Source organism: Chlorocebus sabaeus, chromosome 2 (assembly GCF_047675955.1).
Source record: "Chlorocebus sabaeus isolate Y175 chromosome 2, mChlSab1.0.hap1, whole genome shotgun sequence".
NCBI lineage: Eukaryota > Metazoa > Chordata > Mammalia > Primates > Cercopithecidae > Chlorocebus > Chlorocebus sabaeus.
The window spans coordinates 41,959,001-42,103,179 of NC_132905.1; the positions used below are offsets into that span (position 1 = coordinate 41,959,001).

Here is a 144,179-nt window from a genome sequence, read left to right on the forward strand (position 1 = left end):
TGCTGGGAGAATTAACCATCAGACTCCCAACTCTCTTCCCCCAACATGAGGCTTAACCAGCGCTGGGAGGAATTAACCATCAGACTCCCAGCTCTCTTCCCCCAACATGAGGCCTGACCAGCACTGGGAGGAATTAACCATCAGACTCCCAACTCTCTTCCCCCAACATGAGGCCTGGCCAGTGCTGGGTGAATTAACCATCAGACTCCCAACTCTCTTCCCCCAACATGAGGCCTGACCAGCGCTGGGAGAATTAACCATCAGAATCCCAACTCTCTTCCCCCAACATGAGGCCTGGCCAGTGCTGGAATTAACCATCAGACTCCCAACTCTCTTCCCCCAACATGAGGCCTGACCAGCGCTGGGAGAATTAACCATCAGAATCCCAACTGTCTTCCCCCAACATGAGGTCTGACCAGCGCTGGGAGAATTAACCATCAGACTCCCAACTCTTTTCCCCCAACATGAGGCCTGGCCAGTGCTGGAATTAACCATCAGAATCCCAACTCTCTTCCCCCAACGAGGCCTGGCCAGTGCTGGGAGGATTAACCATCAGACTCCCAACTCTTCCCCAACATGAGGCCTGGCCAGTGCTGGGAGGATTAACCATCAGACTCCCAACTCTCTTCCCCCAACATGAGGCCTGGCCAGTGCTGGGAGGATTAACCATCAGACTCCCAACTCTCTTCCCCCAACATGAGGCCTGGCCAGTGCTGGGAGGATTAACCATCAGACTCCCAACTCTCTTCCCCCAACATGAGGCCTGGCCAGTCCAGGGAGAATTAACCATCAGACTCCCAACTCTCTTCCCCCAACATGAGGCCTGGCCAGTCCAGGGAGAATTAACCATCAGACTCCCGACTCTCTTCCCCCAACATGAGGCCTGGCCACTGCTGGGGGAATTAACCACCAGACTCCCGGCTCTCTTCCCCAACAGGGCCTGGCCACCACTCAGGGGAGAGGAGGGCACAGGAGTCTAAGGCCAGCCAGTGCACACAGATGGTCCCGATGTTACCACAGCTATCAGTTCTCTGAATTTCTGTATCATTACATATTTATCTGATTTCTTTCTAACTTTTATTAGTATCCATTTAAAATACTGTCTCTGTGAAGTTATTCCAAACATTTTTGGAGGCACAATCTCTATTGCTCTCACAAATACCCAGGAAAGAAAGGAGATGTCAGCCCCATTTCATAGGCTGGAAAACAGGAGAGAAGTGTAGTATCAACTTACACCACAAGGAGTCAACGTCAAGAGCAGATGGCCTAAGGCTGCCTGCTCCCTGCCTGCAGATGGCTGCCTGAGAGAGGTCCCGCCGCTTCCTTCCTGAGCTAGTCGGATGGACTACTTGGCCTTAAAACATCATCCTCACCAAGACAATCCTTACATCAACACCTGATGGAATTAAACTTCAGTACTGTTAATTAAAGTAGAGAAGAAACTCCCAGGCCACACCATCAAAAAAGGTTAATCAGCAGAAGTCAATTTATCATTATTTATTATCAAAATCATGACCAGTGTGTAGACATACTTGTGAAAATATACAGCAACTTGGGGCTTATAACACATGAGCAAAGATGACATTAACACGTGCACTGTTCACATCTTGGGGTCTAGAGGTCAACAACAAAGGTCATAGACAGGACGTCACTAAACAGACCCCTGCAGTAGGTCCCAAATTGCAGAAGCATCCAATTCCAGCATGGTCAGTGCGGAGATATTCACAGAAAGAAACCCAGCAAAGTCCTCTCTGAGCCGCTAGTCAACATGCTTTTCCTACACACTATGGAGAGCCCACGTCCCACACAACCCTTGAGAACACAGTTCCAAGTCTTGGCTTACATAGCTCTCACTGCTGGCCTCAACACCCTTGGGCCATGCTCCCTCTGCTCTTCCATTCCCACCCCAATAAAGGTATGACCGCATGTTAAAGAATAGTAAAGAAGGACTCTGAGGCCGCAGGACAGGGCCACAGCAGCAAACTTCCTGGGCAGTGTGTTACTGCTCCACCCACCTGAGCCCTGTTCCAAGTGCAAGGAGCTTCCCAAGTCCTAGAGAATGATTGTACTTAGAAAGCTTTGTTTGTTTTTTTTTTTAAGAGAAAATTGCTTCACATGAATTTATCTTCCCGGTGGCAGTTATGTTATGCTTCCCTCTAAACAGAAAGATGAGCCCAGATGGTGCCCGGGCATCCTCAAGGGATGAAGCAGCCATGCCCACCATCCCTCAGGGACTGACAAGTACATGTGGACACTTGAACCATGACTGTGTCCACAGCTCCTCCTGGACCAGGCCTGGTGCCTTAGTGTGAAGACTCCTGGCTTACATGGCAGGGGCAGCTATCTGGGAGGGCTAAACAGCCTGGAGGCTGAGTCTGCAGAGGAAGGGGGACCTGAAAGAGCCCAGGTACAGGTGCCCGTCGTGCTCATGCACCTTACTGACGTAGGCAGCCACCAGCCCGTCGGAATCATGCAGGCTTCTCCGGAAGGCACCGCTGTCGCTGAGTTCTAGGACGAGGCTGTACCGCGGCACAAACTTCATCACCGTCTCCTGACTAAAGAGCTAGAGGGAAGCACAGTGCAGGGAGAGTTCACTATCTGGCCAAGAATGCTGTGCACAGATCAACCGTGCCGCCCCCACCATCCAGGAAGGGTCTGACTCCTTTCCAAGACAGGGCAGCCCCACAGGGCAGTGCCCCACAGGACAGCTAACCCAGCTCCCACTCCCAGCCCCAGGGGCCCCAAAGCAGACCCCACCCCACCCCTGTCCCTGTGAAGATCAGGCCAAAGAGGCTCCCCAGCACAAGGACAGCAACATGAGCACATCTCTGGACGGCCTGGCTGAACTCAGAGAGACACATCACATCCAAGGCGGTCACAGCACTGGAGCCAAGGCTCAGAATGACCTCCACCCACCAGACAACAACCAGCACAGCTTCCCTGGAATACACAAGTCTTCTGTTTAGGTTTAAAACATTTCAAATAGGCAAGGTGCAAACGATGGAGATTTGAGAGCAGCTCATGTTCATAAAAAGGCGAGCAGATCCACAGACCACACAACATGGCTTCCAAAAGAGACAGCAAAATCCCATTGCTTTCATCAAAGCGGGGTGTGTAGATCCTGAAGGATGCCTCCAGGGACGGAGGCAAAAGAGCTTAGACCTAGACTGTGGTCACATGGGACTGTTGAAGAGTTTTAAGCAGAGAACAGATGGCGAGAGGCATGATTTCTGGCAGAGCAGAAGGACACCTGGTCGGAAATTATGACAAAGCACTCCTCTGCCTAAGACCAAGGAATGGAAATTAACAGACAGATTTCTAGCATTTAATACAAGCGGAAATACCCAAACAAGTGTCCAACGAATAATGTCTCCCAGTCACTGGAAATGTTCAAGCAGACAGACAAGTTGACTAGACGCTAGGTTTAACAGCGATAGATCAACTGCATTACAGCTCAAAAAACTCCCAAGGCTTCCCACTACCCACGAAATGCCACCTCCTGCTGTTCGGCCATGGATCCTTCCCGCTCTCCTCTCTTCTTCTTCTTCCTAAGAGATCTCATCTTCTCTTACTATTACAACTGGTCACTTTCCCAGAAATCTCTCAAATTGCCATCTCCATTTCCAACACCAGTGCTGTCTCTCACCGTCTGGGACCCATGTCTGCCTGGACTTTCTAATAGCACTTCAAGTTCGACAGCCTCCCCAGCTCCGGAGACAGGGCCAGGACCCCAGCCCTCCCTTGATCCCGGTCTCTCTGTGCCCTACAAGCCCAGCCACCAGTCTTGCCATCTGTTGTGTGTGTCCCTGGCCTGGGCCTTGCCCTGCCACCTCTCCCCAGTCACTGGGACAGCTTCCACACAGGCTCCCACAGCCAGAACTGCAAGCTGTTCTCCTTTCAGTAGCTGCAGTTCTCTTTAAAAACATTCTTTGTACTACATCACTCCCCTCCTAAACAACTCCATCAGGAGCATGGGGCTGAGCAGGGTACATGTGTGCAGGGGATGGCAGACCATGGTGACCCAGACCAGCCCACTCTGCTTGGGTAAGGAGGTGTCCCTTCAGGGCGGTGGCCTGGCACAGGCTGTCAGGGCCCACACGGGGTGAGGAGGTATCCCCACAGTGAGGCACAGATCAGGCTGTGACAGCCCATGCAAGTGAAGAGGTGTACTCCCAGGGACAGCGTGGTACAGGGATCACAGCCCTTGAGGGGAAAGGCAGCCTCCAGTACACGGTCAGGGAGGAAGGGGACAGCCAAGCATGGGGTGCTACAGCCCTGGATGGGGCCATGTGACAGGACACAGCAGCTACAGATTGGTCACACACAGAGAAAATGGTTGAACAGGTAAACCTAGGGAGGACAATGGGATCCAGGTTTCTCACTGTTAGAGAGGTACAAATAGGGGGAGAAATAAGGGGAGAAAACTTGGATCAGTCGGTGGTGTTGTCATGGTTTTCAATTTACAGATGACAGATGCAGGCATAAGCATGAGCGGTGTGTGTGTGATGTCTACGCATGCAGGCATGTGTGAGTACGTATCATGTGCTTGTACTCCCAGCGCTGTCCCTTGGGGACCTGGGAGCAGTGACACCCAAGGCGCGAGTACACTTAGCACCCAGATCTCCTCCACAGGCAACCAAGGCTCCTGGGAGAAATGGCCAATTGCAGAGCTGGAGCAGGGACAATACGAGAGGAACCTGGAACGACTCATGTGCTGGAAAGTGAGGAGCTAGCCCAGGACAACAGGACATGCCCAAAGGCCCAGAAGCCACACTGAAGGGGCTCCTCCTGGCCACAGATGGGTAATTTGAACATCAATATCAATGATGACTGTAACATAATCACCATTAAGAACATGGGAAACCATAAGATGGCACTGATGATCACTTACAGAAACTATCTCTCTGCGAGCGACTCAGTAATTAAACACGAAAGAACCACGTCAAGGTGGAGACACCTGGCATTCCTCGCCTGAATCAGGTGGCCGAAGTTGCCCCACCCCAACAGAGCAAACTGATACTGTGCCCTCATGACAGCCTCGTCAAGATGAGCACAGCTTCACGGCTGTACCACTACTGCCAGCGATACGAGACCAGAATCTCAACATGAAAAACCCTACTGGAGGGACATTCTGGGACACAGCTGACCTGTATGCTTCCAAAGGATCAAGGCCAAAACTTCAAACAAAAACGGGCTGAATATGCCCAGACTGAAGGAGATGAAACAGAGCTGACAGCTAAACACCACTTCTGATCCTGGGTTGGATCCTTTGTTATAAAGGACAACAGCGGGACAACTGGCGAAATCTGGATGGGGCCTGCAGACCAGACAGTCACAGGGGAGCTGTGGGCATCTCCTGGTTTCGACCGGTGGTAATGAGGAGAATGTGCCAAACACATGCTCAGGCATCTGCAATGAATGAGAGGACATCAGGCCAGCAGCTAACTCGAAAACAGTGCTGGGGAAAAAAATCCCTTGTACCCTCCATTTCCACAGCTTTGACACTGTCTCAAAATTAAAAAAAAAAAAAAAAAAAAAATCAGGCTGGGCATGGTGGCTCCCGGTTGTAATCCCAGCACTTTGGGAGGCCGAGGTGGGTGGATTACTCAAGGTCAGGCATTCGAGACCAGCCTGGCCAACACGGTGAAAACTCGTCTATACTAAAAATATAAAAATTAGCCGAGCGTAGTGGTGCATGCCTGTAGTCTCAGCTACTCAGGAGGCTGAGGCAGGAGAATCACTTGAGCCCAGGAGGCAGAGACTGCAGTGAGCCGAGATTGTGCCACTACACACCAGCCTGAGTGACAGAGCGAGACTCTGTCTCAAAAACAAAAAACAAAAAAATCTTCAATGACTTGGATTACATTTTGAATAAAACTGAACCTTCTTTCCAAGTCCATGGGGCTGTGGTTCTCCCTCTCACCCCTCCTCACCCAGCTGCAGGAAGATTCCGTGTTCCCTCATGCTTGCAGCCCCCTCCCTAACCATGCCCTCAATCAACGGTACGTCCTCACGCCTACATGTGCCAGGCACTGTTGCAGGTGTGGAGGATGACAAATGAACTACGCAGAAAAACACCTGCTCTGATGGTATGGATATTCTATTCAGGGGAAGAGACACAAACAACCACCACTAACACTACCCTAAGCTAAGAGCGCTATGTGCGGATTCTCACTAAACGTTCCCAGCACCTGATGTGGTGCTATTATTCTTTCCACTTTACAGACAGAGTACCTGAGGCAGAGAGTCCAAGTCTCTGGCCCAGGGTCCCACAGCTGGTCTGGCAGCCTCCAAAACCCCTGTGCTAGCCCACCTGCTATTCTGCCTCCCCCTATGTGCCAGCAGGAACAGATGATATCTCTGGAGCCAATAAGGCAAAGAGAAGGACAGATTTCTCAACAGATTAGGACTTCTCACACAGCAACCCACAGAACTCACATCACTGAAGACCGTGAGCCAGTCTGAGAATGTGCACGCAGCCCCCAGGAGGGGTTCAGGCACACAGCCCTGCAGTAGGACTCAGCAACTGCTGCCTGTCAGCCCCAGGACCGTAAGCTAGTATTTCCATATCAGTTCAAATATTCAGTATCAACTTCAAATACCTATTCAGCCTGTGAAATGGAGCTTGCTGGAAAAGCAGATCTCTATATTACACAAGCGCCCATGTCAGCAAGTGATCCCTCCACAGTGTAAACGTGCTGAGTTATGATGTGGGGTGCTGTGGGGTGCTTCATGGAAGCCACTGGGAAAACGGCAAGCTTTAAAGGCTGGGGTGAAGGGGCTGTTGGGTTGAAGGGGCTGTTGTGTTGAAGGGGCTGTTGTGTTGAAGGGGCTATGGCTGGCCATTGGTGGGGGTGGGTGACTTTTTTTTTTTAAAGGGAAAGATTTGGGTGTGGTGGGAGGTCAAAGGGCAGAACTCCATAGAGAAGGGTGCCTGGCAGTGAGGCTGCAAGAAGGCAGCAGACAGCAGGCGCGACGGCAGCTGTGGTGACTGGGTTACAGGGGTGGCCACACCTGCAGGTAGGGGAGGAAGGGGCACCTTCCGACTCTTTCCCTGAGGAGGCAGAGAGGAGGGCGGAGAGCAGAGAAGGCCTGGCACAGCCATGGCAGATGGAGGAGCGAGACTGACAGGCAGGCGGATGCCCACAGCCATGATGGTGAGGGTGGCAATCACAATACCCAGAAACAGGGAAACCAGAAGAACCAAAGGGTCCAAATGTTTAAATCTGCATTTCAGGATGAAGAATAAAATGTGTTTCTAAGTGTCATTCAGAGCTAAATACTACAAGCAGAATTAGATTTTTAAGCTATAAGGGTCAAAAAAATATGATTCCATTCACTTCCATTTTCTTTCTTGGAGTAACAGTTTTTATAGTTACCTTAAAAATCATCTTTTTGATCCAGGGTCTCTCAGATAAGAAATCCAGCATGGAAAACCCAGGGTTAGGGCGGATGGTTGACATGCCGACCCAGTACCCCCCAAAGCTGCTGGGCCGGATGTTGTCTGGAAATCCAGGCATGTCCTCCACAAACAGATCAGCCCCGCCCTTCATCAGGCCAGAAACATAGACTCTGAAAAATTCACCCAAGCAGACAGTGAGCCATAGCCCCTCAATTTAAGATAAAAATTTTAGCCAAGCACCAAACTGGTCTTGGTCCAACTATATATATGGAAAGTGCTCTATGTCCATCATGAACAAAGGCACAGCTGCTGAGAAGAAACCTTTGTGCACAGGGCCCAGCATGAATAGAGGGGAAGCAAGTCGGGGGATGACCAAGGCCCTGCCAGCAGGGGAATGGGGCCCGGGCTGCACCAGCTGGCCTTAAGACACTCCCAGACTACGACTCGCAATGGGAGAAAGAAAAGTGCACCCTTGAATTTTCTTTAACATGCCATGCAGAAGGTGCACTGCTGCCTCTGATTTCTGTCGATCCCATTTCCATGCCCACTCTACCCCGCCATGATGCGCTCTGGCCAGCAACTGACGGCTCAGCTAATCCCACACACACCTTCGTATCCTGGCCATGGTCGTTTCTGCCACCAGGACAAAGTCCTCTGCAGGAGACAGCTGGACTCCATTCGGGAACTGCAGCTGGTCCAGTAACACTTTTACTTCCCTGGTCACAGTATCGTACTCCAGCAGGCTGTGGAACACCAAAAGCAGAGGGTTATGCGGGAGAATCCCTGGCTCCCACTCTGGGCCTTCAGGGCATGGGCCTGCAGAAGGTGACTCCACCTCAACCTGAAACATCAGGCCCTGGGTCCCCTGCTCAAACTTGATTCAAGGCTGGCCCCTGGGGGCCCTTCCCCATCCAGAGCAGATCCAGTGTCCCCTCCAGAGAATCCCAAGTTCTCTTGCTGACCTGGGAGCCGGACAGGAGTCTCCCCCAGAGAGGCAACTCAAAGCCCTGGCCTGCCTCCAGGGTTTCTCCTGACTGCCTAGACTTGCACCCTCAGATGGACTGGCCTGTTTTATTTCCTCAGAGAAAACGAAAGCACCTTGTTTCATTCTGTGACATCCATCACCTGCCTCCAGAAGCCACAAAGGTCCTGTACTAGAAGCTGAAATATGATGCTGGAAATACTCCCTTGGTCCCTAGAAGTAACAGGCTCTGCTGAAGCAGCTGGCCTGGCTGGTGAACTCAACAAATGGGAGACCTGGAGCAAGGCCGTGATCACCGCCCGTCATCTGTGCCCTCCATCACCAGAAGCAGGTAGTCTCGTCTTTGCCATTTGCTGCTAGAATCAGTGAAATAAATCTTCCTCCCATCCTGAGTGACCGTAAGATCATTCACAAAGGACATTTTCTTCCCCTCAATGGGTGTCTCGGAGGACAGCAGCAGTTTTACTTCACCTGAAGTTTCAAAAGAAAGAAAAAGATTGACTTGAACTAGGAACTTTCTTTTCAACAATTTCAAAATATTAACCAGCCTGATTTAAAAAGAAAAACTGAAACTTCTCCATGTCATATGTCAGAAGATTCATTCCTTCTTATAGTAAAAACAGTATTAGGTATTAAATGATTTTTTTTTAGACTAACTTCATTAAAGGCAGAATCTTTTCTATAAAGATGAGGAATTCTTTCTTCTAGGTCAATTGACCTGGAAGGTCAACTGACTTGATAACATATATTGCAAGTGTTAGGCAGGCTGTAGTTCTATTTGAGAAAAATATGACATAGTCTACTCATCTGCTTTTAGAAAAAAAAAGCAGTAGTATAAGTTCTGAAAAATAATAGAAAGAACATGGACTGAGTGCTAAGCACTCTTGAGGTGTGACCGCCTTTAAACCTTCACAACAATCCCACGGGCAGGGCTACTATGACCCCAATTTGATGAGGAAGCTGCACACAGAGCAGTCAAGGGACCTGCAGTCACAGCTGGTGGCCAGCAGAGTGGAACAGCCCCAAGCAGCTGGGCTGCAGGGCCTATATTCGGGCCCCCATGCACTGCACAAGACAATAGACTCCTTCCCAGCAGGAACCTCCACTGAGACACACAGCACATATTACAGTCTGGTCAAGGGGACTCATGAGCAGTCAGGGGAAAGAAGAGGAGGAACTACAGGAGAAAACAGAAAGGCAGAGACAAAGGGGAGGGCCACAGAGAAGAAAAAGAGAGAAAACAAATAGACAAGATGCAGAGAGACACACAGAAAAATAAAGACAGAAAGAGGTCTAACTTCCTCAAAGTAAGACCTTTTGAGACCCTGTGGCTAAAATATAAATGCTTGGAGGAAATTAGGGTATGGACCAAATGCAATCATGGGTAGGGAGTTTTCTGGTGTTTAAAACTAGCTGACTTTTGCAGGCAATGCTTTCAGTACTGTTCAGTGAATAAGAAATATCAGAGTCTTTAGCAGACTGTTGTTAACAAATCCTATTAAGTCTATACATACATATACTATTTAAAAGATCTAAAATCATCATAGAAGGAAACAATACATTATCACATACGTTTCCAGGGATTTACTTCAAATAGTCCCTTGTATGCGTCAGCCACAAAGAGAGTCCCATTGGGCCCTGAACGGATACCCAGGGGTCTCCCACACACAGGCTCATCATCTCGGGTTTCTAGAAAAACAAACAGACGGGGATTGGTAGCTGGTCCCAGATTCTACCAATGCTGTCCTCAGTATCCAAGTATCTCATCCATCCTTTCCCATACAACACGCTGTACAAGACTATGGCATTAGAGCTAGAACTGCCCTGCAGGTGCTCACTGCACTGCAAGTGCTTACTGTAAGGTGTTCATTGTGGGGTGCTCACTGAGATGCTTATTGCAGGGTGCTTACTGCAGGTGCTTATTGCAGGGTGTTCACTGTGGGGTGTTCAGTGCAAGTGCTTATTGCAGGGTGCTTACTGCAGGTGCTTATTGCAAGATGTTCATGTGGAGTGCTCACTGAAGGTGCTTATTGCAGGGTACTTACTGCAGGTGCTTATTGCAGGGTGTTCACGTAGAGTACTCACTGCAGGTGCTTATTGCAGGGTGTTCACTGTGAGGTGCTCACTGCAGGTGCCTATTGCAGGGTGTTCACTGTGGGGTACTTACTGCAGGTGCTTATTGCAGGGTGTTCACTGTGGGGTGCTCACTGCAGGTGGTTACTGCAGGGTGTTCACTGTGGGGTGCTCACTGCAGGTACTTATCACAAGATGTTCACTGTGGGGTGCTCACTGAAAGTGGTTATTGCAGGGTGTTCACTGTGGGGTGCTCTCTGCAGGTGCTTATCGCAAGGTATTCACTGTGGGGTGCTCCCTGATGGTGCTTACTGCATGGTATTCATGTGGGGTGCTCACTGCAGGTACTTATTGCAGGGTGTTCACTGTGGGGTGTTCAGTGCAAGTGCTTATTGCAGGGTGCTTACTGCAGGTGCTTATTGCAAGATGTTCATGTGGAGTGCTCACTGAAGGTGCTTATCGCAGCGTACTTACTGCAGGTGCTTATTGCAGGGTGTTCACTGTGGGGTGCTCACTGCAGTTGGTTACTGCAGGGTGTTCACTGTGGGGTGCTCACTGCAGGTACTTATCGCAAGCTGTTCACTGTGGGGTGCTCACTGAAGGTGGTTATTGCAGGGTATTCACTGTGGGGTGCTCTCTGCAGGTGCTTATTGCAAAGTGTTCACTGTGGGGTGCTCCCTGACGGTGCGTACTGCAGGGTATTCATGTGGGGTGCTCACTGCAGGTACTTATTGCAGGGTGTTCACTGTGGGGTGCTCACTGCAGGGGCTTATTGCAGGGTATTCACTGTGGGGTGCTCACTGTAGGTGGTTATTGCAGGGTGTTCACTGTGGGGTACTCCCTGCAGGTGCTTATTGCAAGGTGTTCACTGTGGGGTGCTCCCTGAAGGTGCTTACTACAGGGTATTCATGTGGGGTGCTCACTGCAGGTGCTTATTGCAGGGTGTTCACTGTAGGGTGTTCACTGCAGGTGGTTACTGCAGGGTGCTCAATACAGGTGCTTTTGCGGGGCATTAACTGTGGGGTGCTCACTGCAAGTACCGCTGCAGGTGTTCACCATAGGTGTTCACTGTAGGTGCTTACTGCAGGGTGTTCACTGTGGGCTGCTCACTGCAGGTGCTTATTGTAGGGTGCTCACCATGGGTGCTCACTCCAGGTGCTACTGTAGGTGCTCACCATGGATGCTCACAGCAAATGCTTATTGCAGGGTGTTCACTGGGGGATGCTCACTGCAGGGTGCTTACTGCCAAAATGGCATGGAAAAAGGTAGGTTAAAGAACTGATGTAGAGTATAATTCCATCATATGTGTGGGTGTGGATGTCTACGAACAAAAAGATGTCTGAAAAGTAAACCACTAAAATGTTCATAATAATTACATCTGAAAAGACCAAGGTGATTTTTATTTTCTCCTTTGTACCTTTGTGTTGTTTGTGTTTATTAAAATGCATCATTTTAATAAAACATTCCAGCTATTAAAAAATGGTAACCATTAGGTCTACAGACTATCAGTTTTAAACAGTGAGTCTACTACTCTAGTTTTCCAAAATTTGAATGACTTAAGGGTATTCTCACAGGGCTGAAATTCCTGAGACCAAGGCAGAATAACACTTACACATCCGAGTAATGACAAGGCCACCTGCTTTTCCACAGCAGCACTGTGATAACACCTATTAGCCTCTGAAGTACTGCAAAGGTAAACAGGGACCCCAGTAAAACGGTGAGGGGCGAGGCCCACGCAGTACCAAGCAGGGGCCACGGCCACTGCCCAGCTGCAAAATGGGGACTGCAGGTGACCATCAGGCACCATGAGGCCCAAGGACCACCAGGGAAATGAAGAGCTCATGGTGACGTCATGTTCCATCTACTAGATGGTCAGAGGTTCTTTTTCTCCTACAGGCATTCTAGGGAAAAGCAGTTCCACACAGTGATCCGACATCTTTCTGAAAGACTGGAAGAGATACGTCAGGGGATTATCACCAACTTACCGCACGGACCCGAACCAAACCGGGCAATGGTCTCTATTTCACCATTTTCAAGTTTTACAACCCGGCCATCTGCTGTCCCAGTAAACATCACATCTGTTTAAACACACAAAAAGGAGGAAGAGCAATGTTAGCCTAAGAACTGTGACTAAGCCACCTTCTCCTATAAGAGGGCTTGTTTATGTGTTCCCCCTGCCCCTCTAGAGGAAATGCCAATTCTGAAGACGAAAGAGAAGCAATTTGTGGGAATACAAAAATTCCTTAAAACTTACAGCGATAAAACTGCGGGGGCCTAGGGAAGCAGCCTGTGGGTGTGAACCGGACTCAAGAGCAAGGGTGCAGCAGACACCCGTCAGTGATGAGAACTGTGAGGATTTTCTCCAGTCCTGAAGCACTCAAGCTGACACTCAGTACTTAGGGGCATGAGTTTATATTCACCTCACATCAGTGTCTGCTACTGATATTGATTATATCCAACTAAAGGGGAAGAGCTGCCAGAAATCCTTTAGGAGAAAATTATAGCACATGAAGCGCTTACTTCAGCAGCACATATACTAAAATTAGAATGATACAGAGAAGATCAGCACGCCCCTTGAGCAACGATGATACACAAATTCTTAAAACATTCCATAGTTTTCAAATGTATATAGTAAACTCAAGGGTAACCACTATAAAAAGTAAAAAAAAAGAAGTATAACTGATACGCTAACAAAGAAGAGAAAATGGAATCATATAAAATACTCAGTTTAAAACTACAAAAGACAAAAAGAGAGTAGAATGCAAAAACAGAAACAAGAATAAGGGCAAAGAATAGAAAACAGTAACAAATATGGTAGCTATTAATCCAATATATCAATAATCGCTTTAAACATAAATGGTCTAAATACACCAAATAAAAGAGAGACATTATTCAAAAAACAAGACCCAACTCTATGTTGTATACAAGAAACCCACTTTAAATATAAAGACATATATAGATTAAAAGTGAAGGGATGAAGAAAGTATATCATGTTAACACTAACCAAAAGCAAGCCAGAGTAGCTGTATTAAATTCAGACACAGAAGACTTCACACCAAGGAAAGTTATCAGGGATAAAGAGGAGCACCACACAATGACAAAGGGGTCAATTCCTCAAAAAGACATAAGAACTTTAATGTGTATATGCTTCACAACAGAGCACCAATATGTGAGGCAAAAACCAATGAAACTGCAAGGAGAAACAGAATCCACTATCACAGAGACTTCAACAATCGAAACAAGAATAATCACATGATCATATTAACAGATACAGAAAAAAGCATCTAGTAACATCCAACACCCATTCACGATTAAAAGCTCTCAGCAAGCTGGGAGTAGAGGAAAACTTTCTTAACTTGATCAAGAACATCTATAAAAAAATCTACATAAAACATCATACTTATGGATGACAAACTAGAAGCTTTCCTGCTAAGATCAAGAACAAGGCAAAGATGCCCCTGTCACTACTCCTTTTCACTATCACACTGGAAGACCTAGCTAATGCAATAAGACATGAAAAGGAAACAAAAGGTACACAGATTGAGAAGAAAGAAATAAAACTCTCTTTGTTTGCAAGTGACATAATTGTCTAAGTAGAAAATCTGAAAGAACCAACAACAAACCCTTCTGGAACTAAGCAACTATAGCAAGGTTGCAGGATATTGCAAGATATTGACTTACCTTCCTTTATACTAACAATGAACAAATGGAATTTGGAATTGAAAACACAACACTATGTACATTAGCATCCAAAAGAATGGCATGCTTAAGTATAAATATAACATAATATGCACAAGGTCTGTATGAGGAAAACTACAAAATTCTGATGAAAGAAATCAAAGAACTAAATAAATGGAGAGATATTCCATGTTCATGGATAGGAAGACTTAATACTGTCAAGATGTCAGTTTTTCCCAACCTTAATCTATAGATTCAATGTAATCCAATCAAAATGCCAGCAAGTTATTTTGCAGATACAGATGAATTAATCCTAAAGTTAATATGGAGAGGGCAGAGACCCAAAATATCCAACACAATATTGAAGGAAAAGAATAAAGTCAGAGGACTGAAACTACTCAACTTCAAGATTCACTATAAAGCTACAGTAATCAAGACAATGTCGTATTAGCAAAAGAATAGAAAAATAAATCAATGGAACATATAAAACTTTTATCCCAGAGACAGACCCACATAAATATAATCAACTGATCTTTTGACAAAGGAGTAAACGCAATACATAATGGAGAAAAGACAGCATTTTCCACAAATGGTGCTGGAACAAATTTGTTTGCATCCACAGGCAAACAAATCTAGACACAGATCTTATACCCTTCACAAAAATGGAATTCAAATTGGATCACAGACCTAAATGTAAAATACAAAACAAATTCCTAGAAGATAACATAGGAGAAAATCTAGGTCACCTGGGGTATGATGATGAATTTTTAGATATAACACCAAGGTGAGATACATGAAGAAATAAAAAGCGAAACTTCATTAAAATTAAAAATTCTTGCTCTGCAGAAGATACTGTCAAAAGAATGAGAAGCCACAGACTGGGAGAAAATATTTGCAAATGACATGTCTGATAAAGAACTATTATCCAAAATACACAAACAACTCTTAAAACTCAACAATAAGAAAATGAACAACCCAATTACAAAAATGGGCAAAAGGCCTGAACAGACACATCACCAAAGAAGATACACAGATGGCAGTTAAGCATATGAAGATATTCCACATCAAATATCATCAGAGAAATGCAAACTAAAACAACGAGATACCACTACACGCCTATTAAAAGGGCCACAATCCAAAACACTGACACCACCAAATGCTGGCAAGGACATGGAGCATCAGGAACTCTAATTGTTAATGGGAAGGCAAATGGTACAGCCACTTTGGAAACGCTTGGTGGTTTCTTACAAAACTTAACTCTTACCACACAATCCAGCAATTATGCTTTTCAGTATTTACCCAAATGAGCTGAAAACTCAGGTCCACACAAAAACCTGCCCACAGATGTTTGTTCCAGCCTTATTCATAACTGGCAAAACTTAGCAGCAACCAAGATGTATTTTAGTAGGTAACTAAACTGTGGCACAGTCATACAATGGAATATTATTCAGTGCTAAAAAGAAATGAGCTATCAAGCCATGGAAAGACATGGAGGAACTTTAAATAAATGCATACTACTAAGTGAAAGATGCCAATCTGGAAAGGCTACATACTGTATGAGTCCAACTACATAACATTCTGGAAAAGGCAAAACTATGGAGATGGCAAAAAGATCAGTGGTTGTCATGGGTTAAAATTGGAGGATGGGATGAACAGGCAGAGCAGAGAGGATTTTCAGGGCAGTGAAAACACCCTGTATGATACCATAATGGTGGATACATGGCATTTGTCCAAACCCATAGAATGTATAAAATCAAGAGTGAACCCTACTGTAAACTACAGACTCGGAGTAATAATGACATATTGATGTGGGTACATCAGTTGTAACAAACGTGCCACTGTGGTGGGGGATGTTGATCATGTGGGAGGCTGTGCATGGCATGTGTGCAGAAAAAGCATTTGATGAAATGCAACACCCAATCATAATAAAAACTCTTTTTCAGAAAATCTCTGTACCTTCTGCTCAATTTTGCTGTGAATCTAAAACTGCTCTTAAAAATAAATCCTGCTATAACTGGTGATTGCTCTCTCCCAGCACTCCCCAGAGTTAGCACCTCCCTCCACTGTCAGCAACCTGCCAGCCAGCCCCCAGGGCAGCTTCCAAATGAGGTGGCAGAGATAGCAGTGGCAGGTCCCTGGGCGCCTCCCAGGGGCTCACACCCACCAGAAAGGACCCCACTGTGCCTGGCCAAGAAATATCACCAGCTCACCAAAGAAACAGAAAAAGCTGGGACCTGGTGACAAAGTACAACGAGAAGTAAGCCCAATGAAAAGGAAAAAGGCAGGAAAGTGCTCTCTTGGGGAGGTAAGATCATTGGTTTGCACTTCAACTGCTGTTAAGTTTCAGTTTTAAATAGCAATATTTGATTTTTCACCAAAAAAAGCTAAAGCTTATAAAATTTACACAAATAAATGCCAATGTCTTTTTAAGAGAAACGCAAAGTTCTATCATGATATTTACTTTTCTTGAAACAATTATGACTTTGACAGCCAAGAAAACAAACCAACTGCAGAAATGGACCAGTCCTTGGGGCCTGTGTGAAATAGCAGGGCCTGGGCAAAAGAAGCTGGTCAAACGTCACTGGAAGAGAGGCCACTGACCGGCCTTGAGAGCACAACAGAAGCACCCTGTGTGCACATCCACAGCCACCTACTGCCTGGAGAACAGAGTGTGTTTCGGAATAACAAGCGGCACTTCCAAAGAAGCTGCTCAGCAAGGCCGTACCAGATTAAGTTTTAAACTATCTGTGACTATCTGTGCCTTTCCAATACGAAACTTAATTCTCATTTTCACAAACAGAAAATGCCTTGCTCAAGGTTGCTAGAGATGCAAGTATTCGAACCAGATCCAATTCTAGCTCTGAGGTGTGGGCAAGTGTGATGCAGATGGTTATCCTTAAGTGTACCCATCAAAGTGAGCTTTCAAACAGACAGACAAAAAAACTGGAAATATTGAGAACCATTTGTCTTCACTTCACAGTGAAATCTATACAAAGCAAAGGGAACTAAGAAATGCTGTGCTGTCAAATACCTATTTAACTTTGATAAATAAACTAAACATCAGTATCTGTATTTGGCCTTTTTCCTTTTGCAACACTCTGAGCACAACAAAGTGCTCCACAGAGATGAACTGAAAACCACCAAGTGCTAAAACAGCATGCAACCTGCGCAGATGAGACCAGCAGAAAGAGCCACTAGGCACTAGGGCCTCCCACGTGGTGTCTGGGGTCCAAGCCCCATGTCCACAGCTAAGAAGGATGTGCAGGGCCCCAGTCCAGGGGCAGAGTGCCACTGCAGCTGCTCCCACAGAACCCACCCCCTCAGACAACAGACAGCCTGGAAGGGCCCCCAGCTCAGACTTAGCCCCGATATCTGCTATGGACTCCGGTCCAATAAGCTGATTTTCAAACAGCCTTTCTGCCTGTCGCAACTTTGTATTTGGATGCAGAACGCCAAGCAAGAGCGGGGGTTCTTTGAAGCTGCAAAATAATGCAGTTCCAGAGATTTGTCCATAAATACACATGTGAAGAAAACCTGTACCAAGCACCTACTCTTGGTTCTTTGATAAAGATGGCACTTTCTAACAACATCCTCAGTTGCCAGAAATAGAAGGGTTAAGAAAAAACTGTTCCAGCATATCAGAAAATGTCACGGTCAAAAGAAATATAAAAATATAAATGTGCTAGTGCAAGGCCTTCAGCAGTCCTGTTACCTGAGAACATCCTGGGGCCTGCGCCCACCCACCCTCCAGCCTCCCCAGCTCCCCACCCCCATCCAATGCCTCAGGGCAGCTGGACCTCCTCACCCCTGTGACTCACACAGCCCTATAGCCACCGCAGTCCACCTAGGGTGGTGGGGGGCAGTGCCCACGTTTCACACCTGATGGCCCGGCCTCATGCTTCACAGAGAAGACCAAATCCATTCTCCAAAATGCTGCTCTATTATTTTATTTATTTTTTTTTTTACCATAAATTTGACTTTAACTGATATTTTTTCAGTGACTGGAAACATCCATATCCTTCTATGAAAAATAAACTTTTTGTTCCCTTCTGGAGAGAAACCATGTCCTTCCACAGAGTGACTGTGGGCTGAGAGGGCTGCAGCTGAGTCGATATCCAGTGGGATGGCAAGCATGGGGCACAGGCTGTGTCATGGCCCGTGTACCTGTGTGAGACACACCAAGCTCTGTCACGTAACAGGCTTCTGCTTCTGCTCTGTATTTTGGGGCCTATCTTCCTGTTTTTGAGTGTGCCATTCTGAAAGCTGAGCCCAGGAGAGAGGTCCCTGTTGGCTGTGACAGTTCCACTGCCATTCTGAAAGCTGAGCCCAGGAGAGAGGTCCCTGTTGGATGCGACGGTTCCACTGCCAAAAGTTGAGCCCAGGAGAGAGGTCCCTGTTGGCTGTGACAGTTCCACTGCCATTCCGAAAGCTGAGCCCAGGAGAGAGGTCTCTGTTGGCTGCGACGGTTCCACTGCCATTCTGAAAGCTGAGCCCAGGAGAGAGGTCTCTGTTGGCTGTAATGGTTCCACTGCCATTCCGAAAGCTGAGCCCAGGAGAGAGGTCCCTGTTGGCTGCGATGGTTCCACTGCCATAAGCTGAGCCCAGGAGAGAGGTCCCTGTTGGCTGTGATGGTTCCACTGCCATTCCGAAAGCTGAGCCCAGGAGAGAGGCCCCTCTTGGCTACGATGGTTCCACTGCTTCTCTTCCTTTCCTTCCTCATCAGGCTCTTCTACTCAACAATCATAACTCACTTTGTACAAACAACTTGCAATCCCCAGTGGGCCCTGCTTCCTTTCAGTGTCTGGCCAGGGCTACATAACCCATCCCAGTGCATTTCTTCACCACTCTTTCCACATATACATTCATCTTTCCTGAGATCAAAGGTCTGCAATCACTGAGGCTCCAACCTCTCTCTCCAACTCAAAACTCAACCTCAGCCTCCTTTTCCAAGGCCGGCCCCCCAACACAAGCTTCTAATCCCCAACTGCAGATACAGTTCACTCCCCCACCTTAGCCAACTGGACTATCTAAGAAGGCCCATGTCACTTTCTCTTTGGGTAGAATGAGCCATCCTGCTCTGTTGAGAAGGGTTAGAGAGAAGCCCCTCCCTCAACACATCAGGGGACCACCCGCCACCCGCCCGACGCCCCTCCTTTGGAGACAGGATGTCCTCAGGCCTGGCTCAGGCAGAAAAATGCATCTGAGGATCCACTAGCACACTAGGAATTACAGAGCTGACATTCCTGGGGCTGACTAGAGTCCCCAGTCCTTCACCCATTCTCAATCCTAATGAGCAAATTGTGTGTTTACAGCACCTTGTGCCTTCACTATTCTAAATCCAACAACAAAAAGTTCACTCAGCTACACATGTCAATCTAAGGTCAGAACCGTGTCCTCTACATTCTTAGTGAATTGGATCCAATATAAAGCCTTAATTTTTACGGATAAAACACTATTCAGTTAGTATGTTATATTCACTCTTTAACTAGATATGATTCTTATCTGAAGTTTTTCAAGCCTTACATGGACTAACTCATTTACAATAAGTTTCAGATGGCTTCACCCCATTAGCAGTTGCAAGGGGAACCAGGAAATTACTGAATCAGACAGCACAACCCTCCTGCAACTAGGTCAACATGGAAGTCACAGATCGTCACATTGATGAGAGCCTGGCTCTGTACACTATAGTTATAAACACGAATCTATTTCAGGGGGCCCTACATATACAATACTTTTTTCAAATTATAATGGACTGCGTTACTCATAGATCTCTATTGGTGAAAGGTAACTCAGGAAAAAATGAACACTAATTATAGGTTTTATAGAAAATCAGTTACTTATAAAATTTAAATGAGGTAACTGAAGCTCCATTTATGTGTATTTTTGCTACTTGAAATGAATTATGGTTGACTGTCTCTAATGATTATTAAGCTTCTCTAATTTTGAATTTTTGTTTTTGGTTTACGCAGTTTTTTAAAAACAATGACAGGAAAAATACCATGCATATTTCCTGAGTAACATCTAACTCAGCATAAAAACCCAAGTACAAAAGAAATCACAAAACTGTGTTTCTCCTAACTTACCTTTCAGATCAGACTGATTTAATCACCCTCCTTTCCTTGGGAATTATTTCAGCCTATTACGTTTTGTCAAGCAACCCCTCCTGAGGACCGCGGGGCAGCCTACCTGAGAGGCTGTGGATCTATAGGAGATTCCAGCAGCATCATGGCTCCAAGCAGGGGAACAGTGAGAGAAACAGCCAGCATCAAGTCACTCGGAAAACTCTGCCGCTAAAGGAGCTGCCAGAAATAAAAGATACAAAAGCAATCAGCTGAGTCTCAGACAGTGACAAGGTTGGCCGGTCCGAAAGCCCTCCCGGCAGGAGCAGGGACACTCATCCAGTTTCTCCACTGCAAGGTGGCCGACCTCTGGCCTGTGATTAAACTTCAGCACTGTTTGCTAGGATTGGCAAACACACTTTTGTTGTTGTTGTTCTTTTTAATCTTCCAGCTTCCCCTGTGTGGGATACGTTGGATCAGTTACTTTCCAGATCTTGAATCCTCTAGCAGGGTTTTAAAGAAGGCAAACTCAAAGAACTGATGAACACAAAATGTCATGGGGAAAAAGAGTTCTAATGATGTAAATGATACACACTCATCCACAGAAAAGGCGGGTAATTCTCAAAATCTACGTATTTCCCGTGCATGGATTCAAAGCAGCAACACTCAGTACTGTGCAGCCCTAAGATTCTCACAGATAAAAGAGATAGCTAAATTCTTGAAGGAAATGGAAGCAGAATAACTTCCTGAGGATCCAATTCCCCCATCACTTTTCCTAACCTACTTTTAAGAAATCAAAAGGAAATCCCAGCTCTTCAACCTAAGAGAAGTCTGACAGATACTGACAGTTATCTACACAGGATCTATAAAATTATAATTCAAAGTCACCACTCCTAAACCCTTGGGAAGCTGTGAAAGCTTCCCTGGGAATCCTGGGTGAAGTTTTTGGACAAATGACCAGTAGTGCCTTAAATATCTCTGAACCAATCTTCAAATACAGTATTTCTCACCTGGCAAACAAGTGAAAACATTTGGCCTCTTCCTACTAATAAACCTCATAGGATCATTACTAGCTTACATGAATTGAACTCAAATATACTAAATGCTTGACATTAATATTAACTTAAAACAAAAAAAATCATGAGTTCCTAAGGTAGAATGTTTTTCTTCCATCAAAAAAATTAAAGTGTTGACAAAGAAAAAAGACTCACACTTAACAAAACAGACTTGATTTAAGGGGGCAGGGTATGATTTTTGACAGAAGTGTAGTCTTCTGCCACTTAGACGTGTTAAACTCTGTTCCGGATATGGTGTAGAAACATATAGGCCAAGTCCTCTTTCCCAACAACCGGCCAGGGAACTGCAGGCCAGTTTCTCCACTCCAAAACCCACAGTCTCCCCCAGTATGAAACGGGGTGTTGGGCAGGGTAACTTCCTGAACATGCATGATTTTAACAAACGAATAAAGCAGAAAAGAAAATAAATCCCTCTATTTCTACTGGGGTAGGTGGAAATAAGACAAACGAAAGACCAAGGAGAAGAAAAGGGAGCAGCTTTCACAAAGTGTTCCTCGTGTGGACAGCACCTCTGCAGAGCGCTGGGTTCTGCCACCAACCTGAGTGGGCAGGAAACAGAGTCTCCCCAGAGCCTCCAGAAACAAAGCCCTACTGACACCCTGATCTTAACACAGCGAGACCTGCCCAGGACTTCTGACCTACGCAACTATTATATAATAAATTTGTGTTGTTCAGGACACTCATTGTGTGGTAAATTGTTAATGGCAGCCATAAAAATTAACAGTTTTCTAATAAACTGGTTTCCAGCACCCTAGAAGTGGGGTGTTGCTGCAACAAATATCTAAAAAAATGTGGAAGTAGCTTTGGAATAGAGTTGTGGGTGAAGGAAGGAAGAATTTTGAGGAGCAGCACAGAAAAAGCCTAGACTTCCTTGAACACAGTAGCAAAACTATGGATGTTAAAAGACTCGGCTCGTGAGGTCTCAGAAGAGAGGAGCATAGCAGGAAAAAACCATCGCCTTGGAGAACACCTAACTGAGCACAAAGACTGTTGGCACTGTTGGGGAGGGTGCGGAAGGATGTCAGGAGCATGGGATTGGAAACTGGAGCAAAGTGGATCCTGTAACACAGTGGTAGAAAGCTTGGTTGAATCATGTCCTGCAGTTACGTGGAAAGCAGAGCTTCTAAACACTGAAACTGGACCCAGGTGAGGACATTTCCAAGCACAGTGATCAAGGCAAGGCCCGGTTTCTCCTGCGGTTTCCTCCTCCAGAGCAGAACAGGCCCGAGGGCAGTGTTAACCACTGCCTTCTTCCTTTGGCATTTCCCTTTGCTGATGAGAATTCTGTGTCTATTTTTCTTCTAATAATCTTCCAAAAATGAATTTTGTCCCTAACTTCCTCCTCTTCACTCGTAAGGGGTTCAGAGCTCACCCCGTACACCTGAGGCCAGGTAAAAATGCCACATAGACAGTCTTTACCCCTTTTATTGGGAAAGGAGGTGGTCCAGGCCGTACAAACCCAAACAAAATGCCACAGACCCAAGCAGGGAGAGGCCAAGAGAGCCCAAGTTCCTAGAAGAGGGCAGGTGAGAATGAAGTGAAAAGTCAGGTCAACCTCTCCCTCCCAGTCCTGTCTCCAAACCCCAGGACCAAATAATCTTCTTCTAATGTGACTGACTTACATCAGTCAAGGGTATAAGCACCACAGGCATAAAAATGTCTACAAAGCACAGAACTATGACTTGACACAATGGCAGGCTCAGGCAACCTGAGAGGTCTGCAGCAGGGAAAGGAGTAAGGGCCAGGAAAAGAGGAATGGCAAACAGTCAAAATGAGAGTGTGCCAAGAAATGTGCTTTACGTGGGCAACCAGATGGAACCAGGTCTCTCTCTCTTTCACAAATGAGGGAAGTGGGCAGGGAAAGGCTCAAACGGCTTTCCCACAGACAACGCAAGAGCTGAAAAAGCGAGAGCTGAAAAAGCGCGACTAAGAGCCAGATGTGACTCTATGACTGCAGTCACCATTAGAAGCGCTGCCTGCCAAGAGCAAGAGGAGGGAGGGGAGGATGCCCAGACCTAGAGCCCTCAGAGCTGGAGTTTGAAAGCTCTGTGAAAATTCATGGTGATTTGCCTATTCTAGGCATTTCACATAAGCAGAATTATACAATACGTGTCCTTTCATGACTAGCTTCTTTCATTCAGTGTGGTTTTCTAGGCCCATCTAAGTTGCAGTATGTATATGTACATGGTTCCTTTTACCAGTTGATTACATATGTATATACCACAATTTGCTGCCCACTTATCTGATTTTTTGTTTTTTAAATATAAAGACACAGTCTCAGTATGTCGACCAGGCTGGAGACTCCTGGGCTCAAGTGATCCCCCGTCTCAGTCTCCCAAAGTAGCTAGGACTACAGGTGTGCATCACACCTGGCTAATTATTTTACTTTTTGTAGAAAAAACATCTTGCTATGTTCTCCAGGCTGGTCTTGAACTCCTGGCCTCAGTCTTCGCACCTTAGCCTCCCAAAGCGCACCCTGAAATGAGTAGGCATGAGCAACCACGTCCAGCCCCACTCATCTGTTGAACATTTGTGTGGGAGGGGAAAATGAGAATGATTACTTAATCGGTACAAGGCAAACACCTTGCTTTTACGGGGTGATGAAGTAGTTTTGAAAGCAGAGAGACCTGGTGGTTGCCCAACACTGTGAATACACTAAATATCACTGAACTGTGCACTTTAAAATGGTTAATTGTATGTTATGCAAATTTCACTTCAACTAAAAAGAAAGGTGACAGTGACAAGAATGTTCTAAACTTAGATTGTGGTAATTACTGCAAAACTGGCCATTATACTAAAAATCACTGATTTGAACATTTTAAGTAGGTTAATTTTATGGTATGTGAATTACATCTCAATAAAGATGTTAAAAAAAAAAAAAATGTCAGTGACTCCACTATGCAAACTGCCACGCCAGTGGCTAGAACACTCGTAAACCCAAGTGATTTTCTTGAAGCGACCTAAAGTCTTCCAACACAACAGAAATGAAGTACTTGTAAAATAAAGCAGGGCTGGTTACAAGCAAATGACAGAAACGCTTCTGACAGTGTGAATCCCAAAGAGAGACAAGCACACGGAAAGGTGGATGGTGAAGATGTGTGGCTGCCAGCCCTGAGAGGTGCCCTCACTGCAGTCTGGTACTGAGTCCAACAGGGATGTTCCTGTCCTTAAAGGAAGCTGATGTCCTCACCCACCCCACTCCCAGTAGAGGAGAGTACCTCTAGGGAAGGTGCATTGTATTTTCACCTTATGACCCTCACCACAAACAGTAACAATCTGGCCAAAGCGCTACTTTGTTTGTCCTTGCCTAACCTGATTCTACCTAAGGCAGATCTTCCTCATCTGTCTTGACTCCAACATTGTGACCTCTACTTTACCACATTGCACTTACATTTTTAAAATCTTGATGTGGTAATCTGATTCAGAGCTGGTGGCACCCCATTTAAATATCTGCTTGCCCCTTCACACAATGAAGTCTCAATTATGTCCCAAACAAAAAGTCCAGCCAGGACTGAAAGCCACAGAGCTTACAGCCAGAAAGGAGGCCAAAAGTCCAGAGACAAAGATTTGTGTCCCAGTGCTGGGGGATCTAGCAGTAACACTCTCTTAAAGCTGGAGAAGAATTTAGAGGCCACTCAGGCAACTGTTCCCAAAGGCAGCCAACTTCTGGATGGGTTCCATCAAGATGACCTGGGCCAGAGATTCTGGTTTGGTAGGTGCAGGGCGGGCCTGCGAACTCTTTCATCCGTTGTTCCTCATGTGTAGCTGGACACCACTCACTCTATCCAGCTCCCTTCCCAGTCAAAACTTCACCAACATCTCCCCAACCTCACCCGATCAGCATCCAGCCTCCACTGGAACGTTCTGTGCTCACATAGTAGAAATACTAGCTTAAATTTAAACAAAACTCCTTGAGCAGCACTGTCCAATAGAACTTTCTGCAATGATGGAAATATAATAGCTACTAGCCATGTGTGCTTCCTGAGCACTTGAAATGGAGTTAGCTTGTTACATAAACGAGGTAAGCCCAGCTCCTGGACCCCTGCTCTGGGTGCCACACTTATTTTAGCCCAAGGTTCGTTAACTTTTTGGCAGGCCCTCGTCAGTGTTGCTTCCTGTAAATTCACAGTTAACTACAATTCTTCTGTCTTTTCTTGGTGTCTGCCTCCCTCTTACTCTTTTTTTAACTTAAATAAAGGACACTGTATCGATCCCTATCCATTTTCACTGACAAAGCACTGCAGGTTCCCAACCTGTGCTGACACATCCAGGAACGCTGGCAACTTATTTCCCAGGTGCAGTCTGAGAAATCAGTTTGTTTGCCCCAATCTCTCGGAAGAGCCTGGAGGGATGCCCATCTCCATGAGGACATCTGCACCCTGAAATTGCCTACACTCTCTAAAGGCAAGAGCACAACCACAGTGATGCAACAGGATTTGACAACTGCTGTTGGCTGGGCCGCGATTTACACAATCTTCTGTAGATTCACCAGCCAATTTGGCAGATTTTGAAGGGTATGCTCTAACTCTGCACACAGGACATCAGGGCCTTGGGTCCTGAACTGAAGTCCCAACAAGCAGACTCCAAGAGATCAAAATTTACCTGTGATTGTTGTGGAAAACCTGATAGCCCCAATTCCATGATATACCAGAATCTGAAGTGTCAAGGTGATCCCTGAAGCCTGAGAAAGTCAAATAGCATCAACTCATCTTTTTTAGTGACAGCATCTTGAATTTGCTCATTTTTCACAATCCTTTAAACTAGGGCTCCTAGATTCATCACTTTATCCTTGAAAAAAAATTAAGAAATCAAGAAACAAGTTTAAAAAGCTATCTGAAAATACACACCTGGGGCAAAGCTGAGACAAACACTCCAGCTGCCTGACTCCTCATGAACTCCTGAATGCCCATCTGTTTCTCCATACTTCCTCCCTTACTCTTCAGTCTTCAAGAGGAAAAAGGAAAATGGACCTAGCAAAGACTTTTAATTAAACTAAAATCCTTCAGTTTATTGTAAAAGCAGAATTATATGGAATTTAATGTACTGAAATATATTAAATCCTCAAGGTATTTATTCTGCATCCCTAAACAGTCATATACGGACATTACACAGTTCTCTTCCTAGATAGAACTGTGTTCCAAAGAGAAAGGAACAGTTCCACAGAATACAATTAAGTTTCTAAAGCATTTCGGGAAATCAATGTCAAATAATAATTATAAGCTTGCACTGGTATGTTAAAGTGCTTAGCTCATCTATGTACCACACTGAATAAAAGAATTTACCAATCAAATTCTCCATTATATCTTAAATACAGTAATTCAAGAGCTTTGGCATAAAATCTTATTTCCAAAGCATAATTTAAAAAATACACTTCTCAATCATTGTCCAGCTGCCGGTTCTATCCTTCTTCATTCATTTCTCTTTTGACTCTATTCTCTGTAACTTCATATAAACTAATTCGCACACACAGACCTCAATGATCTCATCGGCAAAACAAAGCAAACACCCACTTTTCACGCCAAGAGTTGGGAGACCAGCCAACGTATTGCTAGGGGTCCCTACCACTGCTAAAATCTATGTCTTAGTTCTGTCAGTTTAGTAACATGTCTTTCAAGGCTTCCTTTATTCTATTTAGTACATCTAAAGTGCTAAAGTTTATTCTAACAGTTTCGTATTTTTACTTCTGAATTTAGATTCCTTTACTTCACCCACTATACACAGGCTTTCCTGGCTTATGTTGAACCCTTGAGTTTTAAGGTAATCAAAATTACTATTACATGAACTACTAGAAATGACCACAAAAGAAATGAAAAATATAGGAGAGCTGCAGAAGAAAAATGAGAAAAACAGCTACATATTACAATAATAACCGCAGAAAGGAAGGGTGGTGACAAGACCTCACTTTGAAAGAGATCATTACAGATATACAGAAAAGGGATAAACAAACAAGGACAAACACAGGGAAACAGGAACAATGTTCATGGATAGGGAAGTCAAGGAAATAACTAAACATAAATGTAAAAGGCACACTGGAAAAGATCAAGCAGTAAAAGATGACTTTAGAATCAGATTTACTTAGTCATTAAGGAAAAAATCCCCACAGAGAACCTGAAAAAAACAATTAAGTCTACTGCTCTGCCCTAGGGCCAGAGGTGTGAGCCAGCAGACTTGAGAGATGGGACCACCTAACCAGTGCTCTCAGGGGCTGTATGCCCTGGTTTTCAACGCACTGCATCTAATGACAAACTCAGGCCACTGCTCTTTCATTTCTCAGGTAAAAATCACTTGTCTTCAAGATTTCCGTAGGAAAGTGTTGCCAATTCTTGCATGTCCATTCTAAATGGCTCCTCAACCATCAACAGATGATTAATTCACAGTAAGTAGGGTGACCAAATTGTCCCAGTTTGCCCAGGTTTAGCACTTAAAGTTCTACATCCTTGGAAACCCCAGTCCAGGGCAACCCAGGATGGTTGGTCAGGATATATGGGAGCATCTTCCCGATCTTTTCACTGGCCCAAGGTCAACTATCACCGCAAAGTCTTCTCTCTAAATTGCTTCTCTAGAGCCTAAATGCTCCTCCCTGCCATCGTTCTCCTTTAAATGTGTTCCTCTCATCATCAGTCAATAAACTCAGTCTACAGGGGCAAAAACTGCCTCTCATTCATATGTACCCCACCACCTCTCGGCACATTACTGAACAAATATTTCCAGTACTTCTATTAAATATAAGTCAATCTGTTCCACAGCTTCAAGCTTGGTCTATGGGGCCTCTTGATTCTCCCTGAAACTTAAAAGTTATGAAATTCAGGACACATAATTGAAAAGCGAATTTTAAGTATCTTACATTGAAATCTGTATTTGCGGATCATGATTCAGTTTTTAGCTAACAAAACATAGCATTCTTATATTCTAGAAGATGGTAGAGGAGGCTAAAGGACAAAACCTGGTATTTCTGAGGTGTCAACAACTACAGTTTCCTATGTTTCTCCATCCCTATCGGGAAAAACTGCAAGGCTGAATTCTCACAAAAATTGCCTACAATGTCACTTCTGTTCTCCACTCTTTCCAAGAACCGCGGTGAGGACTGGTCACGCAGCGTGAGGGGGGCAGGTGCAGAAGAGCAAGTGTAGAAGCCATCTCTTCGCCGGATAACGAGGCAGGACCCCAGCATCTCGTGGGACCTCCTCCCTTCGAGAAAGTGCGAGCGGGGGACCAGGAAGACGCAAGACACTGGCCAGGTAGCTGTGCCCAGGGGGATCAGATGAGCCAAAGGAATGACAGCGCGAGGGGAGCGAGGGAAAGGCGAGGAAGCAACCGCGCTGCAGGGTGGGGCAGGAGTGAGGGGAGGGAAGGCGCAAGAGCGGCGCGAGACGGTCTAGGGTCCCGGAGAGCCGAGGATAACGCCGCGACTGGGCGCTGGGTGCACCCGAACCTCAAAGACCTGGCAGGTACATCCGCCTTGTCGGAGTCTCCTTCCTCCTCGGAAAAATGAGTTTTTCTTGGGGATGACACGAGAGGGCTCGGACAAGGCGCTCTGCACCACATCCCCAGGTTACTATTACTGCCGTCGCCGCTGTCCAGGAGGATCGCCCTCCACTCCTCGCGGCCCGGCTCCAGCGCCCGGTCTGGGAGTCCGGCCTACCTGCCGTCCTTAGCCTCCGGGGCCTGGCCATCATCGTCCGTGACGACCTGCAGCCGCAGAGGCCGGCGCTGTCGCAGCCCGTCCGCCTCGCTCATGGTATGAGCGCCAGCCTGCCCAGCAGCCACCACCCCGCAGTGAGCAGCAACGGCTCACGCTCCAGGCCCGCCCTTCCCGGCGCGCGGAAATGACGTGGCGCCCAGGGACCAATCCGCACCGTTGTCCCGCCCCTTCCGGCCTCATGGGCGGGTGGTCTCCAGCGCGTCGCTCTTCGGCGCTCCGAGGCGAATTTTGAGCGCCCGGGAGCGGCGCTCGGAAACCGCTCAGAGCGAGCACCGGGAGCCGCTGAGGTCCCCGCCCGTCTCGGACTCCGGGGCTCAGAACACGAGTGGTTCCACCTCGGGCTTGCCTAGCCCAGTCCCTGCGCATGCCGCCTTCGTCTTACGTTTCTGAGGACCGGAATGCTCATGACGCACTTGGGAATTGCTGGCCCGAGATGTTGGCCACTTGTATCGTTAGAGAGGATGGCGCTGTTTATGAAATGTCAGCGACCCTGCTCTTACGGGCAGCGTCAAAAATAATGCATTCACACCCTTGGAACGCAGTCACCTCTGCCTAAAAATTATGTCCTTCCCCGACTCATCCGGTCAAGGGGAAAACGGGCTAGAAAATGTTTTCCTCTGGTTAAGGCCAGATGTTGAGTATTAAATCTTTTTGTGACCATTACAACAGACATTTGATAAAGTTTAAGTTTTGATAAAGTGTATTAAAGATTACCCTTAAGCAAAGGCCAGGTAGAAGTAGAAATTATCACTAACAAAGTTTAAGAAAGCATAGAGTGGCATCGTTCTTTCAACAGTATTGCAGTGAACCAGAAATGTTCCCAGGTGCTGAGAGATGATGGTGGGCAAATCACAGACAAGGCAATTAAGCTTATGGAAATTAAGCTAGTGGGAAAGATGACTTCAGTCAGACCATCGTCATAAAATAGACTGTAAAATTATCAAACGTAATAATTGCTTGAAAGGGGAAGAATTGGATCTTGTGAGAGCATTCGACAGGCAAAGGGATTGAAAGAGAAATCGAATCTGGAGGAAGTGACAGGGAGGATTTCCGGGCAGAAGAAATCAAAACCTGTTACCAGTGGCACGAGGAATCATGTCTGGAAAAGCCACGTTCAAAATGCAGTGTTACTAACAGAAATAATTTCCTCTTGGAGGCATTCCTGATAGAAACATGCCATTACCTTTTTAAGTGCTAGATGGCACTAGAGTTCCATGTGAATGTTTTTTATTTATTCATTCAAAGAGCTGAAGAACCAGCTTGAGGGAAGTGGAGAGCTGTGCAAATCCAGTTATCCAGAGATCCCAGGTAATAATTCAAGTCTCGGCAACATTTTACTTCATTCTGTGTCATTGAGAATAGCCAGTACAGCCATTAAATCAGGGATAGTGTTAACAAAGTGCTGTATGATCTGACACCTTCTTGCCTGTCTGGACTGTCCCTCTTGCTCTGCAACCCCCATTTCAGACACTCAGGATGACTTACCATGTCTAATCTCATGTCTGGCTGTCTTTGTCCTTGAGGTTCCTTCTTGCTGTGATACACTCTTCTTCACTTCCACTTGGCCAATTATTTTTATCATTCGGGACCCACTTCAAGTATCCTTGCTGAAAATTCTTCTCCCGGTTTCCCAAGCAGAACATCTTCCTCTTTGTCTTCAAGGCACTTTAAACACGCCCCAGCCGTAACATTTGAACCCATTGCATTGGAGCTATTTGTGTTTCATGCCCAGTGTTAAAGCCCATGCACTGCAAACACCCAGGGACACATTCATAAGAAAAATAATGGCAGTAGGTTGGGTTTACTGAACTTGCTGCAGCAAAGAAATGCACCAGAGGACCTGTGAGGCTCCTCAAAATGAGGGAGTCATGGGAGAGTCCTTGTGGGGTTTGGGGGCTGGAGTTAGTCCATAGATAGTCTTGCTGGGGATTGGTCAGAATCCGTTAACAAGGGGAGTCACTAGAGGAACCAGCGACCTTATCTCTGGGATATGTAAGTCCATTCGGAGTTACCAGGAGGTCAGCTCATGGGGGTATCATGAAGCACGTAGGTAGTTGGTGTTACAGTGGTCTGAGCTAGATCATTTGTGCTGCATAGCACAGGTTCAGTACAGTTTTTCTGTTTTCAAGTGATGGTGAAGCCTGCTTTGATTGTTGTATTTGTTTCAGTTCTCAGTTCTCCCAACCCAGCTGCCAACCAGACCGACTTTCTCATCGTACTGAAGCCAGTTATTGGAGTGGGACCACCATGATTAATTTAATCAGGTTTCTCAGCGCCACTGATACTTTGGGCTAGATAATTCTTTGTTAGGAGGTGGAGGGCGGCCTCTCCTGTGCGCTGGTGTTTCAGCAGCATCCCTGGGCTCCCCCCACTAGATGGCAGTAGTATCCCACCTAGTCGTGATGATAAAAGATGTTGCCAGACATTGACTGATACCCCCTGGAGGACAAAACAGCCCTTGGTTGAGAAGCACTGGGTTAGACCAACCAGAACCCACACCCAACCCTGGCATTGGGGATGAGGCTCACTTCCATTGGACCACTGGCCCACGTGGAGGGCATTTATCTCAACAAAAGCAGGCTCTGCCAGCATGGACGAAGAAGTGCATGATGCTGGCAGGGAGCCCACAGTGTGCCTGGCAGTTCAAACCAGAAGCAAACCCTACTTCTAGTCCAGTGCTTTTTCCCAGTCCCATACTGTTTCAACTCCTTCCACAGAGATCTCCTGAAAGGCTGCCACGTGCCAAGTGCAGTGACAAAACAAGGGTGAAATACAGTGAGCAAGCCTGCACAGGCGTTATCATCTAGGAGGGGAGAGAGGAAGTGTAACGAATGACCACTATAAAGCACTGCTGTAGAAGAGCCACCACATGCCTTGGGCTGCGAGGAGGAACAAGTGCCGTTAGATGGGACTCACCAGAGATGGCTTCTTGGAGGAAGGGGATTTGCACCAGGATTTAGATTAATAAGATTATAATTGGGGGATGAGGGTGATAGAGAAGGACAAGAAACAGGCTAAGAGGGAAGAATGTGGTGCCCACGGATTGTTAAACAAGGGGGCGATGATCCGGGATGGACATCAGGGTTACTGAGTGATCAAGAAAGAATAGCCACAAATATATACACCTGTTATGTACCCACGAAAACAGAAAATAAAAATAAATTTTTTAACGAAGAAAGAATAGTCTGAAAAGGGCAAAGCAGGGTGGGAAGTAGCTGATCCCCTTCTTGCCCATAAGTCAAGGAGAGCACAGAAGACACTGCCAACTCAAAAAAGGGTTGCAAGGGAAGTTGTTCTGTCGTGGTGGGAAGCTCTGGTTTTAATTCAGGTGGGACAGTGGAGACAGTAAAGTTAGGCAATGTGGACTAGTTTGTTCACCGCAGGAAAAGCACCTTAGAGATCATGCAGCTACAGGAAACAGACATCCGCTAAAACTGGCAGAGGATGAGGGAGGGATACATTGGAAAGATTTGGGGATGCCTTATGGAACTCAGACTCAGAAAGTACAGCCAGGCCTCACAAGGACTGGAACAAAGACCTGGCAACACAGGGGCAGAGTCACCCTCCGCCTCCTGGTGCCTCACACTGTCCTGTCTCTGCACCCCTCCGTGCTCACATGGCACACCCTGCTGGGCTGGCCCCTTCTTCTCTTTTGCTGCCCTCCCCTGGAAAGCTGGAAAAGATCAGTGTTACTCATCCAGCTGTCAAAGCTAACACAGCCATAAGCAGTATTTTGGCACAAGATAAAAACAGAAATATAGAGATTATTTTGACCTTTAGGAAAGTTTTTGCATTTCTGATAAAAGGGACAAATGGGACTAGCGCTGCCCCTTCTTCTGCCTGGAACCCAAGAGTTAAGCATGGAGCAGCAGCATCTTAAAACCACAGGAATACACCTTAATGTCTAAAAAACACACCCAGAAGTGCCTAGGTCCTTAATGGTGCCCCTGAGCTGTTCACCAGAGCCAGCAACCACCTACCTCACATGAGAGAAACAGTCCTTTATGTATTGAGGTAGCTGTCAGGGGAGCAATTTGCACTGCCCCTCAGGGCCAACAGGCTAGCATTGTCTGCCTGGACATGTCCATGGTTAAAAAAAAAAAAAAAAAAAAAAAAAGCCAAGATGGCCAAATAGGAACAACTCCAGTCTCCAACTCCCAGCGCGAGCGACATAGAAGACTGGTGATTTCTGCATTTTCAACTGAGGTACTGGGTTCATCTCACTAGGGAGTGCTGGACAATCAGTGCTGGTCAGCTGCTGCAGCCCGACCAGCGAGAGCTGAAGCAGGGCGAGGCATCGCCTCACCTGGGAAGCGCAAGGGGAAAGGGAATCCCTTTTCATAGCCAGGGGAACTGAGACACACAACACCTGGAAAATCGGGTAACTCCCACCCCAATACTGCACTTTAAGCAAACAGGCACACCAGGAGATTATATCCCACACCTGGCCGGGAGGGTCCCATGCCCACGGAGCCTCCCTCATTGCTAGCACAGCAGTCTGCGATCTAACCGCAAGGCAGCAGCAAGGCTGGGGGAGGGGCGCCCGCCATTGCTGAGACTTAAGTAGGTAAACAAAGCCACTGGGAAGCTCGAACTGGGTGGAGCTCACAGCAGCTCAAGGAAACCTGCCTGTCTCTGTAGACTCCACCTCTGGGGACAAGGCACAGATAAACAAAAGCAGCAGAAACCTCTGCAGATGCAAATGACTCTGTCTGACAGCTTTGAAGAGAGCAGTGGATCTCCCAACACAGAGGTTGAGATCTGAGAAGGGACAGACTGCCTGCTCAAGTGGGTCCCTGACCCCTGAGTAGCCTAACTGGGAGACATCCCCCACTAGGGGCAGTCTGACACCCCACACCTCACAGGGTGGAGTACACCCCTGAGAGGAAGCCTCCAAAGCAAGAATCAGACAGGTACACTCGCTGTTCAACAATATTCTATCTTCTGCAGCCTCTGCTGCTGACACCCAGGCAAACAGGGTCTGGAGTGGACCTCAAGCAATCTCCAACAGACCTACAGCTGAGGGTCCTGACTGTTAGAAGGAAAACTATCAAACAAGAAGGACACCTACACCAAAACCCCATCAGTACGTCACCATCATCATCAAAGACCAGAGGCAGATAAAACCACAAAGATGGGGAAAAAGCAGGGCAGAAAAGCTGGAAATTCAAAAAATAAGAGCGCATCTCCCCCGGCAAAGGAGCACAGCTCATCGCCAGCAATGGATCAAAGCTGGACAGAGAATGACTTTGATGAGATGAGAGAAGAAGGCTTCAGTCCATCAAACTTCTCAGAGCTAAAGGAGGAATTACGTACCCAGCACAAAGAAACTAAAAATCTTGAAAAAAAAAAAGTGGAAGAATTGATGGCTAGAGTAATTAATGCAGAGAAGGTCATAAACGAAATGAAAGAGATGAAAACCATGACACGAGAAATATGTGACAAATGCACAAGCTTCAGTAACCGACTCGATCAACTGGAAGAAAGAGTATCAGCGATTGAGGATCAAATGAACAAAATGAAGCGAGAAGAGAAACCAAAAGAAAAAAGAAGAAAAAGAAATGAACAAAGCCTGCAAGAAGTATGGGATTATGTAAAAAGACCAAATCTACGTCTGATTGGGGTGCCTGAAAGTGAGGGGGAAAATGGAACCAAGTTGGAAAACACTCTTCAGGATATCATCCAGGAGAACTTCCCCAACCTAGTAGGGCAGGCCAACATTCAAATCCAGGAAATACAGAGAACGCCACAAAGATACTCCTCGAGAAGAGCAACTCCAAGACACATAATTGCCAGATTCACCAAAGTTGAAATGAAGGAAAAAATCTTAAGGGCAGCCAGAGAGAAAGGTCGGGTTACCCAAAAAGGGAAGCCCATCAGACTAACAGCTGATCTCTCGGCAGAAACTCTACAAGCCAGAAGAGAGTGGGGGCCAATATTCAACGTTCTTAAAGAAAAGAATTTTAAACCCAGAATTTCATATCCAGCCAAACTAAGTTTCATAAGGGAAGGAGAAATAAAATCCTTTACAGATAAGCAAATGCTTAGAGATTTTGTCACCACTAAGCCTGCCTTACAAGAGACCCTGAAGGAAGCACTAAACATGGAAAGGAACAACTGGTACCAGCCATTGCAAAAACATGCCAAAATGTAAAGACCATCGAGGCTAGGAAGAAACTGCATCAACTAATGAGCAAAATAACCAGTCAATATCATAATGGCAGGATCAAGTTCACACATAACAATATTAACCTTAAATGTAAATGGACTAAATGCTCCAATTAAAAGACACAGACTGGCAAACTGGATAAAGAGTCAAGACCCTTCAGTCTGCTGTATTCAGGAGACCCATCTCACACGCAGAGACATACATAGGCTCAAAATAAAGGGATGGAGGAAGATTTACCAAGCAGATGGAGAACAAAAAAAAGCAGGGGTTGCAATACTAGTCTCTGATAAAACAGACTTTAAACCATCAAAGATCAAAAGAGACAAAGAAGGCCATTACGTAATGGTAAAGGGATCAATTCAACAGGAAGAGCTAACTATCCTAAATATATATGCACCCAATACAGGAGCACCCAGATTCATAAAGCAAGTCCTTAGAGACTTACAAAGAGACTTAGACTCCCATACAATAATAATGGGAGACTTCAACACTCCACTGTCAACATTAGACAGATCAACAAGACAGAAAGTTAACAAGGATATCCAGGAATTGAACTCAACTCTGCACCAAGCAGACCTAATAGACATCTATAGAACTCTCCACCCCAAATCAACAGAATATATATTCTTCTCAGCACCACATCGCACTTATTCCAAAATTGACCACATAATTGGAAGTAAAGCACTCCTCAGCAAATGTACAAGAACAGAAATTATAACAAACTGTCTCTCAGACCACAGTGCAATCAAACTAAAACTCAGGACTAAGAAACTCAATCAAAACCGCTCAACTACATGGAAACTGAACAACCTGCTCCTGAATGACTACTGGGTACATAACGAAAGGAAGGCAGAAATAAAGATGTTCTTTGAAACCAATGAGAACAAAGACGCAACATACCAGAATCTCTGGGACACATTTAAAGCAGTGTGTAGAGGGAAATTTATAGCACTAAATGCCCACAAGAGAAAGCAGGAAAGATCAAAAATTGACACTCTAACATCACAATTAAAAGAACTAGAGAAGCAAGCACAAACACATTCAAAAGCTAGCAGAAGGCAAGAAATAACTAAGATCAGAGCAGAACTGAAGGAGATAGAGACACAAAAAACCCTCCAAAAAATTAATGAATCCAGGAGTTGGTTTTTTGAAAAGATCAACAAAATTGACAGACCGCTAGCAAGACTAATAAAGAAGAAAAGGGAGAAGAATCAAATAGATGCAATAAAAAATGATAAAGGGGATATCACCACCGACCCCACAGAAATACAAACTACCATCAGAGAATACTATAAACACCTCTATGCAAATAAACTAGAAAATCTAGAAGAAATGGATAATTTCCTGGACACTTAAACTCTTCCAAGACTAAACCAGGAAGAAGTTGAATCCCTGAATAGACCAATAGCAGGCTCTGAAATTGAGGCAATAATTAATAGCCTACCAACCAAAAAAAGTCCAGGACCAGATGGATTCACAGCTGAATTCTACCAGAGGTACAAGGAGGAGCTGGTACCATTCCTTCTGAAACTATTCCAATCAATAGAAAAAGAGGGAATCCTCCCTAACTCATTTTATGAGGCCAACATCATCCTGATACCAAAGCCTGGCAGAGACACAACAAAAAAAGAGAATTTTAGACCAATATCCCTGATGAACATCGATGCAAAAATCCTCAATAAAATACTGGCAAACCGGATTCAGCAGCACATCAAAAAGCTTATCCACCATGATCAAGTGGGCTTCATCCCTGGGATGCAAGGCTGGTTCAACATTCGCAAATCAATAAACATAATCCAGCATATAAACAGAAACAAAGACAAGAACCACATGATTATCTCAATAGATGAAGAAAAGGCTTTTGACAAAATTCAACAGCCCTTTATGCTAAAAACGCTCAATAAATTCGGTATTGATGGAATGTACCTCAAAATAATAAGAGCTATTTATGACAAACCCACAGCCAATATCATACTGAACAGGCAAAAACTGGAAAAATTCCCTTTGAAAACTGGCACAAGACAGGGATGCCCTCTCTCGCCACTCCTATTCAACATAGTGTTGGAAGTTCTGGCTAGGGCAATCAGGCAAGAGAAAGAAATAAAGGGTATTCAGTTAGGAAAAGAAGAAGTCAAATTGTCCCTCTTTGCAGATGACATGAGAGTATATTTAGAAAACCCCATTGTCTCAGCCCAAAATCTCCTTAAGCTGATAAGCAACTTCAGCAAAGTCTCAGGATACAAAATTAATGTGCAAAAATCACAAGCATTCTTATACACCAGTAACAGACAAACAGAGAGCCAAATCATGAATGAACTTCCATTCACAATTGCTTCAAAGAGAATAAAATACCTAGGAATCCAACTTACAAGGGATGTAAAGGACCTCTTCAAGGAGAACTACATACCACTACTCAGTGAAATAAAAGAGGACACAAACAAATGGAAGAACATACCATGCTCATGGATAGGAAGAATCAATATCGTGAAAATGGCCATACTGCCCAAGGTTATTTATAGATTCAATGCCATCCCCATCAAGCTACCAATGAGTTTCTTCACAGAATTGGAAAAAACTGCTTTAAAGTTCATATGGAACCAAAAAAGAGCCCGCATCTCCAAGACAATCCTAAGTCAAAAGAGCAAAGCTGGAGGCATCACGCTACCTGACTTCAAACTATACTACAAGGCTACAGTAACCAAAACAGTATGGTACTGGTACCAAAACAGAGATATAGACCAATGGAACAGAATAGAGTCCTCAGAAATAATACCACACATCTACAGCCATCTGATCTTTGACAAACCTGAGAGAAACAAGAAATGGGGAAAGGATTCCCTATTTAATAAATGGTGCTGGGAAAATTGGTTAGCCATAAGTAGAAAGTTGAAACTGGATCCTTTCCTTACTCCTTATACGAAAATTAATTCAAGATGGATTAGAGACTTAAATGTTAGACCTAATACCATAAAAACCCTAGAGGAAAACCTAGGTAGTACCATTCAGGACATAGGCATGGGCAAAGACTTCATGTCTAAAACACCAAAAGCAACGGCAGCAAAAGCCAAAATAGACAAATGGGATCTAATTAAACTAAAAAGCTTCTGCACAGCAAAAGAAACTACCATCAGAGTGAACAGGCAACCTACAGAATGGGAGAAAATTTTTGCAATCTACTCATCTGACAAAGGGCTAATATCCAGAACCTACAAAGAACTCAAACAAATTTACGAAAAAAAAACAAACAACCCCATTAAAAAGTGGGCAAAGGATATGAAAAGACATTTCTCAAAAGAAGACATTCATACAGCCAACAGACACATGAAAAAATGCTCATCACCACTGGCCATCAGAGAAATGCAAATCAAAACCACAATGAGATACCATCTCACACCAGTTAGAATGGCGATCATTCAAAAGTCAGGAAACAACAGGTGCTGGAGAGGATGTGGAGAAATAGGAACACTTTTACACTGTTGGTGGGATTGTAAACTAGTTCAACCATTATGGAAAACAGTATGGCGATTCCTCAAGGATGTAGAACCAGATGTACCATATGACCCAGCCATCCCATTACTGGGTATATACCCAAAGGATTATAAACCATGCTGCTATAAAGACACATGCACACGTATGTTTATTGCGGCACTATTCACAATAGCAAAGACTTGGAATCAACCCAGATGTCCATCAGTGACAGACTGGATTAAGAAAATGTGGCACATATACACCATGGAATACTATGCAGCCATAAAAAAGGATGAGTTTGTGCCCTTTGTAGGGACATGGATGCAGCTGGAAACCATCATTCTTAGCAAACTATCACAAGAACAGAAAACCAAACACCGCATGTTCTCACTCATAGGTGGGAACTGAACAATGAGATCACTTGGACTCGGGAAGGGGGACATCACACACCAGGGCCTATCATGGGGAGGGGGGAGGGGGGAGGGATTGCACTGGGAGTTATACCCGATGTAAATGACGAGTTGATGGGTGCTGATGAGTTGATGGGTGCAGCACACCAACATGGCACAAGTATACATATGTAACAAACCTGCACGTTATGCACATGTACCCTAGAACTTAAAGTATAATAATAATAAAAAATTAAAAAAAAAAAAATAGCATTGCCTAAGCCCAGCTCTCCCTGGCTCTCCCATTTCAAGTATCCCACACCAACTAACTATGGTCTCCTTCTCCAAGTCTAGATTCCTGGACTGAGAATCTGATGTTCCCAACTTTGGTGAGGCTGATGATCCTTGTTAGAAGACAAGACCCCGTGGTCCATTGATCATTCCATGGGAACAACACAGCAGCCTCGCTGTTGCAGGCAGAAGGGCAGAACAGGCTCACTGAATGTATGGTCACCCCATGAGAAGCAAGGAGGAGCAGAGGTGAGCATTGCAGAGAGGCTGGCCAGGAAAATTGCCCTAATTGCCTATGAGGAGGATTCTTAAGGTTGACCTAGACTTGGCAGGGAAAGTGCTCAGGAGGAAAGACGTTCAGTAGTCACCTCCACCATGGGCGTGGACATTCCTGTCTGTTGTTGAAAAGTGAATGGCCAGTCCCTTTGTTCCCTTTGGAATCTTAACACTGACATTTCATGATTAGCACAGATCACTCATTAATCATGTTTTATTACATCCAGAGACCATCTCCTGAGAGTTATTATACTTGATCCTTGAACAACATGGGTTTGAACTACGCAGGTGCACTCATACAAGAATGTTTTTTCAATAAAAGTTGCACCTGCCTCCCCTTCCACCTCCTCCACCTCTTCTGCCTCTGCCACCCCTGAGACAGCAACAACCCCTCCCCTTCCTCCTCCTCCCAGGCTACTCAGTGTAAAGACAATGAAGATGAAGACCGTCATGATGATCCACTTCCCCTTCATGAATAGTAAAAATATTTTATCTTCCTAATGATTTTAATGGCATTTTCTTTTCTCTAGCCTAGTTTACTGTAAGAATACAGCATATAATACTTAGGACATACAAAATATGTGTTAATCCAATGTTTACAGCTATCAGTAAGGCTTCCGGCCAACAGTAGGCTATTCATAGTTAAGTTTTGGGGGAGTCAAATGTTATATGTGGATTTTCAGCTGGACTGGGTGTTGGCACCGCCAACCTCCACTTTGTTCTAGGGTCAACTGTAATCGTTTTCATTTTGATGATTCCTGTGTAAGAGTTCAATGTTTCTTTGGCTCTCAGTAATGAAGAGATGAGTTGTTTGGGTGAGGTAATGTCTGTCTTTAGGAAGGGAATTGGCCCAATGTGTTTGTTCATTCAGAACGCTGTGTGGCAAAAGTTTGGATCTATAGGAACAGAGAGACTAAAAAACCCAAGATTACCCAAACTGGTGGCTCTTACCAGAAAAGTTCCACCCTGTTGCAGAAGAAGTTGGCAATGTTAATTATCTCAAAATTTTCCAAACTCAGGTGCTTACTGGCAACCTCCTAGGGTATGGGACACCCAGATCTCTTCTGTCTTCTACTTCTGGGCTTGTTTAAGGTAGGCTTCTTGCCCTGTGGCTTGTCACCTCCATGGCCAGGGGTGACTCCCTGTGGTCCACTTCCATGGGCACTAACCAACAGCTTTTTTTGTATCTGGAATAAAGACTGGCACAGGTGGGAACCTCAGTTTCACGATTGGCAACAGCTGCCAGAACAGAACCAAGTGCAAACTCAGGCACCCACATGTGGCAAGTTTGGGGGGTAATGGCATTCCTCTAGCATGGCTGATAGGGAGAAAGTTGACAGGCAGGCCTCCACTCTCCCATGGCCTTAGAGGGAGAAGAGGCAGATGGAAAACTGAACAAAAGCATGACTCTTCTCCCCCAGACAGATAAACTGAGCCTGTCTTCTCTGTTTCTTCCCTTTCTGCCCTCCAGAGAGCAGGGTGGGTGAGGACCCCTCATTTCCTCACTCTGATGTTTGTGAACCAAGGCAGCAGGAAGGGGTGCTTTCGTGTCCCACATATGGCATGCCTTCTTCATAGGTCTGCCCTGTGCCTTCTTAGCAGTTCATTCCCCTCCCACCACTGCGGAACTCCAGAGCCTGGGCCAGCACCTTTGTCCCCTGCCTTTCTCCACCAGGCCAAAGCTCTGTCTGTCCCACACATCAGCTAGGTCAGTGTGACATCTGTTCACTCTTCATTCTACAGATATCACTGCGCACTTGCACATGCTGGGCACTGCTGTAGGCACTGGGGATTAGGATTGGTGTTATTTGCCATGTTTATCAGTATGTGACTACAGATGCAAGCTCTGAACACCCTCACTTTCACTTTAGTAAGTGCCACAAAGCTCCTAAGTCTTTATAGGGAAGCAAATCTGGAACCCAAGTTGTTTATGAACTCACAGGAGGAAGGTCTCCTGAACTCAGTAACTGACTTTAAGCATTTGCGCTTTCTCAGGGGCCAAGTTTCTCGCTCCACTCTTTGTTTACATGCACACATCAGAGAGGCAACCCTAAGGAGACAAACACCTTCTCCTTCCCTTCCCACGGCTCAGGTCCTACTTCTCCAGTTTCCTTCCTCTGAGTGCCCTGTGCCAGGAGGCCATGACAGTGTTGGGCTCCATAATGACAGTGTGGGCACCTTCACAATGGCAGCAGCTGGACTCAGAGGCATTCCACAGAAGGGAAGAGGAGCTGTGTATGCCAGGCAGCAGAGGCAAAGGCTTCAACTGGTCATCATGAATTGTGGCTGTGCTTGATTGTGTCACCCCAGAGGGGCTGAACTTTAAGACAGTGGCTCTCAACTTTGGCTGCATGTTGGAATCATCTGGAAAGATGCTTGCGTGCCACCCCAGATATTCTGGTATCACTAGTCTGGGGTACAGCTTGTGCATTGGGAGTTTTACAATACTTTTAAAAACTAAATTTGAAATAGACTAGCACTTTAAAAGCAAATAGGAAATAGAGAAATACATACAGCATTCCAATTTGGGGAACCTGAGTCCAGTGTCTCTATGACTGGAGACCTTGGAGAATCACTGCCACCACCACTTTGCACTGGGGACCTGAGGGACTGCCCGCCTGCAGGAGACACCTGAGAGGCAGCTCTGGGCTGGGAGGGGCTGCAGAGATGCAGGTGAGATGCTGATGAAACACCCCTCTCCTCTGCTGGGCTGGGACTCTGCAAGCCTGTGATTTAGCCATGGGGACACAGATTATGATCAGGAATGGGTGGGGGTGCCATCTGAAATGCTGATGTTTTGTATCATGACCTTGAAGGGGGTTACCTGAGTTTTGTTTTACATCAGCTTGTTAAGCTATATATTTATGTACACTTTTCTGAATAAGCTTGTACACTTGTACACTTTTCTATATAAGTTTGTTATATTCCATCCCCTCCCCAAAAGTCTAAAAAATAAAACAAAAACAAAAATCCTATTACCTAGCTTGAAAGTTTTCTCTATCCAGTCCCTATCTTAAGTTGAAATAGAACTTAGGCTTGGTCAGTGATCTCCAAACACTGGTTGACTGGACCACGGGCTGGCTGACTGTGCAAAACACATGGGGAGTTGTTAGAATTTACAGATTTGAGACCCCAGCCTCCTGAGAGTGGAAGGAGTTGAAACAGTATGGGACTGGGAAAAAGCACTGGACTAGAAGTAGGATTTGCTTCTGGTTTGAGCTGTGAGGCACACTGTGGGCTGCCTGCCAGCATCATGTGCCTCTTCTAACATGCTGGCAGAACCTGTTTTTGTTGAGATAAATGCCCTCCACGTGGGCCAGTGTTCCAATGGAAGTGAGCCTCATCCCCAGTGCCAGGGTTGGGAATGGGTTCTGGTTGGTCTAACCCAGTGCTTCCCAACCAAGGGCCATTTTGTCCACCAAGGGACATTTGTCAATGTCTGGCAACAATTTTTACGATCACAACAAGGTAGGATGCTACTGGCATCTCTGGGGGGAAGGCCAGAGATGCCGTTAAACATCAGTGGACCATTACGCAATATTTTCCATTTAGATGATGACTAATTAGATAGTTCAGACTCACACTCCCAAAGGGTACAACAATGAACAAAATATTTAAAGCATTTGCTTGAAGAAATCAGAGAGCCTGAAACTGGTGAGGAATTGCTGGAGCAGGATCCTGGAACAACAGAGACCCAGGATGATGAGCCTGGTGTGTAACCGCTTTTGTTTTTTTATACAAGGTCTTACTCTGTTGCCCAGGCTGGAGTGCAGTGGCACAATCAGGGCTCACTGCAGCCTCAGCCTCCCAGGTTCAAATGATTCTTCTGCCTCAGCCCTCTGAGTAGCTGGGACTGCAGGCATGCGCCACCATGGCCAGCTAATTTTTTTTTTTAATTTTAGTAGAGATGTTTAGTAGAGGTCTATGTTGCTCAGGCTGGTCTCGAACTCCTGAGCTCAACCAGTCCTCCTGCCTCAGCCTCCCAAAGTGCTGGAATTACAGGTATGAGCCACCACACCTGGCCTTGTAGCCATTTTTCCCCTGGGTGTGTATGCTGCTTCCACAGGAGAAAGTTGAGATGCCAAGTAGTATTTCTTTCTTTCTTTCTTTCTTTGCATTTTTTAAAATTTAAGTTCTGGGGTACGTGTGCACAACATGCAGGTTTGTTACATATGTATACATGTGCCATGTTGGTGTGCTGTACCCATTAACTTGTCATTTACATTAGGTATATCTCCTAATGCTATCCCTCCCCTGACCCCATGACACACCCTGGTGTGTGATGTTCCCCTTCCTGTGTCCAAGTGTTCTCATTGTTCAATTCCCACCTATGAGTGAGAACATGCAGTGTTTGGTTTTCTGTCTTTGCGATAGTTTGCTGAGAATGATGGTTTCCAGCTTCATCCAGGTCCCCACAAAAGACATGAACTCATCCTTTTTTATGGCTGCATAGTATTCCATGGTGTATATGCGCCAAATTTTCTTAATCCAGTCTATCATTGATGGGCATTTGGATTGGTTTGAAGTCTTTGTGAATAGTCCCGCAATAAACATACGTGTGCATGTGTCTTTATAGCAGCATGATTTATAATCTGTTGGGTATATGCCCAGTAATAGGATGGCTGGGTCAAATGGTATTTCTAGTTCTAGATACTTGAGGAATCACCACACTGTCTTCCACAATGGTTGAACTAGTTTACAGTCCCACCAACAGTGTAAAAGTGTTCCTATTTCTCCACATCCTCTCCAGCATCTGTTGTTTCCTGACTTTTTAATGGTTGCCATTCTAACTGATGTGAGATGGTATCTTATTGTGGTTTTGATTTGCATTTCTCTGATGGCGAGTGATGATGAGCATTTTTTCATGTGTCTGTTAGCTGTATGAATGTCTTCTTTTGAGAAGTGTCTGTTCATATCCTTCACCCACTTTTTGATGGGGTTGTTTGATTTTTTCTTGTAAATTTGTTTAAGTTATTTGTAGATTCTGGATATTAGCCCTTTGTCAGATGGGTAGTTCGTAAAAATTTTCTCCCTTTCTGTAGGTTGCCTGTTCACTCTGATGGTAGTTTCTTTTGCTGTGCAGAAGCTCTTTAGTTTAATTAGATCCCATTTGTCACTTTTGGCTCTTGTTGCCATTGCTTTTGGTGTTTTAGTCATGAAGTACTTGCCCATGCCTATGGCCTGAATGGTATTGCCTAGGTTTTCTTCTAGGGTTTTTATGGTTTTAGGTCTAACATTTAAGTCTTTAATCCCTCTTGAATTAATTTTTGTATAAGGTGTAAGGAAGGGATCCAGTTTCAGCTTTCTACGTATGGCTAGCCAGTTTTCCCAGCACCATTTATTAAATAGGGACTCCTTTCCCCATTGCTTGTTTTTGTCAGGTTTGTCAAAGATCAGATGGTTGTAGATGTGTGGTATTATTTCTGAGGGCTCTGTTCTGCTCCATTGGTCTGTATCTCTGTTTTGGTACCAGTACCATGCTGTTTTGGTTATTGTAGCCCTGTAGTGTACCTTGAAGTCAGGTAGTGTGATGCCTCCAGTTTTGTGCCAAGCTATATTTCTAACAGCTCATTGTGAGTGAGTGAGTTCAGGGACACATTTTGTAAGATTCCTCCTGAGTCCTGAGATGTAGTCCAAGTTGTCTGTCACACCAGCTGACTCAGTCAAATACTTGTATTGGTTCTTGCTCCTTCCCTGTTCTACACCGCTCATTCCTCACTTTTGCTCCTAGAATCACATCCCTAAGTAACATACATGCATGTAAGCCTTTATATCAGGCTCTGCTTTCCAGGCAACCCAGGCTAAGGCAAGAGATACAGAAAATAGAATGCAAGAAATTTCATTGTATGGGAAGTTGGGGTCCTCAACAAAAGAAGAGAGAATAACAAAAATGATATTTAAAGAGATAATGGTTGAGATATTTCCAAAATGATGCAGACATCAATACAGATCTAAGAAGTCCAAAACTGATACAAACATCAATACAGATCTAAGAAGTCCTGCAGAACCCAAGCAAGATTTTAAAAAAAGTCAAAAAATAAAACTGCAAAAACCAAAGACAAGGAGAAATATTAAGAGCAGCCAGAGGAAAAGTGGTAGATTACCTTTAAATGACCATTCATTAGTTTGACAGCCAACTTCTCAACAGAAGCATGGGAAAACAGATACCAATGGAAATGAGATCATTGAGGTGCTGAAAAAAATAATTACCAGGCTAGAGTTATATACCCAGTCAAAATATCCTTTAAGAGTGGTCATGAAATAAAATACTTCCAAGCAGACAAAAATTGAATGAATTTCTTATCAGCAGACCTTTATTAAAAGAAATGACAAAAGTCCTTTCAGGCAGAAGGTTAATTATTCCAAATGGAAGTTTGGAGGTATAGAAGAGATATCAAAAAATGATAAATATATGGGTAAATCTAAGTTAATATTGTCTATATAGAACAATAATAAGATGCATACAACTATAATAATACTGCCTTGTAGAATTAAAAGAGAGAGAAAACTAAAATGCATGATTTATAAGTTGGAAGAGAGGTTTATATGTTGTTAAAGTGAGTTCTTAAACTCTTTGTATTCACTGGAAATAGGGTAAGGTACCAATTAATATTGAAGGCTGCAACTTATAATCTAGGGTAACAACTAAAATAGTAAGAGTTTATAACTTCAAACTAATGGGGAGAAGGCAAAAATTAGAATAATAAAAAATAGTCACTCTAAAGGAAAGCAAAAAAACAGAACATAGAACAAACAGGGCAAATAAAAAGTACTGAGTTAGATGGTGGATTTAAACCCAAATATATAAATAGTTACATTAAATGTAAGTAGACTAAATGTATGATTTAAATGGCAAAGATTGCCAGAGTGGTTTAAAAAACCAAGGTGAAGCTATACGCTGTTTAAAAGAGACACATCAAAAACATAAGGCTACAATAAGATTAACATTAAAGGAATAATCCACTGGACACAGTGGTTTCCCCCTGTGTGCCAGCTACTTGGGAGGCTGGGGTGGGAGGATTGCTTGAGCCCAGGAGTTCGAGACCAGCTGGGCAACACAACAAGACCCTGTCTCAAAAAAAAAAAAAAAAAAAAGAAAGAAAAGAAAAATAAAGGGATGGAAAAAATATTCCATGCAAATATCAACAAAAAGAAAGCTGATGTGACTATACTAATATCAGATGAAATATAATTTACAGCCAAAAGAAAACATATTTAGAGATAAAGGGGGACGCCTCTTTTAGAGTCAATTCATCAGGAAGTTACAACAATTTTCAACAGCACCTAATACACAACAAATAGATAAATACATAAATAATTGTGCTAGATAAATACATAAATAGATAAAGTTTCAAAATGTCCAAAGCAAAAACTGACAGAACTAGAGAAAAAGAGAAATTCACAGTGGAAGTGGAGACTTTTAACAAGTCTGTCTCAGTAAGGGATGAAACACATGAGTAAAAGTGAGATGGGACATGGATTTGAACAACATGATCAGCAAACTTGACCCAGTGGATACGTAAATAGTCTTCTACCCAGTAATTACGGAATACTTCTTTTCCATCTCGAATGGGACCTTTCTGAAAATAGGCTGAGGCATGCAGCAGGCCTCAACAAACTTCAGAGCACTGAAGTCATAGGACAGCATACTCTCTGAGCACAGTGCAAATAAGCTAAACACCAATAACAAAAACCATAAAATAACAAAAACCATAAAATAACAAAAACTAAATGTTTAGAAATTTTAGAAATAGGCTGGGCATGGCGGCTCACAACCTGTAATCCCAGCACTTTGGGAGGCCGAGGCGGGTGGATCACCTGAGATCAGGAGTTTGAGACCAGCCTGGCCAACATGGTAAAACCTCATCTCTACTAAAAATACTAAAATTAGCCAGGCATGATGGTGTGCACCTGTAGTCCCAGCTACTTGGGAGGCTGAGGCAGGACAATAGCTTGACCCAGGGAGGTGGAGTTTGCAGTGTGCCGAGATCGTGCCACTACACTCCAAACTGGGTAACAGAGCAAGACTCCATCTTAAAAAAAAAAAAAAAAAAATTAGAAATATTTTTCCAAACAATCCATGATGCAAAGAAGTCATAATGTCAAGTAGAAAAGCCAGAACTATACCCCCAAAGGGCAGGTACCTCTGCAGACCTGGCCCTGGCACAGAATATCTGGGAGCAGGTTGGACAGCCAGTCTGTTTACTCTGCAGAAATTTCTTTGTGGAATAGCAAAGGGGTATTGCAATGATGCCAAATAAACACAGAACACGATCCTAGAAGCTGAAGGAGGAATCCTTGCCTAGAAGCCCTGGAGGAGCTCTGTTTGTTAATTATTTCTGTAGTAACCAAGGGAACATTGGTGAGCTCCCCACAGAGTAACCACAGGTCAGCATCAAAGTAGGCAAGTAGCTGGCCAGCAGTATTTCACAGCATCTTTGCTTTTCTTCCCGAATCTGCAGTTTGAGAGAGGCAGCTTGCCCTGGGAACTCTGCTGATAGGGCATCATACAGCACAGTCCAGCATCCATTTCGTTTTTGTCACACTCTCTGTACAATATGAAGTAGGAAAGTTGTATTCATTTGTATTCATTTGCTGCTGTAACTAAGTATCATAGGCTGAGTGGCTTAAACCACAGAGATCTGTTTCTATGGAGGCCGGGAAGTATAAGATCAAGGGGCTGCCAGATGGGTGTCAGGAGCAGACCCAGACCACTGAGATTCCACTTCTGTGGCACTGATTCAGTGTGTCCTGATGAAGGACCAGCCCACCCTAGCAGAGGGACGACCCAGGGACCAGACCATGCTCCTCATGCACGCTACTCAGAGCCAGGTTTGCTCCCTCGCTCTTGCCTGTGCTCTAGTCTAGTGCCGCCCGCAGCCTCCAAGTGATGGTGGCAGTGGGCCTATCTGACTTGCTCTGCATGGCCTCTGGGCACTTGTAATGCAGCTACTGCAGACTGGGAACCAAATTTCTATTCTGTTTAAGTTACAGCTAAATGGCCACGTGTGGCTGATGCATCGGTGCAGTCAGCCATCCTTGGTAAGGCACGTGAGCTCACCAAGGAGCAGTCAGCGCTGTGAGTGTGAACCCTCCAGGAGAAAAGGCCCCTTCCAATTTTGTCTGTAGGATTATATTCAGGGGAAAAAAAAAAAGAGTTGCATTATTGGACCAAAAAAATCACCACAAACAGAAAATGAACAAAATAAAGCTTTATTTGAACTCCCTCCCCTACAGATCATTCAGATGCCCGGGACCATGTCCAGATTCCTCTCAGCAACATGGAAAGCTAAGCCATTTCACAAATGCACAGCCATAGCTACCCTACAGCCCCCCATGCCCAGGGCACAGACCTTTGTTGCTAAGTCTATAACAAAAGAGCACCACTCAGTATTTGTGTGCGCTGCAGCCAACACCACCTCCTGGGCATCACAGGCTCACTCACCCAAGAGGCCAGCACCGCCATGGCCGAGTGGGTACTCAGTAGCCCAGACACCCCCCCAACACCGGCACTGCCACAAGGCCCTGAGGGGTAGACTGTGCGGCAAAGAGGACACACTCTCGCTGACCTAAGGGACCCGGCTCACTGGGCCTCCTTCCCCTGCCAACCACCAGCTCCTGCATGCCTAGCTGGGAGGTAAGCACCCACTGGTGGCATGATTTCCATTATCTTGCTAATGTTGACAGCACCTAAGTCACATTAAAACAGAAAGAGACCGGATTCAGATCTCCAAGTCTCATCAGTGGACCTCAGTGGTTCTCACCGCCCCAACCACAGAGCGAAAGTCAGGCAGCATTTACCAGGACTTGGCTCTGACCAAGTTAGTGCTCTAACAAGTCACCTGAGTTTCTAATAGCTTCCCTGAAGAGCCCACCTATTTGGAGAGTGTTGCCTCTCCTATCAAGAGGCATCTGGGGGCACAAAAATCTTTCTGGATCACAGCTTGAAGAAACAGAACATGATTGGAGTAGTTTCAGAACTAAGGTGGCCACATTCACCCCATCACTTAGGAGTTAGCTCCACTATACACAACCAAGCACAGGAGAAACAGTCACCAGGAAAGGATGTTGGAGGCTTGGAAGTTCTCAAGGGAGCTGTTTAGACAGAGGTACAAACATCTCCAATTCATACTTCCAAATACACTAAAAATAATTAAAAATGTGGCCTCTGATCCTCATGTTTCCCACCAGTAGAGGCAAAAAAGGAGATTTTCATAACTATATATTAAAAAGAACATGTTCAAGTAAATCCACACACTACATGTGAGTGTTGTATGCTGTTCTTCCACAATATAAAAGTATAAAAATACGATTTCTGCCCTTTGTATCTAGACACAGCTGGAGAAAACACGGTTGCTACTAGCTAACTAGCTCTGTGTTATCTGAGCAGGCGCACTATCCCAGGGCCTCACCTTCCTGTGCTGGCTCAAGAGGGCAGAGAAATGCAGATGGCAATGCCTCTTCATTCCAGGAGACCAAACTCAGGAGGACAGAGCCAGCCCTAGCATGTTGCATAGCCTCTCCACGGGTGATACTCCTGGGACCTCCAATGGATGGGAGAAAGGGCTCTCAGCCCAGCTTCACGTGAGGGCGGTGTGGGTCATGTGTGGGGTGGGGGCTGCTTCTGGGACTTGGGAAGATGCGAACCTCAGGGGTACCCTCTGGGAAGGACAAGCCAGGGCCTGGGTGCCCGCCCATCCTAAGAGCCCCTCAAAGCGCCAGCTCACTTAGCGGCAGGCTGCTTGTCCTTGCACTTCTGGTAGGCACTCAGGATCTCCGTGATGATGCTGGGGTCCTCCAGGGTGGTAGTGTCCCCCAGCTCCTGGGCCTCACTAGTGATGATCTTCCTCAGGAGCCGCCGCATGACCTTCCCAGACCTGGTTTTTGGAAGACGTTTCACCACCTGGCAAGGAAGAGGCACGGTATTAGAGCGTGGATGATGCCCAGTCTCCGTGCTAGTATGGACTGCATTGAGATGAGAAGGGCTCTGCTCAGGGGGGATGCCCTCCCGGGGATCCACAGTGGATGTCTAAGCCTTCACCCCCAGAGAATGGTGAGGCCTGAGGTCTTGGCTTTATCCTTCCACTATCTGGACCTAAGCTGAAACCCACCCCGATGCCCTCTGCCAGGCAGGGTCCACCCAGGCTGGGTTCACCCCATACTGCCGCCTGTCTGTCCTGCCACTGTGCCACGTGCAGACACCCAGGTGGCAGCAGGTCCAAGCACCCACTGGGTGCCTCATCTCCATTCCCCGGCCTGGGACTTAGCGGGTTTTGTCTTATGTAAGAGGTGAGAACTACTTAAGAGAAAAATTTTGTCTTAGTGTTTGAAAAGCTAACATGGAGCATGCTCAAACAACTACAACCCATTCACTGCAAATGGCAATACATTAAGAGCTGTTGTTTGGGATCTTTGACAGTCACTCTGTCTTTTGAAATAGTTCAGTTCACCTAGGGCGAGTCCGGGTCTCCTGAAACTCTGGTCACTTGGCCAAATGTGTCAACTCTCGTAATACCAAGTGGAGCCTGGCCCTGCTGCCTCCGAGGGCCACCAAACCCAGAGTCACTGCGCACAATGTTCATAAAGGAGGGAATGAAAAACCGAGGGCTGAAGAGGCAGCCCAATCCTCCCCCAATTCTGACCCCCTGGGGTGGGGATCTGCGATCTCCCTCACTGCCACCAGGAAAAGTGCTCAGGAGCCACACAGGGGCTGGAGAACCCTGGTATTGTCCCCATGTTTCTAATGAAAATCCCTAAGATTCTTCACCAGCAGCCCCATTTCTGTGACTAGCCTGCACATGCCAACATACTAGAGCAGAAGCCTGCCTAGGTGACCTCCTGAACAGGTGAGCTGGCTGGGCGTGGAAGCCTAGGTGACCTCCTGGACAGATGAGCCCACTGAGCGTGGAAACCTGCCTAGGCGACCTCCTGGACAAGTAAGCTGGCTGAGCTTTTGGAGCTGCTAAGCTCTTGGAGCTACATCTCCTGCCCTCTCCTCTCCCTCTATGATAACACAGCGACCCACCAGCCTCACCACCAGCCAGGAAAACCAAACAGCTAGTGTCAGTTTTGATGGTAATTCAAAAAGAGTAATATGCTCCTAAAAGATCATTGTCACTTAACAATTGTGGGAAGCACAGCAGCACAGCCCCACCTTTGTGGGAGGCCCACTCACCAGGATCTCATCAGGCACAGCATATTTGGCAATCTTGGTGGCCACCATGGACTTGAGCTCCTACACCACCACATCTGAGTCACCTACACTATCTTTCACCACAATGAAGGCAAAGGCAGCTGAAAATAAAGTCAAGTTTGGGGATGTATTAAATACTAGACAATGAGCCAACTCCCGAAGCAGGGTGCTATGTACAGACTGCCAGAAATCCAAAGGGCTTTTGAATTCTATGTTAGGGACATTGTAGCAGCTGGTTTCTTTAGTTGCAAACCCAAAGATGCACTTCAGTTTCACGAAAAGTGGCAGCGATTCTAACAGCTCCACAGATGTTCCAGGTGAGTGCACATGTGTGGCTAAGAGCTTGGCATCTCAACTCTAATGCTGACTAACTGTGTGTGACCTGGGACGTGGGACCTCCCCACTCTGTGTCCTTATCTGTGAAATAACCCATAATGTGGTTTGATAGAATGAGACTTCCATGAGAAGGTGCACAGATGCACAGCAAGTGGGCACCAACAGCCTTTGGGGGCGTGTGTGCAACATGGTACCATGGGCCAGGGTGGCTATTTCAGTTCAATTAAATCAGCAGCTCCCCGGCTGCATGAGTCACACTTCAAATGCCATTTAGCACCATGCACAGCCAGAGGCTGCCACCCTGGACAACACAGACATGGGGCAGCTGAGAGTTCTGCTGGGCAGCACTGGCCAGCCCACATTTTAGCACAAATACTAGGTTTCGTTTTTCAGTACCTGGCATGTTCCAGGAAGGATGTTCCAGGATGTGAAGAGGGATCTAATTTGATTGCTTTCCATATAAAGAGTCGCTTGTCCCAGTGCCATCCCTGACAGCCTGCCCGTCCCCACTGGCCTGTAAGGTGCTCTGTCTCTCCCACGAAGTTTCTATATATGTGTGGCTCTCCTACTGCTCATCTGCCCCAGCACCATGCCACTTTCACCCATTCTTCCCCTGGCATGTAGCACCTAATTAACTGTGTCGTTTCCTCAGTGATCATCTTTCTTGCTCTTTGTCTGTCTCTCTCTTCTACTCTCGACCCCTCCAGCATGCTAGCTCTATGGGGGCAGAGACCTTCTCACTCACTGCTGTGTCCGCAGCATCTAGAACCATGCCTGGAACACAGGAGGTGCTCAACACATGGTTGTTTAGTGCATGAATGGATGATTGGTTTTCCGAACAAGCTATGATCTGTAAAGATCTACAGCCTTTGCCTGAAAGGCCTTCCCATATCCATGTGGCAAACTCCCATTCATCCCTCAAGACGCAATTCAGCCACCTCCTGCTCTGTGAAGCCTTTACCCATGAATCTAGTTTATGGCACATGCTGTGCGGGAACAGCTGTCAGTCCCCCTGCTGCCACCCCACTAGGTTGTTAGGTCTTTCAGGGAAAGAACACTGTTTTTCTCATCTTGGTCATTGATATGGGATCAGAAGTGGGCCTGGGCTATGGAGTTCTGAGGATGGTGCTGGAGGGAGGAAACCCTCCACATGGGTGGAGGAGCCAGTTAAGAGCCAGGAGGAGGCAGGCAAGGCTCAGGACACTGGAGACAAGAGAGACAAGAGCTTGGCCAGCAGCACCAGAGGCTTGCTGGGTCTACCAGGGGCTGCCCTTTTTCAGAGCTGGTGCAAAACAGAGAGAGTGGGGACAAATACACGATACTCACAGGTGGCTTTACAGCCAATCAAGAGCTGTTTGTCAGCTCTTCATAATTATAGAATCGATACTCAAATTCATTAGAAATCAGGAAAATCATCATACCCATGATACACAAATTCTCCCCACACATCTGGCAGACATTAAGAAGCCTGGCAACACCAGACTTGCAATAGCTCCACACATGCAGAACGTGCCCTGGGCAGCGGCATCCACAGCAGACTATGCCCGAACACCACCCCAACAGACCTAAGGCTAAGCTGCCCTATGAAAGACAGTGATTGTGATGCCCAAATGTTTGTCTAAAGGCCACTTCCACTGTCCTTTCCTTGATCTTGCACTTCCTGTGGATCCCCAGCCCAGAGACGTGAAATGCAGGAGTACCCAGAGGAGGGGCCCAGGCTCCTGTCAGAGCGAGGTTTGAGCACTAAGTTATCCTAGAAACACCTGAGAAACTGTCCTCATCTCCGTCCTCTCTGACCCCCCTGATCACATGTGGACGTCACCGGGCAGGGGTCCCTACCAGCTCTCTCCCACATCCCAGCCTTACCAGCACAGTCTTTTCATGGCAACTGAAAATGCTGTTTGTAAAGCACTGAAACAAATTCTCAATCTTGCAATGGGTCAATTTAAAGAAAGCATTTAAGTAAATAATGGAACAACGGCACATAGAAGTACAGGGAGGCAGGTGACATCTGGGACACACTCTTACACAGGGTGGCCTCCCAGCGGGAGGACAAGCCGGACCCCAGGCCACTGGGCAGGGTGGGAGAAGCCAGTCTGCCCAGCAGTGCCCTGGCATTGGATCTGTGTGTGTCCAGGTCACGCCAGGCCAGACAGTGTGCCTGGATGGACCTGGCATTGCAACACCTGGGTGCTCCCGCCCCTTCCCAGACCCAGACACCGAGAAGCTGGCAGACTCGAAACAAAGCATGGCCTTGGTAAAGAAGACCATTCTAGTCCCTCATTCTGCATTCCCCCGGCATGGCGCTGTGCAGTGGGAACCACAGGTCAGATTTGTCCAAAGAGTCCCAGGGCAGCACACAGCCTGCACGCTCCAGAGCAGCACACTCCAGCACACACGCGTGGTGGCTGCAGAGCTGGCTTGAGTGCGATGACCAAGCCCGTGAGGACACATGAGGCTGGACATTTTCTCATAAACTCCCTGTAACAGGGCTGGGTGATGTCTCCACCAGATAAACCATAGACAGACGGGGAAACCCGCCAAGCTTAGCCAAGCCCAAGTGGGTCATGGCCACTGTGGATGCGTGTCCTGGAAGGACAGCAGAACCAGGGCATTTCAGAAACCTGACCGAACACAAGTGCTGTTCAGCCTCGTCCCTGCAGTTTCCACTTGAGAGAGAAGAACACCGAGAGCTTGGCCCATAGTATCCCCTATCACCCCACTCTCCAGAGTCTGCTCCTCGTACAGAGATGCCCATAATGGGTGTGGGGTCAGCAATCAGGGAGGAGCTCTTCTCTAGGACATTCACCTTCTCCTTTGATGTCGTGGGGATAGCCAATGACAGCACTTTCTGGCACTGCAGGGTGGTCGGCCTGTGTACAACAGAGAACAAAATGACAAAATGTGGCAGCCCCTGGTGCTAGAAGTGACTCGGACCAGGGACTCCCACCCCAACTTGCAGGCCCATAGGGGCATCATGGAGGTGCAGGAGTGAAGGGGGAGGCCCAGCCTGTGCTCACGATGGCGTCTTCAATCTCTGCGGTCCCCAGCCGGTGGCCACTGATGTTGATGACATCATCCATCCGCCCTGTGATCTGGTAATAGCCGCCCTCGGTTCCGTGAGCCCCGTCTCCAGTGAAGTAATAGCCTGCACCAGCAGAGAAATTCAGCACCAGGAACCCTGAGCCAGGACCCATGTCCCCACCTCACTAAGCATGAAGCTCTGCAGCCCAGCACACGGCTGCAGTCTCGCCCATCGGCCTTCCTTGCAACTCTGATGCTTCCCTATGTTCTAGAGCATGGGCAGGTGGCTCCAAGACATCGAGACTTCGGGGAGCAGAAGGTATACAAGCAGCACTTCCAAGACGCTTCTCCAAAACACTGAGTCTTGTTTACATGCTTGAGACTGAAAATGACTGGTTCCAACAAGACAGAGGAGATAGCATTCATATAAATTTCCAACCCAAGGACAAAAAGGAAAACTAGGAAAAAATAAAAGTAAACTAGAAGAAAACTCCCAGCCTTGGTGACAGTCTTCTAAGGTACTTCTCCACCCTCCCTCCCCAGTAGCTAACAGGATCCTACCACGGGCCTGGCTGTAGGGCAGGACTTCACACCCACACCTAAGTAGCCCCAAGAAAGTCCCCGAGCAGGGAATCATGCCCACTGTCAAGATAAGGAAAGCCAGGGAGGTACAGCAAAGGGAGAGGGGGTCGGAGTCAAATTCTGGCCTCGGGAGCGCCTATTCCTGGCCACTGTGCTACGCTGCACTCAAATCCTATTAAAAATGGTTTCTGAGAATAAGATTCCAGCAGTCAGCTGAAAAGGAATGAGAGGGTCCCTGACAGCCTGCTCACCTGGGTAGGCCTTGAAGTAGGCGTCCACAAATCGCTGGTGGTCGCCATAGATGGTCCTGGCCATGCCCGGCCAGGCCTGAGAGATGCACAGGGCCCCGGAGACGTTGCTGCCCTCCACGACGCTGCCCTGTAGACCCCAGACATGCACATGAGAGAGGGCAGGCTCTGGGTGACAAGTGTGCCAAAAAATGACAAGCCCTGCCCTCAAGGGAGCTGTCCATAGCTCTCCCCTTTGCCCCGAGGAGGGCCCCAAGCCACCTGTGTGGCCACTAGCCAGTGCATGATACCAGTGCAGTGAACGCTGTGAGGTCAGCAGCCTCCTGCCAGGTACAGACCTGGGCACACAGGAGGGAGCTGGGCTGGGCAGGCAGGGATGAGGGAGGGCAAGCACATGGCCCCCATGCGGGGAAGGCCCATACACACCTTCTCATCCATGAGGACGGGGACGATGCCAAAGAAGGGCCTCATCGCCATGCCAGGGAGGATTTCCACCCCTTCTTCCGAGGGCTGTGGTGCGATGCAGATGCCACCCGTTTCTGCAGGTATGACAAGGAAGAAATGCAAGATCGGCCCGGACCCAGGGATATGCGTATCCAGAGTGGGGGGTGGGTGGGACTGTCCCTATTGTGGGCAAGGAAATGCCTCAGGGGCACAACGATCTTTGAGGCAAACCAGATGTGAGTCTGGTGCCCTCCACTGCGGATATGAGAAGGAGCCCCAAGCTGGCCTCAGCCCCAGGAGCTCTGGCGTCCCACAGCCAGGTACAGGCCCCCTCGCCATGTCAGGGCCTTGCTTGAAGTAGGAAAGGGCAGAGCCCACCCACTTGCACATGAAGACGGGGGAAAAAGAATTGCTTCTGGGCCAGCGCCTGTTCGACAGGAACCCAGCAACGAAAAAAGATGCCCTCAAATCCTGCCATCACATTATTTCTCTGGCACTCGCCTCTACCAGGGAAATGCCCCAGGGACTCAGCTAGAGAATCTCTGCCCCAGGTTTTCCCAAATGGATGGGACTGTCCCATGGGAACATCTCATTTTCTGGCTTGAGGATGAGCCCTCAGATAGTTACATTCATTACATCTGTGGTGGTCTTTCTCCCCAAGCATCCTAATAAGTCAGATACCCAAGAGAAGGGGGGACAAATCCAAACAAAATGTCACAGGAAAAATTCCTTTTCTCACTAAAATTTAAATTTAGACTCATGCTTCCTTAGAAGATAGGGCCTGTCTCATCAGATGTTCCCCTGTTCAGAAAGGGGCACTTGGAAGGGACACGGCCCTTGAGCTCCTGCTGCACACCAGGCCTTGGGCAGCAAGCTGGGCTGTGTTGCCTCAGTTCACCCTCACCCAGGCCTGTGGGGGGCACCCCCACCTCACAAAGGAGGAAACCGAGGCTCAGAGAAGTCGTGACATGAGGGCCCATAGCTGGGAAACAGCAGCCACGCGACCTCTGAGTTCCCTCACTCTAGCCCCCAGGGTTTCCGCAGTCTCGGGCGTTGACGTGTCTTCTGTTGCACCTGCTGTTGAGAGCTCGGACCCCAGTCCCAGCCTCACACCCGACCCTACAGACCCAGCACTTAGACTGGAACCTGTTCCCCAGGCCTCCTCACCTGTCTGCCACCAGGTGTCCACCAGCGTGCACCTGCTGTCCCCCACCACCCTGTGAAGCCACTCCCAGGCCTCACAGTTGATGGGTTCTCCCACTGAAACCACACAGGAAAGAAAAAGATGTTAACAGGCTGCAAATAAACCTGAAACCAAAAGTAAGTTTTGGTTTATTCTGTTTTTCTTTTTTTGTTTCGTTTTGTTTGGTTTGGTTTGGTTTGGTTTTTGTTTTGTTTTGTTTTTTGAGACTGAGTCTCACTCTGTCACCCAGGATGGAGTAGAGTGGCGTGATCTTGGCTCACTGCAACCTCCACCTCCCAGGTTCAAGCAATTCTCCTGCCTCAGCTTCCTGAGTAGCTGGGATTACAGGTGCCTGCCACCACAGCCGGCTAATTTTTTGTATTTTTAGCAGAGATAGGGTTTCACCATGTTGGCCAGGCTGTTCTCGAACTCTTGACCTCAGGTGATCTGCCGGCCTTGGCCTCCCCAAAGTGCTGGGGTTACAGATGTGAGCCGCCGTGCCCAGCCAAATGAAAAGATTTTTAAGGAGAAAACAGCTCTGTAATTTTTTTTTTTTTTTTTTTTTGAAGAACATACAAGGAGACCTGAAACTCCAGTGAGACATATCATATTTATGGTCATCAAAGAAATGCACATGACTGTGACGTATTTTTATCATTAGATGGTTGAAAATCAAAAAGCCAGCAAGAATGTGGGGAAAACAGGATTTCACAGACACCAATAGGAGGGTAGTGTGGTTCAGCAATTTTGGGGAGCAATCTGGATGTTTCTCTTAACATTTAAAACTCCATACATCCAATACAACTACTTTGAGCAACTGCTTGGGGCAGAATCTACTACGGCGGAACACCTCAAAACATGACCCCTGACGTACACCCCACAGAAATGACTGCAGATGCCACCAGAAGTGGCCATGTAAAGGGTGTCCTCAGCAGCTCTGCTCATGCCAGAAACCACACACATCCCTCAGGAGTAGGTGGCAAAATACAACATGGCACGCTCCTGCAGAGGAACGCCACACTGCAAAGAAGATGGCGAACCTCCACGACCCACGGCGGCATGGGTGAGTCTGAGGCACGATGCTGAGAAAGGGAGGGGTGTGCTGTGTGATCCCACCCAACTGAGGTTCAAGTGCAGCCACATCTGTCCGTGGTGATGCAGGCCACACTGTGGTCACGGCTCAGGTAACTCCCGTGACTGGCAGGAGCCATAAGGGGGCCTCTGGGGACTGGGAATTTCTGTAGCACTTATACATGTAAACATCTCTCAAGTTGAACACTTAACATCTGTATCCTTTAGTATACATTATATCTCAATAGAAAGGAAAAAGATACACATACACCCTAGCACTCTCAGTGTCTACCTTATGACATTTCCACACCAGGCCAGCACTCAGCCAGAACTCTCCAGGCTAGACGCGCTGTCACTAAAACACTGAAATATTCTCGTGCTGGTGTTTGCCCCTTGCTCAGGACCACTCACAGCCCACAGCCTGTCCCGGCAGCGGCCCCCGCATCAGTGCTGCATGATCAGTGCTGGCCACATGGGCGGCTCGGTGTCTTATGTGTCACACCTGCACTCAGAACATCCACAAGGGGCAGGGAGATGCCCTGCAGCACTGGTGGACATGCTGGGAGACTGCGACAGCCTGCACCCAGCCACGGGGATGTGACCACACGAGCCAGGGCAATCCCCACAGCAGGGCAGATCCATGTGGAGAAATGCAGATTCTAGGATCTTAAAATAAACATTACAGCATAATAGCACAGTGTGGTGACTTTGGTGTTAAAGAAAACATCATTTAACAGAGCCGCAATCCACTACAGGAACCGAATTGCGGAGACGGGACCGAACGCACAGGAGCAACAACACCTGGAGCAGACGTCAGGGAAAATCTTAGCTTTTTTTTTTTTTTTTTTTTTAGAGAGACAAGGATCTCGCTCTGTTGCCTGGACTGGAGTGCAGTGGCACAATCATGGCTCACTGCAATCTTGACCTCCAGGGCTCAAGGCTCCTCCCATCTCAGTCTCCCAAGTAGCCAGGACTACAGGCATGTACCCCCATGCCCAACTCCTAAGGGCATCAGCTTTAAGTTCAATGCTCCAATTTCTTCTTTTCACAAGAGCTTATCCATGTATTACTTATGAAATTGAAAGTTTAAAAAAGCTTTGAGAAATACACTTCTATGGGGAGGGTCTTGAGTAAGTGGGATTCTGATGACTCAGTGTCGTGAGGGCTGATCCTAGCTGCCTGGAATGGGTCTGGGCTCTGGAATTGCACTGACAAGTGTGCCAACACAGTGCTGGCCCTGGCCAAGGTGTGGAACACACTGATCCCCAGCACTGCTCCAAGGTGCTGGGAGCCTCAGGTGCAAGACATCACAGGACGCCGTGCTGCCTGCCAGCATTGTATACCAAGAGCAGCACAACGAGGTGTGTGATTAGCACCTGGCCTCCCGCAGGGTTCTGCGGCTAGAACCGGTTATGCAACAGGAACAGGAATGTGCCTATTGACCAGCTAAATACAAAAAACCCAGCTGAGCCTATGCTGGGGGCTGGCCCCCTGGCTCAGAGGTGTTCCAGGTCTGTGGGGACAGAGGCTGCTGGGATACACATCACACTCTAATGCAGCTGCCAGAGCACACCCCTTCCTGAAATGCACTTAGTGTGGTACCCCTTGTCACTGGACCCCGTGAATCTTCCTTCAGCAGACAAATCCCATGAGTGTATCTGGAAAACCAAATCTTGGCCGTCAGCCCTGTCCCCACCTAATGCCTAGGGCCCACTCATGTGGCCCTGCTGACAACACCTAGAGAATCTGGGAGAGTGTTTATGGCCCTGACCACCCCACTGTTTGTTCCCAGTTCCCAAGCACTGTATGGCCCGGGCAGTCAGAATCACACAGGCCTCTCAAGCCCAGCTCCAGCATGCCAAGAGAGACCACCCAAACTCACCACTTGCTGTGGTTTCAATGTTTGTCCCTTCCAAATCTCATGTTGAAATGTAATTGCCATTGTAACAGTATTAAGAGGTGGAACCTTTATGAGGTGATTATGCCAAGAGGCTTCTACCCTCATGAGTGGGATTGGTGCCATTATAAAAGGGTGAGTTCAACTTCCTCTTGCTCTCTCTCACCCTCTCTTTGCCCTTCCACCATAGGACAATGCAGCATGAAGGCCCTCACCAGATGCCAGCACCTTGATGTGGACTTCCCAGCCTCCAGAAACGTGAACCAATAAATCTCTGTTCATTATAAATCATCCAGTTTCAGGGTATTCTATTACAGCAGCACAAAGCAAACCAAGACACACCATCTGGAAAGGAGCTCCATGCTCTTTCTGAGAGGTGGAGGGACAGTATGGCAAGGGAAGCAGAGTGAGCCAGGACCCTAGGACCTGCTGAGGGTACAGGGTGGGTGCCTAGAGCCCATCAATCAGGTGGGGGGCAGAGTGAGTTTTACTGACTCTAGAACCAGGTACTGGGTTCAGCACAGGGTGCCCTACTTGCTGAGTGACCTTGGGCAGGTTCGCTGACCTCCCTGTGCCTCCTCTTCCTCCTCTGTAATGCGAAGCAACATCTGCTCTTTGCTCAAAGGATGTGAAGATAAAGGCATTTAATACATATTTGCTCTTATTAATAGTATTCAACCCCTCCTGCTTTTTAATCTAGAAAGCTCTTTGAGGAAAGAAGGTTTTTACTATTAAGGGGAAAATAAGGGAAAAGAGGAGGAGGAGTCATTGGATGCCTGCTATTCCTCAGGAGCTCTCCCCGTTAATCATCTCCATGCTAAACATTACACTAAGGCTCACATCTGACCCTCTGTGGCATCCTCACCACCCTGCAGGTAGGTCTCATCCCCATCTCACATTTGAGAACAAGTGGTGAACTCTGCAGGGCACAGCCCCAGCTGCAGTGCCTCTCAACCTGTGGCCCAGATGCCTGCATGGCCTCGTGGTCACCCAGCAGTAGCAGAATCACATGTTCACCGCACTCCCTTCCCAAGGATGCATGTGGCAGAATGGGACACTCTTCCGTGGTCACTGCCCTGCATGCTTCCCCAGTGAAAAGCCACCAAGCAGGTGGCTGACCACACGTGACCACACATGTAAAGGCAGACATGAAATGTGGCAGGGACAGGAGAGGGAACAGCAGTCACCAGCACCCAGTCCCTCCCAGCACCAGCCCAAAAGACAGACACCGCCGACACTGTCGAAACCATGCCACCGTCACCTTTCCAAAATGTTTCCACATGACCTGGCAATATCTATCAACATTACCAATAGGCCTAAGCTTTGAACTCTCTGCCTGGAAACATCTACAGTAGCAGCAGGGCAAAAGCACAGGATGGTATCCACTCCATGGACTTGGAGACAATCAAAAGGTCTAACAACGGGGCAGTGTTTAGCAAACTGTAGTTATACTATTATTATTATTATTACTATTTAGAAGACTGAGTCTCACTCTGTCACCAGGCTGGAGCGCAGTGGTGCAATCCTAGTTCACTGCAGCCTGAAACTCCTGGGCTCAAGCAATCCTCCCACCTCAGCCTTTGCCACCACACCCAGCTAAGTTACAAAATTAAATCCCATGCAGCCACTAAAGAAATGACTTGGCCCTTAACTTATTGAGTGGGTAAGTATTCCTAATGAAGATTAAGCTACAGAAATTGGGCACAGAAACGATGGCACAGAAAATGTCTAGAATGTTTTTCCCCAGACTGGTAACTGCTGCCAGCTCTGGGGAGGGGCTTATAGGTGGGAAGAGGTGCTTTCTACCAGATCCAGTCTGGCGTTGCATGAATTCACACATACAAAGCCGGGCAGCTTCATGACTGAAGTCCTGCTGAAGCGCGTATTGGCTCTGAGGGTCTAAGGCAAGTGCACCCTCTCCTGCTGCAGGGCAGGCCACTCACCTGACCCCAGGGTCCGCAGGGAGGAGCGATCGTACTTCTTCACCCAAGCATCACCGTATTTCAGCAACAGCCGGACAGCCGTTGGAGCGCCATAGAACTGATTGATCTTCAACCTCTCTACTGTCTCCCAGTACCGACCTACAGAAAGGCCGAAATTCACTGTCAGCAGGAGAGCTGACATGATCTACTTTAAACTTAGAGATCAGCCAAGACTTCCCGAGTGCTGGGCATGTGCAGACGTGCATATGTCCATATAAAAAGGATCCCTCCCAACCCCCCCACCAGTGAAAGACAGAAAGAAGCCCCATAGGACAAGTCTCCAATGGCTGGTCTCCTCCCAGCACTCCCCAGATCCATGGGTGGCATATTCAGGAACAGTCTTCACCTGGCTTAGGGTGATGGCCTAGTTCAAGGCGATACTATGTGGATTTAATAACCCGTGGAGCATTAACACAGAGCTTTCACTCGGTCACACTTACATGGGCTCTAAAGTGGTGACTGGGGCTTCCCCTCATGACAGCAGAGCTGCCACTGTGTGTGTCCCAGGGAGCAGGGCCATATGCCCAGCATGCACACCCCTGATTCCTGTAAACCCACCACCCACACCATCCCCTCCACATGGGACACTGAGCTTCCAGGGGCTGAAGTGGTGGCCTGAGACAGCACCTGGGCCATGGCCCTTAATCCCTGGTCTTGCCCCTACAACTTCTTCCTTGAGCACACCCAGACCCCAAAGGCAGGGATGGAGCACTGGGAGGTGATAACACAGTTCATGCACAGTTGTCAGCGCCATGGAACGCTGTGGCAGCAGCCTTTGGGCAGAGCCACCATGGTCTTCTTACATTAAAGCAGGTATTTGAAGACACTGCTGTGTGGGAGGACGATGCCCAAGGGAGCCAGACTTCACCTTGTTTTCAAAGTGATCTCAATGTAATGGAGATGGTTCTAGACCATGCATAACATGGTCTGAGGGATGGCCCTGAAAGTTCAAGGAGCAGGGCTTGGGAAACAGAAGAGGCAGGCAGCTGGTCCTAGCCTCGAGAAAGGGCTGGATCTGGGCAGGCGGCCTAGAGGTGAGAAGGATACCAAAGTGATGGCCCGAGGCCGGCAGTTTAAGTCAGAGGGCAGGACTACAGGAGCAGGGGCCTTGAGATGTCCTCCAGCGCCAAGTCAGACTCCCTGCTGCTGCCCGTCGGATCTTTCTGAAGACCCGGTGCCTGGCCCCACCGGGCATCTCGACAGCAGGACCTGGAGAGCCACACCCTCACCAGAGCCCAGGTGTCCCCCTTCCATGAACCTCTCCACAAGCCTCAAGCCTCAGGCTCTCTCTCCTGACACCAGCATGGGGTCCCAAACAGGGTTCACCATCCTTACCAGCATTGGGGTAAACTGGGGTGCTCTCAAAAAGGACACTGGTGGCTCCATTGCAGAGAGGCCCATACACCACGTAGCTGTGTCCTGTAATCCAGCCAATGTCAGCCACACAGCCGAAGATGTCACCTGGCCGGTGGTCAAACACAAGCTGCAGAGACAGGAAGGGAGCATCAGGAGCTTGTCCCCCCACTCCACCATGTTCACCAGGTCACTAGGAAATCAGCATGCATATGCTGCAGGCCACAGCTGTGAGAGGCAGCTGGCTCGTCAAACGGCCTCCAGCAGCAGGACAGGTGGGAACACTGCAGAGTCCGTATAGTTGTATGTTTAACACGTGGACACCTTTTTGCATTGCCTTATGCCACGATTTTTTAAACCCCTTAAGAACTACAAAAAATAAAAGTCAAAAAGGCCAAGAATGGCATCAAGCATCATCAGCTTCGAGAAGCATGAGAGGACAGACATCCGAATCCCCTTTATTCTTCCACAGCAGCTCACTGGAGCCTGATCCCATCTCAGGATCCAACTGCCCATATGCAGGAAACACAGAGGGCAGAGGGACAACAGGCACAACCCAGACTAAAGGACACCAGAGAAAAATGGCTGGACACGATAATGGCCAAGTGTAAGGAAATGGGGGAGCATAGGCTTAAAAGGACTTAAAAGACATATCAACAATATTTTAGGCCGGACTCAGTGGCTCACACCTATAATTCCAACATTTGGAGCGGCCAAGGCGGGCGGATCACTTGAGGTCAGGAGTTCGAGACCAGCCTGGCCAACATGGCAAAACACTGTCTCTACTAAAACTACAAAAAAAATTTAGCAGGGTGTGGTGGCAGGTGCCTGTAATTTCAGCTACTCAGAAAGCTGAGACAGGAGAGTCACTTGAACCCAGGAAATGAAGGTTGCAGTGAGCTGAGATCACACCACTGCACTCCAACCTGCACAACAGAGTGAGACTCCATGAAGAAAAAATACATATTTTAATGGGCAACGGTAAGCTACAGTGCCCATGGACACACATACGAGCCACAAAACTATCAAAAGAAAAACACAGGGCAGGGGCGCAAGACGCATCAGGACACATTGGACGGGGCTGCAGCCACATGGGCCTGGAAGGGGCTTCTGAGAAACAGGTGGCCTTTTCACCTCTTGATCAAAGTGGCATTTGCCTTATAATAATTCATTAAGCCACACATTTAATTTGGGTGGTTTTCTGTATCTGTCCTAAAAAGAGTTTTAAAAAATCTTTGGGTGAGTGGCCCTTAGTGTCCTGCTGCCACGTTACATGGTCAGATTCTCTGGGAGTTTCTAGACAGTGCAGGGGGGGCTCGAGGCAGCCAGGGCCCTGAGGAGCTGTGGGGTGGGGAGACTCGAGGGGCCCTGCCCCAAATAGGACAGGAAGAAACACTGACCTCTCACACCTACAGGCCTCGCTCTGCAGCAGGAGGACTTCTGGCCCTGCCCCTGCCTGGAGCCCTGCCGAGGGCCCAGCACCGCCCCGCACAGGCCTGTACCTTGTGGGTCAGGGCGGCATAGAGCAGGTAGCCTGCCTGGGTATGGACAATGCCCTTGGGCATTCCAGTGCTCCCTGAGGTGTATGGCCATTTCCTGGAAGGGACAAGAAACAAAGAGCCCACCGAGGGCACTCAGCCTCTGAGAGCACCACTCCCCCTCCGCAGCAGGACTCCGCACACGGGATTCAGAATTCACCTGCTCTGACCTGTCCAAGTTCAATTCCAAATGTGGAAAGGACACAAAACAAAAGGGTGGGTGCAATCATTTGTGTTACAGTAAGTGTTCCAACCTCCCTGTCATATTGGAGTTTTATCTTCCCAGACAGTACTCAAGCTCACCAAATACCACAGAGGAAACCTGGGCACCTCTAGGGAACCCAAATTGAGAACTACAACCCAAGAAGTCTCAGAGCCAACTAACTTGATATGACCTCTCCTCAAACTATGCAAAGTGAGGTAACCTACCTGCTCCAGCGGGACGTCCAGATCCCCCATGTGGACCTTGTTGTCTGTCCTGTGAGCCACCAGGACACGCTGCACGGTGGGGCAGTGCTTCACAGCCTCGTCCACTATTTTCTTCAGCTCCATCACGCACCCACCCCGGAGTCCTTGGTTGAAGGTGATAACCACCCTGCACTTGGCTAACAGAGACAACACAGACATTTCTGATCAGTCTCCTCCCGACTTTGGCCCTCATAGCTCTGACTCACATAGAACATCCAGGCCTAGGACTGTGAGAAACTCAGTCCCATCTTGAGTAAAAGACTCGATGGAAAAAGTGAGGAGCTGTCTGCTCTCCAGCCTTTGTGTGCCATGAAGAAGCACCAGGCCTTTGTCCAGTTCTGAGGCTAAGGGGAAGGAACCAGAGATAAATCACTTTGAAGTTCAACTCTTCCTCCTTGAGTCAGCAGCATAAAGACAATTTGCCAACCAGACTTCCACCTTTCTCTCCTGTCTGCCCAGGAGCAAACCCCAGGAAAGGGGCCATCATGCCACCTGCAGCAATCAAGGTGACAGAGAAACACCGAGAAGCAGAGACCAAGAAAGTTGGACAAACAGAGGCCAAGCCCAAAGGTGTCCCATGTGGCCAGGCCCTGTCTAGAGTGACGTGTGTGGGTCAAGAGCCTTCACTGTCCAGAGATCAGAAACTACACCCCAGTGGATGATTGGGAGCTGCTTGCCCTCCTCACCTTCAGGAGAAGGCCCTCCTGATCCCACACCTGCTCTTCAATGACCAATGGTGCTCAGCCAGGCCCAGGGGGAAGCCAGGAGGACCCTAGCTTCCATGGTTAACCTAGGGGGAGGCCCAGAGCAGGGAAGAGGGGTGCACACACAATGGACCTCGAGACCCCAGGAAAAGGAGGTGTCCGCCATGCTGTTCCCCAGTGCGGGATCCCCAGAGGGATCACAGCTGCAGGGGGTTACTACACAGCCCCTCAGGAAGAGCCTGGGACAAATGTCCAGCTGTGACCCTGACTGGCAGGGCCTCACCCACATCCCTCAGGCCTTTCACTCATTTTGCACCAAAGGCCTCTTGCAGAGCTATGGACAGAAGTGCTTGGGAACCCTCGACCAATGACTCTCAATAGTTGGGGTACAAATCCTGCAACTCCCCACCCTTTGCATGGAGCCATTTGAGGCATGTGTGCCACATTCCTGTCCAGAGCCTCTCTGCAGATGAATCTCCGGTCACCCTCTGTGGCCTCACTCAACACTGCCCTACCACACTTCCAAGACAGACTCTGGTCTCAATGTTCCCTTTGGGAGAGTCCTACCTAAATAAATCTGAAAGCACTTTTGCGCAACATGCCCACCCTTTCTCCTCCTGAGAGCCCTGGAGATGTCACGGCCATGAAAGTTCCCTGAGAATTCTGCAGCACACACAGGACCATCCAGGGGTCAGAGAGATACTCTAGGCTGCCCTTGTGCAGCCACCCCTGCCTGGCACCAAGAGCCATGGCTACACACACTCTTTGCCCTGCAAGCTTCAGTGATAGCTCACCTGGGGAAACCAAGTCAGTTGGGTGGAGCCTATCAGAGACTTTCCAGACCTACATCCCCGAGTAGGGGTTGGTCCAGGCAAGCCCCCTGTAAGCGAGGAAGGGAGATGCTCCAGCAGGAGGGAATGAACCTTTCTCAAGGGTATGGGAGACAAAGAAAGCTCATGGGGATGAGGATCTTTCATGAAACAGTGACCACAGCCCGTGCAACATGCTGAAATCACACTACACAGCAGGCAGTTCCTTCCCTGCCTCCCAAGGCACACACCTCGCTCCTGACTCGCACCTGTCCAGGGCCTCCCTGCCCAACAGGCTCTCCATGAGAGGCCTCCAGGAGGTACCCAGGAGCTTCTGAGCACCATAAGCATGTCTGGCCCACTGGTGCCTTCCAAGGCTGGGTCACAGCATGGGTGCTGGCAGGAACCACGTGTCACTCTGGGAGGATTTGACTTTCCCTCCCTGGATTTGAGCAGGCACCAGCATCTGCGTTCATTTTCTGCTGCTTCCATAACAAATAACACAAACTCAGTGGCTCGGAACACTCATTTTTAGCTCACAGTTCTGTTGTCTGGACAGGCTTGGCGGGGTTCTCTGCTTAGAGTCTCGCAAGGCCAAAGTCAAGGACAGAGCTGGCTCCTATGTGGTGGCTCTGGGGAAACATCCACCTCCAGGCTCATTCAGTGGTTGGCAGAACTCAGTTCCACGCGACTGTGGGATTAGGGTCGCCCTTTCCTTGCTTACTGTCAGCCAGGGGTCATTCTCAGCGACTACAGCCACCACCTGCCCTGGTTCATGGCCCTGTTTATCTTCAAAGCCAACAATGGCGGGTAAAGTTGCTTTGAATCTCTCTGACCTCTCCTTCTGCTTCACTTCCTCTGCCTCTACTGGGAGCAAGTTCTGTGCATTTAAGGGCTACGGGATTAGATGGAGCCCACCTGGATATCCCATTGCCTTACATCTGCAAAGTCCTTTCACCATGCAAGTGACATGGCACAGCTTCCGGGGGATTACAGTGTGGCCATCTGAGTGGGTCATTATTCTGCCCCCACAGCCTCTCTCAAAGCCATTCCCCTGACCTCTATCCTCCCCTCCAACACCCTCTACTCCTCAAGCAGCCTAAAGCAAGAGGGAAGGTCCAAGCCTGGAAGTCAGGCCAGGGGAAGGAACTCTGGAACTGCGCCTGCTGACTGAGGTGGCTGCCCAGACATGTGATACCCTGGCGGTCAGACTCACAATATGCACCCACCTCCCAGCGACCAACTGAAGATGGCTGCACATTCTTTCACCTGCTCTTACAGAGAAGCCGGATCCAGGTCTCCTCCCCTTGAATCTGGAATGGCCACAGACTGGTTTGGCCAATCTAGTAAGGCAAGAGTGATGCCAGACCTGTGCCAGCCTGGCCTGTAGGACACTGGCAGTTGCTATTTCCTTCCTCTTGGAGCCATGTGCTGCCATGTGACAAGCCTGACTACTGAGGCTGCAAGGCTATGAGGAAGCCCAAGTCAGCCACGTGTAGAGGCCACATGGAGAGAAAGAGAGGCCCACCAGTCCCCAACCCTTCAAGTCAACCTGACTAATGTCCCAGATGTCATGGAGCAGAGAACAGCCATTCCCCGTCCCCATCTGATTCCTGTTCCACAGATCCATGAAATAGAATAATAAAATTTATAGTTTTCAGTTGTTTTAAGCACTAAGTTTTGGAGTAGTTTGTGACACAGCAATAGAAAATCAAAACAGCCCCTCATTGACTCAAGAGGACACAGATACCCATCTTAATAGAATCTTGTCCCCAGGAACCTGGCACCCGCAGAGCTGCACAAGGAGGCTGAAGGATATCAGAGTCCTCTTCAGAACAGACTCCTGGCCCCTGCCCTCTCATGCTTGGTTGTTTAGCAATTCTGAGGTTCTGGGAGCACCCCAGCATCCAGCTACTAAATCCCCATATGCTGAAGTCACCAAGAGTCAACTGCTATTGCTTGTTTCAAACAATCTTAACAGAAGCACTGGGTGACCATGGCCACACCAGCAAGAGAGGAAAGGGGCAGCTTAGCATAATGCTGAAAGCATGAACTATGGCGGCAGAATGTCTGTGTTCAACTCCTGACTCTGTCAATTACTAGGTATGTGACCTTAGATAAGTCACTTAAACTCTCTGCGTCTCAGTTTACTCATCTTTAGAAAGAGAATAGTAACCTCCCAACAAAGAAAAGACCAGAACCAAATGACTTCACTGGTGAAGTCTATCAAATATTTAAAGAATTAGCAACCAATCCTTCTCAAACTCTTCCAAAAAACTGAAGAGAAGGAGATACTTTCAAATTCATTTTATGAGGCCAGTATTGCCCTGATACTAAAGCCAGACAAAGATTACTACAAAAAAAGAAAACTATAGACAAATATCTCATATAAACAATGATGCAAAACTCTTCCACCAAATGCTAGCAAACTGTACCCAGCAGCATATTAATAGAATACACCATGACCAATCAGGACTTACCCTAGGAAAAGTGGTTCAACATGCAGCAATCAATCACTGTAACACATCACACTACTCCAATGAAGGAAAAAACACATCTCAATTGACACAGAACAAGCTTTTGACAAAATCCAATACCCTTAGATGATCAAAAACTTAAAACCAGGAATAGAAGGGAACTTAATTGATAAAGGGCATCTGAAAACCCACAGTTAACATCATATTAATGGTAAAAGGCTGAAGCCTTCCCCCTAAGATCAGGAACAAAACAAGGATGCCCACTTTTTACCACTGCAATTCAACATTATAAAAGAAGCTGTTGCCAGAGTGATTAGGCAAAAAAAAAAAAAAAAAAAAAAAAAAAAAAGAAAGAAATAAAAGACATCCAAATTGGAAAGGAAAAAGTAAAACTATCTCTAGTCACAGATGACATGATCTAATATGTATAAATCCTAATGAATCCACAAAAAACTCTTTATTAGAGCTAATAAATCAGTAAATTTGCAAGATACAAGATCACTATGCAAAAATTAGCTGTATCTCTATATATTAGCAATGAACAATACATAAAGGAAATTAGTAAAACAATTCCATTTATAAAAATTCATAAAAGAATAAAATACTTAGGAATAAATTTAGCCTAGGATATGCAAGACTTGGACACTGAATACTACAAAATACTGCTGAAAGAAATTTTAAAATACCTAAGTAAATGGAAAGATACTCCATGTTTGTGGATTAATATTGTTGACATGGCAATACCCTCCAATTTTTTTACAGATTGAATGCAATCAAAATCCCAACATCTTTTTTTGTAGAAATGGAAGAGCTAATCCTAAAATTCTTATGAAAATACAAGAAACCCAGAAGAGCCAAAATGATCTTGAAAAAAAAAAGAACAAAGTTGGGAGACTCACACTTCCTGGTTTCAAAACTTACAAAGCTACAATACCAAAACAGTTTGGTACTGAGATAACAACAGATAGATAATCATATGGATAAATGGAATAGAATAAAGAGCCCAGAAATAATCCCTTCCATATACGGTCAAATTATTTTCAACAAGAGTACCAAGTCCACTTAACAGGGAAAAGAATAGCCTCTTCAACAAACGGCACTGGGACCAATGGATAGCCATAGGACAAAGAATGAAACTGGACGCTTACCTCACATCCTGTACAAAAATCAGCTCAAAAGTAAAGACCTAAATGTAAAAAGGTAAAACTTAAACTCTTTGAAGAAAACATATGAACAGGGAGGCCGAGGCGGGTGGATCACGAGGTTAAGAGATCGAGACCATCCTGGCCAACATGATGAAACCCCATCTCTACTAAAACTACAAAAGTTAGCTGGGTGCAGTGGCACGCACCTGTAATCCCAGCTGCTCAGGAGGCTGAGGCAGAAGAATCACTTGAACCCAGGAGGTGGAGGTTGCAGTGAGCTGAGATCATGCCACTGCACTCCAGCCTGGCGACAGAGCAAGACTCCATCTCAAAAAAAAAAAAAAAAAAAAAAGAAAGAAAGAAAAAGAAAACATAGGAAAAAATCTTCACAGCATTGGATTTAGCTATGTTTTCTCAAATAATACAGCAAAGACACAGGCAGCAAAATAAAAAATCGATAAATTAGACTTCATTAAAATTTAGAACTTTTATGCACCAAAGTTTACTACTGAGAAAGTGAAAAGACAACCCACAGAATGGGAGAATATTTGCAAATCATATATCTGATAGAGGTCTAATATTCATAATATATAAGTAACTTACATACTCAACAACAAAAAGACAAACAAGCAATTAAAATATGGGCAAACAGCTTAAGTAGACTTTTTCCAATGAAAACATACAAATGGACAACAGGTGCATAAAAGATGTTCAATATTATTAGTCATTAGGGAAATGCAAATCAAAACCACAATGAGATATCACTTCATTCTCACCACGACAGCTATAATTTTTTTAAGTGAAAAACAAGATGCAGAGAAACTGGAGCCCACATATACTATTGGTGGAAATGTAAAATGGTGCATCTCCTTAGCACAACAGTTTTGCAGTTCTTTGATAAGTTAAACATGGAATTACCACATGAGTCAGCAAGCCCACTCATAGGTACATAACCCCAAAATTAAAAGCAGGTGTTCCTATACATGAACATCCATAATAGCTCTATTCACAATAGCCAAAAAATAGAAACAACCCAAATGGCCATCAATTAATGAATGGATATTACTCACCTATTTAAAAAATGAAATACACGTGCCACAACATGGATGAATAAAGAATGTCTGCTTAATGGGTGTAAAGTGTACATTTTGAGTGATGAAAAACTTCAGGTATTAGTGATGATGACTGCATAACACTGTGAATGCACTTAATGTGACTGACTTGTACACTTTAAGATGGTTACAACAGTAATTTTAGGGGAGGGGAATAATAATAGTGTTATTGCATAAAATACCTACGAAGACTAAGGTAAATTAAAGGACATAACCTTTGTAGAGTGCTTAGAACAGTGCCTGGTACACAGTTGGTATTACAGAGTTCTAGAGAGAGGAAGAAAAAGAGAAACAGGTGGCAGCATCACCCTTGAACGTGGGGGAGGAAACCCTGAAAGGAAGTGGAAAGGCTTCCCAGACTTTGACACAGAGGGAGGTCAACAGGGGTCTGAGAACTCTACCCACTAGTTCTATTTTCTATGAGACGCAAGAGTTCTCAATGGCCCCTAGAACCTGGCACCTGCCTTGCAAAACCAGCTCAGGGGACTCCCTCCAGGAGACAGCAGGGAGCAGAGATCAGACTGCATGGACCACCATTCAGACACTCAGTCCTTTGACAACAGCAAAACAAGGAAGTTATTGTTCTGCACAGTGTCCAAAACACACTGACCCACATGCAGACAGAAAGACCCCCTTCACCTGACTCCAGATCCCCAAAGATGGTCCACCCCTTCACTCCTCAGGATAGAAGGCTTCCAGTTGTTGACCTGCGGGACCTTCTCTGTTTGTCTCCAGCCTCATCCCACCTCCACACTTCCTTCCTGCTGCACTACACCCGCCTCCACTAGGCCCTCATGCTGCGCTCCTCCTCCACTCAGCCTGTGCCTCTGCTGTTCCCTCCACCTGGAACTCTCCCTTTTTCATCTGGCTAAATTCAATACACTCAGATCTCAGCCCACAGAACAAATTCTCATTCGGCCATGTGTCTGACCCTAGTAGGATCTGTCATTTGTCTGTGTGACATTTTATTAATGTCTGCACTCTGATGGTCTCTACACTGATGGCCAGGCCCCCAGGAACAAGGATCAGGGAACTCCAGGATTCCTCTGTCCCCACGCCCACCTCCTCACCATCATTGATCCTCCCAGCCAAGGACGCCGCACTGAAGCCAGCAAAGATGACTGTGTGGACAGCTCCGATCCTGGCACAGGCCAGCATTGCTGCCACAGCCAGTGGGGACACGGGCATGTAGATGGCAACACAGTCCCCACGGCGGACTCCATGCCTCTTCAGCGTGTTGGCCAGACGGCACGTTGTCTCCAGCAGTTCCCTGCAGCACAAGGAAGAGAAAGCCATCAGAGATTGAGGAGGGCCAAAACGCAGAGCAGTTCGGGGTGGAGCAATACTGCAAATGTTATGTCATATACACCCAGCCCAGTGCCAGGATAACAGGCACTTGAATACTTAATGCATGGAAAGTACTTTTCCAGAAAAAGAAAAGTTTTTAACATTTGTAGATTGCTATTGGCAGAGATTCACTGCCGCATTGCTAGGGTGACAAGGCTATCCTTAAGTCCGCTTATGGCAGGGTTTTGTTAGGGGAACAGGAGCGTAGGGGAGCATTTTAGAATCAATTCCATCTTAAAACTAGCAAGGCACATTCTTTGCCAGTCACGACCTACAGTCCTAAGATGTTTACAGCTGAGGAAGCAGCTTAATACCTGCAAAGGCAAACTCTTGCAACAACAGAATGTCCAGATGCCCCAATATTGCATAACATACGCTTTTAAGATGATTATAGGCATGCTTTGATGTACTTACGCACTAAAATGCCAAGGATAGCTTTCTTTCAATCAACAAAGTAATAAATGTCACTTTGTCAGCCTACCCGGAGGGAGACATAGCTTTGCTTTTACATAGATAAGACCCCTATATAAGAAATAAACAAAACAGAGGCATTCCTCCTCTTGCTGAGGAGGCCCTACTTTGTAACTGAGAAGCTTTCAATAAACTATTTCTTTTCACTGAGCTCAGCCACTCGCCTTGGATTTTCTTCCCGGCAAGATCCAAGAACCTTCTCCTGGGATCTGGATGGGGACCCCTTTTTCCAGCAGCAGCTTCTCAGGGACCACAAGTGTCTGAGGCATAGATCATCATGGTTCCAAAACTTCTGAAAATGTTTGCCTCCAAAAGAAAGACTGATCTTATAAGACATTTAGTCGAGAAACGACAGGTCCCAGATTTTTGAATTAACACAGTCGAGGGGCACCAAACAATGCCCTCAGCGGACAGGCCCCCAGGCCCAGAGGGTGGACCTCAGCTCTGCAAAGCCACAGTGAGTCAGGAGTGAGGGCCGCAGGCAGGGCAGCCACATCTCCCTGCTGCCCCAAGACAGCACAGGCAGGTAGAGCAAGCACCCTGCTTTCTCCTCAAGCTAGGGGACCATGGACGAGGGGAAGGGAAAGCACTGGGCACCTGCCCGGCCCCCATGTCGTCCCCCACGTCGCCTACCTCTACGCGGTGTGCGTGCCCTTCCCCTCTGGCCACTCTGGGGCCTAGCACCAGGTTTACCCGCCAATCAGGGTGCAGCATCTCTCTGGGCAAGCTGATTGGTTCAGGGCTGACACGTGACCCAACCTGGTCCAGTCAGAGTCAACCATACTCAACTCCGGGAAAACCTGGAGCACAGGAGAGCTGCCCACTTGCCCACCATGCAGCGGGAAGTGGAGGAAGTGGAAGCGATCCCAAGGTTGTCTTTCCTTTCCGGGCCTCCTCATCCCTCTGAGTCTGGACCTGCCAATTGCATTAACCACTTTCCCACTCTTGCTGTAGGGACTTTAATTAATTATTTGCAATAAAAAGAGCTAACACATAAGGAAGAATGAGGGGAAGCTAAGGCCCCTTCTCTCTGGGCGGGGCAGGCCACCAGCCCGCAACCCCTGCCCTCTGCAGAGGCCCAGAAAGCAGACCCTCCTCGGGCTTGCAAGGCCCCTCGCAACGTGTTTGCATGGCTCTCCTCTGTTCAAAGGGTAGTCAAGGAAAGGGCTCCCGAGAACAGTGAAGCTCGACGAGGCCACCCGGGAAACCACAGCAGAATGAAAATGAGCTCTCCGCATCACAGGCAGGGGCCTAAAGGAGGCCTTTGTTTCTTCCCGAGGCCATCTGCGAAGGGGACCACATGAGAACCAGTCCGCAGTTCTCCCCGCAGCCAGCACGCCTGCCCAGCCTGGCTCCAGCAGTGTCTTCTGTGGGATTTCATCGTTTTTCCTTCGGGCTTTCTGAAGGAGGACAAAGGCGCCATTCAGTGGCGCCCCACCCACCCTTGCCAAGGTTTGTGATAAAAGACAGAACACTCCCCAGGAAAACCCCCAGCACCAAGCTCTACAGTATTTAGGGCTCAGCAACACTCCTGCTACTCCGGGGAGGAGGCTGGGGTGGCCTGTGACCGGCTGAAGAGGGAGCCGTGGTCAACAGCAGGGAAGAGTCATTCAGCATCCTCGGCCAGATTCCGTTTTCATAGCTCTGAGAGCTTAAGCCTCACTGCTACGAGAGATGAAGGCTTGAATGTATGCTCAACAGTAAATGGCGATGAAATTCAGTCCCTCTTCTGCAGACGGAGGGCAGCAATCTGAAGCCAAGAAAGGACACCAGACTGTCCCAACAGAAAGGCCTGGGGTAGCTTTCTGTAGTAGCTGCCTAAGCATGGGAGCTTATCTTTCTGAGCTGCCATGTGACCATCTGAGAAACAGCAAGCACCCTCCACCTTGTACAGCTGTCACAAGTATTAATAAGAAGCAAGACCGACTTGGAAGTCTGCCAGACATTCAGTAGGAATCGTCTTTCCCGTCAGATGGAAACTCTCAGAAATCTTTGTGTGAAATCGTTTTCTAAAATGACAAAAATCAGCCAACTCACTTCAGTGAATTCCTAAGATGTTAAAAATCCCATTCTAGGCACCTTGGGAGTGATTGGGGTGTTTGCATCAGAGAAAGAAATTGACAGGGAAAGTGTCCTCCAGGAGCACAGCTCCGATGGGGAAATGACGGCACGTGTGAAGGTGTACAGGGCACTGAGCAGCTCAGCTTGGTGGTATAGCCACTGGGGGTGGCAGGGAAGGGCAGCAGGGAGCGCTTTCTGGGTAGATTAGCTGTTGAGAGGAGGACTGGGGCAGAAAGAAGAGTGGATTTTCCCTATAGGGGCAGACATCACCCAGTCATTGGAGCTGGACAGCTAAACGACAGCCTCCAGGGAGGGTCTAGAGACAAGGTTTCCCTGGAAGACTGAGGCCTCAACATGGGCCCAAGAGCTGAAGCAGGGTCTGGTGAGTCCCACACTCTTGCTGCTGAGTCCAGAGGAGAGGCTTCTGATAAAGGATTTGATCCAGGTAAATCTCAGAGCTCTCTCCCTTCCTATTTTCTCTGCTAAGGGAAATACCTTGGCAGAGAAGTGGAAAGGATCCTTGAAGTGGAAAGGATCCTTGGACGTCAGGCGGTGCAGCCTCCTTGGGGTTCTGAAATCTGGTAGCCACATTTTGGCCCACAACAGTCCAGCCTCTGCTTAAACATCACACTGCCAGAGCTCACCTCATGGGGCCACTTCTCTGTCACTTTGGTAGGGAAAGAGTCAACCAAAAATTGGACCAAGATTTGCAACTCTTCAAACTCTACCCCTTAGTCCTACCTCAGACCTTTAAAGCTTCCCAGAATAAATCTAATTTCTCAATGACAGCCTTTCAAATTCCTGAATATTCCCCACCCCTCATCCTCTTGGAAGCTTTTCCTCCCCCAGGTTCTCTGGTCCAGCCCTCCATGACGGCACTCAGTCTCGGTAGACACCCCCAGACTTCCAAGTGAACCCCCACATTCTCATGCTGCCTGCCCAGAGCTGAATGTGGGTACCCAGACCCTTGACTTCAATTCTATATTTAACCATGTTTTTATTTTTTATTTTTTTTAATTTTTCTGAGGTGGAGTTTCGCTCTTTTTGCCCAGGCTGGAGTACAATGGCTCGATATCAGCTCACCGCAACCTCCACCTCCCAGGTTCAAACGATTCTCCCACCTCAGCCTCCCGAGTAGTTGAGATTACAGGCACGCACCACCACACACGGCTAATTTTGTATTTTTAATACAGATGTGGTTTCTCCATGTTGATCAGGCTGGTCTCGAACTCCCCACCTCAGGTGATCCACCCACCTCGGCCTCCCAAAGTGCTGGGATTACAGGCATAAGCCACTGTGCCAGGCCGACCATATGGATTTTTTAAATACCTGACAGGTGGCTCAAATTCAACATGAGATCACTAACCTGCACCCTCCCAACTCCTAATACATGTAACAGATGCCCTTTAACTAGGGCTTTCTCATATTATGGCCATGGAAATGTTTTGTGTTTTTTTAAAGTAGGCTTTCCATTTATCCCAATCTAATTCTATCTCAATTTCTCCCCATCTCTCCAGATGACTTTTTTGGTTTTTTTTTTTTTTTTTGAGATGGAGTCTCGCTCTATCACCCAGGCTGGAGTGCAGTGGTGCCATCTCCGCTCACTGCAACCTCCACCTCCCAGGTTCAAGGGATTCTCCTGCCTCAGCCTCCTGAGTAGCTGGGACTACAGGTGTGCACCACCACACCCAGCTAATTTTTGTATTTTTAGTAGAGACGGGTTTCACCATGTTGGCCAGGCTGGTCCGGAACTCCTGACCTCATGTGATCCACCAGTCTTGGCCTCCCAAAATGCTGGAATTACAGGCATGAGCCACCACACCTGGCCAATTTTTGAAGCCTGGATTTTTAAGTTTAAACTCTCATTTTTCATTAGCAATATCCTCCAGACACATATTACTGGAAAATATGGTCAGCAAACCTAGGTCTTCAAATCATCGAAAAATAAATGTTGTTCAAGTAAGTGATCCTGCCATTCCAAGTACTCAGCAACTATTTGAAAGCACGTTTTTGGATATTCATAATTTCTCAGACTTCCACAAACCGAAATGTTACTGTTTCTGTATCAGAAAGATAAGGCAGCCACTCAGTGACTGATGCCTTGTGCTACAGTTGCAGGAAACAGTGGCTTCCTCACTACCTGCAGGATCCTCTTTTGTAGCACCCTAGCAGGTCTCCAAAGCACGGGGATGTGCAGCTTTCTAAGCCACTAAAATGAGTTAGAGTTTTACTTTTAAGTCCAAGAAGAAATATAACACTTGTTGTTCAGGTACTGAGCAGAATATTTAAGTTTGTCTGCAATGTAGACTCTGCCGGGTCAAGCTTTTGGTGTGGATGTATGCAAATGATGTGCAGAAAAACACAAATTTGGTCTTGTGTTCCTGGTACTTAACACTAGGAAAATGCTGACTGGCCTTGGGGAAGGTAGAAGACTTATTATCAACTCTTAACATCAACTGGGAATAACTTTTATCAATGCTAAAGATATAATTTGACTGCAAGTAATTGTGACCAACATGATAACTGCCTGAACTCAGACGATACAAATGCACCACTACCCCCCACCCCCCGCCTCAGAATTTAAAATTAGTCCAAAACAGGAAACAGCTGGAAACAGAGTTCAGAGAAAAGAGAAGAAGAAATGCACTGGTATTTATTTTTTCATCTATCTTTCAATCAGAGCTAGCTTCGTCACGGTTAATATTGAAAGTATCTTTTTCTCCTAGACATTTTCTGATGAGGGTCCAGGGTAAGTAAGTCCTGTGTGTGCTGTTGTGTTTAAGAAATAAACAAATTGAGGCTGGGCATAGTGGCTCATACCTGTAATCCCAGCACTTTAGGAGGCTGAGGCAGGCAGATCACTTGAGGTCAGGAGTTCAAGACCAGTCTGGCCAATCATAGCAAAACCCTGTATCTATTAAAAATACAGAAATTAGCTGGGCGTGGTACTGCACGTCTGAATCCCAGCTACTTGGGAGGCTGAAAAGAAAGAAAAAAGAGAGAGAGAGAGAGAGGGAGGGAGAGAGAGAGAGGGAAAGAGAAAGAGAAAGAAAAATTGAGAATGCATGATTGCTTACTGGTTACAATTATTCTGGCACTCAGTATTCATGAAATAAACACTAGCTAACAGACTTCTTTGTTGTCCATCAAGTACAAGGTCTGCTTGGGTAGAGATTTGGGTTTTGCTTATTGCCTTCTTTCCAGCATCCACCTAGCTTGTATAAGGTACTCAATAAACATTTGTTGAGCGAATGGGCACAGCAGGTGAACCTGAAGTGGGAAGGACCTCAGCCAAGAGCGATACCCACCCTGTAGACACCCTGTGTCCTCCTTCCCCTGAGGGGTTAGGCTGTTGTCACCTTGCACCACGCTGGCATGAAAATGTGCTGCTGCTCTGAGAAGCAAATGAGAAGGACTCCCCTCTGAGAAACCAGCCTAGGGATACTTTTCATTTTCTACTGCCAATAAGGGAAGTAAACCCAGGTAATTGTCTTGATACGTGAAGGCCTCTGAAAGACACGAAGCATTTCCCCGGGCTCAGTCACTTCTCTCCAAGCACTGGTGCTGACGGGGGCTGGGGGAGGTCAACTCCATGGTCTAGATCCAAAACTTCAAAGGACATTCCTATGCTGTCTCTAGAATTTGATATTTTCTTCTGCATGCTGTGTTAGGAAGATAGAGGTAGTAAGAGAAGAAAGGATCAGCCTTAGGGAAGGGAAGCCTGGCGAGGCAGACCCCTTCCCACACAGGAGGAGCGTGGAGGGCCACGCAAATCATGGATGGCCAGCTCGTGTCTCATGGACCCAGGCTTAGGGAACAGACTCCTTCCCACCTGGCAGATTCCTCTGGCCCTGACATTACTGTAGCCACTGACTGTCATTCAATGGTGGTAAGATTTGCTCACTCTGCTCTTTACTACCTCTGAGAGAACAGAAGACCAGGAAGTCAGCTAGCAGGGCTCATAAACCAAGTATGAAATTTCTCATGTCATTATTTGATGTCATGGCCATAACATTTAACAAAGAGAAGCTGCCGTGAAAACATAAAGTGGCAGCCGCACTTGAATGTGAATGGTCCCCTGGGCCAAGGTGAGCCCAGGCACAGCGAGGGCCCCCAGGGGACATGAGCTGAGTTGCCAGTAGTGATGCCAGCTCAGCCAGTAACAAGATCACTAAAGTTATGTGTGTTCTAAATTCTTTATGGAAAATGAAAGTCTCTTCTCTGAGGATTTGCTATAGACTCTGCAGAAAGTACTGAATCTGCAAGTCGATCACTCAGGAGTCTCATAGGAGGCCAAACAATGACTGATCAGAGAACAGGGTTCCCAACGCAGCACCCCACACCACTGGGGCCTCAATTGTCTAATCTGTGAAATGGCCTAATAATAGGACCCACTACCAAGGTGGTCGTGGAGACCAAATATGAAGTTGCAGACACCTTTGAAGGTGACCTGTAAACAGTGGCCATAATGACTGCAGAAAATACAACAAGACATGGGAAAAAGAGAATTGTTGAACACTGATGGACCTTTAAGAAAGGTGGGCACCTCAGGTGCTGCCTTCTCAGGAGGGCAGGTGCAAAATGCTGGCTTGCCTTACGGAAGCTGCAGTCTCTGTGTCACCAACTCAGGGCACATGCACCTCAGCTGCGTGAATGCCTTGCAGGAAGCCCTCACTTGCACAGCCCGCCTGCTCCATGCCCCCAAGGCAGGTGCTCAGGGCAGGAGTAGATCTGAGAAGGATGCAGAGCCTCCCACAGTTGGGGTTGCTGCCAGTCTGGGGGTTCCAGGCACTCAGCCCGAGGCCTGTGCTTCCAAAAGGCCAGAGGGAAGGCAGGTCCACCCCACATGCTCTGCACAGCCTACCACCATCTGCCATGTCATCCTGTCACTGCTCCCCTGCTGGCTACCCAAGCTTCTCCAGCCATGTTTGCCTGCCGCTGTGAGCACAGGAAACCTCCTCTCCAGGCCCATGGTCTCCTACCTCTTCACCATTCGGGGGGTGTTCCCTCCCCTGCCTCTCCTCCCACCTGCCCTCACCCCACCCCCAGTTCACGGCCCCATCCTATGGAATGAGGACAGAACAGCTCTCAAGCAAGTATCCTGTACCCGGGGCTGCTCCCATGGAGCAGGTTCCCATGGAGAACTCACTTAACTCTCACAAAAGCCCATGGGCTCCAAGCTCCCATTCCCTTCTTCACTTTCCTGATGAGGAAATTGAGGCACAGAGAAGTTGAGCCACTTTCTCAAGGCTATTCAGCTGAAGGAGTCAGGGCTGGATTCAAACCCAGGCCCAGCTCCAGGGGCCTTGCTGTCAGCCAGCTCCTCAGTATTAGAACCACTCCTATTGCAAAGGCTCCCAAACTTCAAAAGATTTGCCATCTGTGAATGCTATAATTATTCATCTAACATTTTTCTTAAGTTAATTTACTTTTTTAATACAAATTTATTCTAAGAATGAACCAAAGGCTCTGAACCTGAGGCTGACTCTCTGTTCAAAAGGGAAAGTTAGCAAGAAAAGTGCCCAAAGCCCTCACACTCATGGGGGTTCAACCGAGCCTTTCTTCTCATCACCAGAATGGAGGACAGGGCTGAGGGTGGGTGTGGAACGGTGTTTTCCTTCATCATTCAGTGTCTGGCTCCTCGCTCAGGGCCATCTGCCCAGGGCACACCTCCCCAGGCACACTCAGGTCAAATCCCACATCCTTAGTTTTTCTTTTCTCCTCTGACCAGAGCCCAGCATGCAGTCAGATTCTAAGAAACCCTGTAGGATGGAAGTACCAGGCCAGACTCCAGAGAAGCTCTGTCCTCATTCCTGTTAACGCCTGGTTTTCCCTTCGACCTCAGCACTTGGCTTTTGGCCCAAGTCTTTCTGGAAAGGAAGTTCTTTTTCCAGATACAAAGCCCAGCTCACATGACTGCAGGAATCAGGTGTCAATGCCTGAAGAACTTGGGAGGCTCCTGCAGGCTGGCAGCCCAGGACAAGAGCACACTAGGGGACTCGGGTCCTGGAAGCCAGCCCTGAGAATAGCCGGTTTCCTGGCAGAACATTCACCCCTGGCTGGACAGACTTGTTTACCTCCTGGGAGAAAGCCACAGAAGTGAGTCCTTTCCCTAGTGGAATTTGGAAAGGGATGTAGGTTTTAACATTCTGTAAACATTCACTTTCCCCTATGGTTGAAAAAAAAACCACAGGAGATTTTGCAGGTCCCACTCCAGGTTTGCACGCCCCACATGCCCTCTGTTCCGTCTCTCTGAATGGCTCTACCAGAGCCCATTCGGCTGCCACAGACACAGCACAACACAGGGCAGCCAACTTCACACAGAACGCTGCAGAGCCTGGACGCAGGTTGGGGGTCCTTCTATTTATCAGGCCTTCCTGGGAGTCCACAGAACATTCCAGATTAACACCTAGAGGAGAATAAGCCCTGGAGGGGAAGTTCGCAGACACAGCCACACAGGTGGAAATCCAGAGAGCACAGCCGCTTGGCATACCTGCCTCGGGCCCAGTGACTTTCCCTGCTTCTTGGCAGCAGCCTAGAGAAGCATCAAACTCCTACAAAGAACAGGAGGCTCCTGCTCCCCAGTGCTGTGCTTGATAACAACCAGTTTCTCAGCAAAAGAAGCCCTGACTTACAACATTTGCCAGTGATCACTGTGCCAAATATTTCCACCACTGATTTTCAGCTCCTGATAGGACTGACTGGACAAGGCGTTGGGAAGATATGCACACACAACTACTCTGCGGAGCCCGTTCGATGCAAGTCCCAGCCTGGGAGCCTGCAGCACAAGTGCCCAAACCACCCAGCCCCAGGGGCAGCCTCCTCCTCTTTCTTTGCAGCAACACCTCAGAAGCTGCCCAGATGCCCCACCCCAGGCCACCCTTAAAGTTCACTGGAACTAATTTTCCCCTTTACAAAACAATAATTGTTAATAATTTATGATTTCATTCCTTGTATTTAATGATTATTCATTTAATGATAAGTAATTGCTGATAAACCCTTCTATTTAATGATTATTCATTTAATGATAAGTAATTTGGCCAGGCGCGGTGGCTCATGCCTGTAATCCCAGCACTTTGGGAGGCCGAGGCGGGTGGATCATGAGGTCAGGAGATCAAGACCATCCTGGCTAACACAGTGAAAGCCCATCTCTGTTAAAAGTACAAAAAATTAGCCGGGCGTGGTGGCGGGCGCCTGTAGTCCCAGCTACTTGGGAGGCTGAGGCAGGAGAATGGCATGAACCCAGGAGGTGGAGCTTTCAGTCAGCCGAGATTGCGCCACTGTACTCCAGCCTGGGCAACAGAGCAAGACTCTGTCTCAAAAAAAGTAAAAATAAAAATAAAAATAAACTTAATTTGGAAGGAAGGGGAGGAGCAAAAGCATGCAGCTTTTTTTAGTCCACCCCTTGTGACCTTAAGACCACAGTCCCTCTGATCCTGGGTTTAAGATGACATGGAGGGTCTGCATAAGCTCAGGGCTGGGCTTCCACAGAGGGCACTGTACTCCCGGGCATAAGGCCAAGGGCTGAGAGCACACCCACACTCTCTCCATGGCAGCCCTTGTCCCCAGGCCACCTCACATGGCCTTGCAGCTCATCCCGGTTCAAAGGCACTGCCCCGGGGATGCTGGAATCTGCACCAGGCTGAATACCCTATTGGGAGGGGAGCCCTTCCACAAAAGTGGCCCCATTTGCACCGGGAAAACATGCCAGAAACCATACTAAATGTTAGCCTGGAAAACTGTCCCACAATTTAGTTGTGAAGTCCAAAAAACTAATGGGTTTCTAATGTGCAGATAGAAGACTGTTCTTGTTGAAAACGGGCTGGCCTGCAGGGAATCCACATGAGATGGGCCACCATGGGTAGAATGAATACATCAGGGTGAAGACCAGAGCCTGTTAGTTACAGCAGATTTTGAACAGCTGTGTGGCCAAAGGCCTTTGCACACTGGAGTGACTTTGAGGGTTTGGTCACCTGCATGAGGAGGAAGGACTGCCAGGCTCCATTTGAGTGGCCTGGGATCTGAGAAGGTACAGGTGGGATCCTTCTGTCCTAACAGTGGGCTGTGGAGTCCAGGTATCAGCCCAGTCAGGTTCCACACCCACCCGCTGGCCTAGAATTGCCTGTGGTCACCACAGCATCTTCTCCCTCCACATCCACGCCAGCCTGGCATCATCCACCAGAGTCCCCCTTGCTCCCGAGGTTCTGCCTGTGAATCAGCATCAGACAGCTGCGCATGGGAGTGCCTGCAAGGCGTGCTGCTGCTCTGCTGCTGTGCAGAGCAGCTAGAGGATGCTGGGTTTCCTGGGGCAGTCCCGCTCGCTGTGAGGGTGCCGAGACACAGGTGAACCAGCAGCAATGGTGGTTTCCTGAGTCCTGGACCCAAGCTGCAGGAGTATGTTTGGAAACTCAGCAGTGCCAGTGAGGTCTCTGGAGGCCCTTCTGATTGTGCCAGAGGTCGAGGCTGAAGGTCCCCCCAGAGGCTGCTCTTCCTACCTCCCCGGGATTTGGAAGCACCCTGCCTAAACTCCCTTTCCACTTAAAAGAACAGCCGTGACTTCCCTTTTCTACAACTGAATCCTGACAGATTTCTGACAAGCCATTTCTGCGGCATTCCCAGGGATGCATTTTCAAATACAGATTCCCATGATCTTCCCAAAAACTCAGAATGGCCCAAGCAAAGCCTGGGTACTGTCTCACTAGAAACCCTCCCCAGGGGACTCTGAGGCATGGCCTGCAGCTGGAAATCACTGCTGTAAATTCCAGCCAGAGTGACACAGTTGTTAAAGCTGCCTGGCAATTTCCCTGGCATGTTTGGAGACCATGAGGAATTCCTGAAGACATTCATGTCTGAGAAGATCCCATGTGACCACTTCTGAAGTCCCTGTCCACATGGCCTGTCTCCCTTGGTCGAGTCTGTTCCCCTAAAGGCTTCATCCACGCAGAAGCAGCAGGGAGAGTGGGACTGTGCTGGCCCGAACAGGGGGCAGACACATTCACCATATCTGCAAGCGGCCCTGAAACCTCTCTCCAGGCTTCTCAGGGGAACTAGACTGGATTTGTTGATGGGAAATTGTCAAGTCTCCACCCATCCTGACCCTCTACTGTCACAATGTTCAGATGAGGTCAAGACAGCCACAGGGAGGGTCAGGAGAAAGAATGACAGGGGAGGCCCCTGTTGCAAGAGGCCAGCAGCACCGTGCCACCACCTCCTGTCCTGGCACCAGTAACTCCACAGCCTTTGATCCTACCTCCTCTAGCAGCCGACCCTCAGTCTCTGAACCCTACACAAGGGGTCCTGGAGTCCTCTGGCATGAGCCCCCTAAACCCCAGCTGGTGTCAGTGCCTGATGAGTGTCTACTGGTCCTCTGAGGCCCCAGAAACCTGGAAGACGTGGCCCTGGCCAGCAACAGGGCATCCTGTCTGTATGCAGCAGAGTTCAGCCTGCGCACACCAGGACGATGTTTATTTAGAGGTGTGTGGAGGGCCAGAAGCCTCAGCTGCAGAGCCCAGGGGTCCCACTCAGACCTGAATTCCACTTCTGATGGGACTATAGACTCCTCAGTACATCCACCACAGTCAGAGCTGGGGGACCTTTTCAGCTGCATGAACTCCCAAGTTCCTAAAGCTCTGTGGATAGCAGAGTCCCCAGCTTTAAAAATCAGGGTCCCAGGCAAACATCAATATGAACTGAGATCCTTGGTGTCAGCTCCTGCCCAAGGTCAGACCCACAGAGGCAGTGTAAGGGTGGCAAGGCCAGACTGGACACCGAGGAGATACCAGGTGACTTGAGGAGGATGGAGGGCTGGTGCCCCATCCATCCAAGGCCTTGTGTGCAGGCCTGTTGCCAGGAGTTAGGGGGTCCTGGGCCAGCTGGGAGGTCTAGTCCATCCTCACCCCACTGTCGTACCCCACCCGGGGCTGCACTGGGCACCCTGCCACAGGGGCACACTCACTACTGAATGGGCTTTGGTTTCCATTCCGTGCACTGGACCCCACATCTAACCCACAGTGACACCTTCACTCTGTGTCTGCCTAGCAGGGGAGGAGGCAGTGTCAAAGGCAGGAACTTGGGAATGAAGGTGTAGCCCCTCCATGGGGAAGGGATAGGGGTGAGCTGAGCTGAGCTGAGCTGCAGTTCTGGACAGGTGAGAAAGTTTCATCCACTGGCCCCTGTGCTGCCCACACTGTGCTGGTGGGGACTGGGCATGGGCAGGACTGAGGGACCCCACAGTGCAGCCCATAGCAAAGCTGCGAGTCACTTACCCCCTGCCTAGTGCCTGCAGAAACAGGAGGGAAAACGCAAAACAGGAGCCGCAAAGCTGTGTCCTGGTCCTCACAGACTCATCTCCAGGCGTGACCCTCCCCCTAGGGAGGCTGTGCTCCCACCAGCCCACGCCCCTCCCCACCTCCTCATCATTACCCACTAGCTCCCACCCCTCCCCTCTGCCAGCTGTTCCGCCCCTTCCCAGAACTGGGCCAATCCCAACAGCCCCTGCGTGGTAGCAGGGGGTCACAAAAGCCAGGATCCAGCCTGTGTGGTAGCAGGGGGGTCACAGAAGCCGGGATCCAGCCTGCGTGGTAGCGAGGGGTCACAAAAGCCAGGATCCAGCCTGCGTGGTAGCAGGGGGGGTCACAGAAGCCGGGATCCAGGCTGCGTGGTAGCGGGGGGTCACAAAAGCCAGGATCCAGTTCCACCACAGGCATTTGCTCGCGTGTGGACATAAAGATAAACTCCCTCAGTGTGGGTTACTGCACTGCAGTCTGAAGATGGGGCCTTTCTAAACTATGAAGTGCCAAGACCTCAGCACCCAGGAGAACGTAAGGGAGCACAGACAGCGTGCATAGGAAGACCCCAAATATTCCAGCGGCAGCAGCTGCAGCCCGGGGCTGGAGGAAAGGTGGATGCTGCTTTAAAAACAGCCCGTCCCAAGTAACATGGGTTCCTGTCTGGATTCTGGCTCTAACATGCAGATTCCAGACCAAGCGTCCCAGCCTGAGTCTCAGAGGCTGCCTGGGCACCCTCCTCTCAGGTGGGGCAGCCAGGCTGGGACTCCACACCTCACCTGCCCTGGGAGCCCCACAGACCACACCGAGTTTGCCTTCCATGACAACAGCTGTGTCACACACGGGTCAGCGAGGCTGTTCCCCCACAACTTCCCGTGAGTTAGGATCCTCCCCAAGCTGCCCTGATGTTTTCAGAAAGGAGTGTGCTCATTAGGGTAATTAACTTGGGGGGTGAGCAGAAGAGCAAAGGGCAAGGGTCACCCCCTAGGGACATAGGGAAGGGGCACATTTTAGCTGATGCATGTGTCCTCCCAGGCAAAGTCCCACTGAGTACCGTCACCCCTGAAATCACCACCCACCCACTCTCAGCCCCAGCAGCCACGGGGCCACCCATGTCTTGCCCTTCTTCAAATCTGAAACCCTTTGCTGGCCTTCCTTCACCTGGCCCCAACCTGCGGCTGCAATGGGCCCTCATCTTCCAGACACCCCTCTGGTTTTCATCCCACGTGTCCCTCTCCACCCCCAGCAGCCCGGTGGAGGAGAAGTGTGACTGTATTTTGCAAATGCGCAAACCAAGGGTGGGAGAGGTGGAGCGACAGGCTCTGGGTCCACAGCCAGGGTCAAGGTGGATAGAGCACAGCCTCCTGCCTCCACCAGGTCCAGGGCTCCGGCCCCTCCCCCTGCCAGGGTCAAGGCAGGCAGGGCACAGCCTCCCGCCTCCACCAGTTCCCAGACCTTGGCCCCTCCCCCTGCCGTGTCCTCACCAGTCCCCCACTCCTGCCCTCATCACACTTCCCCTTCCTCTGCCTCTCAGAACTCAACCCTCCACAAAGCCTTCTCCAACTAAGTGTCTGTGACAGGACTTCCTGCTTCCTGCTCCCCTCGAGGGACCAGCCACTTCTGTGACCCCCCTAAATAGCTGTGTTTGAAGATATCCAGGACGGACAACAGAAACAAGCCTCTCAGAGAGGTGGCCCCAGGCTCAGTCCCCACCCCACCTCAGCTGTAGTGTGTGGCAGCTCCCTCTCCCTAGGGTGAACGGACAGGCCCTGTCTTGCACAGCCCTGCGGGCCTCCGTGTCAGGTGCCAGGCTGCACAGATTCGCAGTAAAGCCCCATGCCCAGCCCAGCACACCCACGGAGAAAGCCTTCCCTCAATCCCCTGGGACTCTGAGGCAGCCGGGGTTGGGGGAGGCCTGACATTCCCTCTGCTCCTCTGGTGAGGGGTTTCTCACTGTGCAGGACCCTGCCCAATGAAAAGGCCGGGAAATAACAGTCACAGAAATTACCCCTACCAGTGGGAGTTTCCACGGGGCAACAGCTCCCGGAGTGGCACACAGTGACTGTGCTTCCTCGCAGACTCGGGGCCCAGTTCTGCCCCTCCGTGTTTCATGCACGCCTGCCAGGGCTGGAACACTAGGGCAATCAAATCCCTCCTTTTACAGATGAGGACACTAAAGCCCAGAGGGATGGGTCTGAGGCCATAGGACAAGCCAGAGCTAAAACCTGGTCCTCTGGCTTAAGATGCTCTCATTTAAGTTCAAGTTCAAGTTCACCCCCCCCTACAGAGACCCTCAGAGAAGAGGTTCACTGATTTGGAGCCTCTGCAGGCACCCCCAGCCTGGCACCCACAGTCCGGTCTCTCCTCTGTGTGGGGGCACACCCTGCTGGCTGAGAAGATCTGGACCTGCACAGGGCCTTAGGCTGCTTCCTGCACCTGGAATCCAGCCCTAGCCTGGAAATTCCTGGCCCAGACCCCAGACCCCAGACTCCAGGCTCCAGTCAGGGAGAAACACACCAGCTAGGCAGCAGCCATCTCAAAGCCTCATTCATCTACCTGGGCCACCGCTTTCCCGAAAGAGAGGAATTTGCATTTCTCCACATGGCCACCCCTCAGGGTCTCTAGAACCTGCCCATGCGAACTACAGTGTGAAGGACAGTCTTCTAAAACAGGCACCGGCCGGGTGCGTTGGCTCACGCCTGGAATCCCAGTACTTGGGAGGCCATGGTGGGCAGATCACTCCAACCCAGGAGTTCCAGACCCACCTGGGCAGCATAGCAAGATCCCATCTCTACAAAACATAAAAAGCTTAGCCAGGCTTGGTGGCACACACCTGTAGTCCCAGCTACTGGGAGGCTGAGGCAGGAGAATCACTTGAGCCCAGGAGCTCGAGGCTACAGTGAGTTGTGACAGCACCACTACACTCTAGCCTGGGTGACATTTTTGAGCCCCTGTCTCAAAAAGAAATAAATAAAAATAAAATAAAATGGGCACCTGCTGGAGAAGTGCAGGTAAACAGCCAAAAAGAGCCGCTGCCCTCCCAGAGTGCTGCCTGGCCCCACAGCCTCAGGGCCACCAGGCCCATAGCCTCTGGCAGGCACTGTTCTGCTCTGGGCTTTCAGCCTGCTGCTTCACCAGGGGAGAAGGGCTGCCTCAGCTAGCTCTGGGCAGAGGAAGGCTGGAAGTGGAGCTGGGACCTGGAATTGGGTGGCAGACTGCCCTGGGAGATGGGTGCAGATGTCCCAGGCTGAGCCCTTCACCTCCCAGTGGGAAGTGAGTGCTGCAATTATGAAGGAGGAAGCAGGGTAAAACCGCAGCAGGGAACGGGCTCCTCCTTCCCGAGCCCTGCAGCCAGCCAGCATGAGGCCCAACGTCGCTGCCCAGTTACAATGCTGAAAACAGCTCTGGAATCCAGTGAGTACTCAATAAATAGCAGCTACATCATCATCACGGCTATTCTTACTTGCTAGTGCGTTCAAGCTGTCATCTCCCTGTGCCTACTTTACAATCATCTCCATTGTGACAATTACCCTGGGTGTACAGATGGGAAAGTCACACCCGGGGAGATTAGGGAGCCACACAAGGGCACAGGCCAGCAGCAAGATGGTACTGAACTAGAGCTAGAACATGCCTCTTTCTGCAGACCCTGTACCCCCGAGGACCTGGGGAAGCAGGGACTGCAAATCCTGCACTTGCAGGGTAAAGGCCATGGGCACCCGTCCCAGGGCTGCATCTGCCTGTGTTGACCCAGCATCACCTGTGCCTAAGGTCACGGTGGGGGTCAGAGTCGGGAGGTTTCCTTTGCCAGGTCACCTGGGATTGTAACACACAGACTTCCTCACTGCCTGCAAGCTTCCTGCATCGCCACCAGCATCCCAATCTCTACCAGCCCCAAGGGGTTTCTTTAACAGGCCCAGGCTGCTAGTCTGTACATTGATCTTCCAGCCGAGGAGGCCTGCAACCCTCCTAGGCACCTTAAGTGCTGTGGCACGAGGCCCGTGGGCAGGAAAGCACTGTGTTCAGTGGCAGTGATATGTCTGCTGGGAGGACAACCAGCACCAATGTCTGGGGGCTTCCCTCAGAGAAAGGAAGAAGAACACCTCACATCAGAAACTTAGCATGACCAGGACAGTAAGGAACTCACATCCCTCAAATACTAGCTGCAATTACAGGTAACACTTTTCACTCAAACAGTAAACAGAAATGGTCACCTCGTATTAAGCCTGGCTAAAGTCTGCAAAACCATTTTGGAAGAAGTCTGTTTATTTTTATTTTTTTATTTTTATTTATTTATTTATTTTTTGAGATGGAGTCTGGCTCTGTCACCCAGGATGGAGTGCAGTGGCACAATCTTGGCTCACTGCAACATCCACCTCCCGGGTTCAAACGTTTCTCCTGCTTCAGCCTCCCAAGTAGCTGGGACTACAGGCGCACATCACCACACCCAACTAATTTTGGTATTTTTAGTACAGACAGGGTTTCACCATGTTGGCCAAGTTGGTCTCAAACTCCTGACCTCAAGTGATCCGCCCACCTCACCGTCCCAAAGTGCTGGGTTTACAGGCGTGAGCCACTGTGACCGGCCCCTGTTTATTTTTGGAGACAGAGTAATAAGTACTTTGCCAGGGCCATTTCAGTGCCATGGGCCTGAAGCTGTCCTTAGTTTTCATAGGCTGGCTGCAGTCCTGAGAATTCTCATGTGGTTTATGTTTAACCACACATCTCCACAGGGCTCCAGCCCCACTCACAGACCGAACCGCTGCTTAGCATGCACTCAGTGCACCCACGGGTAGCGTCCAGCTGAGGGGGCATCGCACACGGCCCGCCGGCCCCAGGGTTCAGGCACACCTGAGAGACTGATGGAGGGAAACTGGCCTTTCGGGGAGTGCCATGGCTGGGCCCGCCCTGCCGGACCTCCAGGTGCAGCTCCTTAGCCCCTGATCCCCAACAGAAGGATTTCATCTTTTACTGAAGAACAACTGCTGGGGCAGCAGCCTCAAGTTCCTTCTCAGAAGGGGGTTTATTCGCAGGCAAATGGAGCTGGGCCCACCATGGTGAGGGGCGTCTGCAGCAGCTTGGGTCTTCAGAGCCCCTGCACTCCAGTGTGCAGGGGCCACCTAGGGGGCCGCTCAGTTGTCCACTGGGGCCCAAGGCTCCCGGGCAGCAGAATGCTGCTGGCCTGTGGGCCACATGGCATCTGCAACCAGGGACTAGAGATAAGAAATGCATGCTATATAGGCTATAAGTCTGACCGCTGGGGAGACGGGTCAGCAAAGGAGCCCTGGCCGAGGCTGGTGGAGGCTGTGCCTGAGGGCTCCCGGGGGCTGAGGGGAGGAACAAGCAGGACAGGGCCCACTGGGAGCCGCAGCAGATCCACTAGCATCACTTGTCTGCATCCAATAGTCGGCGTGAGTGCAGTTTTAGCAGGTTTGGTGAATTTGGTCTGTGATAAAATTGGAGTTCAAGAAACAAACAGGAAACTACAAGTGCCCCTTCGCCCCCAGGTCACCCGAGTGGCAGGGCAGTGACTACTGCTCTCAGGCTGCCCAGTGTGGACCTGCCTGTCGGAATTCTCCTCCTCCACGTTCCCTCACTCCCGTGTCCCAGCCACGTGCACCTTCCCTCTACTTCTGGGACCCCTGGACCAGGTCTGCCCCTGTCTCCTCAGGACTGCTCCTCTTGGCCCATAAGACCTCAGCTGAAACATTGCCTCCTCCAAGAGGCCTTCCAGACTATTCAGCTCACAGTGGCCACCCAGCCATGCTCTGCCATGTGCTTGGGGATTGTTTGTTACTGCAACATACCCCAGCCCATATCAATACGAAGGCACCCAGTGAAGACCTGCTAAGTAATTGGACAAGAAGACCCTGGAGCTGCCCCCAGGAGAGTAATCACGCTGGATGATTGTGTGTGATGGGGACTTAGGAACTCACAGTTTAGGGGCACAGTGGGCCTGAGGCATCTCTGTAAGGGTAAAGTAAGCCTCAGGCAAAGGGGGTTTGCATGGAGAACAAAGGTGCTGCACCGACACAGCAGCTCCTACAGGAAGCAGCTTGGGGAAGACCAGTGCAAACCCCCCAACGCACACAGCATCTGAAACATGCTGGGCACATAGAATCTGCTTAAGGAATCAGAGACTAAAAAGATCAGCTTAAAAACAAAATAACTCTTCTAAAGATGATTTTATTTATTGTCCCACCCTCACAAGGCACTGAGAGTGTGGCCAGGCAGGCTAGATCGGCTTTTACTGTGTTTCATTCTGCTTGCGTTCATGTTTACTTTTCCTGGATAAGAGAGCATTTGCAAAGCCAAAGTGCACTCCTTGAGACTCACACAGCCCCTCCCTGACAGCCAGACTCAGTACACAGGACCGGGCTGGGTGCCTCCCTTGCACCTTGAACATTCAAGGGCACACAGTACCTGTAGGTGATCCTCACTTCCGTTCCAGGCTCATTGCGCTCCCAGATCAACGCAACGCTCTCGGGGGACTTCCGAACATGCTGGTCCAAGCAGTTGACTGTACAAAAAGAGAGTTTACAGATGTTACACTTGGTGCTTTTGGAGTGAGAATTCGGCCAGGGTGAGGGATTGGAGCGGGGGTCTAGTTTGCTGTGGCTCTCTCTTCTCCCACTGACAGGGACCCTGTCCTCATCAGTGATGATGTTTCTACCCCCTTGCAAGGAGAACGGTGAACAAACATGATCTCAGAGGTATAAGGTGATGTCCTGCAAATATTCTGAAGTGGTTGCTTCACAATGGACCCAACCCTGGCTGCATATTGGCATCTCCTGGGCCACCCCTAGAGACCCTACCCAATGGGCCCTGGGCCTTCAAAGCCTCAAAGACACCATGGTTGGTTCTGATGTGCAGCCAGGGCTGGGCAGTGCAGCCTGAGCTGTTGGAAAGAACACTCAGCGCAAACAGGTTGTTCCTGTTTCAGGGCTTGGCTCCTGCAGTTCCCATCTGCCCAGTGCTGTCTTGCCCCCAAGGTTAAAGGTGCAAGAAGGGATGAGGACCCAACTCCCCCACATGTTCCACCAGTACCCAGTAAACCAGCCTTGTTCCAAGAAGTGGCTCATGATGGGGAAATGTCCTCCTAGTTTTGCAGAAGGCTCAGCTCCCTCCCTCTCCATTACCCAAGCTTCCACACATGACCCTCCGGCAGAAACAGTCAGCTCTGCGGCATACCGGCACACTGTGAGACTGAGGATTAGCAGCACGGGCTCCTCTGCCAGCAGGCTGGTCACTACTCATTAGATTCCAAAGTTGAGCCCCTTCTGACAACCCTCAAGCCAGCTCTCTTCACTCACTGGCCCATCGGTGGGTCCCCGCGTATGCAGGGACATGAGCCCCGCGATTGACTTTGGGGGCAGCAGCACCTGCCCACCTAGTCTCTCAGGGTCACCCCTGTATCCTGTTTGTAAATTACACCTCAAAAAATGTAATAAATGAAGACAGATGCCAGGAAAAAATTATTAATACTAGCAACAGACACAGGAAAGTTCTTTGAACTACTATTAACAGAAAAATAAAAGAGAAGAAATGGCCCCAAAATGGAAGAAAATAAAAACAAGAAGACAAACTAAGAAGCGGCTCAGTGGCAGACCTGAATTTACACAAGGAACCCGACATCTCTGTGTGTGTTGGGGGAGTGGGCACGTTAACCTTTGTTCACTGTGGCCATGCCAAGTGCAGCATTAACCCCACAATGTTTTGCTGGGTGTTGGGTAGTCTCTTAGGAGCAAAGAGAAGGAGCATACAACCCTGAGATGGTTTAACCCAACCAGTCCTGGGTGCCAATCCTGATCAAGCACCATGCTGAGCACTGAGGGAAATGCCAGGGCAGATTCGAAACCCCTGTCGTGCGTGCAGGAGACAGATGCAAACGTAAGAAACATGCAAAGTGACCAAACACACAAGGTCGGTGGTGGCAGGCTCATAACACTTGTCCAAACGGGGAAATGGAGCTGAATTTACCCTGGGGAGGCAAACCCTAGGAAGTTAAGAGCAGCCTGGGGCTGACACAATAATTACTGCAAGAGCCTCCACAGAGACAGCACCCACACCACCAGCATCTCCCATTACAGATGGGAAAACAGAGGTCCTGAGAAGTTAACCTGCCTGCCCAAGGTCACACAGAGGCGGAGCTGGATTCAACACAGGCAGATTGGCTCCACAGTCTCTCCCACCATCCTACCCTCCAAAGTCACCTGATAACAGTCCAATTCTTCACCAGGCAGTGGAGAACTGCTCTATGCAACAAGTGGGAGGGAAGCAAGCTTTGCCAGTAGTGGGGGAAGAGGGGAGGAGGGAAGAATCGGGCTTGGTCTTACAGACAGGGGAGACAGAACAGTTGATAAGAATAGTGAGGCCAATTCAGGCAGGCGAGAGGAACATGTAAACCCTGAAGGAGATGGAAAAACAACACAACTGCCAGGGAGAAAATTAAAACACAGGTACAACCGATATTTGCCAACGTGGTCCCTAGGCTGAGTCCAGTATACAGATGTGCTAAGCACCCTAACCAGGGTGTGTGGGCGTGTGTGTGCGAATCCAGTCCAATATTTACAAATCAAGAGATTTCACATGAAAGTGATGGACTTCTGGCTTCTGAATAATCAGCAGGAGATCATCCCTCCATAGAGAGTCCCATACACCGCTGCCTGCCTGTCACCTCCAGTGACTCTGGGCAGCTATGACAAGCCTGGGAATGCCCAGCTGAGGATCGACATTGTCTGCACCCGCCATCCCCCCCAGGAGCTGGTCACAAATGCAAACCGTCAGTCCCACCCAGACCTGCTGAGTCCCAGCCAGCCTCATAAGAAGCCCCAGGAGATGTGAACCCACTCTCACATCTGAAAAGCTCTGCCTGACACACTTGCTCCACTCCAAATTTGACCCCGGAGCCCCCCAGAAGAGCGGCCTGCCCAGGCGTAGATGAGAAAATGCCTCTGAATGGCACAGTGACCTGCCCAAGGCCCCAGCCAGGACGAAGCAGGAAGGGCTGGAACCACGCTGGACACTTCGCCTTGGCATTCATCTCATTGCTTCACCTGCTCCCACAGCAGCCAGGGCACCAGGACACTTCTCTCAGAGAGAGTGACTGCCCGACTTCAAACAGGCCCTCACAACCTCCCAGCCCAGCATGACATCCTGTACCATTTTATACCAAGCAGGAAGGCAGAGCTGAGGAAGGTGGAGAGGGGCAGGCCAGCCCCAGGATGGACAGCACCCAGGCGCGGCTGGGTGGCCCGTGAGATAAGCCACGTGTCCCTGTCTTTCCAGGACTGACAGGTGGCCTGAGTCCAACAGATCAGAACGGAGCCCCAAACACAGTGTCCCCAGGTGCCTCACCACATGCAGAAGGTGCTCAAAAAGTGGCCACCAAGGCCCCAGTGACCTGCCTCTCCCTGCTGGCCAGGTCACGTCTGGTGAGCTCCCCTGCCCTGGGGACTTTGCTGTGGCTTCTCCCTGCCTGGGGCGTTGTGCCCTCCTCACACCCACACTGCAGGTCTCAGCCCGACGCGCTCACTCTCCCGAGCACCTCACTGTCCAGGACCCTGTGCATCCCCCAACTCTTCCAGATGCTCGCTGCCTGCTGCACTCCCGAGGGCACCGGTCGTGTGTCCTGCTGGGGTCTGGGTTCAGGTAGCCTAGTCCAGAGCACAGAGCCGAGAAACAGACCACTCGCGTCCTCGAGCCACAGGGTCCTACTGGGGAGTAACTGGCGACAGGTGGTCTCCTCACACCCAAGGGAGGGAGCAGACCTCTTCTTGTCTTTGTAGCTTCATCCCTCAAGTAGAAGACGCTCTCTTTTTTGGCCCAAATCAGTGCTTCTCAACCTTGAGTGGCATCAGAAATCCCCAGAGGGTGTGTTAGCTGGAGCTGGTGTGCCCCGCCCCCGCTCTGGGCATCTGCATTTCTAACAAGATCCTAGTGATGCAACCGCTGCTGGTCCTGGGACCCGACTGACGATGCATGCACATGAACCTGCATGCACGTCCACTTTCTACGCAGATGCCAGATTTCCAGTGGTTTTCCTTTTCCTCTGGGACAGGGGTGATTACACATACTTGCCGGCCTCGTGAGCCACTGGCTGGCAGCCTGGAGTCATCACTAAAAACTCAGGGTCCAAAGTCCAGCCCCTGTCCAGCCACTCACTAACCACAGACAATGCACATATCATTTAATCCAAGCCCATTTCCTAATCCTTGGAGTGGGTATAATGATCCTTGGTCTGGGTGGGACTGGAAGGATTAGGTGCCATTGGATTATTGCTGACTGTGGGTCTGATGGAGTCAAGGTGTCCCGGGGAAGACAAACAGAACAACCCTCCCCCTGTCTTTGTTCTAGCCACCACAGGTGATGCTCAGACCACACAAGCACCTGGAGAAAGCTCCATGTGGGGTTTGGGGGGTTGGTGGCCCTAACACCCGTGTGCACATGGCTCTTCGCACATAGTTATGGTTCCTGCTGATGCTTCAATTTCAGGATGAAAAGGCTGCAGGGAGGGGGAGGAAGGAGGTAAGAAGGTGAGGAAGGACGGAAAGGAGGAGGGAAGAGGGGAAGAGAGGAAGGAGGAAAAGAAAATTTAAAAAAAAATCTGCCCAAAGAACTAGACAGTGGGACAAGAAAATTCCATTTCTCAGCATTTCCAAAAAGAGATGGGCAAGGACCTATGGCAATTTAAGGTGTAGCTGAAACTCCACTTCCTATTTCCAGCCTTTCCTAAGTTTCCCAGCACATGATGACCTGTACTTCCCCTGTCAGTGGCCCACACCATTTCACACTGCCCCATGCTGCCCAGTGTCCCCACTATGGGACACAATGCCACTCCCCAAGGGCAGGGACCGTGTCCCTAAGATTCCTTTATCATGGGGACCAGGGTTGGGAATTACATCACAATCCCCTGCCTAGCCCAGTGTGGACTTACTCATTTACTGACTTATGGTTCATCTCCTCATTAGAATGTGGGCTTTATGGTATTGAGCATTTTCTGGATTATTCATTGCTGTACATGAACTGGAGCCTTTATTTCCACATCTATGCAATGGGACCACCAACCGCTTCACGTTGGTGTCATAAGGATGCAACAAGCCATGCAGAGCAGAGGGCCGTCCCGCCAGGGCGCTCCATCGTGCTCACAGATGCCCAGGGCCCCGTCCAGGGCCTCACACAGCTGGAGGCAGTCAGCCAATGCCCGTGGCTGGAGCAGGGGTTTGGTATTTTGTTTAAAAAGCATTATAAGAGTATTGGCATTTCCATTATAAACCTGACACACACGTAGGAATCTTCAAGTACTCTTGTTGGTTATTGAAATACATCCCTCACACTCACACACCCTAACTGAAAGTGGAACCCAACATATGGAAATTCAATTTGAATAGGGAGTTACTATTCACAATGGGCTTTTTTTTTTTTTTTTGGAGACAGGGTCTCACTCCGTTGCCCAGGCTGGAGTGCAGTGGCGTGATCTCAGCTCACTGCAACTTCCACCTCCTGGGCTCAAGGGATCCTCTCACCTCAGCCTTCCAAGTAACTGGGACTACAGGTGTGCACCACCATGCTTGGCTAATTTTTTTTTAAGAGGTGGGGGTCTCACTGTTTTGCAAGGCTGGTCACAAACTCCTGAGCTCAAGCGATCTGCCCACCTCAGCCTCCCAAAGTACTGGGATTCCAGGCATGAGCCCCGGCCCCTGGCCCACAATGGACTTTCTTTTAATAGCAGTCTTCCCTGGCACGCTTTGAGATATTATGTCAGTCACAAAAATTGTTTTGGAAAATTTTCCCAAAGCATCTGTTATTTAAAATAAGTTGTGCCCCTGACAGCTGGAGAGGACTTGGATTCCTCGGGAGGACCCTCCTCCTAAGATTAGGGTTCCTTTTTCATGTAGAGTTACCCGAAAAACCTTTAAAAAGTTACTTGAATCACTGGAGTGACTAGGAGGAAAATGAAGCACAGGCACACAGCGTCTTGCCGCCGTCAGTGTCCTGCCTTCTGAACTATTGGAGGCATGCCACAGAGAGGAAACTACAGCCAACAGAGAGGAACTACAGCAAAAGGGCCTCTATTACTGCAATTAATCTCCAAAAAGCATCCAAGAAATTTCCCAGTGCTCAATGCTTGGTTACAAAGAGGATTTTTACACTCTTGCTTAAGAGTACACACACTGGAAAACATCACTTAAAATTGGGGGTTTAAAAAATAGAGCTTAGCTGTGTGTTTTGACAGTAACACATGTCATTACCCTCTGGTTCTGCATTTACAACTTCCTGATATCTTGAGTTGATATGCCACAGGGCAAAAACAGCTGCAGAGCCCTACAAAGGACAGAGCCAAATTTCACAGGTGGGAAAGAATCCCTTTTAGAACCTGGCTCTCCAAAGAACCTTCTGCAAGGCAGTTTTTCTGTGACAGAAGCAAGTCACAGAAGGGCACAGACACTCTGTCTACCCTGCCTGGTGGGCCTCAGACACCATAACCTCATCTGGCTATTGGAGTTGCAGGATGGGCAGGATACTGTGGTGTTTTGAAAGCCACCTCAGCCACCTGCATGCTCTCCGAAGCCTATTCCCCACCTATCCCAGGCTGATCAGATGCAAGCTCACGTGGTCCAGTTCAAATGAAGCTCAGCTCTCTCAGCAGCACTGCTGAAGGCCAAGCACAAGGTCACAGCCTCCCCACATGCTTCATTAATAAATAACAAATGGTCAGTGATTGGGGATGTATAATGTGTTAAGAAAGTGCTGAGTGCCTTACAAGCGTTTTCTTATTTCATTCTAACAGCCCTGGGATATGTGTGCTGACAGATACTCCGATGGATAACAAAACAGGTGCAAACAGTCAGGTCCCCTTTCCCAGGTCAGAAGATGCCTAATAGTGTCTGTGCTGGTCTCTTGGACCTCTGGTTGCCGGACATTGCCTGGGCCCAGCCACCACACTGTGACAAGCCCCAGGAGGTGCTTTGGGTCACAGGTCTGGCTGAAGTCAGCCTGCAAGTTGTCCCAAACCAGGCCCCAGACTTGGGACTGAGAACAGGCAGATGACTCCAACCTCAGATATTGAGGAGCAGAAGCAAGTGTTAAATAAAATGTATAGGAGTCCACTGGTCTGGACTGAGCCGCATCAGGCCCAATAGATCACACAAAAATGGAGTCACTCTTGCTAAAGTGCCGTGTCACCAAATGGAAACTAAGTTGTTTATCCAGCCTTCTAAGAAACAAGGAGAGTGAGAGATAGCTAAATCTCCAAACAAGCTGGCGTAGTAAGGGAGCTCCTTCCACTTTCACCTTTACAGCAAAAGTAGCTTTGAAATAACCAGTCCACTTTTTGTTCTCCGTGTCCGCATTCTTCAGACCCTTCTGTCTATAAAACCATCCTCCTCTGCTCAACTTATCAAACATTCATTCTGTTTTATGGAATTAGGTGTTTCCCAATACTATAATCATGAAAACAGTGAATTAAGATCTTTAAACTATTTGTCGGAATTTCGCCCTTTGACACAAGTCATCCCCATCTGGCCCTGTCCAAAGTCCTGACCCACAGACTCTGCGAGGAATATAAAACTGTTGTTATCTTGTACCACTAAGTTTAGGGGTGGTTTGATGTGCATCGATAGTAACTAGGACATAATTCAGTTACATACTGCCCTTGTTTTACAGATGAGGAAACATGCAAAGTGCAGTACAGGGAAAGCAAGAAATCAACCCGAGTCCTGATTCTAAAGACACCTGGAGCCACGAAATGGTGTTGCACCATCCACAGCCCATTGTTTGTTTGCTGTTTGTTTAACAGGGCCATGGCCGGGCACTAATCCCAATTCTGTTTCAGAAGTGCCTTCATCTGCCCTGTTTTGAGGCCTACAGACCAGTGGTTCTCAAGCCTGAGTGTCCTCTAGAGCACCTGAAGGGCTCGTTATAAACACAGGTGTCAGGTCCCACCCAGGGTTTCTGATTCCAGATATCCAGGATGGGCTCCAGAATTTCTGTTTCTCAAAAGTTCTCAGGTAATGTTGATGCTGCTGGTCTGAGGACCATGCGTTGAGAACCACTGGTATTCTTGAAGGAGTGAGGTGAAGTTTTCTTCAAGAGTGATATTCCTTTGGAACAAGCCACCTGACTTTATCACACACAGCTGACAGATCAGGCCAAAGTGTTCTCACCTATCCCATGACTTTCTAGGGGCTCCCAGAGGAGTCATGTCCTGGCCTGGCCCTTTTTCATACTGTCCCCACTATGGTTTGCAGACACCGGCAAAGGAAAGAGATATTGCTGACCCATGAACAGGTGGGCACACACATCCCGGGGAGAAAGTTGCTGAAAAGCTGTTATGCAAGTTAGTTTTCTGAAGCTCAATTTCTGGCTAAGGTAGCCGTAAAGGCCATATTATCAGGAGAAATAAGTGAAGGAAAAGGAGACAGAAGAATGCTTGCTGACCACACCCTGATCCTGACCCAGCGAGGTTCAGAAGGTCCTTGCTGTTGGCCCCAGGAGGTCCGCCCCACTGTCTTATCTGAGTGGGGCTGCAACTGTGCACAGGCCAACTGTGAATGTTCCCCATGACCTTGGCCTCACAAGTCCAGAGCAGGTCACTTTCCATTTCTGTCCTTGGGCAAGCTGCTCTAGTCCCCTTCAAGGGCACATTGCACCAACTCTGCAAACCAAAGGGTTTGGTTTTTTTCCCAGTAGTTAAAGGGCACTTGCTGCTGACTCAAGGTTAAAGAAAACACTTATCTAGTAAGTGACTCATTTTAATTAAACCAGCAAAGTAATATACAATATCGGGGGGAGGTCCAAAGTTCCTTTCAATTTCTTTGAAAACTAACTACAAGACACTACCTACAACTGTATGGCTATATCTGAAGTTAAACTAAAATCACTACTGCCTATGGGTCACCAGTAAGAACTGGGTCTGCTGCATACCTTGCAGCACTCAGCCTAACCTCTGAGCATGACTGCCCCCATCCTCACAATGAGGACACTGAGGACTAGCGGGGCAGAACAACAGGGATAACTGAGGGAGGAGCTGGAGAAAATGGGGCCCTGGTGACCCTGCCATAAAGACCCTCAAGTCCTTTCTCAAACACTCCCAAATCCAGCAAGCTGATTATGGCCACCCTTCTGGCCTGCATCCCTCTGATCAACACCGTGTCTGCCAGGCCCTCCCCGCAGGCCCCACACCCAGGCCCACCCTGCATCCAGGGCCCACCCTGCACTTGGCACCCACCCTGCGTGGCCAGCCCTGCCTGCAATGGAGAAAGGTTGTCTTTTTAAGAAATGATGCTGGATGGGCCAGGTGTGGTGGCTCCTGCCTGTAATCCCAGCAATTTGGGAGGCTGAGGTGGGCAGATCACCTCAGGTCAGGAGTTCGAGATCAGCCTGGCCAACATGGTGAAACTCTGTCTCTACTAAAAAGACAAAAATTAGCCAGGGATGGTAGCACATGCCTGTAATCCCAGCTACTCTGGAGGCTGAGGCAGGAGAATTGCTTGAACCCAGGAGGCGGAAGTTGCAGTGAGCCGAGATGGCGCCATCACAGCCTAACCTGGGCGACAAAGCAAGATTCCGTCTCAAAAAAAAAAAAAAAAAAGAAATGAAATGATGCTGGAATAATGGGACATTCATACGCAAAAATGTAAACCTTGACCTATACCACATACCTTCTATTTAAAAATTTTAGTCGAAATGTATCATAGACCTAAATATAAACTCATGAAACTTTTAGAAAAAAGCATAGGAGAAAAACTTTTGTCACTTCAGGTTGGGCAGAGTTCTTAGATGTAACATTAAAGCACAATTCATATGAGGAAAATTTTAAAATTTAATAAATCAGATTTCATCAAAACTAATTTTTTTTTTTTTTTTTTTTTTTTTGGTCAAAAGGCATTGACAAGCAACAACCTCAGAGAAAATACTTGCAAATCACATTTTTTTTTTTTTCTCATTCTTGTTGCCCAGGCTGGAGTGCAGTGGCGCAATTTTGGCTCACTGCAACCTCTGCCTCCCAGGTTCAAGTGATTCTCCTTCCTCAGCCTCCCCAGTAGCTGGGATTACGGGAGCCCACCACCACACGTGGCTAATTTTTGTATTTTTAGTAGAGACGGGGTTTCACCGTGTTGGCCAGGCTGGTCTTGAACTCCTGACCTCAGGTGATCCCCCCAACCTCGGCCTCCCAAAGTGCTGGGATTACAGGTGTGAGCCATTGCACTTGACCGCAAATCACATTTCTAACAAAGGACTTGAATCCAGAATTTATCTTTTAATTTGTTTTAAAATTTTTATTTTATTTTATTTTTGGTAGAGACAGGATCTTGGTATGTTGCCCAGGCTAGTCTCAAACTCCTGTCCTCAAGTGATCCTCTTGCTCAGCCTCCCAAAGCACTAGGACTACAGGCATGAGTCACTGTGCCTGGCCTAGAATTTATAAAGAACTGTCAGCCGGGCGTGGTGGCTCATGCCTGTAATCCCAGTACTTTGGGAGGCCGAGGTGGGTGGATCATGAGGTCAGGAGTTCAAGACCAGCCTGACCAACATAGTGAAAACTCATCTCTACTAAAAATACAGAACAATTAGCCAGGCATTTGCTACTCAGGAGGCTGAAGCAGGACAATCACTTGAACCTGGGAGGCAGAGGTTGCAGTGAGCCGAGATGGAGCCACTGCTCTCCAGCCCAGGCAACAGTGTGAGACTCTGTCTCAAAAAAAAACTCTCAAAACTCAGAAATAACAAAACAAACAATTTTTTTAAAAGACAAACGTTTTGAACAGGCACCTCACCAGAGAAGATATATGGATAGCAAATAAATATTTGAAAATATACTCAACATCATTCATCGGTAGGAACTGCAAATTAAAACCACAGTAAGGTATGTCTATACACCTATTGAAATTGAAAAAAAATCTGACAATGCCAATTGTTGGTGAGAAGGCAGAACAACTGCCATTCTCATATATTGCTGGTGGGAATGCAAAATGATACAGCCCCTCTAGGTTTCTTATAAAGTTAAACACACACTTACCATAGGCTCCAACAATCCCTCCTAGAAATTAGCCCAAGTAAAATGAAAATTTATGTTCACACCAAAACCTGTATGTGAATGTTTACAGAAGCTTTATTCATAATTGCCAAAACTAGAAACAACCTAAATATTCCTCAACTGGGAAATGGAGTAACAAACTGTGGTACATCCATACAGTAGAATACTACTCAGCAATGAAAAGGAATTAACTATTGATACATGCAACAACATGGATAAATCTTAAATCCATTATGCCAAGTGAAAGAAGCCAAATTCAAAATACTACATATTGTATGGTTCCGTTTTATATGACAGTCTGGAAAAGAAAAAACTATAGGAATAGAGAACATATCAGTGTTGACAGGACTTAAAGGTGGGGAAGGTTTTGACTACAAAGGGGTAACAAAAGGGAATTTGGGAAGGTGATTAACTGTTTTATTTGTGTGTGTGTGTGTGTGTGTGTGTGTGTGTGGTGGTGGTGGTTATATAATTCTTTGTATTTGTCAAAACTCACAGAACTGTACACCAAAATGTAAATTTTACTGAATGTAAATTACAATTAAATTATATGTATGCATATCTATTATGTGTATGTGTGTGTATATATATATGAACATTTTTTAAAGTTTTTTTTCCCCTCATATTACTATCAAGTCATATCTCACAGATTTTGTATTTGTACAATTATTCTTTCTTGAGCCTGAAATTAGTTAGGACTGTCTTTTTTTTTTTTTTTTTTTTTTTTGAGATGGAGTCTCACTCTGTTGCCCAGGCTGGAGTGCAGTGGTATGATCTCGGCTCACTGCAACCTCTGCCTCCCAAGTTCAAGTGATTCTCTGGCCTCAGCCTCCTGAGTAGCTGAGACTACAGACACTCACCACCACATCTGGCTAATTTTCATATTTTTAGTAGAGATGAGGTTTCTCCACGTTGGTCAGACTGGTCTCGAACTCCTGACCTCAGGTGATCTGCCCGCCTTGGCCTCCCAAAATGCTGGGATTACAGGTGTGAGCCACCGCGCCCGGCCAAGTTAGGACTGTCTTCATCTCTGTTAACCTTCCATTTCCTCTCCTTCCACAAAACCTAAACTTTATTATTATTTGAAACTTAGAATTTTTGAGTAAGTTATTCCTTCTGTCTCAAGAAGGTCCAATACCTGTTATTGAGAGTAGTAAAATAATACACTATCTGCCCTGGGCACTTTAGTGAGAATCCATTTATCGGGTTAAGTAGCTGTCACCGTGGATGGCAGTGAGCAGGCCTCGGAGTGGCCAGGACATAGGACAGATGTGCTTTGATGGGAGAGAAGGGAAGGAAAAGCCGGCAGCACAGTGACGGGAAACTAGAGGCCAGAGGTAGAGGTGGAGGGCAATGATCAGGGAGCAGAGATGAGCATGCCAAGGACATCCTGTGCTGACTTCACAGTGCTGGCTCTGGGCATAGGCCAGTCTCTTCCTGGAGCTTTCATTTTCTCTCTTCGGAATCTGTCAACTCTCTACTGCAATCTGTTCCACAGTCGTATAGCCAAAATCCTCTTCCTCTGTCTCCATTTATTCAACAAATATTTATCTTAGCTGACTCTAATCACACTCTCTCCTGTTTGTCCTGCAGTGAAGCCCTTTTACATTTGCTTATCTCTTTTGATCCAAGGGAAGGAGAATTAACCCTGGCTTCCAGAGAAGAAAATAGTCTCAGAAAGGTTAAGTGATTTATCTGAAGTTGCCCCTTTAATACTGAGTACTGGACTCTTTCAATATCCGTGTACTCTGCTGCCCCCTACCGTGGCCATAGCAATAGGTTTTAAATTACAAAAAAACACAACAGAACGCTACATAACACTGCAAAGACTACACGACACTACAAATAGTGCTTACATTTGTTCATTTAGCAAATATTCGGCCGGGTGCAGTGGCTTACGCCTGTAATCCCAGCACTTAGGGAGGCCGAGGCAGGTGGATCACTTGAGGCCAGGAGTTCAAGACCAGCCTGGCCAACATGGAGAAACCCCACCTCATTCAGGGTGGGCCAGAGATATGCCTTTCTTTCTTTCTTTTCGTTTTTCTTTCTTTTTTTTTTTTTTTTTTTTTTTTGAGACAGAGTCTCACTCTGTTGCCCAGGCTGGAGAGCAATGGTATGATCTCGGCTCACTGCAACCTCCACCTCCAGGGCTCAAGCGATTCTCTTGCCTCAGCCTCCCCAGTAGCTGCGATTACAGGCACGTGCCACCATGCCTGACTAATTTTTGTATTTTTAGTAGAGACGGGGTTTCACCATGCTGGCCAGGCTGGTCTCGAACTCCTGACTTCAGGTGATCAGCCTCCCTCAGCCTCCCAAAGTGCTGGGATTACAGGTGTGAGCCACCACATCTGGCCTCTCTTATGAAGACTAGCAGAACTACAATTACGAAGAAAAAGTCAGCTTGGAGCCTCAACCCCAGGAACTTTCTCAGGTGGAACACATTTGGAAGTTGAGGATCTGGAAATGAATTTCCTTAAAGACATCCATGCATGAGTACCCCTTACCAAGTCTTCATGTACTTTACGGCTATTGCTTACACCATTTGAAAACCAGTGTTGCAAAGGATTGGGGGCAATCTGAAACTACTGGATTCCTGGAACCTGCCACTGATTGATGGGGCCAGTGGGCCCTAATGAGATTAGACCTCCATTTTAAAAGTGTGAAAGGTATAAGGAGATTCAGAGATAGGTGTAAATGGCTTGGGGGAGCCTCCAAAATTTTCAGGTCCAGGTATCTCCCACCCCTTCAAAGGACTGTCTGATACTATTCTATGGCTCCGGGAATGAAGAACCAGTCATCAGGACCTGTTGGCCTCTATGAAATTAAGAGCCCAGTCAGATTTAACAAACTGAAGATGAGGTGTAACTGTGAAGCAATATATGGCTGATTTTTTAACGCACTCTCATCCAAACACATCCACTCCAGCTGATTCATTCTCTCAACTCCCATGTGCTAGGTAATGTATGAGGTGCCAGAATTACCAAAAAAAAACAAACAAAGCATAATCCATAGGCCAAGCCCTGCAGAAACTCTAGGAGAGAAACTTTTAAACAAATAATTATAAAAACACTGTGACTGGCTGGGTGTGGTGGCTCATGCCTGCAATCCCAGCACTTTGGGAGGCTGAGGCAGGAGGATCACCCAAGTTCAGGAGTTTGAGACCAGCCTGGCCAACATGGTGAAACCCCATCTCTACTAAAAATATAAAAAGTTAGCTGGGTATGGTGGCACACAACTGTAATCCCAGCTACTCGGGAGACTGAGGGCAGGAGAATTGCTTGAACCTAGGAGGCAGAGGTTGCAGTGAGCAGAGATCATGCCACCGCACTCCAGCCTGGGTTACAAGAGTGAAACTCTGTCTCAAAAAAAACAAAAACAAAAACAAAAACAAAAAAACCACTGTGATACAGAGTTAATAAAACTATGTGCCAGAGCTGGGGAAGAACTGAAGAAAGAGTGACTTGAGTAAGAAGGTTCAAGGAAAACTTCCCAAAGCTGGTCACATATTTATTGACAGACGTGTAGTACATCACAGAGAAAAAGATGGCGGTGGAAGGATGTTCCAGGCAGAGGAAGCAGCATGTCACACGGGCAGCCAGTGTCCAAGTGACACTCAAGGGGCAAGACCTGCTTCATGGACTTGTGACCTCTGTAGTCACAGAGGGCCCCCTCTTAGAAGGGCCCTCGTGCTTGTTTTAATGTTCTGCTGTCATATTTTGAAATTCTTCTTTTTTTTTTTCTAACAAGGAGACCTGCATTTTCGTTTTTATATTGGGCCCTGCAAATTATGTAGCAGGTCCCGCAAGAGGGCAAGATGAACGCAGGGAGACCTGCTGGGAAGTTCTTACTGTGATCCAAGTAAGAGATAATGAGGGGGCTAAATCAAGGTCTTGTCGTAACAGTAATACACAGCCACACCATTGTTTTCAACTTCTTCCCAGTGTGTTCCTCAGTTTAGATGTAGCAATTTCCCCCACTAAAAAATATTTAGATTGATTTTGATTTTTTGTAATTACAAAGAATGCGGCAATTGAATAATTTTCTACGTTTGTGTTTGCACCTATGCAAGGGTATCTATCTAGGATAAATTCTCAGAGTTAGAATTGATGGGTCAAAGGTATGTTCATTTTCAAGGCTGATAGGCATTGCCAAGTTGGTGACCCGAAGAGAGTATACCAATTTGTATCTCTTCCAACAGTACAGAGGAGTATCTATTTTATCATGCCCTCTTTAACACTCTGTAGTATCCAACCTTTTGGTATTTGCAGTCTGATAACGTAAGAAAGCAGTGGCTGATTGTCTTCATTTGCCTTTCCTTAGTTACAAACAAGGTTGGTCATTTAAAAAATTATTATAGGAGTCTGTGCAGGCCAGGCACAGTGGCGCATGCCTATAATCCCAGCACTTTGGGAGGCTGAGGCAGATGGTTCACTTGAGGCCAAGAGTTCCAGATCAGCCTGGCCAACATGGCAAAACCCCGTCTTTACAAAAATCACAAAAGAATTAGTCAGGTGTGGTGGCATGTGCCTGTAGTCTCAGCTACTCGGGAGGCTGAGACATGAGAATCGCTTGAGCCCAGGAAGCAGAGGTTGCAGTGAGCTAAGATCGTGCCACTGCACTCCATCCTGGGCAATGGAGCGAGACTGTCTCAAAAAAAAAAAAAAAAAAAAAAAAAAAAAGAGTCCATTTATATTTCTGTTTGCCTGAAGCCTGTTTAGTCCTTCGCCATTTTCGAATTGGGTCATAGGTCTTTTTCTTATTGGTTTATAAGAGCTGTTTTACGTTTAAAAATTAGTAATAAATATTTTACCTAGTTTATAGTTTGTTGCTTTATTTCTGCTTTTTTTTGGCCACGCAGATGAAGGCCTGAATTTTTGAAACCTAAGTGAACTGTTACTGTTTTCACTGTATACCAGTATTTTGCAATTTAAGCCCTCTTTTCGGGGAGTGACCTTCAGAGACTATTACACTTATTTTTTTAGAAGCTCAGCTTGTTCATTTGAAGAACATACAATACTAAAGGGAAAAAAAGCTCAGCTTGTACTTATTTTTTGAAGAGATAATATATCCACATGATTAAAAAGTCAAAAGATACAAAAAGGTATACAGTGAGAAAAATCTCCTTCCAGCCAGGCACGGTGGCTCCCACCTGTAATCCTAGCACCTTTGGGAGTCCGAGGCAGGTGGATCACATGAGGCCAAGAGTTCAAGACCAGCCTGCCCGACATGGTGAAACCGTGTCTCTACTAAAAATACAAAAAATAGCTAGGCTTTGTGATGTTGGCCTGTAGTCCTAGCTACTTGGGAGGCTGAGACAAGAGAATCACTTGAACCCGGGAGGCAGAGGTTGCAGTGAGCCGAGATTGTGCCACTGCACTCCAGCCTGGGCGATAGAGCATGACTCCATCTCAAAAAAAAAAAAAAAAAAAAACTCTCTGTCCTCAAACCACTTAAGCTTCCCTCCAGGAAGTAAGCACTATTATCAGTTCCTTGGGTATCTGTCCCTATTTTATGTGTAAAGGAGCAAGTGCATGCACACACACGTATTCTTTTTTCCGATTATTACACGAATAGTAGCCTACCATATCCAGGATTCTGCACCTTGCCTTTTTTTAACCACTTAACATTACATTTTGGAAATAATGACCTAATTATTCATAAATTCATAAGTACTTCCTCATCTTAAAAAATGGCTGCATTGGGCCAGGCACGGTGGCTCACGCCTGTAATCCCAACACTCTGGGAGGCTGAGGTGGACAGATCACGAGGTCAGGAGATTGAGACCATCCTGGCTAACACGGTGAAACCCCATCTCTACTAAAAAAAAAACACAAAAAAATTAGCCAGGCGTGGTAGTGGGCGCCTGTAGTCCCAGCTACTTGGGAGGCTGAGACAGGAGAATGGCGTGAACCCGGGAGGCAGAGCTTGCAGTGAACCGAGATCTGGCCACTGCACACCAGCCTGGGGAACAGAGGGAGACACCATCTCAAAAAAAAAAAAAAAAAGCTGCATAGTGTCCCACTGTATGCACTGTTTTGAATATGCTTTTAAGGGAGAAACCTAAGTGAGAAATACTCCCAAGTCGTTTGGGGCTGGACATTGAGAGTGAGTTGGGGGATTGGACTGGGGCCTTCTCTAGATCCTGAACAATCAGACCTTTTCCTTCCTTTAGGCCTTTACCTCCCATTTTTAGGCCTTTACCTCCCATTTTCTTTTTTCTTTTCTTTTTTTTTTTTTTTTTTTTTTTTTTGAGATGGAGTCTCACTCTGTAGCCCAGACTGGAGGGCAGTGGCACCATCTCAGTTCACTGCAACCTCTGTCTCCCATGTTCAAGACATTCTCCTGCCTCGGCCTCCCGAGTAGCTGGGATTACAGGGACATGCCACTAAGCTAGGCTAATTTTTTTATGTTTTTAGTAGAAACAGGGTTTCACCCACGTTGGTCAGGCTGGTCTCAAACTGCTGGCCTCAAGTGATCCGCCTGCCTCGGCCTCCCAAATGTGCTGGGGTTACAGGCGTGAGCCACAGCGCCCAGCCTTTTACCCCCCATTTTCTGCCAATTAAAACTTCACACAGTCTTCCACTGCTTACAACTTTTGAACATGTGTGTGGTAATGTTCCGTGTATATTGCATATAAAACTATTAGCTTTTAAAATATTACCAGTTTATATAGGCTCATCTCAAATGCTACTTCCTTTTGGAAACCTTCCTTGATCTCCCTGATGTCCCCAACCAAAGTGACCTCACTCCCCTCTGAAATCCTATAGAATGGTGTAATGTTTTGTGGTTATTTGTCATGTCTTTTATGTGCGCAAGTCTTAGGGTTTTTTTTGTTTTTTTTTTTTTAACCTGAAGACTGTCTCACTTGCCCCAGTACCTTCCACAGAGTGGCTTCTGAGTAATGTTTACAGAATTTTTGAGGTAATTAATGAATGAACAAAGGCACCAAGGGTTAAGGACATGAATTTAGTGTCAGATACTTGGGTTCTACTCTTGGTTTTGCTGTTTTCTAGGTGTATCGTGGGGTAAATCACTTCTCTCACCCTTTCCTTAGAATCCACTTCACAGGACAGTGGTGGGGATTAAGTGATCTGATGTAGGTAAATTGCTTTTCATTGACCGTTAGCTGCTGCAATAGGAATTCAGAGGAAGGAGGAGAGAGGTCAAAGAGACTTCCTAAGCTGGACTGTGCTCTCCAGCCACCCTCTCATTTATATTTCTTTTCAGATCTCTACTAAGAATGTCACTCTGGCCGGGCGCAGTGGCTCACTCCTGTAATCCCAGCACTTTGGGAGGCCGAGGCAGGAGGATCACCTGAGGTCGGGAGTTCGAGACCAGCATGACCAACATGGAGAAACCCTGTGTCTACTAAAAATACAAAATTAGCCAGGTGTGGTGGCACATGCCTGTAATCCTAGCTACTTGGAAGGCTGGGGCAGGAGAATCACTTGAAGCCGGCAGGCAGGGGTTGTATGAGCCGAGATCGCACCATTGCACTCCAGCCTGGGCAACAAGAGCGAAACTCTGTCTCAAATAAATAAATTAATTAAGTAAAATAAAAAATAAAGAATGTCACTCTTCTTTGTTCCTGTATTTTCTTTTTAGGTCTTTATCTTTTGGGTATATTTGCCTGGCTTCAGGGCGAGGGCCCTCCCCCAAGAGCTGGCCAGTACTGCAGATTCTTATGACCACTCAAATATTTCTTTCCTTTATAAGAAACAAGCAGCTCTATCCTACGGTTGAGCCAATGTGTCCATTTCTTTCTATCCAAATGTAAGGCATTGTGACATCTGCAGTGAGAGGCCAATGCAATTTGGTGTGGGTGGGGGCAAGGGTGGGGGAGTTTTGCAGAGCATAAAGAGCACAGTATTTTGGATCTTCAGCAGCTTTAGTTCAGTTCTTAACTTTTCTTGCCTCATTACAACAGCCTCATAACTCATTTTCCTTATATATTGAGAACTGTTGTAGTCAGGCATGGTGACTCTTACATGGCTGTTATGTTGGCCATGGGTGGCCAACATAGTGAGACCCCCATCTCTACCAAAAAAAATTAAAATTAGTCAGGCACGATGGCATGTACCTTAGTCATAGCTACTTAGGAGACTGAGGTGGGAGGATTGCTTGAGCCCAGGAGTTTGAGATTGCAATGAACTATGATCACACCACTGCACTCCAGCCTGGGTGACAGAGTGAGATCCTGTCTCTAAAATAATTAAAATAATTAGAAAGAATATGATTGGAAAAAAACAAAAATAAAAGTAAAAATAAAAAAGAACTCTTGTGAGGAAAGCATCTAGCATAATGCTAGACAAAAAGTAAGTAACCAACAAATGCAAGTTTTCCCTTTAAGCTCTTCTCCACACTGGTACCAGATTTGTACTACTAAAAGTCCTCTTCTTTCCTCTTATTATGGAGGAATTATCCTAGCTCATAGCCAACCCACTTGTATACATGCTTACTCAAGGGCATGGCTTCAGCAGTTCTCTCTCTCCTGTATCATCAATTGTTCCCTTTCTCCTGGATCAGTCTCAATCAACATATAAATGGTATGTTTCCCATCTTAAAAACAAACAAAAAGTCTGTTTTGACTCCACTACCACCTACAGCTGCCACATTTTCTCCTTCTTCTTTGTAATAAAACTCCTTGAAAAATATATATCCTGTATACTCAACATTTTCAATTCCTCTTGAACCTACTCCAATCAGATTTTTGTCCCCTACACTCCATCAAAACATCTCAAGACCACCAACAACCTCCACATTGGTAAATCTAATTAGCATCTATTCATCTTCATATTATTTGATCTGTGTGACATAGTTGATTACTCTCTCTTCCTTAAAACATTTTATTCACTTGGCTTCCGGTAGTTCTCACTTCCCTGGTTTTCTTCTTTTTGGCTCTTCCTTCTCAGTGTCTTTGGCTGATTCCTCTTCATTTTCCCAACCTCTAAGTATTAGAGTTGCCCCAGGATCCAGTCACTGGAACTCTTTGCTTTTCTATCTGCACTCATTTCCTAAGTAATTTCTTCAGTCCCTTGGGTTTTACCTATTATATTGATTCTGAAAACCTCCAAAGTCCTACTTACTTCACTCTCAACCTTTTTCCTGAACTCAAGTCCAAATATCAAAATAGCCTACTTGTCACATCTATTTGGGTGAGCTCTTCATATTTCTACTCAGACCTGTCCCTCCTGCAGTCTTCTTTGTGTCAAATAATGGCAACTCCATTCTTCTAGTTGCTCAGGTCAAAGAGTTTGGTAATTGGTAATGCAACTCTCCGCTTTGTCTCATACCTCATATCTAATCCATTGACAAATTCCGCCAACTCTACTTTCAAAATCTATGATTCCAAAAAAATCCAAAAGAAAAAGCATAAAGGGAAAAAAATACAAAATACAAAAAACAAAAAATTAAAAATCAAAATCTATGAGAATCCAACTACATCTCTCTATCTCCACTTGGACCCAGGTCTGAGCTGCCATCATCTTGTACTTGGATTATTGCAATAGCTTCCTAGCTGGCCTTTCTGGTATGGTCTTTAAACCTTTTCTCATCCCAGCAACCCTGTTGAAACATAAGCCAGAAGATGTCTCTTCCATTCTCAGAACCTCTCATCAGTTTTTGTTTGTTCAGAGACAGGGTCTCACTCTTGCTCAGGCTGGAGTGCAATGCAATGATGATCACATAGTTTACCACATTCTCAAAGTCCCGTGCTCAAGCAATCCTCCCACCTCAGCCTCCCAAGTAGCTAGGACTACAGGTGTACCCCACCATTCCTGGCTATTTTTGTTTGTTTGTTTTTGGTAGAGATGGTGTCTTAAACTCCTGGCCTCAAGTGATGCGTGAGAGTGTCAGGAGATGATAGATGATGACCAGGTGAGAGTATCAAGAGACTCTCCTACCTCAGCCTCCCAAAGTGCTGGGATTATAGGCATGAGCCACCATGCTTAGTCCAATCAGTTTTTTATCTCATGTAGATCATCCTTCCCTCCATAACCCTCATCTCCTGATACTGTCACTCTCTTCCACTCCAACCACACTGATTCTCACCCTGTTCCTCAAACCTGCCAGGCACGTTCTTGCCTCAAAACTTTTGCACTTGCTGTTCCGTCTGCCTGGATTCATTTCTTTCAGATATCTACATGGTTCACTCCCTTGTTCCTTCAGATCTTTACAAAAAATTCACTTTTTTACTGAGGACTTTCCTGGCCACTCCATCCAAAAAATTTTCTCTCTCTCTCTCTCTCACACACACACACACACACACCATTCAGATTTCAAGTCCTGAGCTCAGGAGTCTGAGGTTGCAGTGAGTTATGATTGTGCCACTGCACTCTAGCCTGGGCGACAGGGTGAGACCCTGTCTCAAAAAAAAAAAAAAAAAAAAATTCAGGCTGGGCTGGGTAGCTCACGCCTATAATCCTGGTTACTTGGGAGGCTGAGGCAGGAGAATCGCTTGAACCTGGGAGGCAGAGGTTGCAGTGAGCCAGCATTTCGCCACTGCACTCCACCCGGGAAATAGTGCGAGACTCTGTCCCAAAAAAAAAAAAATTTCAGGACTCCAAATAACTTTTGAAAATTCAGGACTCCAAATAACTTTTGTTTATGTGGATTGTATCTGTTGATAATTATCACACTAGGGGTCAAAACTGAGAAATTTTTAAATATTTACATATTAATTCATTTAAAATAATAATAAACATGTTAACATAACATTTTTATTTTAAAAAATTAAAAAATTTTAGCTGTTTTGCTCCTAAACAAAACAAAACAAAACAAAAATAGTGAGAGGAATGCTACCGTTTTACATTTTTGAAAATTGTTTTATGTCTGGTTTAATAGAAGATAATTGTATTATCCTATTTACTTCTCATTCAATCTGTTATAATGCGCCATGAAGCCCTAGAAAACTACGCAGTACTCTCATGAGAAAATGAGAGTTTAAAAAGAAAATAATGTCTTCGTATTACTATGTAAATAGTTTTTGTCTCCATATGTATCTGTTGTCTTTGTACATAGGTTTCCCTCCCATTCTACATAGCAAACTCCTGCTGGTCACTCAAGGTCTGTCTCACCTGCCATCTCTAGACAGTCAATTGTTCCCTCCTGTCTACTCCCATTTTTCTTTTTTTTTAAATTAAATTAAATTTTTTTTTTTTTTTTTTTTTTTTTTTTTTTGAGACGGAGTCTTGCTCTGTCGCCCAGGCTGGAGTGCAGTGGCGCGATCTCCGCTCACTGCAAGCTCCGCTGCTTCCCAGGTTCACGCCATTCTCCTGCCTCAGCCTCCCTAGAAGCTGGGACTACAGGCGCCTGCCACCACGCCCAGCTAATTTTTAGTAGAGACGGGGTTTCACCGTGTTCGCCAGGATGGTCTCCATCTCCTGACCTCGTGATTCGCCCGCCTCGGCCTCCCAAAGTCCCGGGATTATAGGCGTGAGCCACCAGCCCGGCCCCATTTTTCTTTTATAGTACATATTATGTTATCCTGTTGTTATCTGTATAATTGTATATCTCCCCAACCGACTGTCTTCCTAAAGAAGGCAACTATAACTTGATCTTCTTTACATCCCTAGCCCCACTCACAGTATCTAGTACCAAAAAGATATTTAATAAATATTTGTTGAATAAAGAAATATGAGGCCGGGTACAGTGGCTCATGCCTGTAGTTCTAGCACTTTGGGAGGCCAAGGCAGGTGGATCACCTGACATCAGGAGTTCGAGACCAGCCTGGCCAACACGGCGAAACCCCATCTCTACTAAAAATACAAAAATTAGCCAGGCATGGTAGCAGGCACCTATAATCCCAGCTGCTCAGGAGGCCGAGGCAGGAGAACCACTTGAACCCAGGAGGCAGAGGTTGCAGTGAGCCGAGATCGTTCCACTTCACTCCAGCCTGGGCAAAAGAGCAAAACTCTATCTCAAAATAAATAAATAAATAAATATGAAAGGAGTTGAAGGGAAGAGGGGACACAGTTTCCCTACAGTGAGCTCAGGCACTGATATAACATTTCTTTTTTTCTTTTCTTGAGATAGGGTCTAGCTCTGTTGCCCAGACTGGAGTGCAGTGGCATAATCACAGCTCACTGTAATCTCTGCCTCCTGGTCTCAAGTGATCCTCTCCCCTCAGCCTCCCCAGTAGCTGGGACTACAGGCGTGTGCCACCACTCCCAGTTAAATTTTTTTTTTATTTTTTGTAAAGACAGAGTTTCACCATGTTGCCCAGGCTGGTCTTGAACTCCCGGGCTCAAGTGATCCATCCTCCTTGGCCTCCCAAAGTGGTAGGATTACAGGTGTGAACAACTGTGCCCAGCCAATATAATAATTCTTTTCTTTTCTTTTTTTTGAAACGGAGTCTGTTGTCGCTCAGGCCAGGGTGCAGTGGCACAGTCTTGGTTCACTGCAACCTCTACCTCCCAGGTTCAAGCAATTCTCCTGCCTCAGCCTCCCAAGTAGCTGGGATTACAGGTGTGCACCACCACGCTCAGCTAATTTTTGTATTTTTAGTAGGGATGGGGTTTCACCATGTTGGCCAGGCTGGTGTCGAACTCCAGACCTCAGGTGATCCACCTGCCTCGGCATCCCAAAGTGCTGGGATTACAGGTTTGAGCCACTGTGCCAGCCCCAACATAATATTTCTTAAGATTATCAATGTCAAAGGCTTTCCTAACAGCTGGTCAGTTTACCATATAGTTCATTAAGTGAATCCTAACCTCTCATGTGGTCTTTCCCACGAAGTGGAGAAGACAGAGGTCATTCATTTCATTTTATGAGGAAACTAAGGCCCAAAGAAATGAAGTGACTTGCTCAAAGGCACACCGAAAGTCAGTGACAGAGCCAGTGCTTGAATCAGGTATCCGACACTAAGTCAAGTGCTGTTTCCATTTTATCCCATGCTCGTCATGGTGACTGGAGGCTGAGAAGTCAGAGTTCCAGTGATTTTTTCTTGGGGTGTTGCTCTGAAACCTTCTAAGCCTCCTCTTGAACTGATTTCACAGCGGTCTCTGGACCGTCCTCTTACTAAGGACTACCTTAGGGATCCTTTTTATAAGCAACCATTTACTTCTATCAGCCTCTTCTCTTATCATCAATACCTACTGTCATTCACATGCACCATCCTTGGGAGCTGGTCAAGGTGGACCACCACAGTGCTATATCATCACTGGCAGTTCCATGAGCACTTGGTATTAGAGGAAAGGAGAAGAATAAGACAGAGCTCAATCCAGTCTGTTCCCTTTCATTTCTTGAATATACTATCTCCTCCTTCTGGAATATATCCCCTCCCAAATCTTCCAACTTGGGGCAGTTCATTGCTCTTTCCTCAATGTTTTCACAACACTTTGTTCTCATCCGTGTCATAACTCGTCATGTAACCACAATGATTTATCTCTATCATCTCCCTACCAGGACTGTGAGCTGTCCAACTCATGTTAATACCGTCTTCAGACTCTTCTGAGATTGTCAACTGTCAACTCCTTCTCTCTCTCTCTCTCTCTTTTGAGACAGAGTTTCACTCTGTCACTGGGCTGGAGTACGGTGGCACAATCTCAGCTCTCTGCAACCTCTGCCTCCCAAGTTCAAGCGATTCTCAGCCTCAGCCTCCCGAGTAGCTGGGATTACAGGTGTGCACCACTATGCCTGGCTAATTTTTGTATTTTTTTGTAGAGACAGGGTTTCACCATGTTGGCCAGGCTGGTCTCAAACTCTGGACTCATGTAATCCGTCTGCTTTGGCCTCCCAAAATGCTGGGATTACAAGTGTGAGTCACCACGCCCAAACAACTCCTTCCTTTTCTTTGAACCTCTCCTCTTCTTTCTGGTGATACTCCATAATCCTGATTCTTTAGTCTTTTTGGACAATCTTTAGATTCACTTTTGACTTGACATTCTCAAGCCAAAATACATACATACATTCTCAGGCTCTGAATATGTATGTCTCAGGATGGATCCCTTGGCCTTTTGCTCTCTTCAACTCTTTGCTTTTAGCTTCAACTACCATATTTACCTGAAGGTGTCCAAAATATCCATTCTCTACCCTCTTTGAGAACTCATTCCCATGCCCATCTCACAGATCTTGTGGTCACCCCAGTTTTAGCAAGTCTAAAACAGAGCTCCTTGTCACCTCCTTCAAGCCAGTTCCTCCACATGATGACTCCATTTCTGTGAAGATGATACCATCCATCTTTCTCGATTTGCCATCACTCTAAACTCCTTTCCCCCTTCTTGTATGCCCACTGTCTCTTAAATCTATCTCTTTTCCCACCCCCATCCTAGAAAAAAATGGGTTCTGAATCCATCCAGCTCTATCACTTATGAATCACACAAGTTTGCAAACTTATTCAGAGCCTTCTACTTCCTTATCCTAAATTAGGGGTGATAATAGCATCTATTTCATAGGGTTTATCTATAAAGATTAAACGAGATATCGTGCAGGAAAGTGCTTAGCCCAGTAACTGGTATGTATTAGGTACTCAATAAATGTTAATTATTATTGTTATCCTTATTTCCTTCTACCTAGACTATTACACTAGTCTCCTAACCAATCTCTCTGCCTCCTCTGGTCATTATTCTCTCCACTGGGAGGGGAACTAACATGGAATATCTATTAAGTGTCAAGGACCTCATGCTGAAAACAATCTTATACAGTAATGCTAGCATCATTTTATAAAAATGGAACAGAGCTAAGATATGAACATAGGTCTGACACTAAAGCCTGTGCCCCTTTTTGCATCTCCAAATTACCAGGTAATCATAAAATACCATTTTTCACACATCATCCTGCTTAAACGCACACATACGCACACACACACATACACACACAACCTTTAATGACACCCTCCCCATTTTCCTTCAGAACACAACCCAATTTTATTATCCCAGCATTCACTGTTTTGTACTATTTCCCTCACTTCCCAACACTTTCCTATAGGAACCCTGTGCTCCAGAGAAACTTATCTGCCGCCTCAGGCACATCTTGTACACCCTCAACTTCCTCCCTGAAATGCTCTCTCCTCTCCCCTCCCCTTGTTTAAATCCAGCCTTTCCTTCAGGTCCTAGCTAGAGTCCCACCCTCCTCCATTACACCTTTTCCTAACTTCCCCAGCTCCTCATCAGGTCTCCCTTGACCCCTGGAGCAGCCGCCTGTGTCCTTGTTGACACGTGGTGTTTGCCATCCTGTTTTTCTTTGCGTTTATGTTTTCTCATCAAGCTGTAAACCTCTGTACTTCAGGAAATCGGCCCTTTTTTTTTTTTTTTTTTTTTTTTTTTTGGTTTTTCTTTCAGTATCCCAAGTAGCCCAGAGCCCTACAAATAGAAAGCGCTTGATAAATATGGATTGTTTTGGATGAAAGATGATCTTCCTAGCTGGATGAGCTCTTTTCCTCTAGGGGGTGAGGGACTGAGCTTCACCTCAACTTCACCTAATGTCTCCCAGGAATGCCCCCTCTTAAATGTTCCTCAGGTCTTCTCTACCCCTTTCCCCCACCACCCCGGCCCAGGAGAGCCGCTCAGAGCTCCCTCTCCGGATTCACAATCTCAGACCCAGGGCTATTTCTTTAGCTTGCTCTCCAACCCCGCCTTTACCCTGGGGCCGCTCCTCAGTCTCCTCCCCTAGGCTGCCTCTCAGACCCCCTCTCCTTCAATGCCACTCCCCAGGACCCTCTCCCCAGCGTTCCGGACCCCCAACCCCGGATATGCTCCCCCAGGGCCATCCAGTGGTTCTGCCTCCAGGAATACTGATTTAGCTTCTTCCCCCTCCCGCTCAGGGCTGCCCCCCAGACCCCGACCTCCAGTTCCACCCCTTTGGACCCCGCCTCTAGAGCTGTTCTTTTAGCCTCTGCGACCCCTCCCCAGCGCCGCTCCGCGGCCCCTGCCTTAGGGCTGGCCGGGAGACCCTTCCCTCGCAGGTCCCGCCCGGGTGCTGCCCCCGCGCCCCTGGCCGCCCCCCACCGGGGCGGGGCGCGCGGAGGCGGGGGCGCGCTGGCGGCCGAGGCGGCGGCGGCGGCGGCGGCGAAGGCAGGCGGGCCGGGCGCGTGTCCGCGGCGCCGTGACTCGGCGGCTCCGCAGCGGCTGCAGCGGGAGGACCCGGCCGGAGCCGCCGCCGCCGCCGCCATCGCAGCCGGGCGGCCGGGCCCCGCCGCCGGGATGCCGAGGAGCCGGGGCGGCCGCGCCGCGCCAGGGCCGCCGCCGCCGCCGCCGGGCCGGGCGCCGCGCTGGAGCCGCTGGCGGGTCCCCGGGCGGCTGCTGCTGCTGCTGCTGCTGCCCGCGCTCTGCTGCCTCCCGGTCGCCGCGCGGGCGGCGGCGGCGGCGGGGGCCGGGGACCGGGCGGCGGTGGCGGTGGCAGTGGCGCGGGCGGCCGAGGCGGAGGCGCCCTTCGCCGGGCAGGTGGGGCTGGCGCGCGGGGCCGGGGAGCGGGCTCGGGGCCTCGGGCAGGGCGGGGGGCGGCACCGGGGCCGGGCCTTGGCCGGGCCGCGCCTGCTGCCGGGTTCGCGGAGGCGGCGCGCCGGGGGTCGGCGCCTGGGGTCCGGGCCGGTGCGGCCCAGGGCGGGGGCTGGGGAGGGCCGCGCCGCCGAGGGCCGCCGAGGCCGGGAGCTGCTTCAGCACCGCGGACAGGGGCAGCGGGCGGGGGCCGAGCTCCAGGGTCGGGCTTGTGTTGGCTGTGGGGTGTGTGGCCTGCATGACTATGTGTGAAGGAAACCGTACAACGCCTCGGAGTAAATAGTAAGCGCAGCCAGTCTGTTGTGGGTTGGGAGAAGAAACCGAGGATGTTCAAGCTGGAGAAGGGGGAGGGGGGAGGGCGGAGGAAGGACTCGATCACTGTCTTCGTAGCTGAAGGGCTGTCAGGTGGAGGTAGGATAGACTTGTTCTCGCTTGGCCCCACAGGGCAGAACTAGGGCCAGCGGGAGTGGGGGTTGCAAGAAGACAAATTTGGGCTCGATATAGGAAGAAGTTTGTAACAATTGGAGCTGCTCAACCAGCTTAGGAGGCGGCGAGCTGCTCATCACTGGCATGTGCAAGTAAAGGCTCTCGGAAAGGATTGGATGGAGGCATGCATAGTGCTTGCATGGATGCATGCATCATCACAATAATGCCAGCTAGCGTTTACTGAACACTCACTATGTGCCAGGCCTGGTGCTATGTTTTATACGAATTATCCAATTCAATCCTCATAACTACTCTTATGAAATAGTTGCAATTTTTATCCCCATTTTACAGATGGGGATACAGACTCAAAGAGGTTAAGTAACTTGCCCAAGGTGACACAGCTAGTGAGTGATGGAGTTGGGATTCTAACCTAGGCAGGCTGACTCTAGTCTCCCCTTATTTACCCATGACCTTATCCTATATCTCATGGGGGGTGCAGTTGGACTAGGTAATTTCTCGAGTATCTTCCAACCTACAGGTCTGCAATTATAATGAATGATGTTGGGACAATGGTATTTTGCTGAGGAAAATCAGAGTGATAGCCTCAGCCATCCTAAGAGATGGAGTGTATTTGTTGAAGCAGGCAGTCTGTTTAAAAGAATCTGCCTCAAGAGAGATTCTTAATTGGGCATGGAGCTCAGGAGGTCATATGTGCACTGAAATTGTGTACAAATTTGTGTTCGTAAGTGCAAATGTGTTTACTTCTAGGCGAGGATCCCTAGATTTCTTCAGTCTCTCAAAGGGTTACAGGTTCCACAAAACAACAAAAAAGATATGGTGTGTAAAAGAACCTTTAGTGCCAGTTGGCAGTTGTCCTGCAAAGATTTTATAATTGCTGGTTGACTTTTTGTGGAAACTTTCCCAAGCCTCTTTGTGTTTTCACATGTGTTTTATCACATGTCAAAGTAGTGCATTTCCTAAGTTTATACCCTAGAAAAAGGTTCCTTTAGACTGCCTGAGTGCTCAGGATGAGGTGGAAAGACCCTGGCCTGGGATTAAGGAGGCCTGGGCTCTGATCTGACCTTCGCCCCCATTGGTTTGTGTGACCTTGAGCCATTTCCTTGCCCTTTCTAGGCTTGAATTTCACCATGTCTAACATAAGGAGAGAGAGCTAGATGATCTCAACTCCGAAACTTTTTTATTCCTACGATATTTCAAGTATTAAGAGGAAGCTAGTCCTTACCCTTATCAGTTGTACAGGCTTTGATTATTCCACCTCTCTTAGCCTTTGTCTTTTTAAACTTAAGTTTCCCCCTAAGACACGAGACCCCTAGAATAGCCACACTCATTCTCTGGATCATTTTAATTGTTCTTTTCTAGATATCTTTTGACCCTAATTTTCAATAGAAGTCAACTTGACCATTGTCTCCAGATACAGGACCCTATGGTTTTGCATAAAGGAAGGTTGGCTTCTTCTTTGGTCTCCAGGTCCCAACCTGCATCCCCCTTCCCTCTGTCAGCTGTCCTGACCTCAACACACTAGGCCACTGCCTTTAGGGAACAATCTATAATAGATCCCAAAGCCTTTTCCTGGGTCAAAACTGATAGCCTGGAACACAACACCCTGTGTGTGGATTATTTTTATCGGAGTGCATTACATTTCTCCACATTGACGTTTGTCTGCCATCTTGCATTGTACGTAGTAACTTCCTTCAAGCATTTGCTCTCTCTCTCTCTGTCTCTATCTCTCTCTCCCCCCCTCCCCCTTCCTCCACCCCTTCGTCCTTCCTTCTCTTTTGGCATAGCATTTCCCTGTCTGAAAGGGCTTAATATGATCTGAAGTCCTGAAATTTTCACTTTGTTCTACTTCTTCTGGATCACTTATAAAAAATTTAAGTGAGACAGGTCCCAGCAAGGTCTCTTGGGGCCCCCTGCACTCTTAATCCCCTTTCATTCATGGAAGTGACCATTTATATCTATCTATTATTTTCTAAGTGACAAAAACATCACCCTTAATTTGACAGTGACTCCATTTTAAATGTCTAATACATTGTCGAAAACTTTCTGAAAGACAAATTATATCCACTGCTTCTCTCAATAAATTGTGCCTAATTATCCTTTCACTGAACACTAGGGGATCACTTGATTGAAACCTTATAGAAATATTGTTGCTTTTAAGCCAGCAGATAATATTGCTTACTCCTCTCTCTGTCTTTTAAGCCCTCTGGAGTCTGACTCCACCCTACCTCTCCATTAGCAGGCCGTATTTCCCACTGCTTATCGATAATGCATCCTTACTCCAGACAAGCTCAATTTCTCCTTTACCCTTAGACAGGCTGCCCATGTTTCTCTGGACATTGTCACATACTTCCTTCTGCACGTTCATTTGAAACCTTTCCATAAAGTTTCAGCTCAAGCCCTGCTTCTCCAATAAACTTTCCCTGATTTCTCTAGTTGTCATTTTCTTCTCTCTTCTCCAGGAAACACTTTTAAGGCAACCCCAGCCAGTTTGTCATTTATTTATTTACTTACTTGTTTTTATTTATTTTTGAGACAGAGTCTCGCTCTGTTGCCCAGGCTGGAGTGCAGTGGGGTGATCTCGGCTCACTGCAACCTCCGCCTCCCGGGTTCAAGCGATTCTCCTGCCTCAGCCTCCTGAGTAGCTGGGATTACAGGCATGCACCACCACACCCGGTTAGTTTTTTGTATTTTTAGTAGAGATGGGTTTTCTATGCATTGGACAGGCTGGTTTCAAACTCCTGACCTCAAGTGATCCACCTGCCTTAGCCTCCCAAAGTGCTGGGATTACAGGCATGAGCCACTACGCCCAGCCCTATTTATTTTTTAATAGTTAAACATTATTTTTGGGGAGAGGAAGGTTGGTTCTTAGGCAGGGCTTTATCAACCAAAATATTTTATTTTTTTACATTGAACAAAATCCCCGACTCTCAATGCTCATCATTAAGTATTCAGTGAGCAATCAATGATTCTACTCTTTATCCTTTATCTCAAAAAGTTACATAGATCTGAAATAAGCACTCATGGGCATGTAGGTCCAAGCTGCCTTCTAAAACCCTCCTTAGAGATGGGACTCATTGCCAACCTGTACTTCCTTCAGTGGAAAGCAAGGTTATTCCTTTTGGCAATGGTTCCACAAGCTCACCCTTGAGTTCTTTCATAACTCTTTAGGTAGTCATCTAATGATCGTGGCATCAATAGAAAGAAATTGAGAGATAACCCTGACCTTAGAGATCACCCAGTACCTACAACAGCACTTACTAGATACTTCTTGAATTGAGTTGTCCAAGGGCACAGAACTTGATAGTAGATGATTCTGAACTACTGTAGAACTTTTCCCAGGTCTCCTGATTTCTAAATTGAAAGCATTTTTCATTATCATTGATTTTTTATTTCATATCTATGATCTTTCATTACCAAGCCTAAAAAAATGTTTATTCAGTCTGTCTTCTCCTTTGCTTTATTTTTCTCCACAACCCCCAACCCCTTGAAGCTCAAAGAACAGGATCCTATGCTTTCTTTAGTCTTTCTTTTGTATCTTACACATCAGGAGGTCCCACTGATTCTCTAACTGGCTTCCTTCATTTGATTTATTAAAAGCACCACTTATTTGCTGAGTAGAATGTTCCTCAAACACTTTTCTGGCCTTCCTAGTGTCCAACTTGATTCTGAGGACAATCAGAACAGGCTGAAAGAGACAAGTCAATTATCACAGGCCACATGAATAAGTAACAGTGTGACTCCTAGACCCAGGACTTATGGATTCCTGCCCTTGAGACTGGTTTTGAGTGATTTGTGCTGAGGAGATGGAGAACAGTCTTTGGTTTGAAGCTGCAGTCAAGGAAGCTTGACCCCAAATGACTGGAGGGGTGGGGGTGACCTACTAAGAAGCACCAACATATTCCCAAATCAAAATATTCTTTCATTGTGCTCATGGCCTCCAGTATATCTTCATTCTTGTCTGGAAAAAAAACAAAAACAAAAACACCCCCTTATTAGGAAGTTATTCCCTTTATATATGCTGGATCTAGTCTGCTGTATTTTTAATTCATTTTCTCTTATTTTTATCGTGGGGTGTCATATTACTTTCATAGCTGCTTATATTTGTAAGGTGCTTTGCACTTCCCATATGCTGAGTATGTGGCCCTATTTGGTCCTGGCAACAATACCATGAGGTAGATAAGGAAGACACTGTCCTCACTTTATAGGTGAGTAAATGGAGACTCAAAGATGATGTGAATTGCCTATCATCATGTCTAAGGACCCATACATAGCTCATAAACATTAAAGCAGGCCAGGCATGGTGGCTCACGCCTGTAATCCTAGCACTTTGGGAGGCTGAGGCAGGTGGATCACCTGAGGTCAGGAGTTTGAGATCAGCCTGGGCAACAGGGTGAAACCCCATCTCTACTAAAAATACAAAAGTTATCTGAACCTGGTGGTGCACACCTGTAATCCCAGCTGCTGAGGCAGGAGAATTGCTTGAACCCAGGGGGAGAGGTTGCAGTGAGCCAAGACTGTGCCACTTCACTCCAGCCTGGGCAAAACAGTGAGACGCCGTCTCAAAAGAAAAAAAAAAATTAAAGCAAAGAACAGAAGCTAGGTTTTCTATTCTTGGGCTCAGCACTCTGCCCACTATGCAAGTTTCCCATTCTGGATTATTATTCTAGCCTTTTAGCCAGTCTTTTCTACTTTCAAGGATGTCCTACTCCAGTCCTTGAAAGAGGTATTTTTAGAACTAATAAAAGTAAATTATCATTGTATCCAAAAGACTAATCTTAGGAAATGCCTAGCCCTATAGTATGGTATTGTTTGAACTCAAAACAGGAAGAACAAACCACAGCCAATATCTCCTCAGTACCTAGCACAGTGAATGATACATTCTGGACATGTGATAAATATTTTTAAATTAATTTTGTTATCTAATTCCCATCAACTTCTTTGAATAGTGCTTGGCACACAAAAGCCGGTGCCTTTTCTGGAGAATAAACGAATGCATGCTAGAGGTTTAACAAGGTGTAGGGAAGCACTGAAGAGGGAGGAGATGAGGTTCCCCAGTTGAGGTTGGGGAAGCCAGAGAATGCTTCAGGAAGAAGGTGATATCTGAGATGAACTTTTGAGGGAGGAGAATGATGGAGAAGGGTGAGTGGGGCCATCCAGACAATGAAAAAGATGAACCATGGCTCCACAAAAATGCATGGCATGTTTAGGAAACAGTGGATAATATGATGTGCCTGGAGCATCAAGTTACTTGCTGTTTCTAGTAAGAGTGTATAAGGAGAAGAGGCTGGAGAGGGAGGCTGAGAGCAGATTGTGCATTTGGCTTTTGTCCAAAGGCTGAGGGGAGTCATTAAAGGTTTCTGAGCAGATGAGCGACCTGCTTAGAGCCATGTTGAGGAAGTAGAGGGACTGGGGCTTCTTCTTGAGTTGTTCTGGCTGCTGGCTCCTGCCCTGAATGCTTTTAAGCTTTCTTAGCACAACTTACGGGTGAGTACTCATTTTAGGGCTCAGGTGATCCACCCACCTTGGCCTCCCAAAGGGCTTACAGGCATGAGCCCTGGCCTTGCCTGTTAGCAGTAATTTAAAGACTCAATTCTATGCCACAAACACGTAGGAGGCATAAAGGGCCCCAAAAGCACTTGGCCAGAAAGTCAGGAGTTGTTCTTTACTCCTTTCTCTCTATACATATGTATGTATAAAGATCATTTGAGGCCAGGAGTTCGAGACCAGCCTGGCCAACATGGTGAAACCCTATCTCTATTAAAAATACAAAAAAATTAGCTAGGCGTGGTAGTACGTGCCTGTAGTTCCAGCTACTTGGATGGCTGAGGCACAAGAATCACTTGACCCTGGGAGGTGGAGGTTACAGTGAGCCGAGATTGAACTACTGTACTCCAGCCAAAGCAAGACTCTGTCTCAAAAATCAATCAATCAATTAATCAATCAATCCACTCAGGAGTCAGTTATATCTGAAGCCAATATGACAAAAACTAATGTTTGACAAAGCTGGCTGGTGATTTTCCAGTATATATTTTATTATTTTATGCCTTTCTGAATGATTGAAATATTGAATAATACAAAAAAATTAAAACAAACCAAAATCTGATCATCTTACTCCCACCCTCACCTTGCTTAAAATGACTCTTAGGACAAAGATTAAACTATTATTACTGTACTACTATCACTTCTTTTTAGTTTTATTATGGAAAACTTTCAAATGCATATGAAAATTGGAAGAACAATATTATAAACTCCCTTGGACCCGGCACCCACAAGGATCGCTTGAGCCCAGGAGTTTGAGACCAGCCTGTGCAACATGGCAAAACCCCATCTCTACAAAAAATACAGAGTAGCTGGGTGTGATGGCATGTGCCTATAGTCACAGCTATTTGGGAGGCTGAGGCAGGAGCATTGCTTGAGCCCAGGAAGCTGAGGCTACAGTGGACAGAGATCACACCACTGCACTCATGCCTGGGCCATAGCACAAAACCCTGTGTAAAACAAAAACAAAAACATGCTTAATGAAGCCGATGAGGCCCTGCGTGACTGAGTCCTTCCCATCTCTCTGACTTCTTTTTATACCACCCATTCTCCCCATTGGTCACTAGACTCCAGTCACCCTGTCCTTCCTTCTCTTTTTCTAATATACCAGCTCCTTCCCATTCAGGAATTCAGTAAGATACTCTTTCCTGGAATGCTCATTCTCAGCCTTCACCTAGCCTTCTGTTCATTCACAGATGTCAGCTGAGATGTCATGTTCTCAGGGAGGCCATCCCTGATATCACAGCCTATGTCTCCTGCCACACACTTTTGTAGCTCCTGGTTCTTCTCTTTCATTCTACTTATTACCACTGTAATGAAATGTTTAGTATTTCCATGCCTATCTCTCCCACCAGGCTATAACTTCCATGAGGATGAGTTCAAAGGGGACTACGGGCATGTAAACCATAATTTATAACGTAATACAAAATATGCTATAAATGAGGATACATATAACACCATTGGGAGCACAGAGAAAGTCCATTTAACCCCAGGCAGATAGCCCTCCCTGATGAAGTGGCATTCAAGTTGCATTTTGAAGTAGCACACCATGGGGAGGTCAGAGTACATGTGGGAAAGGAATTCTAGGGAGAGGGAATGAAATAAAGGCAGAGGCAGGACTCTGCAGGATGTGTCCAGGCAACACAATTAGGTCAGAATAGCTAGAGGTTGGGGTACGTGAGGTAAGCAATGAAGGGCAGAAGGTACAGGACAGAACATGAGACTGGTAGAGCCGAGCATAGTGGCTCATGCCTGTAATTCCAGCTACTCAGGAGGTTGAGGCTGGAGGATTGCTTGAGACCAAGTGTTTGAGGTCATAGTGAGCTAGGATTGCGCCACTGCACTCCAGCCTGAGCGAAAGAGCAGAAGCCCATCTCTACTAAAGAAGATAGGGCTGGAAAGGTACATTGGCATCACATTGTAAGGGTTGTAGTGTCATGCTAAATAATTTGGACTTTAAGACTGACAATGAGGAACCAGAAGATCAGCTTCACAGTCAGTCCAGTTAGGCTAAAATAATGGAACTTTTTAACATGACTTACAGCTTATTTAGTTCAACCATCTCCCTGTTGCAGTTAAGAAACTGAGGCTTGGTCTGGCTGTGGTGGCTCACTTCTGTAATCCTAGCACTTTGGGAGGCCATGCTGGGAGGATCGCTTGAGCCCAGGAGTTTGAGACCAGCAACATGGCGAAACCCCATCTCTACAAAAAATACAAAGATTAGCTGGGTGTGGTGACATACACCTACAGTCACAGCTACTTGGGAGGTTGAGGCAGGAGGATTGCTTGAGCCCAAGAGGTTGAGGCTACAGTGAGCAGAGGTTGTACCACTGCACTGCAGCCTGAGCCACAGAGTGAAACCCTGTCTTTAAAAAATTAGGCCGGGTGTGGTGGCTCACACCTGTAATCCCAGCACTTTGGGAGACTGAGGCAGGTGGATCACCTGAGGTCAGAAGTTCGAGACCAGCCTGGCCAATATGGTGAAAACCCCATCTTTACTAAAAAATACAAAAAATTAGCTGAGCGTGGTGGTGGGCATCTGTAATCCCAGCTACTTAGGAGGCTGAGGCAGGAGAATCGCTTGAACCCGAGAGGCTGAGGTTGCAGTGAGCCAAAGCCGTGCCATTGCACTCCAGCCTGCATGACAAGAGCGAGACTACGTCTCCAAAATTAAAATTAAAATTAAAAAAACACTGAGACCTGACCACTGGTCTTTGTCTTCACTTTTCCCTTTTCTTAACTCATCAAGAAGTCGAGCCTCAGGGGACAGAAAATTGGCAGATTTGCAGGAGGGCCTTGGAAAGGGCAAGGAAGACTATGGCCTCTCCTTTTCCAGAGAGTGAATGAGACCATGGCCACACTCCTGTGGGCAGAGGCCTCCCCAGAACTGCAAAACTTGGGCATCCCAGTGCTGACCCAAAACCCCAAATGTGCCACCTCCCTGGGTATGGTGATCATCTGGCTTGTGGTGGCCTCCTGGGAGTGGGCCAAGGACATTCTGCAGAGCGCCAGGGAATTCCCGCTAGTGCACTTACCACCCACTCAAGAGCCGATGGCAGCCAACAGGCAATGCTGCGCCATTAAGGTGTTTGTCAAGAAGCTAAGCTGGGCATTGTGGGCGATCCTGAGGGCCCTTTTTAGATTGGCTGTAAGTGAAGAAGAAAAAAAAAAAAAAGAAAAGAGACAGCATTTGGAGGCAAATTAGAGCTAGTGCAGAGGGTGCGGCATGACAGAAAGCCCTCCGAGAGACAGAGATGCTTGCCTCCATGTCTGGCTTCCTTACCAGCTTGCTCTGTGATTTTGAATGAGTCATTTTCCCTCCCGGAGTTCTGTTTCTCTCTTCTGCAAAATGAGTATGTTAAATGAGATGATTGCTGAGTATCGTTGACCAGTGTATTTTCTAGATACCTGAATGGTCATGCCTTCAGTATGAAATTTTACAAATTAGTCATATAACTCAGGTGGTCTTAGCAGCAAGGCTGGGACCTCACTTATATGGGTAGAGGAGGAAGCAGGGTTTTGGTGAGACAAGACGTGGAGGGAACTGACACAGTGATAGGACTGATCCCTGAGGAGTCATCAGAGAGACCCAGTGATGTAGTCTGGCAGCAATAACCAAAGGTGGTGGTCAAGGAGGGGAAATGACTTATTAAAAATCACCAAGGGCTGGGCACGGTGGCTCACACCTGTAATCCCAGCACTTTGGGAGGCCGAGTCAAGTGGACCACCTGAGTCAGGAGTTCAAGACCAGCCTGACCAACGTGGTGAAACCCTGTATTTTTAGTAACTAAAAATACAAAAATTAGCCCTGCATGGTGGCAAGTACCTGTAATTCCAACTACTCGAGAGACTGAGGCAGGAGAATCACTTAAACCCGTAAGGCAGAGGTTGCAGTGAGCTGAGATCGCACCACTGCACTCCAGCCTGTGTGACAGAGTGAGACTCCATCTCAAAAAAAAAAAAAAAAAAAAAAAATTCACTAAGAGCAAGGTGGTGGGGGAGCCGGGAATGGAGCCAAGCGTCTCTGCCTTTCAGCGGGTTCTTTCCGAGGAGTATGGGAGCAGGAATAGACAATAACATTGTAAGAACACTTACTACATGCCAGAATCTGCTAAATGCTTCTTGCTACTGCAACAAATTACCACAAACTTATTTCTTAAAGCAACACAGGCTTGTTATCTTACATTTCCAGAGGTCAGAAGTCCAAAATGGGTCTTGCTGGACTGAAATCAAGTTATTGGCAGGGCTGCATTCCTGCTGGAGTTTCTAGGAGAGGATCCCTTCCTTGCCCTTTCCAGTGTCGAGCGACTGCCTGCATCCCCTGGCTTGTGGCCCCTTCTAGCGTCAGCAGCACTGATATAACCCATGTCTCCCAACACCTTCTCTGACTCAAACCCCCGTGCCTTCCTCTTATAAGGATGCTTGTGATTTCATTAGACCCACCTGGATAATCCGGGATCATCTCCCCCATCTGAAGATCCTTAACTTAATCATTTCTATAAAGTCTCTTTTACCACGTAAGGTACCATATTCACAGGTTTTGGGGATTAGGATGTGGATGTCTTTGAAGGGTCATTATTTTACCTACCACGTGCATCATCTCATTGAATCCTCCTAACAACCCTTCTTTAAACATCTATTTAACAGATGAGGAATGTGATGCTTAGAGAAGTTAGGTCATTTGCCCAGGGGCACTCAGCTGGAAAGAGAAAAGTTAGGTAATATTTGGTATGTGGTAGCATCTTGGTCCCAAGTGAGCTGTCTTTTTAGCTAGGACCCCATTCAGCTCCCAGGTGTATTGAGAATACAGTCAAACTCTCTGGAGGAGGCTAAGAACTAGGCAGGGAATCTGAGACCCTGAAAAATAGATTAGGGTCATAGCAGTCTCAGCTTAGAACTTGAATGCCAGGGAAAGAAACTGAGGAAAAAAACCAGTTGTAAGCATTAAGCCAATATAGCAATGGATGAGGAAGAATGATCTTAGGCCACCATTCATGCCTGTATACAGTGATACAATAGTATCTTAGTGTGGGGGGTTGAAGCTGCTGTGGACCATTTGCTCAAGTTAGGATTGACCAAGGAGATGGGCAAGGTGAGGGACCCGGAGATAACAGCAGAGCCAAGGCACAGAGAGCAGAAGCTGCTGGCTACTGAGCCAATGCTAATAGAAGATGTTTCTAAATGGTAACGTAGTCAATTATAAGTGACACCGAACATGTCCATTTTGTCATGGTTATGGCAGACCCTGTGCTAGCTGTTGGGGTGATGATGAGGAGGACATATATGCATTTTAGAGTCAAAAGGAAGAGACAGATAATTCAACATGTGGTTACAATACAGTGTGATAAGAATTGTGATAAGGAAACAGATGGGGGACTGACAGGGATGTACAAGGACCTTCTGAAATAGATGTAAGGGTTCAAGACTCCCCAAAGAGAGAGGAGGGAAGAGTGAACTGAATAGAAGGAACAATACGTGTAAGGGCCTGGGAGAACTGGAACTCACTGGAACACAGAGCACTAGGTGGGGAAAGATAAAAGGGGTTGCAGAGGGAGTCAGGGACCACATCATAAAGGCTGTTGACTGCAGAGATGGAAAGCTCTTAAAGCTACCTCAGGGCATTCATACTTACTGTTCCCCCATCCTGGAACATTATTTCCTAGTAGCCACAGGGCCCACTCCCTCACTTCCTTCAGATCTCCTGCTTAAATGTCACCTGCTCAAAGAGATTGTCCCTGATCACCCTCCATAAATAGCTGTCCCATCACTCTTCATCTCTCCAACCTGCTCTATTCTTCACAGCACTTATTCCCACATGTTTCTTCCACTAAACCGTAACTACTAGAAAGTAACTAGAAAGGTGTTTTGGGTTTTGGTTTTTGTTTCTGTTTTAGACATGGTATCATTCTGTCGCCCACAGCCCACTGCAGCTTCCAACTCCTGGGCTCAAGGATCTTCCTGCCAGAGTCTCCAGAGTAGCTAGGACTACAGGGGTGTGTCACCACACCGGGCTAATTTTTTCTTTTTTTTTTTTTTTTTTTTGAGACAGAGTCTTGCTCTGTCACCAGGCTGGAGTGCAGTGGTGTGATCTTGGCTCACTGCAACCTCCGCCTCCCAGGGTCAAGCGATTCTCCTGCCTCAGCCTCCCGAGTAGCTAGGATTACAAGCGCATGCCACCACGCCTGGCTAATTTTTGTATTTTTAGTAGAGACGGGGTTTCACCATGTTGGCCAGGATGGTCTTGATCTCTTGACCTCATGATCTGCCCGCCTCGGCCTCCCAAAGTGCTGGAATGACCGGTGTGAGCCACCATGCCTGGCCGTTTTTCAATTTTTTTTGTAGAGAGGTATCTTGCTATGTTGGCCGGACTGGGACTAGAATGTTTTTGTTTGCTCTTTTAGCCCTAGCACACAGTACCTGGTACATAGTAGGTCCTCAATAAATATTTATTGAATGAAGGGACAGAAATAAACATTCGATGTTTAGGAGGTAAGACCAACAGTTATTTGGTGAAAGACTAGAGTGCTGTGGCTCACGCCTGTAATCTCAGCACTTTGTGAGGCCAAGGCAGGTGTATCACTTAAGCCTAGGAGTTCAAGACCAGCCCTAGCAACACAGCGAGACTTCGTCTCTAAAAAATATTTAAAAAGAAAAATTAGCCAGGCATGGTGGCAAACGCCTGTAGTCCCAGCTACTCAGGAGGCTGATGTGGGAGGATCACTTGAGCCCAGAAGTTCAAGGCTGCAGTGAGCCATGGCTGAGAGCAAGACCCTGTCTCAAAACAAACAAACAAAAAGAAATTGGATGTGGGCAGTGAAGGAGAGGGAAGAGTCGTGGGTCCTATGAGGCTGCTGGTTTGGACAACTGGGTAGCTGATGGTCCCATACCTGGACATAGCACCAGCGTATTGCGCTCACCATTGTCTGAGATAAGGCGTTGCACACAAGGAGTGCGAGGTTTAGGAGGTCCTGGGAGGGGGAAGGGCTGCCTGTCCAACACTCTGACCATATGGAATATGCCTGAATTCTGCCATTTCTTAGCTTTAGGGCTCTGGATACAGTCATCCCTTGATACCCACAAGGGGTTGCTTCCTGGACCCTCTCAGATACCAAAATCTGTAGATGCTCAAGTCCCTTATAGCCTGCCATATCCGCAAGATTCCATGGATAGGGAGGGCCAGCTGTAATTACTTAACCTCTTTGAATCTGTTTCCTCATCTGTAAATTGGGAGGTCATAATTCCTGCCTCATGGAATTGTTGCATTCTAGGGTGCCTAGCACAATAGAGTGCCTGTGCTGGGTACTTAGTAGGCATTCTAAAGATGGTAGTTAGTATCATTGTTATTACACTTGGAAGATCTCTGACTGTTAAAAAGTTGTTTCTTTTTTTTTTTTTTTTTTTTTTTTTTGCCCCCCAGGGAATAGACCTGTTTATGAGCCTCCAAAAAAAAAGCAAAGCAAAGTAAACAAAACCTTGAAAAACAGTGTTTAAACTCAGGGATATCTTTGGGGTCACAGGGCCTGTAATTTATTTTATTATTATTATTATTATTATTATTGTTATTTGTTTTACTTTAAGTTCTGGGATACACGTGCTGAACGTGCAGGTTTGTTACATAGGTATACATGTGCCGTGGTGGTTTGCTGCGCCTGTCAACCTGTCATCTAGATTTTAAGCCCCACATGCATTAGGTATTTGTCCTAATGCTCTCCCTTCCTTTGCCCCCCACCCCTCAATAGTCCCCGGTGTGTGATGTTCCCCTCCCTGTGTCCGTGTGTTCTCATTGTTCAACTCCCATTTATGAGTGAGAACATGTGGTGTTTGGTTTTCTGTTCCTGTGTTAGTTTGCTGAGGATGATGGTTTCCAGCTTCATCCATGTCCCTGCAAAGGACATGAACTCATTCTTTTTTATGGCTGCATAGTATTCCATGTTGTACATGTGCCACATTTTCTTTATCCAGTCTATCATCGATGGGCATTTGGGTTGGTTCCAAGTCTTTGCTACTGTGAATAGTGCTGCAATAAACATACATGTGTATGTGTCTTTATAGTAGGATGATAAAAAGTTGTTTCTTATAATGAGTCAAGATCTCTGTCCTATAATCTCTCATTCTGGTCTTAGTCTTGCCCTCTGTACCAACCAGAATGTCCTCCTTCATGCTCCCGTTCTCCTTAATACAGTCTCCCTTCTCCAACCTAAACACCCCTCATCTGTCCTCCCAGGACATGGTTCCCGGTCCCCTTACTCTCTCGGCCACGCTCCCTTAGTCAAGCTCCAGTTTGTCACAGTCCCTCTGCATATAAAGCCTCTAGAACTGGACTTGAAACTCCCATGCATGTTGAGACCAATGCCTGTTTCCTGTTGCTCACCTCATCACCCTAGATTATGACCTCAGTTGCCCCAACTCTTTCATGGGGATCTTTTATTCTTTCTTCCTCCTTCTAGCCCCTGCTTCCAAATTTGATATCTTCCTGCCTGGTCTTTTTTTGTAGACTTTACCTCTGGCCTTTCTGATAATACCTCCTCGCCCCTTCATTTCTGATCAAACACCTAATCCTGATCATTTTCCTCACTCCTTCTCCAGGCCCGTATGGTCCTGGTTCAGGCTCCCACTCAGCTGTGATGTTCCCAAATGCCCCCTGGAGACCCCACTGTTTTAACTGACCCACCTTTTCCATCCTTCCCCACGGTCATCTCTGTTTCCAGAAGCACTTGTCAGCACTGCCAGAGATCTGCCTCTTGCCACCCCCATTGCCACTTCTAACCTCACCACCGCCTCTGCTGTCTGCCACTCTCTTCCCTCTTCTTTTTTTTTTTTTTTTTTTTTTTTTTTTTTTTTTTTTTTGAGACGGAGTCTTGCTCTGTAGCCCGGGCTGGAGTGCAGTGGCCGGATCTCAGCTCACTGCAAGCTCCGCCTCCCGGGTTCACGCCATTCTCCTGCCTCAGCCTCCCGAGTAGCTGGGACTACAGGCGCCCGCCACCTCGCCCGGCTAGTTTTTTGTATTTTTAGTAGAGACGGGGTTTCACCGTGTTAGCCAGGATGGTCTCGATCTCCTGACCTCGTGATCCACCCGTCTCGGCCTCCCTAAGTGCTGGGATTACAGGCTTGAGCCACCGCGCCCGGCCTCTCTTCCCTCTTCTGTCCACATTTTGTTCTCCTTCGTATTCTCTGCTCTCTCTTTTCACTGCCACCACTCCGGGACTTCTCAGCTTTGGCTTCTCAGGAACCCAAATCCTGCCTTCTGGCCGGCAGACCAATCACATCGTATTGTCTATGATCTCTATGTCTTTGGCTCAGTCCAGCTATTTTGGTCTCTGCTTGCATTCTGAGATTTTTCTCACTTTCCTCTGGGTTTACACCTCTTTCCGCACTTAAAGGGTGACAGACATCTTAAGAATTGGCTAACTGAGCTGTAAAGGTTAGACTTCTGACATGGCTGATGATTGATTAATGGATCTAGGTGTAAAGAGATGAAAGCAAGGTCATTCTGTCTAAAAGTGAATGGGACTTTTTTCCTTTAGTGGATTTTATCTCTTTTTTTTCCCAAAGGAACAATGGAACCTATTACCTCATCAAGCAAGGAAGTCAAACCACAATAGCTTGAATTTCAGCAAGTGTTTTTTGAAACCTCTAATAGATACCAGGAATTGTGCTTGATGCTTTCATGTGTATTACTAAATCTTCCCAAGATGAAATCCCTTCCTTGATATCCAGGCAGTGCCTCCTAGATCAACCGTTCACTCATTCATGAACTCAGTGATTATTTCTTGTGTTAGACACTGTGCTAAATACTATAACAGATACCAAAATAAATATGACACCATCTCTGTTCTCCAGGAATTCAGTCTAGTGGGAAAAACAGACATATCCACAGCTGGGTATGATACATTGTGGTAGTTGTGTGTACAAAGTACTGCGGGAGTAAAGAGGGCAACCACTAGCTCTGACAGGGAGAGCTAAGGAAGGTTTAACAAAGGAGGTGACATTTGAGCTAGACCTTGAAGGATGAGTAGGAGTTTGCTAATGTGCTTAAAGAGAATGGGCTTTGGAGGCAGCAGAAAGAACCTGGAACTGTGAACAGCAGAGAGTGCTTTGGACTTGCTATGACTGGAATGTAGTACCCTTGCTCTAGCCTCAGGAGTTCTGCCCAGGGAAGGCAGAGGATTGTCTGGGTCACAGAGAAAGTGAGTGGCAGAGACAGGATTAAGCAGCATGTATTAGAATTGTCTGAACCCCTGATCCATCTTCCTTAGCCTCTAATACACACACACACACGCACACACACACACACAATGACAGTCCAACCTCATGTCCTGTTCCCTGGTTTAGATGCTGTCATTTGACTGCCCCCACCCCATTTCCCCTCTTAGGAATGTGCCCGTGGGCTCTGAGGATTGTCCCCAGAGAACCTGGTTGGGGGAAACAGAGCCTAGAGAATATTGGAGAATACACTAATACGGGCCTAGCCCCACCATGTGTCTGATCCATCCCAGTGTTTAGTTCTGGCCCAGACATTTGCCTATGACCTGAGTCCATAGATCCTGACTCCTGATGTGGCCGGGATAGACTCTGTGATGTTCGTAATGGATCCGGATGGGCTGTGAGATGCTCCTTGCTTGAGTATCCCAGAAAAGGAGCTGCATAAACCAGGTTGCCAGCTTTTTACTGAGAAGGAGCTACTTTTAAGTCCCCAGAGCACTGGAATGCTAGAGCAGGCTTATGTAGAAGACCCCCTGTTCCTCACCTCCTACCATAAGCAGGAATGAGGATTTTTAAATTCCATGCTAGCTTCAAGGTGGATGCTCAAAAAACACACCATTGGCTGACTGGCTTGTCAGCAGTTATCTGTTCAGAGGTCCCTAGCTATTTCCCAAATGCTGTAATTCATCTTAGTCAAATTTTTAGAGAACCAATAGAGTCCGTTGGCAGATAGGGAGGCACTGGATATAGCTTAGGTTTGTACCACACCTCTTTTGGGGATGTCTTGAGGCAGCTTACAGATGAAAACATAATATCTTGTGGCTCTACGCCTGTAATACCAGCACTTAGGGAGGCCAAGGTGGGTGGATCACCTGAGCTCAGGAGTCCAAGACCAGCCTGGCCAAAATGGTGAAACCCTGTCGCTATTAAAAATACAAAAATTACCTGGGCATGGTGGCACATGCCTGTAATCCCAGCTACTTGGGAGGCTGAGACAGGAGAATCGCTTGAACCTGGGAGGCAGAGGTTGCAGTGAGCCGAGATTGTACCACTGCACTCCAGCCTGGGCAACCGAGTGAGACTCCATCTCAAAAAAAATAAATAAATAAAATTAAATTTAAAAAAAAACCATAATGTCTTTATATAAGTCTTTGAAGGATGAAACATAAAATTTGGGGGTTGAAGGATGAAAAAAGTAATTGTTACTTCCAAACATCCCCATGCTCAACACATAAGCTATAAATTTGGCTGAAATGTTCCTGGGAGAAAGACAAAAAGGGAAATGCATTGGGTTATCCAGTGTTCCTTTTCTTATACCTTAAAGTATGCAGAATCTCCTATAGGGAAAGTACTTTCCTCAAGCTAAAGCCTAATAGAAAGTAATTGTGTTTGGTCCTAAGAAAGTTGAGTGAGAAGGTGAAGAGTATGTAATTCCATTTAGCCGTCATTTCTCCGCATCCACTCAGCACCAGGCACTATGCAGTGTCCCCAGCCTTCTGGGAGATGCTGTCATATCCATAAGTCACCCAAGAGAAAGTAGACTTGACTGCAAAAGATGAACTGCCCTCCATAGGACCCACAAGAACTGACTCTTGGTCCCAGGAGCATATGGGAGGGCAGGATGGCTAGATTTCAAAAAGCAAGAGTCAAATGGCCAGGCACAGTGGCTCACACCTGTAATCCCAGCACTTTGGGAGGCCAAGGCAGGCAGATCACTTGAGGTCAGGAGTTCGAGACCAGCCTGGCCAACATGGTGAAACCCCATCTCTAATAAAAATACAAAAATTAGCCAGACAGTAGTGGCATGTGCCTGTAATCCCAGCTACTTGGGAGGCTGAGGCAGGAGAATCACTTGAACCGGGGGGTGGAGTTTGCAGTGAGCCGAGATCATGCCACTGCACTCCAGCCTGGGCAAGGGAGCAAGATGCTGTCTCAAAAAAAGAAAAAAAAAATCTGCTCAGAATGTGCCAGGCTCTCCGACATTTCCAGGCAATTGCACACACTGTATACTTCAAGGCTTAGCTTAAATCTCATCTCTACCTGGAAGCTGTCCTTGAGTTCCCCTTTCTCTGTGGTGCCCCCCTCCCCTCCACAGATAAGACACCCCTCTTTTGTTCTCCCATAGAACTCTGTGCACACCTGCTTTTTAGCATTGTATTTTTACTGTGGGTTTACTTGTCAGTCTCTGAGTTCCTTATTCATCTTTATTTTTTCAGAGTCTCACACGGTGCCTAGCCTGTAGTAAGTGCTCAGTTAATGCTTGTCGAATGCACATAATGAGCAGCTACCGTGTCCAGCACTGTCCTGGGCACTGGATGATTAAGCTACAGCCCCTTCCCTTGAAGAGCTTAAAGTCCCAGCACTTTGAGAGGAGGAGGAAGGAGGAGGAGGAGGAGGAGGAAACTGATATGTAAAGTAATGATTCCAGTGCAATCTTATAATATCTATAATAGGAGATTTGGGGAGCATAGAAAGGAAGAAAATAACTTAGCCTGACACGTCAGGAAAGTCTTCCAGAGGTAGTAATTTATGGGCTGAACCTTAACATATGAAAATTTTTTTGCCAAACTGAGAAAAATATTAGGCAGAGGGAAGAACATGTATTAATACAAAGGCAGGAAAGAGAATCAATATTTAGGGAACTGCAAGTATTGATATTCTGTGCCATCATTTGGAATGGAAAGTATGTTTCAGATCCAATTGTGAGAGACAGAAAGTTGTTACTTTGTTGTATATGTTTCAAGGCTTTATTATTCTGACAATTTTGTTTGTATCATCAGATGGATTTTATCACAAGGCAGTAAAGATGTTATAGTCACCTTTGGTGAAGCAAATAATAACTTATTTATAGTTTCTGATCGGCTGCCTTATGGAAAACTGTTTCATTTGACTTATAATAAAATCCACATCCATAATTAGCCTGTTCATATAGACACATGAAACAAAAGCTATAGCTAGGAGGGGAATAATGCCATTTCCCCAGGCTCTTTTCCCTTCATTGGCTTATTTGGCATTCAGGATAATCCTCTGAGGATGGGAAACGGGCTTATCTAGATTCGAGCCCAGCATGTAGCTCCTGGAAGTGCTTCTGGGCTCAACAAATACACGGATGTTTTCCTCATTTTCCAGCTGATGCCACACATATTTCCTGGTACTCTTGTGTTCCTGGGTCTCCATCCCCTCATGCTTTTGGGTGGGAATAATTTTTTGTTTGCTTTTTGAGACAGAGTTTCGCTCTTTTTGCCCCAGCTGGAGCGTAATGGCATGATCTCGGCTCACTGCAACCTCCGCCTCCTGGGTTCAAGCAATTCTCGTGCCTCAGCCTCCCGAGTAGCTGAGATTACAGGAGCCCGCCACCCCGCCCAGCTAATTTTTGTATTTTCGTAGAGACGGGGTTTCACCAACAGTCAGGCTGGTCTCAAACTCCTGACCTCAGGGGATCCACCCACGTCGGCCTCCCAAAGTGCTGAGATTACAGGCATGGGCCACCGTGCCCAGCCGGGAATAATCTTTACTTGCTATCCTTCAGAGTCATTGCTTGTTTGAGCTCCTTCACCCAAGCTTCTTTCAGATTCTCTTGCCTTTTTAATGTTTTTCTCCTCTTTCAAAAAAATCACTCCATGCATAAAACTTAGAAAACAGGAAAGCACAAAAAAGAAGTGCCTCGTGATACTATAACCAAAGGATACTCAGTCAATTCTTTTTTATTAAAAAAAAAAAAAAAAGTTATGATGTCATTTCAGACTTTCAGAAACATTTTAGAGAACAGGACAATTTCTTTAAATATTTATTTATTTACTTATTTATTTTAGAGATGAGGTCTCACTCTGCCACCCAGCCTGGAGTGCAGTGGCATGATCATGGCTCACTACAGCCTCTTACTCCCGGGCTCAAGCGATCCTCCTGCCTCAGCCTCCCAAGTAGCTAGGGCCATGGGTGCACACCAGCATGCACAGCTAATGTTTAACTTTTTTGTAGAGATGGGGTCTTGATATGTGGCCCAGGCTGGTCTCAAACTCTTGGCTTCAAGCCATCCTTTCACCTCAGCCTCTCAAAGCACTGGGATTATAGGCATGAGCCACCACACCCAGCCAACAAAGAATTCTTGAATGCCCCTCACCCAAAACTATTAACATCTAACTATACTTACTTTATCTCTCTCTCTCTTCTCTCTGTCTCTGTCTGTTTCTCTCTTTATATATATAAAGTCATATATGTATATTTCTTTTTTTTTTTTTTTTTTTTAAAGACAGAGTCTTGCTCTGTCACCTAGGTTGGAGGGCAGTGGTGCAATCTTGGCTCAGTGTAGCCTCTGCCTCCCAGGTCCAACCGATTCTCCTGCCTCAGCCTCCTGAGTAGCCGGGATTACAGGCATGCGCCACCATGACTGGCCAATTTTTGTATTTTTAGTAGATATGGGGTTTCATCATGTTGGCCAAGCTGGTCTCGAACTCCTGACCTCAGGTGATCCTCCAGCCTCAGTCTCCCAAAGTGCTGGGATTTTAGGCGTAAACCACCGTGCCTGGCCATATACGTATATTTCTGAACCCATTTAAGAATAATTTGCTAGCCAATTGTTACCTGGGCCAAACAAAAAAAAGAATAAGTTACAGATATTATGCACCCTTATGTCAGCCTCAGTACTTCAGTGTATATCTCCTAAAAATCAGGAATTCTCCTACTTTTTTTTGTTGTTGTTGTTTGAGACAGTCTCTCGCTCTGTCGCCCAGGCTGGAGTGCAGTGGCCGGATCTCAGCTCACTGCGAGCTCCGCCTCCCGTATTCACGCCATTCTCCTGCCTCAGCCTCCCGAGTAGCTGGAACTACAGGCGCCCGCCACCACGCCTGGCTAGTTTTTTTGTATTTTTTAGTAGCACCGGGGTTTCACCGTGTTAGCCAGGATGGTCTCAATCTCCTGACCTCGTGATCCGCCCGTCTCGGCCTCCCAAAGTGCTGGGATTACAGGCTTGAGCCACCGCGCCTGGCTTTTGTTGTTGTTGTTGTTGTTGTTGTTTTGAGAGGGAGTCTGGCTCTGTCGCCCAGGCTGGAGTGCAGTGGCCGGATCTCAGCTCACTGTAAGCTCCGCCTCCCGGGTTTACGCCATTCTGTTGCCTCAGAGCCGCCCCCCCGCTTCACCCAGTAGCTGGGACTACAGGCGCCCACCACCTCGCCCGGCTAGTTTTTTGTATTTTTAGTAGAGACGGGGTTTCACCGTGTTAGCCAGGGTGGTCTCGATTTCCTGACCTCGTGATCCCCCCGTCTCGGCCTCCCAAAGTGCTGGGATTACAGGCTTGAGCCACCGCGCCCGGCCTCCTACATAATTTTTATATATGCCTTTCTAGGTTTTTTCTAGCCACAATCATTTATTTATATTTTAAAAAGATCATGCATTGTTTTATTTATATTTATTTATAGTGGCTTGCTTTTCTGGGGGGTAGCAATACATATTGTATATAATCTCCTGCCAACAAATATTCTACAACATGGTTCTTCGTCAGGCTTTGACAGTAGACACAGTGGGTTTCTGGGTGGCAGAACATTTTCAAAATACCTCTCTGTATCACAGAATTAACTGTGCTGTGCTTTTCCATGTCTAGTCCAATATCAGTGGAAAGCACTGAATAAATGAGTAAAGAGGCAGGGCAATGGAAAGCTCTGAATTCAAATTTAGTCTTTATTCTGTGGCCAATAGAAATCCAACGAAAGGTTTCTAGCAGGAGAGGACGCCAATAAAAGCTGCTTTCTGGAGGTTAATTTGACAGTGTCTGCAGGGTGGAGTGAAGGAAGAAGAACTCAGAGCATGAGTCCAGGAGTCACTGGGGTCAAATGATCCCTCGTTTTAAGGGCACATCTCTGCCCAGGTAGAACAGAGCCTTTCCCAGCATAATGCATCCTTTCCTTTCATGTGTCTTTCAGAACTGGTTAAAGTCCTATGGCTATCTGCTTCCCTATGATTCACGGGCATCTGCGTTGCACTCAGGGAAGGCCTTGCAGTCAGCAGTCTCCACTATGCAGCAGTTTTACGGGATCCCCGTCACCGGTGTGTTGGATCAGACAACGATCGAGTAAGATTTGCGTAGGACATTGTGCCTTTGAACTTTCTGGACTTACATATGGGTTCGCATTTGTCATGGCCTGTGTACACCCCATGCCCATCCTCCCTTCCTATCTTTATTCCTGCAGTGCCATCCTGGGAGAGAATAATCCCAATGTGAGTGGGGGACGCGCTGGGATGGGAGTCCAGCCCTCCCATTAACTTTCCATGTGACCTTGGAAACAAGTTGCTTAACCCTTCTGGACCTCAGTTTCCTTATCAGTACAACGAGGGATTGGGTTGTAGATGGGCTCTTAAATCCCCTCTGGCTCGGATAATTTATCTGTGGGTCACCCTCTGGAGCTCCCTGCAATGTACATCTCTCATAGAATACAGAAAATGCTTGAATGATAATGAGTTGGCTCCACTTTTTCCATTTACCAAACATTTGCTGGGCACCTGCTTGTGCCTGTCATCCGGCCCTACAGAGGCTCACCATTTAATGACAAATACAGTCATCGAGCCACACCAGTTTAGAGCTCAGAAGGAAACAATGAGTTTTGGGGAGACACTTGGGAGGTAGTAACACTTAGGAGGTAGAAAAAAGCCATGAGGATGGTCAGATCACTCAAGGAGAATGTAAAGATTCACTGGCAGGTGCTGGGGATGGCACCCCACAAAGCTAGCCAGGAAGGGGCAGGCGGAGAGGAAGAAGCCTGATGTGATGATGTGATGCACTGTCATGATGCCACATGGTATGGGGTGGTCAGTGGGGCCAGCCGCTCCAGAGCCCTCCAACAGAAGCACGGCTGAAAGTTGTCTGCTGGGTTTAGTGACAAAGAGGTTGTTGTTAACCTCAGCAGAGTGGTGGAGATGAAGTCAGATTGAAGTGGGGAGAAGCGGAGGTGAGGAGAAGAGGTAGCAAGTGGAGGAAAGACATTCAAGAAGCTTGACAGGGAGGTGGGGAGAAATGGGTAGCAGCTAGAGAGGATGAAGTTTTGTTTGTTTAAGAAGGGGGAGAGTTGAACAGGCTTAAACTTGCTTAAGAAAGCTATGAGAGCTGTTTAAGAAAAGCCATTCACATCATTAAAGCATGGAAAAGAGCAGGAGTGAGTTTCCCAAGGAGGTGGGAAGGGAGGGGAGCCTGAGGCAGGTGGAAGGAGCTAGCAGGGCTGGGTGAGGATGCAGGGGAGTTGGTGGGAGGAGGAACAGGAAATGCACCCAGTTGTGGATCAAGGATCAATTTGACGTAAGTCACTCCTGGACAGAATCATCTCTCTGGATCTCAGTGTGTTCATATGCAAAGGGGAGTGTTGGATTATGGCTCTAAATTCTAGATTCCACTTTTTTTTTTTTTTTTTTTTTTTTGGATGAAATGGAGTCTCAATCTGTCACCCAGGCTGGAGGGCAGTGGTGCAATCTCAGCTTACTGCAACCTCTGCCTCCGGGGTTCAAGCGATTCTCTTGCCTCAGCCTCCCTAGTAGCTGAGATTACAGGCATGTACCACCATGCTGGTTAATTTTTTTTGTATTTTTAGTAGAGACAGGGTTTCATCATGTTGGCCAGGCTGGTCTCAAACTCCTGACCTCGGGTGATGCACCCGCCTCGGCCTCCCAGAATGCTAGGATTACAGGCGTAAGCCACCATGCCCGGCCTAGATTCCATTATTTTAAGCATCTGAGCTTTTAAAACTTGACGAGTCTGGGGTTTTAGGATCCTAAAATCCTGTGTGAACATTTCCTATTCCTAGGATTCTCTGATTATGAGAGTGTGAACTTCTTCTCCTGTGATGATGTGATGTTCTTCTGTGATATGGACTCCTTGGCCTTGTGGTCTCCAGAGTGGGCTGGTTAAAGAGAGCCCAGCCGCCTTTCAAAGCTGAGGTTATTTTGAGGGCTTTGCATAGGCCTCACGGCAGTGCATCCTGGGGCAGAAGCACTGGTGTCTCTGCTGTGGCACCACCTGGCCTTGGGTTTTACTCTGTTCCAAAAAGCCCCAGGCCTGTTGGATAGCGCTCAGAGAGTGGCAGGTGGATGGTGAAAGGAGGAGGCAGAGGGAACGATCCGAGGGAAAAGGATGGCATTACCCACTTTCAGTTCTGCCCACACCTCCTTGTAGGAAGGTGGGGGTGTTGTGCTCTGGAAGCAAGGGAAGGAGGAAGCCAGTAGCACTTATTAATCCAAGACCTGAGTT

The 144,179-nt window shown here is 47.3% G+C and overlaps 4 protein-coding genes and 1 non-coding gene across 5 annotated transcripts in view; 2 read left to right on the forward strand and 3 right to left on the reverse strand.

Moving 5' to 3' along the window:
- Positions 1-1,482: 1,482 nt before the first annotated feature.
- Positions 1,483-29,053, reverse strand: LOC119618202 (adipocyte plasma membrane-associated protein). Its single transcript, XM_073008151.1, is given in 10 exon segments — positions 1,483-2,563; positions 7,380-7,572; positions 8,011-8,145; positions 8,681-8,855; positions 9,957-10,073; positions 12,443-12,537; positions 17,501-17,614; positions 20,322-20,403; positions 20,406-20,434; positions 28,913-29,053. Coding segments are annotated over 10 exon segments (1,245 nt in total). The 5' UTR covers positions 29,008-29,053; the 3' UTR covers positions 1,483-2,353.
- On the forward strand, positions 12,970-13,076 carry LOC119618634 (U6 spliceosomal RNA). The gene has a single exon (XR_005235011.2). It is a non-coding gene; the product is annotated as a U6 spliceosomal RNA (small nuclear RNA).
- A 21,232-nt stretch (positions 29,054-50,285) lies between the features above and the next one.
- Positions 50,286-65,470, reverse strand: LOC103247057 (acyl-CoA synthetase short chain family member 1). Its single transcript, XM_073008159.1, has 9 exons — positions 65,381-65,470; positions 63,861-64,008; positions 62,487-62,624; positions 57,560-57,652; positions 56,375-56,487; positions 55,952-56,078; positions 55,115-55,242; positions 54,904-54,967; positions 50,286-50,468 (listed from the first exon to the last, which is right to left on the reverse strand). The coding sequence occupies exons 1-9, from the start codon at positions 65,441-65,443 to the stop codon at positions 50,398-50,400; spliced, it is 945 nt and encodes a 314-aa protein (XP_072864260.1). The 5' UTR covers positions 65,444-65,470; the 3' UTR covers positions 50,286-50,397.
- A 98-nt stretch (positions 65,471-65,568) lies between these two features.
- LOC119623532 (acetyl-coenzyme A synthetase 2-like, mitochondrial) lies at positions 65,569-93,614 on the reverse strand. Its single transcript, XM_073004784.1, has 5 exons — positions 93,607-93,614; positions 93,109-93,191; positions 92,717-92,999; positions 73,202-73,401; positions 65,569-66,021 (listed from the first exon to the last, which is right to left on the reverse strand). Exons 1-5 carry the CDS (start codon positions 93,612-93,614, stop codon positions 65,678-65,680), a joined length of 918 nt encoding a protein of 305 aa, XP_072860885.1. The 3' UTR covers positions 65,569-65,677.
- Positions 93,615-119,470: 25,856 nt separating this feature from the next.
- Positions 119,471-144,179, forward strand: part of MMP24 (matrix metallopeptidase 24) — a 50,504-nt gene continuing 25,795 nt past the window's right edge. The window contains exons 1-2 of the mRNA XM_073008170.1: positions 119,471-119,710; positions 141,868-142,016. Coding sequence (XP_072864271.1) covers positions 119,471-119,710; positions 141,868-142,016 — 389 coding nt within the window. The remainder of the gene's footprint in view (positions 119,711-141,867; positions 142,017-144,179) is intronic.

Bases quoted from the DNA above. Each gene is read 5' to 3' on its own strand.
- LOC103247057 (XM_073008159.1), bottom strand. From the start codon at position 65,443: ATGCCCAAGGGCATTGTCCATACCCAGGCAGGCTACCTGCTCTATGCC. The intron at 57,653-62,486 runs GTGAGTGGCCTG...GTGTGGTTTCAG, and splicing joins CCTGCGGACCCTGGGGTCAG to TGGGAGAACCCATCAACTGT. The intron at 55,243-55,951 runs GTGAGCAGGCTG...CTGCTGGTGCAG, and splicing joins CTACTTCAAGGCCTACCCAG to GCTATTACTTCACTGGAGAC.
- LOC119623532 (XM_073004784.1), bottom strand. The intron at 73,402-92,716 runs GTACTGTGTGCC...CTTGTGCTGCAG, and splicing joins GAAGTGAGGATCACCTACAG to GGAACTGCTGGAGACAACGT. The intron at 66,022-73,201 runs GTGAGGAGGTGG...TGTCTCTGTTAG, and splicing joins GGCTGGGAGGATCAATGATG to CCAAGTGCAGGGTGGTTATC.